The sequence below is a fragment of the Stegostoma tigrinum genome, chromosome 21 (assembly GCF_030684315.1).
Source record: "Stegostoma tigrinum isolate sSteTig4 chromosome 21, sSteTig4.hap1, whole genome shotgun sequence".
Lineage (NCBI taxonomy): Eukaryota > Metazoa > Chordata > Chondrichthyes > Orectolobiformes > Stegostomatidae > Stegostoma > Stegostoma tigrinum.
The window spans coordinates 7,062,274-7,206,452 of record NC_081374.1 but is presented as its reverse complement, the minus strand read 5'-3'; the positions used below and the strand labels follow the sequence as shown (position 1 = coordinate 7,206,452).

The 144,179-nt window shown below is 44.2% G+C and overlaps 2 protein-coding genes across 10 annotated transcripts in view; both read left to right on the top strand.

The window, feature by feature from the left end:
* LOC125462683 (cyclin-dependent kinase 18-like) overlaps nt 1-2,913 on the top strand; it is a 181,461-nt gene extending 178,548 nt beyond the window's left edge. For all 8 annotated transcript variants that reach the window (XM_048552919.2, XM_048552912.2, XM_048552915.2 and 5 more), the window contains one exon: nt 1-2,913. This exon is cut by the window's left edge and continues 448 nt beyond it. The gene's annotated coding sequence lies outside the window, so the exon portion shown is untranslated.
* Nucleotides 2,914-68,624: 65,711 nt separating this feature from the next.
* LOC125462682 (major facilitator superfamily domain-containing protein 4A-like) lies at nt 68,625-136,308 on the top strand. Of its 2 annotated transcripts, XM_048552911.2 has the most exons (10): nt 68,625-69,006; nt 96,739-96,937; nt 100,152-100,394; nt 107,858-108,017; nt 121,302-121,417; nt 122,163-122,336; nt 124,562-124,709; nt 126,816-126,886; nt 128,533-128,656; nt 132,937-136,308. In XM_048552911.2, exons 1-10 carry the CDS (start codon nt 68,780-68,782, stop codon nt 132,987-132,989), a joined length of 1,515 nt encoding a protein of 504 aa, XP_048408868.1. In that variant the 5' UTR covers nt 68,625-68,779; the 3' UTR covers nt 132,990-136,308. The 2 variants fall into 2 exon arrangements, with proteins under 2 accessions (XP_048408868.1, XP_059509309.1); XM_059653326.1 differs by lacking the exon at nt 128,533-128,656.
* Nucleotides 136,309-144,179: the final 7,871 nt, after the last annotated feature.

The window sequence follows — 144,179 nt, the reverse complement described above, 5'->3', positions numbered from 1 at the left end:
CCATTGCTAGTCTCCAGTATTGCATCCCAGTACAGCAGTTTTGTGCTGAAGCTGTCTCCCCATCAGTTTAGGGCTATCTAGCTTTGACATCCAACAGCTAATGTTGCCCCCACCTCTGTTCCTCACTTTTGCAGAGATTAAAGAATTTTGCTGATAGGTTTCCTCAACACTGCACATCCAAAGCATCCTCACTGCTTTATCCAGTGGGTTCACGGGGCATTACCTTGTTGCAGGTTTAAGGGGGCAAGTGTCACAGTGGTCCAGGAGAACAGGTTCAAACAGGCCCTGGTGGGTAAGCTGTCTGGACACCTCAGGGTTTATTGCAGGCACAGAGGGCAAGGGTGATAACAGACTTAATAGGCACAGATTCATGGCAAGTCCAAGGGACACGGCCGCTTTAGGACCATGAGAACACAACTAGTATGAGTTTGCTTCCTTCTTTCCTTCCTTGTCTCCCTTTTTCAGTCCCTCCGTCCTTTTTTTATCCCTTCTTTTCCTTTCTTCCCTCCCTTTCTCCTTCCTTCCTTCATTCCTTCCTATTTTTAATTCCTTCCGATCTTTCTCCCTCCCTTCCATTTCTTCCTCTATTCATATCTTCATTTCCTTCCAGCTCTCTGATGGGATAACCGAGTGATCAGCCAAGCACATTTACAAATACACAAACAAGGAACAAGAGTAGGCCACTCGTCTCAGTTCTGAGGAAGGGTCACCGGCCCCGAAACGTTAACTCTGTTTTCCCCACCACAGATGCTGCCAGACCTGCTGAGCTTTTCCAGCAACTTTGTTTTTGTGACTTTTGTGACCACCTTGCATCCCCTTGGTAACGAAGAACATATCTGTCTCTACCTTACAAGTGTTTATAGACTCTGTATTCACCACCTTTTGAAGAAGTGAATTCCAAAGACACTCAACCCTGTGAGAGAAAAAAAAATTCTGGTCTCTGTCTTGAATGGGCGACCCCTTATTTTTAAACAGTGACCCTTGTTCTAGATTCTCTCTCAACAGGAAACATCCTTTCTACATCTACCCGGTCAAGTCCCTTCAGGGTCTTGTTCATTTTAACTAAGCCACCTCTGACTCTTCTAACTGCACAAGATACAGGCCTGACCTTTCCTCATGGGGAATCTGCTCATTCTAGGTGTTAATTTAGTGAACCTTCTCTGAACTGCGTCCAGATTATTCACATCCTTCCATAAGTACAGTGACCAGTACTGTACACAGTAGTCCAGATGCAGTCTCACCAATTACCCTGTATAACTGAAGCATTTGGCATGGTCATGCTTATTTCCTGGCCTATCATTCATGTCGTCACAGTGAAAAGGTGGCACTGGAAATATGAGCCAGTCTGTACAGCCCAAAACTATAATGACTCCCCTGGGAGAGCACAGCAACATGGGTAGGTGGTTTGGGTCCTTGGCTGGGTCCTGAAGGAGAGGTATATGGAGTCAAACAGCTGTACAGTACGGAAGTAGACCTTTCAGTCCAATTTGTCCATACCGAGCAGATATCTTGAATTAATCTAGTCCCATCTGTCAGCATTTGACACATATCCCTTTAAACCCTTCCTATTCATGTATCCATCCATTTAAATGTTGTAATTGTACCAGCCTCCACCACTTCCTCTGGGAAGCTCATTCCATGCATGCACCATCTTCTGTGTGACAAAACGTGCCTCTTAGGTCCCTTTTATGTCTTTGCTCTCGCACCTTAAATCTATGCTCTCTGGTTTTGAACTCCTCTACACTGGGAAAAAGGCCTTGGCTATTCACCCTATCCATGGCCCTCACAGTTTTATAAATCTCTACAAGGTCACCCCTCAGCCTCTAACACTCTGGAGAAAACAGCCCCAGCCTATTCCACCTCTCCCTACAGCTCAAACCGTCCAACCCTGACAACATCCTTGTAAATCTTTTCCAAACCCTTTCATGTTTCACAACTTCTCTCCTAGATGGCAGGGAGACCAGAATTGAACGCAGTATTCCAAACGTAGCCGAACCAATGTCTTGTACAGCCACTATATGACCTCCCTACTCCTATATTCAATGCACTGACCAATAAAGGCAAGCATGCCAAATTCCTTCTTCACCATCCTGTCCACTTGCTTGAAAGACTGAAATGGGAGAATGGAACCAAGGAAAGAAAGATATTTTTCCATCAGTCAAACTACCTGTATGCTCCATTTCACTTGTGATTCACCTGACTTTGAGCACAGAAATTTCAATGTTACTAAGAGGACAAATATTGTTTAATCTGGAAGTGCACCGTCGATCGCTAATCCGTGCTGACATGTACCGGTGTTAAATTTCAGAATGCTAAACAACGTTGATAGCTTTTTTTTTAAAGCCTATGTGTTCTTGGGTAAGAATGTCCTGAATTGAAGCGTGCTCTTGATCTGTATCCATTTGATTTAAGATAACTCACTGTTTTCCACTTTTCAAACTTGTTTCTGGAAAAATATTGGAAGAGAGTCAGAATGTCAAACAAAAATAGTGAAAGCAATGTCCTGCAAATAGCATTGTTAAACTCAAGTTAGATCCAGTCTGTGCCCTTGCAAGAGACATACTGTGCTTTTCAGCCTTTGTATCGTAGAAAATTTCGGGAGACTCTCCTTTGAATGGGATATGAAAAAGAGGCTCCTTTGGCCCTCTCACACAGATCCAAGGACGTTCTTTTGAAGAAGAGCAGAGGAATTAGTCCTGGCATCCTCAGGCCAACAACATTGCTTTCAAAAAGAAAATGAGCAGATTTGCTTGCTATTACATTGCTGTTAGTAAAACTTTATGTTGGAAAATGGCTGCTGCAATTTCCCATATTGCAAAAGTGACTGCACTTAGAACATATATAATGGGCTGTGACATGTCTTGGGATGTCTTACAGTAGAGAACAGCACTAAATAAATGCCAAGTGTCTTTATTCTCTCTCCCGTCACCAGTCTCTGCACTGCTCACCTTGTGACCCTGGCAGATGTTGTGTAGTTGCTACGCTAAATGTCTACACGTTATACTCAAGTATTGTAATTCAAGTGTCACTTTACAGGAAAATTCTGAGCTCCAACAAACTTCTATTTACTATGGAAATCATTCACCTAATGTCTGACATCTGTCAGTGATTTGTTTTTTTAAGAGTTTCAAGTGTCAAGTGTCTCCCTGCGTCCTAAGAGTAACTATTTTGGATTTTTGTTTGTAAAAATGAGAACGCTTTGCTAACACAATCAGATGTTACTGCTCTTTTAGCCTGAAGCTAAGATGTTGGAGGGGTTTTCCTGGTCATTGATATCAGTCTATGGAAAGGATTACTATTGGGAGGACTTATGCAAAAATTACTTTTTAATAATTAAAAAATTCTAAAATCTTGCTTTGAAAAAGGAATAACTAGATTCTTACCCCTTTGTGTAACTAATTGGAAAGCGGAATACTGTGCTTCTTAATGCCCTGCCATTAAAAACAGAAAGTGCCAGGAATACACAGCAGGTCAGGCAGAATCTGCAGAAAATCATAGAAGTCCTACAGTGTGGAAATAGGCCATTTAGCCCATTGAGTCTGCATCAACCCTCTGAACAGCATCCCTCCCGCACCCCTACCCAATCCCTGTAACCCTGCATTTACCATGGCTAATCCACCTAGCCTGTATATCCTCAGATAATACAGATAATTTAGCATGGCCAATACACCAGTCTTTGGACTGTGGATACCCACGCAGACACGGAGAGAATATGCAAAATCCACACAGACAGTCACACAAGGTAGGAATTGGTGCTGTGAAGGAGAGGTGCTAACCAATGAGCCACTGAAAGAAAAAAGAAACTTTTTGTTGTTGGAAGGATTTGTGTAAAACAAAGGTTTTTATTTAATGATTCAAACAGTTATAGAATTCCTTAAATCTTGTAAAAAAGGGGATAACTAGATTCTCAGTGCCTTCACATAACTAACTCAAAAGGAAAATACTGCGCTTATCAAAAACTGGTCAGAAAAACAGAAAATCCTGGGAATACACAGCAGGTCACACAGAAGGGAAACAGAGTTAATGTTTCAGGTTGATGACCATGTGTCAGAATTGCAGAAATGTAAACTGATAACTCAACTCTGTTCTTCTTATGTATACTTGTCTTTTGAATATGTTGCAAATTAGTTTGAAAACCATATTGTTGTATGATCAATTTATGGGTGACCTGGGCTCAGGCAAATGACAGGATCCAATCTTTGTGAAGAGGTCTCACAGTCCTTGGGGATAGAGTTTGATTTCTATCAAGCTGGAGGGGCATCATCGAAGATTTGTTCACTACGTAAGCCATGGCTAGAATAGGAGATCAGAGAGGGCAGTACATGAATAGTTGGGCAGGTGGGATTGGTCTGGAGTTTGGATACATTGAGTTTACCTTGAGAATAGAAACTGCTCTGAAGGTTGAGTATGTGGGGTTAATCTGGGGCTTGGGTGCTTGGAGTTTGTGTAGGGTTTGGTTCGTAGTTTGGTCTAGGGATTGAGTATATGGAGTTAATCTAGGCACTGGGTGCACGGGGTTGTTCTCGTGTAAATGTATGGATCAGTGCACAGGGTTGGCCTGGTACGAGGATTGGGTACATGGAATTGGATACAGGGAATTGGTCTTGGGGTTGGCCAGACAAGTTGGTTTTGGGGTTCAGTATGTGGGATTGGTCAGGGGTTTGAGCACGTGCAGTTAATCTGGGGTTTGAGCTGATGGATGGGTCTGATGTGGCTACATAGGGAGGGCCTGTGCATTGAGTGCATGCAGGATTGATGTGGAGTTGTGTACTTGAAGTTGATCTGGTGAGTTGGTACATGGGCTTGGTCTGGGAGTTGGGTACATGGGGTTGGATACACAGAATTGGTCTTGCGGCCAGGTAAGGGGTTGGTGTGGGGGTTGACTACATGGAATTAGACAGGGGATAGGGTTTATGAAATTTGTCTGGGGGTTGAGCTGATGGGTTGATCTGGGGTATGGCTAAATGGGATTGGTCTCAGGTTGGGTATCAAAGAGCAGTTACAACACAAAAAGAGAACACATATATGCTCATTCTTCAAAGTAGCAATTTATCTACTGCTCCTCCCTGGTGTAGTAGATTTAAGGAGAACCTTCCGGAACAGGACGTCAAATGGGCTGAAGTGAAAGAGACTGCTATGGACCACTGGTGGTGCCTTGCTTTCCGTTATCCCTCTTGAGATCAACAGAACAAAGTTTAAATGAGTTAGACAATTCTGCCTATTCCCCACAGCCCCGAATGTTCTTGCTCTTCAGATAACAACCTGATTGAATATGCCATTACCACACTCTCAGGCAGGACATTCTAGATCTTCACTCACTGTGTGAAAATGCTTTTCATCAAATGAGTGCACGGCCAGTTGTTTTCTGTGGGTTCACCCTTATAAAGGCCAATCTAACGTCTTCAGCGATGACCAAGGGTATAGGTCTATTTTTTTCTTTTGCCATTTATAGTAAATTTGATGGGGTTGATCTTGGTGGGAGGATTGGGTAGATAAGTTTGGTCTGGGGTTTAGGTTTGACTCGATGGGCTTGGTCTGGAATTTAGGGGCCAAGGGTATAGGTCTATTTTTTTCTTTTGCCATTTATAGTAAGTTTGATGGGGTTGATCTTGGTGGGAGGATTGGGTAGATAAGTTTGGTCTGGGGTTTAGGTTTGACTCGATGGGCTTGGTCTGGAATTTAGGGGCTTTTTTTGCCCCTGAGGAAGATGGTGGTGAGCTGCCTTCTTGAACTGCTGCAGTCCACCTGCTGTATTTTGGCTCTCAAAACCATTAGAGAGAGAATTCCATGATTTTGACCCAGTGACAGTGAAGGACCAGCGATATGTTTCCAAGTCAGGATGTGTGAGGCTGGGAGGGGAACTTGCAGGGGGTGGTGTTCCCTTGTATCTGCTGCGCTTGTCTTTCTAGATGGAAGTAGTTGTGGGTTTAGAAGGTGTTGTCTAATGATCTTTGGTGAAGTTCTGCAGTGCGTAATGCACATAGTATACACTGCAGCTACTTAAGGCCAATGGTGAATTTAGTAGGCGTTTGTTGATGTGGTGTCAATCAAGCAGCTGCTTTGTACTGGGTGGTGTCAACCTGCTTCGGTGTTGTTGGAGCTGCATTTATTCACATAAGTGGGGAGTATTCCATTACACTCCTGATAGTGCTTTACAAATGGTGGCTAGGCTTTAGTGAGTCAGGAGGTGAGTTACTTGCTGCAGTACTCCTCGCCTCTGAGCTGCTCTTGCAGTTACCTTATTTATGTCATTGAGTTTCTGGTCAATGATAACCCCCAGGATGTTGATAATGGGGGACTCAACGATACTAACACCATTGAATGGCAAGGGGGAGTGATTAGACTGTCTCTCACTGGAAATTGTCATTGCCTGGCATTTGTGCGGTATGAATGTTACTTTGGGTAGATGGGCATGGCCTGGGTTTGAGTGGTTGGTCTAAGTTTTGAACAGATGAGTCATTTTAAAGTTGCGCAAATACTTTGGTCTCCCAAAAAGTGAAGGGATTGATGGTCCTCACGCTCCTGCATTCTCATATGCCCACAATCAGTAGTTGTCACCAGTCCAACTTTTATCCTCTGAAGGATAATTATACTCCTGCATGTATGACATAGTGTAGGTTAAAAAGAAATAATTATACACATCAAAGGACAAAAAGCTAATGAGCCTGTGGAACATTTCTGTTTATCTTTATAGCATCCTTTTTGGCTTGCCTGTCTGAGTGAAATTACGGCCAAATGTAAAGTAGAGACTACATGTAATACAGTGGCCAGGAAACAGGCTTCAATACTTAAGCTCAATGTAGGGGCACAATAGAATAGAAAGACAGTGTTGCACCTAATGTGGGAGCGCTTGGCAATGATACTGGATGCTTAGATTGGAACGTGGCCCTCTCCCATGTGTCAGTATCCTGTGGCACAATGAGCATAACACTCAGAAATATATTAAAGCACCTTGGGTATTTTAGAAAGTATATCACCAGCATCTGTCTCCAAAATGTTATTTCCGACATTCCAATAAAACAATTAATGATTTCTTTCAGTACGTAAAAATTGCAGCTTAGAAAACAGTTTTGATTCTAGATGTTAGGAAAAGGAGGAGAATGCATTTTCTGTATTAAATTGAAATTTTCTGGAGCTCATAACTTCCTTAGACTTTGTTTTGTGAATTCTAGGGTGAATGTTTGATAGCACATCCTGTACTATATCTGTACTGTAAATTCTAGAGAAAGAAGGAAAATATAAAATTGTTTCACTCTTGAAATTTATTCAATGTTTACTAAAACTTGATTTAAAAGATTATAGATTGGTTGTGTTCTTTAATTGCGAGTTTCCTTGTTGTGCACGTATCATTTCTGATTTTGAACACTTCTGGATTACTGTGCCAGCCTTTGTCCTAAGAGATTTGGTTCAGGTTTCTTGAAGAGCCTTTGTTGAATATTGATGAGATTGTAGACTGGATCATTGATAGTGTGGGAGTAATCAACCTAGTCTGAACGTCTCGGGTGACTGGTCAGCTACTCCTCTGAGGAAAGTGTCTAAATAATCATTGCGGTCAATCAGAGTTGGAGTATAGCCTCCATGACGTGGAACCGAGTAGCTGTATTAGGAGATCATTACCATTATGGTGATGTGGGTATTGTGCTAATGTGATGTGATTTCGTAATGCCAGTTGCTACGAGGTTCAAATCCCACAATGGTTGATGGGGAAACTGAATTCATGAAAAATCTTAAAACTGTGGCCCTGGTATTGACTCCTCTACTAAGAGGAAAATTTCCTCCCTATCAACCCTTTCTATGTTCACCATAACTTTGTACGTTTCAGTCAGATTCCCTGTCAGCCTTCACTGCTCCAAAGGAAAAAAATCCTAGCCTCTCTTGTATTTCGTAGCTGAATTGCTCCAGCCCAGGGAACATCCTGGTGAATCTCCTCTGCACCTGCTCCAGTGCAATCCAATCCTTCCCATGGTGTGGTGACCAGATTGCACATAGTGTTCCAGCTGTGGCCTGATTAACATTATATACAGCTCCGATCATTCAGGAACAGTGATCTGAGCACTATCATGTTACTGTTTGTTGTGAGAAAACTGGCTGCCACATTTTCTCCATTACAACAGAATCTACATTTCATTGGGATCCCCTGAGGCTATGAATACATAATGCATTTCGTTCCTGATTCTTTTCACAGGCAGAGTGCACCGATTAATATCAAACCTGTAACATAAGTTTGAAACTATCACCAATTTAACTCAGTGATAATGGGAACTGCAGATGCTAGAGAGTCCAAGATAACAAAGTGTGGAGCTGGTTGAACACAGCAGGCCAAGCAGCATCTCAGGAGCACAAAAGCTGACGTTTCGGGCCTAGACCCTTCATCAGAGAGGGGGATGGGGAGAGGGTTCTGGAATAAATAAGGAGAGAGGGGGAGGCAGACCGAAGAGGGAGAGAAAACGAGAGAGGTGGAGAGGAGAGTATAGGTGGGGAGGTAGGGAGAGGATAAGAGATTACAAGAGACTTGCAGTGGGAGAGAGATTCCCTTAGGGACTAGGCCTGAAACGTCAGCTTTTGTGCTCCTGAGATGCTGCTTGGCCTGCTGTGTTCATCCAACTTCACACTTTGTTATCTTGGATTCTCCAGCATCTGCAGTTCCCATTATCACTGATACAATTTTAACCTCACTGTGAAGCCTCTTCCAGGGATGCCTAACCTGAAGAAGTTATCCTCCTCCCTCCGGACCAACCTCAGGGAATCTCTCTCCCACTGCAACTCTCTTCTGATCTCTTATCCCCTCCCTACCTCCCCACCTATACTCTCCTCTCTACCTATCTTGTTTTCTCTCCATCTTCGGTCTGCCTCCCCCTCTCTCCCTATTTATTCCAGTTCCCTCTCCCCATCCCCCTCTCTGATGAAGGGTCTAGGCCCGAAACGTCAGCTTTTGTGCTCCTGAGATGCTGCTGGGCCTGCTGTGTTCATCCAGCCTCACATTTTATTATCACCAATTTAACTCTGAGTGGTTTTCTGTTACTGACTGCAGAAACAACTTAGCTTGCTATGTTACTTTCTATTCACTCTTGGGATGTGAGCATTCCTAGAAAGACCAGTACTTATAGCCTATTCCCAACTGTCCTCAAAGAGGCAATAATGAGCTACTTTCTTGGATAGCTGCAGACCACGAAGCATGGGTACATCTACATGTATCCCGAAGAAGAGTCATATTGGATTCATATTGTTAACTCTTTTTCCCTCTCCACAGATGCTACCAGACCTGTTGTGTTATCAAGCAACTCCTGTTTATGTTTCAGATCTCCAGCATCTGCCACGCTTTGCTTTCACGTTTTTTTTCTCTTCGGGATTTAATGTCATTGCTTGGCCCTTTCAGAAGAAAGTTAAGAATCAGTCACATCATTGTGGGTCTGCATTAAAGTGCAGGCCCAACTGGCATGCACTGCCAATTTCCTTTCCTAAAGGACTTCCATGGCCATGAAAAATATGTATTTATTTTAATGATAATCAATAATTTCACAAACATTTTTTAATTAGGATAGCCACTCATCTGCTCCCAGTGGCGAAAACAAAATCACTCCCCATGTGCCAATGATGGACAAACACACTCTGGTCCAATTTTCCCCTTATTTTCCCAAATCAGGACAGGAATAAGATGAACCTTCCTAATTTACATTAGATTTTAGCAATTTTCATCATTTCACCATCCATGGTCCTTTCTTTAGTTGTCCTTAAGGTCATATGATACAGGAGCAGAATTAGGCCTTTCAGCTCATTGAGACTGCTCTGCCATTAAGTCATGGCTGATAAGTTTTTCAACCCCATTCTACTGCCTTCTTCTCCCTAACCTTGGATCCCCTTACCAATCAAGTGCTCAGATGTAGTGACCCTGGTGAATCACAACTTGGAATATTTAATAGTGGAATGCTATCCCTACTACCCGCCATGCAAATTCATCTCTGCTATCCTGACAGTGGTCTACATCCCACCCTATGCAGAAGTGAAGAGTGTACTCAATGAAGTATACAATGCTACAAACAGTCTTGAGATGGATTGCCCTGTGGTTTTGTTTATCATATGGTGACATCAGTTAGGCCAACCTCAAAAATGTGCTACCAAAATTTGAACCAATACATCTCCTGTCCCACCACAGGTCCAAACATCCTTGACCATTGCTATACAACAAAAATTGAAGCTGCCTACTGTTCCCTTCCCTGTACACATTTTGGAAAATCAGATCATAATGCTCTACTCCTCCTCCTAGCTTACAAACAGAAATTTAAGTGTGAGGGCCCAATACAGAAAGCAGTGTTGGTTTCAGGAAATGGAAGGACTTCCATAGAACTGCTTAGGGTCAGTGGAATGGTCCACATTAGAAATCTAGAAATCTCAGCAACCAACCTATACAAGTATGCCATTACCATCACAGACTTCATTAGTAAGTCTGTAGAAGACTGCGTGCTGAAGAAGTGAACCTGAATGTTCTCCAATCGGAAACCATGATTGGACTGGGAGATCCACTCTCTACTGAAGTCCACATCTGAGGCGTTTAAGAGTCAGTCACATCATTGTGGGTCTGGAATAAAGTGCAGGCCCAACCAGTATGCACAGCTCATTTCCTTTCCTAAAGGACTTCCATGACCATGAAAATTATGTATTTTAATGACAATCGGTAATTTCATAAACATTTTTTTAATGAGGATAGCGTTTAAGGCATTCAGGTCGGACAACCCTGGTTTATACATGAAGTCCATGTACAGCCTTTACAAGGCCAACAGAGACGTCAAAAGGTAATACCGAACTAAGCTCGAGACCCAGACAAACCACATGGTCCACCCATCGTTTCTAGCAAGGCTCAGATGACATAATGGGCTACAAAGCAAAGTCAAACAGAATAGCAGGCAACACGGCATCCTTACCAGACGAGCTCAATGTATTCTATGCTGACTTTGAACAGAAAGGCAGGGAAATGATGTCACCTTTCCATCAGCCTCAGATACACCTATACCCTTGGTCACCGCTGAACATGTTAGATTGGCCTTTTTAAGGGTGAACCTACAGAACGCAACTGGCTGTGCACTCAGATGCTGTGCGGACCAGCTGGTGGGAGTATTCGCAGACATCTTCAACCACTCTTTATTAATATCTGCTTCAAGAAGATGACCATCATCCCAGTGCCAAAGAAAAATCATGCAGTGTACCTCAATGACTATCACCTAGTGGTGTTTAATTCCAGATTTTTAAAAAAAATTGATCTGTCATGGTAGGAATCAAACCCATGTCCCCAGAACATTACTTGGTCTCTAGATTAACAGTCCAGTGGTAATACCATCAGGCCAATTCTAAACCCAGGCAGGCACCAGGTAGGCAACACAGCCTTTGGGATGCTCGATCCTGGCCACAGGGGAGTGTCTATTCCCCGACTATAATTTCCCCGATCGCAACAACTGTACATTTCTCTTTTTTACCCAGTCTTGAATGGCTCCCTGCACCACGGTGCTTTGGTCAGTTTGCTCATCCTCCCCATAGAACATAGAACATTACAGTGCAGTATATGCCCTTCGGCCCTCGATGTTGCACCAACCTGTGAAACCAATCTGAAGCCCAACTAACCTCCATATGTTTATCCAATGACAATTTAAGTGCCCTTAATATTGATGAGTCTATAAGTTCCCCATTCTCGTCAACACAGGGGGCAAGAGTCTCAAACCTATCAGGCAAGCTCAAGGACTAAGACTCCTTCAGCACTACTCCTGGATCACTCTCCCTGTTTTGCTTATCGTCACACCCCCCTCTCCCTGACCACTGGCTAAATTTAAGGTAGTTAGTCTAAGGGGTGTGACGGCCTCCTGAAACACAGCACCCAGGTAACTCTTGCCCCGCCTGATGTGTCACAGTGTGCAAAGCTCAGAGTGTAGCCCATCAAGTCTGAGCCGGAGTTCCTCAAACAACCTATACTTACTGCAAAGAGACACTAAGAACTGCAGATGCTGGAATCAGACATAACACGGCGTTGAGCTGGATGAACACAGCAGGCTAGTCAGCATCAGAGGAGCAGAAAAGCTGATGTTTCAGGTTGGGACCCTTCTTCAGAAAATAGGCTTTCTGAAGAAGGGTCCTGCCCCAAAACATCAACTTTCCTGCTCCTCTGATGCTGTCTGCCCTGCTGTGCTCCTTTAGCTCCACACTGTGTAATCCAATGCTTGCTGCAGATGTGGTCACTATGAACAACAGTGGAGTCGACCAGCCCCCACATCATGAAATTACAGCGCACCACCTGACCCAGCATCTCTAAGGTGCTGGTCTTTTAGATCTTAGCTTGACTTCCCTGACTGACTCCAATTTGAAAGTAACCTATAATAGGTAGTCAAACCAGTTGTCATCACCAAACAATGAAATTACAATTTTCTTCTGATGTTACTTTTTTGTGTTGGGTCCCTGATCCTGAGCTTCAATTAATCCTGTTGTAAAACCATACAATTGAATCAGCCCAAAATAAATCCCAAAGAACATCTCTTCTCTTTTGCATCAAAGTCCCATGTCGCTTCCAAATTCCCCAAACTATATAATCACTTGGGCTGTGTCTCAGTCCTGGTGTGATCTCTCCTTCCTGATTGTGTGAAGCTTACTGATGAGAGCTGAGCTCTAGAATTTCTCCCCAAAACCTTTCAGCCTCTCTGCTCTTTTTCCTCCTTAAAGTCACACCTTAAAGCTAATTTCTTTGATTGCGGTGGGGACACCTGTATCAATATCTCCCTCAATATCAATATCTGATTATATTTCTGTGAAGTGACTTGCTAAAGGCACTTTAGGGACATAGGAACAGGAGGAGACCATTCAACCCTTTAAGAGTAATTAATCAATTAGATAGTGATTGGTTGAAGCATGATAGAGTTCTATAGCCTATCACTTCACCATTGATGCAATTGCCTTCTTTTGACTGGACACTAAGCTCTGGAATTTCCTCCCTAAACATTGTCCCTATCCCTCCTTCAAAATGCCTCTTAAACCTACCTCTGTGAGCAATGTTTTAGCCACCTGTCTCAACATCTCCTTATCCAAATGAATGCTATATTTTAGTTAAGACTAAGCCCCTGTGAAAAAAGCTTGGAACATTTTACAGCATTAATGTCATATGAATGAACTAATGAATATGAATTAATGTCATATGAATGAAATTATTGTTGAGTGCTAGGAAATACTTATTTCCATAAAAGACGCTGCGTCACACTAATTCAGTTTGGCTTCTAGTCAGAGAGCTAATGTGCTGTTTTGTGGTAATTTCCAGAAAAGAGTATAAGGAGTTCTTTTGCTAAGTCATATTCCTGTCAGAATTGCTGTTTATTTTTCATATTTCTCAGAATCTAATTTCTTCTGAAGATGCTGAAGTATAATGAGCAGAATGCTTATCATAAACAGATATCCTCTGACACCTTAAACATCTGACACTTCTTTACATGTCAGCCTAGCCTATGCACTCTAGCACACAATTTGAGCGATGAGGGATACTACACGCTTGAGGGGTCTAGTACAGACATGATGGGTTGAATGTCCTTCTTCTGCATTGTAACAATTCTGTGATTCTGTGTCGAGACAAGGTGGAAAACAGACCAGAGTGTACGTTTTCATGAACAGATATACCAGAGAATGAGGAGGGATACAGTTGTAATTAAGGTAGTTCAAAGGAGATTCATTAGATCAATTCCAGAGATGAGATATTTGTATTTTAAAGAGGGATTGAGCAATTTAGGCCCCTACTCCCTGAACTTTAGAAGAATGTGTGGAGCTCTCATTGAAATCTATAAGGAATTGATAATACAGACATAGAAAGGATGTTTTCTCATGTGGGGCAATCTGGAATAAGAGTTCATAGCTTTAGGATAAGGGGTAGCAGATTTAAAATGGGAAAAGAGGAGAAATTACCGCCCTCAAAGTGTTGTGAATCTGAGGAATTCTTTACCTCGGAGTGGTGGTGAATGCCAGGACATTGAGTAAATGTAACGAGGAGACAGATAAGGTTTTTAATCAGTAATGGGGTTAAGGGTTATGGGGAGAAGGCAGGAAAGTGGCGTTGAAGCCAACATGAGATCAGCCTTGATGCATTAAGTAGCAAAGCAGGCTCAAGGAGCTGAATTGTCTATTTGTTTGCCTAATTCTTATGTTCTTATTATTATGCCCTTAGCTTGGCCCTTTAGCGAGTTCCCAATCTTAAACATACTTTCAATAAGGATGCTGGGAAAATGAAAGGCCCAGGGCCAGGACTCTCAGTTTAAGGACATGGAGAAAGCCATTTAGGACTGGGTTGAGGAGGAATGTCTTCACCCAAAGAGTGGTGAGCCTGTGGAATTCTCTGCCACAGGAAGCAGTTGAGGCTAAAAACATTGAATAGAGGTCTGATATAATTCATAGGGCTAAAGGGATCAAAGGGAGAAAGCAGGAACAGGAGACTGAGTTGGATGATCGGCCATGATCATATTGAGGGGCAGAGCAGCCTCGAAGGGCCAAATGGTCCACTTCTGTCCCCATTTTCTAGTTAACAAAGGAAGTAAATTTTGTTTTCAATTACATATTAATTTAAATAATGAGCAACACTTGGAATGGCTAGTAATCTCAGGATCTCTAAAAGGCTGTGTAGGTGAGGGTTCGAGTAGGTGTAGCTTTATATTCAGGGTACATGAAGTCTCTCATTCCTTGATCCTTTGTCCATGCATGTAATTATACACACACACATGCATGCACACACGCACCATGAACACACACACACACGCATGTGCACATACACACATGCACACACAATCGCACACACATGCATGCCCGTGCACGCGCACACACACACATGCACACATACAAAACTACTAAGGCCCTGACAAGTTGGAAGTTCGAATTTGAATGCGGAATACAGGGTTAATGACAAGATTCTTGGCAGAGTGGAGGAACAGAAGGATCTTGGGACCCACATCCATAGATCCCTCAAAGTTGTGACCCAACTTGATAGAGTTGTAAAGAAGGCGTATGGTGTGTTGGCTTTCATTGGTAAGGGAAGTGAATTTAAGAGCTGTAAGGTTATGCTGCAGCTCTATAAAACTCTGGTTAGACTACACTTGGAATATTGTGTTTGGTTCTGGTCACCTCATTATAGGAAAGGTGTGGAAGCTTTAGAGAGGGTGCAAAGGAGATTTACCAGGATGCTGCTTGGACTGGACGGCAGGTTTTATAAGGAAAGGAACTAGGGCTCTTCTCATTGGAGCAAAGAAGGATGAGAGGTGACTTGATAGAGGTTTACCAGATGATGAGAGGCATTGATAGAGTGGATAGTCTGAGACTTCTTCCCAAGGTGAAATGGCTATTACGAGGGGGCATAATTTTAAGGTGATTGGAGGAAGGTATAGGGGCGATGTCAGAGGTAGGTTCTTCTCAAAGAGAGTGGTGGGCGTGTGGAATGTGCTGCTGGCAGTGGTAGTAGAGTCAGATAGTTTAGAGACTTTTAAGCGACTCTTGGATAGGCACAAGGAGGATAGTAAAATGTAGGGTATGCAGGGTAGATTGATCCTAATAGCGTAATAGGGCCGAAGGGCCTGTACTGTACCGTACTGTTCTATGTTCTAAGACAACACCTCTGCACTGGGGCTCCAAACCAAGAAATCCAATAGGAAATTCAGAAACAACTCCCTTACCCAAAGAATGGTTCACAGTGTGGAGCTTGTAGTTGAGTCAAATTGTATAGATACACTCAAGGGAAACTTAAGTAATGCACAAGGGAGAAAGAAATGGAAGGAGATGCTGATAGAATTACATGTGGCAGAATGGGAGGAGCCTGGAGTGATGGATATGCAATAGCATAAACCCAAATGGGTGAATTGGGTTGTGTTCGCGCTGTAATTTATATCTGACCACTGAAGTGATAGCTTCAGCAAGCACAATCCTACACCTGTTACAAAACCACAACATTGCAGTGAATAAGTGCACGTTACCTTAGCAACAAAAGGTCGTGTTTTGTTTTTGACCTTATTTATTATTGTATTTTACGGTGTCCTGGTAATAATGTATCCCTCTACCAATATCATTGAATCATATTACTTGATGCAGTTGTCTGCGAGAGATTACTATGCATAAAATAGCAGCCCACTTCCCGACAATGCACCAAAAATTGCATTTATTTAAAGCTTCAATTGGGAGCAAAGCGCTTTAGGAAGTCCCGTTGTCATGAAATTCCTCACAAAATATAAGTATTTTTTTCTCTGATTTACTCAATTTCAAGCAAATTGACGTTAGCGTCAACAACGTGTATCAGGACCTTGCTGAATGCGTCAGTGATTTTAAAAGCTTTAAGCAAGATGAGAATAGACAGAAGTGTAGACCAAAGAAAAACCTTGTGATTGGAGGATTGGTACAACACCCAGTGTAATATTTAGTCTTACAGAGCAAGACATGTTAACCATGCGATCCCTGGTCCAGATGAAGTTAGCTGATGAGAGGAAATTTAAAAAATGCAATATCTTGCAATGCTCCCTGCAATCCAATACCACCAGCAACAGCTTGTATTTGTATAGTGCCTTTCAGGTGGCAGAGCTTTACCCAGGTCCTTCACAGGAGCATTATCACACCAAATTGACACAAGACAACTAAAGGAAACATTAGGACAAGTTAAAAAAAAAAATTCTGGGTCAAAGGAGAAAGGTTTTAAGGAGGGCAGAGAGAGAGAGAGATTTTAATGTGCAAAAATCTGGGCAACTAAATACATAGCAACAAAACTTGTGGGCACACAGGAGGTTAGAATTGGAAAAAACACATAGTTTTCACAGGTTTTAGGGCAAGAAATTGTTCCAGACATGCAGACAGTGTTTATTGTTGAGGACACAACTAAAAATAGGCAGTTTTGTAAGACAAGGAAAATGATCTTGGATGCCCTGAGTGATTCCGCACAGGATAGGGCAAAGAATTCATTGTGTGCATTGACTGGCCTTTTAGGGTTGGGTCAAAACAGAACCACAGGAGGACATGAAGGTAAATTTTGCAGGGGATCTTTCAGATGAGAGTGACATCAGCAATTGCATTGAACATGAAGGATTAAAAAGGGATAAAAGCTCCATGTTCACCATGCCAGGGAAGGTCATTTGTGGCTTCTGGATGCTGACTGGAAATTGGGTTTAAATTTCTTTAAACCTGGAGAGAATAATCTGTACAAAGGCTGAACAACCTTGCAGCAGTGCTCTCATTTAAGCCAGCTCAGTGTCAATCCCTGAAGCAAGGAGACTCTGCATCCCCTGTTTATATTGGTCAGCTAGAGCTCCCTCATTGACCAAGGTTAACAACACCAATCCGGTATCTCATAGTCATTGCGATCCACCTGATTCCAATCACAACATTGGTCGATGTTACTGTTTATGCTCAACTACTCTTCCTCTAAGCACACCAAGTTATCCTTCCACTCCCTTTTTTCCTCAAGTACCTATCTGGCAGCTTGCTACCACCTTCTCAAGGGCAACTAGGGACAGGCATTAAATGCTGGCCTGGCCAGTGATGTCCACATCCCATCAGTGAATTAAACAAAATATTCACCTCAATCCTTCTGCTGTAGTGAACTTCATATTTGAATCACTCTTTGTAGATAAAGGAATTTCTTTTGAACTCTTTATCAGAGTTATTAATGCTGATCATAAATCCCTATATCACTCCTGCAAATAGAGTAAAGGGCAGAATTTATTGTGGTGCCAGAGGCTGTGGTCATTGGCTGCAGATCCAACAAAATCCCATGAACATCTCAGTAAATGGAAACCCTCAACAGAAAAAAAATCAAGCAGTTGTGGATGCTGGAAATCCCAAACAAAATAGAAATTGCCTGAGAAACTCAACAGGTCTGGCAGCATCTGTGGACAGAGAACCAGAGTTAATGTTTCAAGTCCATTGGCCCATCATCAGAATGTTGGCTTTGCTTTCCTCACAGATGCTACCAGACTTTCTGAGTTTCTTCAACAATTTCTGTTCTTGAAATGGAATTACTCCCATCAAGAGCTGGTGACCAATCAGGGGCTGGGAGCTGTGCATTGCTCAGCAGTGCCTCCACAGATGCTGTGGCTGGTTCTGGTAAAGCACTCACTGGACTCTGGGAATCACTGAGGTGCCCAGGGCACAAATGTGTGTTGGCAGGAATGGGGGAAGCGCTAAGCTGAAAGGGCAACATGTTGATTCTCAGCTGACAACCCCTCCACCTCAGGTGTGTTCCACGACCTGGCACTAAGTGCCTGATAAGGCAAGACCCGCCATTACAGTCTTTCAAATTTCCCATATTGTGAGCCTCCCACTACTGCTAGAGAATGCTAGAGACTGGATGGATTGGGAATAACCTACAAACCTCGATCAGGTCACCCACAATCTTTTCCCATCTGGAGAAAGGAGCCCAGAATCACAGAATCAAAGCAATCATAGAATCTGATAGAATATTTAAGCCAGTTAGGAGGAAAGGTGTCTTCATTCAGAGGGTGGGGACCCTGTGAAATCCAGCTACAGAAAGCAGTTGAGGCCAAAACGTTGAATGTTTTCAAGAAGGAGTTAGATAAAGTTCTCAGAGCTAAAGGAATCAAAGAGAATAACTAAGGATGTCTCGCCAATGATGCCCACATCCTGCAACCAAATTCATAAAGCCCAACAGAAATGCAAATTGTTCTCAGTTCTTTTCACGAACAGCCCATGTGAGGAGTGAGCAGTTGGCCACAGTCCAAGGGAGAAACAAGTTTTCAATCAGGTCTCCTGCTGCATTTGTTGCTCTGGGACACACATCCATAGGTAGTTTTCAGCCTACATGCAGTCTACAGAGCAACAAAGGTACACTCCGTACAAAAATATGTAAGTGTGGTTATTCACTGTTCTTTTACCGATTCTGAGCCATTGCGTACAACAGGAATCAATTTACTTAGTGCTTACTAAATTTGGTAGATTATTAAATAGCTGTTCTGGCAGAAGCTGGTTAGTCATTTGCATTCATTACTGCTTGTGGTACACAGTACACTATGTTCTAGTTTGTGTTTCAACAGTTGGCTAAGGGAATAAGGGGTCCCTGCAGCCCTTCAGGAATACAAAGATGACCAAAACTAGGATTCCTCCTCACAATTGTTAAGAGAGATATTCAGAAATGAGTTTGCATCTGTATGAAGGGCAGCAGATTTACTTCTCTAAACCATTATTAAGTCTATGATAATCCATGAATTTCAAGCACACCATTAATGAAACCAATTTATTTATTTCATTTCACTTCATTTCCCAGTAGTGGGATTTCAATTTGCACTCAGATGATGACTGCAGATGGAATATATAGCTCAGTGTGGTTATCCAGTTGTAGTTCTGGGCTTGACCATTGGTGAGACTACTGGTCCAATCTGGGGGCTTGTTGATGTATTGTTGTGAGATTTCAGGTATATTTAGATTACTTGTTTCTGTATTTTAGTGGTGCTCCCATTTTGCCTTACAGCCTCTGCTCTGGAATTCTTTTTCCTTAAACCTTACCCTTCCCACTCATTTCTCTCTTGACAGTGCTCCTCATGGTAGACTGGTTAGTAAGGCTAGATCGCATGGAATACAGGGAGAACTAGCTATTTACATACAGAACTGACTCAAAGATAGAAGTCAGAGGGTGGTGGTAGAGGCCTGTCAGATTGAAGGCCTGTGACCAGCAGTGTGCCACAAGGATTGGTGCTGGGTCCTCTGCTTTTTGTCATTTATAGAAATGATTTGGCATGTTAACATAAGAGGTATGGTTATTGAGTTTGCAGATGAACTAAAATTGGAGCTGTAGTGGAAAGTGAAGAAGTTTGTCTCAGAGTACAATGGGATCTTGGTCAAATGGGCCAATAGACTAAGGAGTAGCAGATGGAGTTTAATTTAGATCATTGTGAGGCGCTACATTTTGGAAAGGAAAATCAGGGCAGGCCTGACACACTTCATGGTAAAGTCCTGGGGAGTGTTGTTGAATGCAGAGACCGTGCAGTGCAGGTTCATAGTTCCCAGATGCTTGGAATGTATGCCTTTATTGGTCAGTGTGTTGAGTATAGGAGTTGGGAGGTCATGTTGCAGCCATACTGGACATAGAAGTCCAAAAGTGGCCAAATCAATGTACAATTCTGGTCTCTCTCCTATAGGCAGGCTGTTGTGAAACTTGAAAAGGTTTCAAAAAGATTTACAAAGAAGTTGCCAGGGTTGGAGTGTTGGAGCTATAGGGAGAGGCTGAATAGGCTGGGGCTATTTTCCCTGGAGCTTCAGAGGCTGAGGGGTGACCTTATAGAGGTTTGTAAAATCATGAGGGGCAAAAAAAATGTAAATAGGCAAGGTCTTTTCCCCAGAGTGGGGGAGTCCAAAATATGAGGGCACAGGTTAATTTGAGAGGGGGAAAATGCAAAAGGGAGCTCAGGGGCACATTTTTCATGCAGAGGGGTGTGTGTGTAGGGAAAGTGCTGCCAGAGGAAGTGGTGGAGGCTGGTACAATTACAACATTTAAAAGGCATCTGGATGGGTACAAGGAATACAAAGGATATGGAGGGATATGAGCCAAATGCTGGTAAATGGAGCTAAATTTGTATAGGGTAGCTGGTCAGTTAAGGCGAGTTGGACCATAGGGTTTGGTTCCTTGCAGTTTATCTCTGTGACACTATGTAACTTAAAATCTCGCCTTTACATGCCTACATTTACATCCTATTCATGGAATCGCTTCGATCCAAAAGAAAACTCAGGGGAGAGGAACCTCTATTGTGTAGTGGTAATGTCCATCCTCAATTCTAGGAACAAGCTTCATCTACTCGAGAGGTGTGTAATAATATCTCTGAACAGGTTGACTAGAAAGTGTCTGAAATCATATTGTTGCTTCCAAGGGATTTCTGGCAGTGTGTCAATGTTTGTGCGGGGAATTCTGAAGCGCAGGTTTCACAAAACTGTGTCACCGTTTTCAGAAAGTCTCACAGTGTTAATATTTACAGGGACAGTCTGCGTACACATCATTGTAGAAAGAATAGATTAGTAGAAACAGCCCTGGAGGTGTTTACCTGCAGATCATACCTACTTGCTTATGACAACTTCATAAATTCTGTTGCACAATGTGAATATACACAGAAGCAGGAGTAGATCATCTGATCCCTTGAGACTGTTCCATCGTCTAATATGACTTCAGCTGACCTTGGTTGCAAATTCAACTCGACAGTTCTGCTTACCTCTGATAATCTTTATCCATGGAATCACAGAATTGTTATAGTCAGAAGAAGACCATTCAGTCCATTGTGCCAGCATTGGTTCTATTAATCAATGCCAATCGATCACCTTTTCCAAATATCCCAACACATTATTTCTACCAAACTGATCACCCAATACCTCTTAAATGCCTCAATTGGACCTGCCTCCACCACCTTTCCACACAGTGTATTCCATACCTTAACTGTGTTAAAGGTTTTTTCCTCATATTATTCTTGATTTTCAAAACTTCTATTAAATCTCCTCTCAGCCCTCTACTCTGCAAGAAAACTGGTACTGGTATCACAGCCATTAGGTGTCTCTTTGCTTTGTCTAGCCAACTGAGTTAACTAATCCCCTATATACTGACGGCTGGTTGTAAAAATCAACTGATTCACTTGTATCCTTCAGGTCCTTACCTGGTCTGGCCACATTTGACTCCAGATCCACAGCAATGTGGTTGACTCTTACCTGCTCTCTGGGCAATTAGCAATGACCTAGCCAGCAATACCCACATCTGATGAATAATTGTTTTTTAAAAAAGGAGCTGATGGAATTGGAAAGTTGGGGTAGCACAGTGGTTAGCACTGCTGCCTCATGGTGCCAGAGACCTGGTTTGATTCCACCCTGGGCTGACTGTCTGTGTAGAGTTTGCACATTCTCCCCATGCCTGCGTGGGTTTCTGCCCATGGTCCAAAGGTGTGCAGGCTAGGCCGATTAGCCACGGAGAACACAGGGTTACATGGATAGGGTAGTGAATGGGTTCATTTGGGATGGTCTTCAGAAGGCTGCTGAGAGTTCATTGGGGGAACTGACCTGCTTCCACACTGTGGTGACTATATGATTCCACCAAAGGGGCAAACGTGGAACTCAGTGAAATTTAATGCTGTGAACTGGCTGATTTTGGTAGGACAAGCCTAGAATTGCAATATATAATGAATGGTACAATACTAAAGGGCAATGCAGGAGCAGACAGGCCTTGGGGGTAGATAAAAAACACACATCACTGTAAGTGACATGCACTGTATACAGAGTGATTAATAAAGCATGCAAAATCCTGAGCTTTATAAACAGAGGCATAGAGTATAAAAGTGAAGTGCTTATGAGGAACATTTAACTGGTTTGAATTCAACTGGAATATTTTGGCTAGTTCTGGGTACCACACTTTAGAAAGGAAGTTAATTGTGGTAGGCAAAGGCCCAGTGGAATTATCACTGGACTGTTAACCCAGAGGCCCAAGTGGGAATCCAGGTCTGAATCCTGCCAAAGCAGATGGTGGGATTTGAATTCAATAACTATCGGGAGTTAAGAGTCTGACGGTGACCATGAATCCACTGCCAATTATTGGGAAAAGCTCATGTTCACTAATGCCCATTAGGGAGGGTGTCTGCTATCCTTACCCAGCCTGGCCTACATATGACTCCAGATCCACAGCAATGCGGTTGACCCTTAATTGCACTCTGGGTAATCAGGGGTGAGCAGTAAATACTGGCCTAGTTGATGATACCCATTTCCATGAATGAATAAAATTAAAATAAAATAATTAGAAGGGAGGCAGGAAAGAATTACAAGAATGCTTTCAGATCTTCAGGCATGGCAAGGGATTGGAGAATTGCGGTTGTTCTTTGAGGGTGCGGGAAAGATTCGAAATCATGAAGGCAATCAAAAGAAGAATCTGTTCCCATTGGTGAATGGTGAAGAGCTCGAGAGCACAAAGATACGGTTAACAGAACCAGAAGAGACTGTGCAGAAAATCTTTCCTCGTGTTAAGATCTGGAAAACACTGCCTATGAATGTGATAAAGGCAGGTTCAATCAATGCTTTTGAAAGATTATTAGGTAATTGATGAAGAAAGAAATTGCAGCACGACCAGAAAAAATGCAGAAGAGTGGGATGAGCTGAGCTGCATTTGCAGAGAGCAAGCAGGGACAAGATGGGAAGAATGCCCTCCATATGTTGTTACCATTTTACGATTTTATTTGAAACTCAGCCTCATCAAGTGTGTGCACAGCAACTGTTTGTGTTTATACAATGTCTCTGCACAAGAACCATCTTGGTTGACCAGCGACACTCATCAACTTAGGGCAGTGGTTGGTGGGGTCAATGTGAAAGGACAAAACCACATGGAGCAGTCAGTTTTGGTGTGTTTTTAAAGGATGCAAGAAATTTGCATAAAATGCTCAGAAAACAACTGTTCAGCTCACCCAACCCATTGCACTCTTGATACTCTAAGTGTGGAAATCAAAACAGTGCACAGTCCTTTAAGTATATTCGAAAGAAGATTCAGTGCAAGTTAAGCACCACATATCTGCTTTCCAATGCAGTCGCCCTGGTGATTTTTTGGCCTTTTTGGGAATGTTGATAAGGTGGGGTCTCAGGGTTTGGGGATGTGGAGAATTTGCTGTCCCTGAGCTCACAGGAGAAAATCACTGCCAGAATAAATTCAACGTGATGCTCAAAGTCATTCAGGACTAGTAGACCAGATTAAGGCATTGTGCCAATCCAGTACTAACATGATTTAATCTACAATCGACCTTGAGCTCTATCTTGATATTTGATTTACTTTCTTGATAACAATGTGATGTTGACTGGAACCTTCAATGAATAATTGGTCAACACTTCTAAACATTTAATGTTTTCCACCTGGGTTAGAGGGCATCTACACACTGGCTTCTATTTTCTGCACCACATTACACCATTTGTTGTTCTTTCCTATTAGGTCATACCTGCTGAGCCCATCTGTTTAATCTCTTGTAATCTGTGTGTTGTTGTAATCTGAATGTTGTTAACTTCATTCGCAATTTTTACTTGCCACTGATCAGTAATGTTCCACTTGCCTGTTGTATGGCTGTCTTTAGTACTGGTTACATGATTCTAAAAAATTTTCACAGGGATGTGTGTTGATGTGTATATGGGTGAGTGTTAGATTGTGCCTCTGTGTGCGTGTGTATGAATGCGACTGTTATGTATGCCTGAGTATGCATATGTGTATGTGTGAGAGAGCATTTCTGCATGAGTCTGTATCTAAGTGCACGTATGCACATGCGTGTGTGTGTGCGAGTGTGTGTGCACGTATGTGTGCGTGTATGTGTGCGTGTGTGTGTGTGCGTGTATGTGTGTGTGTGTGTGTACGAGTAAGTGTGTAAATAGAATAGCCCTGTTTGTAGTTGCTATTAGGCATCTCTACAGTAGTAGGGAGTGCACGTGTACAAACACACACATGCATACGCGGACTTTCACACAGACTCTCATACTGACTAACTCTCTCAGACTAACTCATTGAGACAAACTGACTCTACATTGGAGATAATGGGAACTGCAGATGCTGGAGAATTCCAAGATAATAAAATGTGAGGCTGGATGAACACAGCAGGCCAAGCAGCATCTCAGGAGCACAAAAGCTGACGTTTCGGGCCTGGACCCTTCATCAGAGAGGGGGATGGGGAGAGGGAACTGGAATAAATAGGGAGAGAGGGGGAGGCGGACCGAAGATGGAGAGTAAAGAAGGCCGGTGGAGAGAGTATAGGTGGGGAGGTAGGGAGGGGATAGGTCAGTCCAGGGAAGACGGACAGGTCAAGGAGGTGGGATGAGGTTAGTAGGTAGATGGGGGTGCGGCTTGGGGTGGGAGGAAGGGATGGGTGAGAGGAAGAACCGGTTAGGGAGGCAGAGACAGGTTGGACTGGTTTTGGGATGCAGTGGGTGGGGGGGAAGAGCTGGGCTGGTTGTGTGGTGCAGTGGGGGGAGGGGACGCACTGGGCTGGTTTAGGGATGCAGTAGGAGAAGGGGAGATTTTGAAACTGGTGAAGTCCACATTGATACCATTAGGCTGCAGGGTTCCCAAGCGGAATATGAGTTGCTGTTCCTGCAAACCTTCGGGTGCCATCATTGTGGCAGTGCAGGAGGCCCATGATGGACATGTCATCTAGAGAATGGGAGGGGGAGTGGAAATGGTTTGCGACTGGGAGGTGCAGTTGTTTGTTGCGAACTGAGCGGAGGTGTTCTGCAAAGCGGTCTCCAAGCCTCCGCTTGGTTTCCCCAATGTAGAGGAAGCCACACCGGGTACAGTGGATGCAGTATACCACATTGGCAGATGTGCAGGTGAACCTCTGCATAATGTGGAATGTCATCTTGGGGCCTGGGATAGGGGTGAGGGAGGAGGTGTGGGGACAAGTGTAGCATTTCCTGCGGTTGCAGGGGAAGGTGCCGGGTGTGGTGGGGTTGGAGGGCAGTGTGGAGTGAACAAGGGAGTCACGGAGAGAGTGGTCTCTCCGGAAAGCAGACAGGGGTGGGGATGGAAAAATGTCTTGGGTGGTGGGGTCGGATTGTAGATGGCGAAAGTGTTGGAGGATGATGCGTTGTATCCGGAGGTTGGTAGGGTGGTGTGTGAGAACGAGGGGGATCCTCTTAGGGCGGTTGTGGCGGGGGCGGGGTGTGAGGGATGTATTGCGAGAAATACGGGAGACGCGGTCAAGGGCGTTCTCGATCACTGTGGGGGGAAAGTTGCGGTCCTTAAAGAACTTGGACATCTGGGATGTGCGGGAGTGGAATGTCTTATCGTGGGAGCAGATGCGGCGGAGGTGGAGGAATTGGGAATAGGGGATGGAATTTTTGCAGGATGTTGGGTGGGAGGAGGTGTATTCTAGGTAGCTGTGGGAGTCGGTGGGCTTGAAATGGACATCAGTTACAAGCTGGTTGCCTGAGATGGAGACTGAGAGGTCCAGGAAGGTGAGGGATGTGCTGGAGATGGCCCAGGTGAACTGAAGGTTGGGGTGGAAGGTGTTGATGAAGTGGATGAACTGTTCGAGCTCCTCTGGGGAGCAAGAGGCGGCGCCGATACAGTCATCAATGTACCGGAGGAAGAGGTGGGGTTTGGGGCCTGTGTAGGTGCGGAAGAGGGACTGTTCCACGTAACCTATGAAGAGGCAGGCATAGCTGGGGCCCATGCGGGTGCCCATGGCCACCCCCTTAGTCTGTAGGAAGTGGGAGAGTCAAAAGAGAAGTTGTTGAGGGTGAGGACGAGTTCAACTAGGCGGATGAGAGTGTCGGTGGAGGGGGACTGGTCGGGTCTGCAGGACAGGAAGAAGCGGAGGGCCTTGAGGCCATCTGCATGCGGAATGCAGGTGTACAGGGACTGGATGTCCATGGTGAATATGAGGTGTTGGGGGCCAGGGAATTGGAAGTCCTGGAGGAGGTGGAGGGCGTGGGTGGTGTCACGGACGTAGGTGGGGAGTTCCTGGACCAAAGGGGAGAAAATGGAGTCCAGATAGGTGGAGATGAGTTTGGTGGGGCAGGAGCAGGCTGAGACGATGGGTCGACCAGGGCAGGCAGGTTTGTGGATTTTGGGAAGGAGATAGAAACGGGCCGTGCGGGGTTATCGGCCCAGGTTTCTGTTCTTCAATATACTGCTGTGAAGTCACCGCGGTTTGATCTGAAAGACAGTGCTTCTAGCAGCACCACAGTCTCTCACAGGGAAGATCAGCCTGGATTCTATGCTCATGTTTCTGCAGTGGGACATGAACCCCAAAACTATTCGAGTCAGAAGTGACCATGCTATGGAATGAGCCTTGGCTAGTGCACTCAAAAGCAGCTGGTAGCTGTCACCGTGTGAACTTCACTTTAAAGTATTTTAATCACCTCTTCGACCGGGATAATTTCTTGCACCCATTGCCTTTGTACATGTTCTCACTCTCTGTAAACATGCTCCCCCTTCATTCTCCCCCTCCGTCATCATCTCTCAGTTTTCCTTCCCCATTCATCTCTTCAGTCAGCAGAACAGGGAAGTTTGGCCGTTGGACTTGAACTGAATCACACATACCGGTTCAGCAGGTAATGCTAATTATTTGTAAACTATTTATGTCAGAACATGGATTTCATTGCAAAGTTCCGGTTGGTTTTTCAAGAAGTTTTAAGTCAGCACATTCAGTATAATGAGGTCCACTCTGTGACCTGTTGTGAAACTCAGGAGGTGTCCATGGATAAACATTTCTAAGTTAAACACACACTTGGATTCACACATAGACACACACTGAAAGACACATACGCAAACAAACACAGACAAATACTGACACAGAAAGATACATGTCTACTCAGCAGGTCTGGCAACATCTATGGAAAAGGAAACAGAGTTAATGTTTTGAGTCCAATACGACTCTTCTTCAAAGCTGTGTTATTGCATTCTGGTTATGTTACTGGACTCAGTTTGACTAAGAATCTTCAGGCAGTAATTCAAATCTCATTTGGCAGCTGAAAGGATTTAGAAGTGGTAATTAAATGCATGCGAAAAAGTTAGTATCAGCAATGATGGCTAGGAAATTATGAGATTGCTATAAAAGGGCATTCCAATGCCCTAGGCAGACTTTGGTAGGCTGCCAAAGAGGGAGAGTTGGAAACTGAAGATGCACAAGGGGCCAGGATTGGAGAAATGCAGAAATCCTGGACAGTTGCAAGGTTGGAGGAGATTACAGATAAGAGGAGTGGGAAAAGTTGAAAATACATAATAGAATTTTAAGATTGACTGCACACCCATGACAGTGAACACTATGGTGGTCGGGACCGGGGGGAGCGTGGGGTGGCGTGGTTGGTGGTGAGCCGCATGTAATTTGACTTTGGCTGCAGACGGCTGAGTTTATGATTGAGGTGACTCTTGTAGAGGGTGCAAAATGGGAAGGTGGCCCGGGCAGTATTAAATTCGGAAGCTATCCAAAGGCATGGAGGGAATTGCCACAGCAAATGGGCTGAGGTGGGGCAGAAAGAGCCAATGCTGTGGAAGATCTTTATAAGTAGTCCTGGTCACACAATGGATACAGGTTCAGAACTTAACTCAGGGTCAATTAGATTGAAGTTGAACTTTTAAACTTGCCAATCAGTAACCAGGGAAGAGGATGGCATTTGTGATGAGGGAAAAGAGTTTGTAATAGTGATGAGAGACAACACAGCGTGGAGCTGGAGGAACACAGCAGGCCAGGCAGCATCAGAGCAGGAAAGTTGACTTTTCAAGTTGGGTCAACGTTCCTACTCCTGTGATGCTGCCTGGCCTGCTGTGTTCCTCCAGCTCCACCCCTTGTTATCTCTGACTCCAGCATCTGCAGTTCTTGCTGTCTCTGTAACAGTGACTAGTTTGGCTCTTCCAAATATTTTTGGTGAAGAGAAGTTCTGTTCATCCAATACAGGTTAAGCAGCATAGCCAAGCAGAGACAGTTGAAGAGCTGAGAGAGGTGGCTATGATGTGGAACTGAGTGAGGTCAGTGTATAGGTGAAGTGTATTTTTGGATAATGTCACTGAGTGAAACTGTTTAGGTAAAAAAATTGGAAGGTGCCAAGTATAGATTCTACGCGCTCAGTTCACACATAAACTCACAGCAAGGTACAGAAGGGGGCCATTCAGTCTGTCAAGCCTGCTCTATTATTTAATACAATCACAGACGATTAAACATTTCAATGACTTTTACCCACACTAGCCCCATAGCCCCGTACACTACTTGTAATCAGAAATCTATCAATCTCTGCTGTAAACATGCTTCCACAGGCCTCTAAGGTAGAGAATTCCAAAAGTTCATAACCCTCCGCGTAAAACAATTTCTCCTTATCTCATGTCTAAGTGACTTCTCCTCATTTTGAAATGTATTCCCTGGTTCTAGACTCCCCCAACCAGAGGAAACATCTTACCAGCATTTACTCTATCTCCCCTATCAAGTATTTTTAACTTTCAATGAGATCACTACTTGTTCTTCAAAAGCACTGGAGAATAAAGGCTTATTTTCCCAAATCGCTCTTCATAGCACTGTCTCACCATCCCAGAAACAAGTCTCATGTAGCTTCACTGCACTCCCTCGAAGCCAATAATATCTTTCAAACTTAAGGGACCAATACTGTACCTTATAGTCCAGTTACGGATTTACCAATCCAACTGAAGCAAGATCTAATTACTCAAATCTGTGTGCAGTAAAGGCTAACATACTATTAAGCCTTCCCAATAGTTTGCTGCACCAGCATATTAGCATTGCAGCAACTCTAAAGGAATGAGGAGTGTTTTGGCTGCAATAGACTGTGTAACTTCATTAAAAAACATGATAGTGGACAGAAATTGGTTAGTACTTAAGGAACAAATGCAGCAGTTGTCCATTCCTTTCAGGCAAAGGAACACACAGGCAATGTGGCCCAACCATGATCAATATAGGAAATGAAGGAGAACATTACATTTGAAGAGGAGTTGTATAAAGTTGCAAGGAAAGGTAGCAACTCTGAAGACTGGGAGCAGTTTTGAACTTAGCTGTTGAGAGCCATTCCTCTGCCCTTGCTTCCAGACTCCTCTCCCTCACTCTGCCTGAAATGACTAACTTCAACTTGCTTCTCCACCCACCCTATACCCCGTCTACGCACATGACTTGCCTTACACCTTGACCCTCTCGAATACTGGGCCTCTGTGATTTTTCCAGCGATGACTATGGTTTTGCCCCTGTCAATACTGAGAGAGATTTTCTAGCCTCTGTCTGGCCTCATTGTGTGGGGCTTCTACCCTCATGCTCTCAATTCCAGGTAAAAGCCTGTGACGGGATTAGATCCCAACATTTGACAGGGATTAAATTTGGTGGCCCTTGCCTCAAAAAGACAGCACGGGTCACTTACCAGCTGAAGAGACCCCTCTGCATCAAGATTCCATCCCGAGCAATGGATTCACACACAACTGTCAACACACACAGCGCATAATCACTTGGACAAAGGTTAAAATCTTTTTCTTTACCCTACAGTTACTGCCTGATTTGCTGAATATTTCCAGCAGTTTTTGTTTATGTTTCAAAATTCTAGTCAGAAGTATTTTTGTGACCTAGTTGTTAATAGTAATGTTTAATATGGAACAAAGTACATATCTAGATTCAATTACTATTCTGAGTTTAGTTACGTAATCTCAGTTGAGAGGGTGACTTACAGTGTTCGTCTCACTGTCTCTGAGATATGTGTGAGAGCATGGAGAAGTTCATAACTACATTTCCATGATGTCCTTCTACAAACATCTCTCCGAACTGAACAACAAAAGGTCCATGGAAACCTCAACGGACATTTTTGAAAAGTAAAATCATTCTGACAGGTGTTTAAAAGTTGCATCATGATACGGTATTTAATCAGGATTGGTTAGTCATGATTAAAAATTGACAAACACAGTTAGATACTCATTTCACATCCTGTTGAACCCAAATGGGCATTAATTTTAACTCAGTTGCAGAAAATGTCAATCTGTAATTCAGTTACATTTTTCTTTAAGTTTCTGTTGTCTAAATGTTCACTTCTATTCAGAAATCTGCTGCATTCAATGTTTTCAATGAACAGTCACAAACTCTCTTAATTCTTGATCGGAGCATTGCTATTCCATTGCCAGCACAGTGGTAGTGTTCCTACCTGCGTGCCAGGAGGCCTGGCAGGAGTCCTACCTGCTCCAGAGGTGCATAATAACATCCCTGAACACGTTGATAAGGAACTATCTGTAAAGGAACAAATTTGTTTTGATTCACGGCCTTGCAGATACACTTTACCAGCTAAAGGAATGCCTTTGAAATTTTGCCACTGTTCTAATGTAGGAAAGATCAAGCCAACTGGCACACAGTAAGCTTCCCAAAACATAAATGCAATCACAGAAATTGCTGGAAAAGTTCAGTAGGTCTGGCAGCATCAGTAGAGAGAAATCAGAGTTAACATTTCAGATCCAGTGATCTTTCCTCAGAACTGAAGCCAGATCTCATTACTGCTGTGCTCCAATGCTCTTGCAGTAATGACTAACATACTATTAGCCTTGCTAACAGCTTGCTGCACCAACATATTGGCCTTCAGTGATGTGCTAATAGGAGCATTTGGGTCCCAATGTCCATCTAACCTAAACAGCGGAAACGCTAAAGTAATAAGAAATGGGTTGGCTGCTCTGAGGATTACCAGACCTAAAACATTAACTCTGCTTCCTCTCCACAGGTGCTGCAAGACCTGCTGAGCTTTTCCAGCAACTTCTGTTTTTGTTTCTGATTTACAGCAGTTCTTTCGGTTCACATAAGTGTAATCCTGGCCTGATAAACATATTTCATACATGCTGATTGACGGATTACCTGATCAGCTCACTGGACAGGATGCCACCTTGGAGCAGCACTGTGAGATGTTATCCACTTACCTGAGCAGACAAAAGGGGCTTCGGTTTAAAGCCTCATCCATAAGATGGTACCTCCGACCACGTAGCATTCTCTCAGTACTCCAGTGGGGCTTTAGCAGATATTCTGCATTTGTGGGAACCTCTCTTTCGGAGGGATGTCAAGCTTTTAGAGATTTGGGTGAGATAGTGGCAATGCCACTAGACCAGCAGGTTGGAAGGTCAGGTTGATGCTCTCTGAAACAGGAGCTCAATAACATCATGGCAGCTCATGAGAATTTAATTTCAGCTGATAAATCTGTAATGTAAAGCTAGTTTGCATTGTAACTATTGTCAATTGTTGCAAAGATCCATCTGGTTCACTCATGCCCTTTCGAGAAGGAGTTCTGCTGTCCTTTCCCAATCTGAACTGCACATGACTCCATGTGTACAGCAATACAATTGACTCTTGACTGCCCTCTGAAGGGGCCTTGTGAGCTGCTTAATTCCAGGGCAATTAAGGCTGGGGCACAGATGCTAGCCTTGCCAGCAACTCCCACATCTTGCGAAAGGAGAAAGAAAATAAAACATGTTGCAATGGCACCAGGATGAGGGCCTTCAATTATGTTAAAACAAATAGAGCAGAGAGGTTAATAGAGGATTCATTCAAGGATTTAAAACTACGGAGGCTTTTGTTCAGAGTAAATAAGAAAAATCTTTTTGCTGCTAGGTCTGTGATGATAGGTCAGAGCTTTTAAATGATTAGCAAAAGTGATGATGACAATTTGATTTGCGTGTAACAGGCTACTGTAAGGTGGACTACATCACCTAAAAGGATAGTGAAAGTAGATTCGTTTCAATGTTTCAAAAGGGTATGAAAACCAACAGCTCCACTATCTTTGTTCACATAATTCACTGAATAGTGCATCATTAAATGCTCCACTACTAACAACTTGAAGTTACTACTGACCAGAAACTGTGCTGGATTAGTTGTATAAATACTGGCTTCTGGCTACAGATATTGGGAATAAGAACATAAAAATATAAGAAATAGGAGCAGGACTAGGTCATCTGACCCATCAAGCCTGTTACACCATTCAATAAGATCATGGCTGATCTTTTCATGGACACAACTCCACTTACTTATCTGCTCACCATAACCCTTAATTCCTTTACTGTTCAAAAACCTATCTTTGCCTTAAAAACATTCAATCTCGACTGCTTCACTGGGCAAGGAATTCCGTAGATTCACAACTCTTTGGGTGAAGAAGTTCTTCCTCAAATTAGTCTTAAATCTGCTCCCCTTTAGTTTTGAGTCTAGTTTCAGTGTCATTTGCCAATGAAAATAACTTCCCTGCTTCTACTTTATCTGTTCCCTTCATAATTTTGTATGTTTCTATAAGATCCCCCTTCGCTTGTTTAAATTCCAATGAGTATAGTTCTAAACTACTCAATCTCTCCTCATATGCCTCCTCCACACCGACTCCAGTGCCAGTACATCCTTTCTCAAGTAAAGAGACCAAAACAATTCAGAGCACTCCAGGAGTGGACTCACCAATACTCTACACAGCTGCAGCATTTTTAAACTCTGTCCCTCTATCAATGGAGAACAATTTTCCATTGGCCTCCTTAATTACCTGCTGCACCTGCAAACCAACTTGTTGCGAATTCTGTACTGTGTAACTCACCTTCTGACTACTTAAAACCTGTTCACTTTATGCAAAGCACAGGTTAGAAGAGTGATGGAATGCTCTCTATTTGCTTAAATGGATGCAGCACTCAAGGAGCTTGATACAATCCAAGACAAAGCAGCCCAACTGACTGGCACTCACTGTAGCATCTTCAATTATCACTATCACTCCTTTCACCACTGATATGCAATTGCAGAAGTGTGTACCATCCACAAGAGGCTTGCGGTAACTCAGCAAGGTTTCTTTGACATCACTTTCCAAACTTCAAACTTCTGCAGTCTCCTCACAAAAGGGGGGACATATAGGAACGCCACCCCCTGTAAGTTTCCCTCCATGCCACTCACCATTGTGACTTGGAAATATATCACTGCTCCTTAACTGTCTCTGGGTCAAAATCATGGAACTCCCTCCATGACAGATCAATACCAGAGGGTAAACTGTTGGCTCGCAAGGGTCCGTTTTTCTGGTCAGAATTTTATTCTAGGTCACACACACTAACACTAACATGATTAATAACTTCAGAGATAATGGGAACTGCAGATGCTGGAGAATCCGAGATCACAAAGTATGGGGCTGGATGAACACAGCAGGCCAGGCAGCATCTTAGAAGCACAAAAGCTGATGTTTCGGGCCTAGACCTGAAGGTCCAATTTACCACTTTACTGAAGGCCCCCGTCCCCAGCAAATTCTTACAGGTCTTTTCTACATTCTGTCTAATGCCTTCATATCCTTGATGGCATAGACACAAAAGCAAGGTGTTACGATAGATTTTTTATTAATTGTTGGTTAGGTCTCAGCTTGGAACATGGCATCCAATTCTGGGCTTCAGGAAGCATATCAAGGCCTTTGAACATTCATAAAGATCAAGAGCAGAATCTAATGTTTTGGGCATAACTCAGCCTCAGAAGTAGAAAACAAACCAGCAGGTTTGTTTGCATGACAAATGCCTTTTCTTTCCTCAAACCAGAGTTGTTCTGCTTTGCATTCTGTGTCTCCGCACCATTCAGATCAGGAGATGAGTGAGGAGTTAGGGTTCCCAAGTGGGACAGAATGGTTTTTATTTATTCTTTCACCAGTCACACGTGGATTGGTGAGCTCAGTTGACACGGTGGCTGGTTTGTGATACAGAGTGATGCCAACCATGTGGGGTCAATTCCTGCACTGGTTGAGATTACTTTGAAACTATCCTTTGCAACTTCCCCCTCTCTTGCATTGTGGTGACCCTGTGGTTAAAACACCACTGGGGTCTTTCATTAATGAGAGAAGAGCCCAATGATCTGATAAGATTGCAGTAATATTACCTTACAAAGGGATGCTGGAGTCCCTGCCTGGGCCAGTATTTACTGTCCATTCATAGCAATCCTCAGGAAAATAGTGGTTAAGGGAAGAGAGTGCATAGTGGTATTATTGCTAGACTATTAATGTAGAGCCTCTGGTAATAATCATAGAAACCCTACAGTGGGGAAACAGGCCCTTCAGCCCAACAAGTCCACACTGGACCAACACCTTATAACCAACTTAATCTCCACATCCATCAACACAACGGGCAATTTAGCACGGCCAATCCACCTAGCGTGCATATCTTGGGACTGTGGCAGGAAACCAGAGCACCTGGAGGAAACCCAGGCAGACACGGGGAGAATGTGCAAGCTCCATACAGACAGTCCCCTGAGGGTGGAATCAAACCCAGGTCTCTAGTGCTGTGAGGCTGCAATGCTAACCACTGAGCCACCGTGCCACCCAATGCTCTAATGCTCTAGGAACTTAGACTCAAATCCTGCCTTGCCAGATGGTGGAATTTGAATTAAATTTTAAAAAATCTTGAATTAAGAGCCTCACGATGTCCATAGAAAATAGGAGCAGGAGGAGGCCATTCGGCCCTTCTAGCCTGCCCTGCCAGTCTTCAGGATCATGGCTGATCATCCAACTCAATAGCCTAATCCTGCTTTCCCCCCATAACCATTCGCCCCAAATGCTATATCTAGTTGCCTCTTGAATACATTCAGTGTTTTGGTAATGATGTCCTAATGACCCCATTGCTGATTGTCAGGAAAGATCCATCTGATTCGCTAACATCCTTCAGGAAAGCAAAATTCTGACTTCACCTGGTATCGCTTACATGCGACTCCCAACCCATAGCAATGTAGTTGACTCTTTACTGGCCTCTGGGCATCAATGGACAGGCAGTAAATGCTGGTTCTGCCAGTGATGCTGACATCTCATGACTGAATGAAAAAAACTGCTTCCTTGTAGTCCATGGAGTGGAGATACCCCAACAAAAACTGATACAGTATTTGTAATGAGGTCTGGGAGGGACGTCTGAGGTCATGGAACTAGAAAACAAGTGATGGTTATGTGTTAATTGAGGGCAACTAGGTGAGAACTGGACCAGGTGTATATGGGGGAACAAGTTATTAATGAGAACAAAGTATGGAGCTGGATGAACACAGCAGCCAGGCAGCATCTTCGGAGCAGGAAAGCTGATGTTTCGGGCCTAGAAGGGTCTAGGCCCGAAACGTCAGCTTTCCTGCTCCTAAGATGCTGCTTGGCCTGCTGTGTTCATCCAGCTCCACACTTTGTTATCTCGGATTCTCCAGCATCTACAGTTCCCATTATCTCTGATCACAATTAGAGAGGTGGTGACTGTTTTCCTTGAGTGGAAATGACTGAGAAGAGATTTGATGGAAGCATTCAAAACCATGAGGTGACTTGTTGGAGTAGATCAGAAGACAGTATTCCCACTGGTGGAAGATTTGAGAATCAGACCACACAAATTTGAGGCAATTGGCAAAAGAAGCAACATAAACACGAGGAAAAATGTATTCATGCAGTTAGTGGTTAGGGTCTAGAATGCAATGCCTGAAGCAGATCCAAGCAAAACTTTCACGCGGGAATTGAAAGGAAGAAAGTACATCACTGGTGGTCTCTCTCGAAAGAGCGAGGAGCCTTATGGTCTGATAAGACTATGGTGATTTTACCTTACAAAGGGATGCAGGAGTCCGTGGCTGGGGCAATGTTTCTTGCCCATTCCTGACCACCCTCAGGAAGTATAAGGGAGGAGGCAGGGGAGTAGGTGAATTGTTTCAAAGATACAGCACAGATATGATGGGCTAATTAGCCTTCTTCAGTGCCTTAAACCCTTCTGGGTTTCTGTGATTCTACGCATGGTGATGAAGCTGCTCTATATTTCTGAGCCACTTCTTGTCTTGAGAAGGAAAGACCCTCATAGTGACCACACTTAGTGTAGAAATCGAGTCTACACTGCTGGTATTACACTGTATTGCAAACCAGCTGCCCAGCCAAATGAGCTAACTAGCCTCCCCTCATCTAAGGTACAGTGGCCCTGAGGTGAAACCACCACAAGCAGCCCTATGGTCCACTAGCACTGTGGCAAGTTCACCTTTTGAGAATAGAGGTATGTTAGCCCTCCAATCAGTCCATCAAAACCTTCATACACCACGTTCTCTCTCAGGAAAACAGTTATTTCTTCACCTCCATCGCTGCCTGTAATATCAGTATTCAGGGTCCATACAATAGCAAGCTTCTAACAATGGCTGTTCCTCGGTCCATCCTGGGCCTCCTCCAGTGTTACAACGACACCTCCTGCAAACTGGAGGAGCAGCACCTCATATTCTGCCTTGGGAACCTACGGCCCAATGGCCTAAATTTAGATTTTACCAGTTTCAAAATGTCCCCACGCCCCCGCCTCATCCCACATCTAACCTTCCCTCTCAACCCCACCTCATTGACCTGACACAACCTGTCCATCTCCTCTCCTACCTATCCGCTCCTTCTGCCTCACTGACCAATCCACACCACCCCCTACCTGCATTCACCTATCGCCATCCCACCTACCTTCCCCAGCTGCTGTCCTCCCCTCTCTATTTATTTTGGAGCTCCCTTTCCCCTCCCCCTATTTCTGAAGAAGGGTCCTGACCCGAAACATCAACTCTCCTGCTCCTCTGATGCTGCCTGGCCTGTTGTGTTCCTCCAGCTCCACACTGTGTTATCTCTGATTCCAGCATCGGCAGTTCATACTATTTCCAATCTTAGGTCTGATTTCTTCCCTATTTAACATTCAACATAAAGCACTCACCTTTCACATTCCTCTGGCCACCAGCTGCACGTTCATCTGACATTGTCACAACAAAGGCTTCTGCATTAGATAGGAGCACATGGTTAATGAATGGGGCAGGGGGTTAACAATTCAAAATGGATAAAAGGAGGAAGGGGGCTACAGGACAAATGGATCTTTTTTGGGTTGGTAAACTGTGAGTCGTCGAGTGTAACAGAGATCAGTGCTGGATCCTCAACTCCTTACAGTCTGTATCAATGGCTTAGCTGAACGGACTGTAATAGGTGGGAGGTAAATTTGCTGCTGAAACGAAAATACTTAGGAGCCAAGTAGTGAAGAGAAGATCAAAAGCCTGCAAAGGGATGCAAACAGATTAAATGAATGGATTCAGCAGACAGAGTATAATGTGGGTAAGTGTCAACTTTTCCACATTTACGCAAACAAAAAAGCAGCATCTTATTCAGATAGAAAGAGACTGCAAAACTCTGTAATTCAGAGGGATCTGGGGATCTTTGTACATGAATCCCAAAAGTTCCAAAAAATCCCCAAAAACTATATCCAAGAAATAAAAACTGGAGAAGATGGGGAGACCATCTGAAAATACTATTTACTAAATTTGGAGGACATTGCCCCAGTCTCAGGGCGGGAGTATTGGTGTGAAACTGTTCCCTTTTGCATGCCTATCTGTATATCGGTGTGTCGGTCTGTGTATGTGTGCAAAATTGTATGTCTGCCCCTGTGCTGGTGCGCCACTTTCTTTGAGTTCAACCTTGAGTTTGTCAAGACACCTTTAGCAGCACGTTCCAAACTCTCAGCTTCTCCCACTGGGTGGAATAAGGGCTGCACAGCACCATCACCTGCAAGTTTCTTCCAAGCCACTCCCCATCCTGACTCGGAAATATATCACATCTTCAATGTCAATGGTGAAAATCCTGGAATTTCCTCCCTAATGGCATCGTGGGTCAATGTACAGCACGTGGGCTGCAGTGGTTCAAAAAAGCAGCTCACCACCACCTTCTCAACGGCAATTAGAGATGGGCAAGAAATGCTCCACCTCCCTTGAACAAACACTAAAAAACTGCACTCTGAGCTTTCAGGGCACCCTTATCTAGCAGACTGGAGATGGGATTCTGAACAGACATTACACTACATCCCTTGCCATGTTATCATCCCATTCTTCTTCATACCCGGTGTAACAATAAGCTCGATCGAAATGAAATTCAGGTGTCACACTCCGCACCAAAATTGTTGTATCACTAGAGGAGCTTCAGCAATCTTCGTTGTCCTGGTGCATTGACCTTGCTGCTTCTCCAGGATGACAGCAACAATCATTACATCATGATCTTTGTGCTTTTCAGTACAATTTGGGGCAGTATATTTTAAAAAGTCAGAAGCAAATTACTCAGGGGACTGGCGCAACAGAGTCAGATGTCCTCTCAGAGTTTTGTTGTGAGCTGTGTAACTTAACAGAGTGTATCCATTGCTACAAATCGGTCCCTCTCTTTTCAACTTCTTTAGTTAGCTGCACTGAAGATTTATTTATTTGTTCTGTTTAGCGCAAAGCAACACTTTTCTTCCATTAAAATGTGGCTAATGGGTTCACCAGAACCTTCAGACAAAAGGGTTCAAAGGTAATGGGAGGGAGGGACTGGGTCCAGGGGCCTGAGTTGGATGATCAAGCCACGATTATATTGAATGGTAGAGCAGGCTTGCAGGGCCAAATGGCTACTCCTGCTCCTATTTGCTGTTTCTAAGCAACAATAAGCAGCCAGTTATAAGGTTTTCCTGAGCGAAAGTGCAATTTCTCCGAGAATAATAATGAAGAAATTTGATCAAACGCAGACCTGCACAAACTAGTACAAAGTTATAAAAGAGTAAATGCCTAGTTCAAAAGGACGATGGCAGGAACATATAGCTAACAGTCTTTAGGACCTCCTTGAAGCATTTGGTCCATGAGAGTTCCAGCTATTAAAAGCACACAATGGATTTGGAAAATGAATAGAGATTTTTTTTTAAATCACTATCATGGTATTCCATATTGACAATAAATCCCCTGGGCTTTTTCTTTCCACTATTACTTGCATCTTAGTGCTTTCAAGCACAAAGCACAAATCGATAAGCATATTTAGAATCCCACACCCTCTCCCCCCACTTACAAATATATTAAAATCCTAACTTAATTTGGATTACCTTTTTATGAACCTATTTCTAAGATTTGGGCTTTTAAATTATCATTCATTGGTCATCCCCAGTTGCCCTTTTAGGGCACATATGAATTGACCTCCACATTGTAAGGTTAAGAGTTCTAGGATTTTGATCTTGCAGTAATGTTATACTCCTAGCTACATTTGCAATTGTAGGGTTCAGCTTGTCAGGAAAGGACAGCAGAAGATTGTGACATCTCAGAAGAAGCCCAACTGTGAGTTGGCAGGGTTATATGCATACCTTTCTACTGTTAGCAAGTGGTCAGCTTGAGGAAAGAAGGCAGAAGGGATGGGATCATTTACCAGGAATTGCTCCAAGCGTAACATACTTGTATGTTGCAACATCTTCCTTGGAGTCACTCCAATACTTTTCTTGGGCTGGAGTTATAATCCTTAAATAAGGACACAAATTTTTTTTTCCCCACCAAGTTGAGAACCTTGGCCAGTTCAAAATTACTCCATGACAACTTTTAACACATGCTCTGTCCCTTAATGGTTAAGTGGATACATGCCCTTGTTTGGGCCATTCAGTCATTTGGACCAGTGTCCTCCTAAGTATCAATATTGTCCTGTCTTGAGTCCCATCGATTACTCTTCATCAAACTGAACTAATCTACAACTCATCTGTATTCGAATCACGCTCAACATCTCGATACCCACTTATCTGCATTTGCCCCTGGTTTGTTATGCCTCAATTTTAAAATGAACATCTAGGATGAACAATCTCATTGCCCCTCCTTGTCTATGCTATTTCTGCCAGCTCTACAACCCTTCATTAATTTTGTGCTCCTCTATTTCTGGTGTTTTGCATTTTCTGACATTTTTTGCTTCATCAGTGGTGGCCATACCTTCAAGCATCATGGGCCTGAGCTCTGGAATTCCTTCCCAAAGCCTCTCTCCCTCCCTGTCTTCATCTAAAAAAACACCTTTAAAACCAAGCGCTGAATTTTCCCAAAAGTCAGCTCAATGTCAATTTCATATAATTCCCTACAGTGCAGAAAGAGGTCATTCAGCCCATCGAGTCTGCACTGACCCTCCGAAGAGCTGCTTCACCCACCTCCCACCAAGATTCAAGCTCTACCAATTCTGCTTTTGCCTGTAGCATCTTCGCTCAATGGCTCTTATCCACTCGAAAACCCCAGGCTGCTAACCCTCCCACCTGCTGTGCTTCCTACTCACTTACTTGGGACACCACACCACCATTTCCCCACCTGCGCCAGTGCTAACAGCTGTGCCACCCACTTCCACCTCACTTAGTTCTGCACCCTATCTCACTGCAGGAAAAGGTGGTCCACGACAGGGCTGGAAGAGCCAAGATGGCTGACAAAGTACCCAACAACTACCTCCTCACCCTAGAAGAGGAGGGGGATTGCTGTGCTTGTGGAAGAGGGTGAGGGTGATGGGGAGGCAATGGCAATTTTGCTAGATTGTCAATCCAGAGTCTTGGATAACGTTCTGGGAAATTGGGTTTGAATCCCGCCATGGCAGATGATGGAATTTGAACTCAATAAAATATCTGGAATTAAGAATCTAATATTGACCATGAATTCATTGTTGATTGTTGGGATCAACCCATCTGGTTCACTAATGTCCCTATGGGAAGTAAACTGCCATCTTTACCTGGTTTGGCCTGCATGTGAGTCCCGACCCATAGCAATGTGGTTGACTCTTAACTGCCCTCTGGGCAATTAGAGATGGACAATAAATGCTGATATAGCCAGCGACCATGAATTAATAAAGTGAAAAAAAAGCATGTGTGACCTGCAGGACCCATTCCTCAGACTGCACCGATACGAAACCCCTCAACCCTAAGTGACCAACTGACTATGCCCAAGTCCTGGAGCTGATAACGATGATGCCTTTGACTGTGCCAGTAGCCCGTTGACTCACCGGGCTTAATGGAAGATGACTTCCTTTAGAATCTCAGGCGTGGTCATTTGGTCCAAACACACGTGGCACAAAACACACATGTTTTCCACATAAGCTCCTGCCACATTGATCAGTTTTAACATGGGTGTAACACGGTGCCATCCAGCCACAGATCCACCCCCTTAACAGAAATCACATGACACCAGGTTATATTTGGAATCACAAGCTTTCGGAGCACTGCTCCTTCATCAGATGACGTCACCTCACATTTTCCATTCTCATCATATTTTCCCAACTGACTCATCGGTGTCCATGTTGTGCCCAGCCTGGGTAAATGTTGCCCAATTTCTTTGATTCAAGCTCCTGTCCTGCTTTAAAGCCTCCTCTTTTGGTTTGGTCTCAAACATTATCTGTTCACATTCCTTGGGATGTTATCCTCTCTTTAAAGACAATACAGGTTTTTGTTGATCATAAATGCATTATCACAGGAGGGGAGAAATAATAAACATTTACGGATATTTGGTAACGTCCTTACCTTCTTACTGTTATTAAACCCTGATGGTTGAATTCTTTGATAATAAAATGTGAGGCTGGATGAACACAGCAGGCCAAGCAGCATCTCAGGACCACAAAAGCTGACGTTTTGGGCCTAGACCCTTCATCAAAGAGGGGGATGGGGTGAGGGTTCTGGAATAAATAGGGAGAGAGGGGGAGGCGGACTGAAGATGGAGAGAAAAGAAGATAGGTGGAAAGAGTATATGTGGGGAGGTAGGGAGGGGATAGGTCAGTCCAGGGAAGATGGACAGGTCAAGGAGGTGGGATGAGGTTAGTAGGTAGGAGATCGGGGTGCGGCTTGGGGTGGGAGGAAGGGATGGGTGAGAGGAAGAACAGGTTAGGGAGGCAGAGACAGGCTGGGCTGGTTTTGGGATGATTGGGGGGTGGGGAAGAGCTGGGCTGGTTGTGTGGTGCAGTGGGGGGAGGGGACGAACTGGGCTGGTTTTGGGATACGGTGGGGGAAGGGGAGATTTTGAAGCTTGTGAAGTCCACATTGATACCATTGGGCTGCAGGGTTCCCAAGCGGAATATAAGTTGCTGTTCCTGTAACCTTCGGGTGGCATCATTGTGGCAGTGCAGGAGGCCCATGATGGACATGTCATCTAGAGAATGGGAGGGGGAGTGGAAATGGTTTGCGACTGGGAGGTGCAGTTGTTTGTTGCGAACCGAGCGGAGGTGTTCTGCAAAGCGGTCCCCAAGCCTCCGCTTGGTTTCCCCAATGTAGAGGAAGCCAAACCGGGTACAATGGATACAGCATACCACATTGGCAGATGTGCAGGTGAACCTCTGCTTAATATGGAAGGTCATCCTGGGGCCTGGGATGGGTGTGAGGGAGGAGGTGTGGGGGCAAGTGTAGCATTTCCTGCGGTTGCAGGGGAAGGTGCCGGGTGTGGTGGGGTTGGAGGGCAGTGTGGAGCGAACAAGGGAGTCACGGAGAGAGTGGTCTCTCCGGAAAGCAGACAGGGGTGGGGATGGAAAAATGTCTTGGGTGGTGGGGTCGGACTGTAAATGGCGAAAGTGTCGGAGGATGATGCGTTGTATCCAGAGGTTGGTGGGGTGGTGTGTGAGAACGAGGGGGATCCTCTTGGGGCGGTTGTGGCGGGGGCGGGGTGTGAGGGATGTGTTGCGGGAAATGCGGGAGACGCGGTCAAGGGCGTTCTCGATCACTGTGGGGGGTTGATCAGCATTGTTGAGGTGCAGACATTAAGTTTGTTGTAAAATGTTGTGGACTATCTTGAGGTCACAGAAGAACAAGCGAAATAAATGCAAGTTGGTTCCTTTCGGCCTTAGTAGATAGATCATGCCGTAACCCACCACATGAACAACAACTTGTAATTCTATAGTGTATGTACGGTAAAGCATAAATAAAAATTGACACCAAGTCATATAAGGATGTCTTAGAATTGGTGGTCAAAATCTAGCTCAAATGTCAGGTATTTGAGAAGTGCCTTGCAAGGGTGGTGAATCTGTAGATCTCATTGCCACCGAAGGCTGTGGAGACCAAGTCATCGAGTGTATTGAAGATAGAGATAGCTAGGCTCTTGAGTAGCAAAGGGGATTAAGGGTTACGTGGGAAAAGGCAAGGTAATGGGGTTGAGAAACATATCAGCCATGATTGAACGGTGGAGCAGATTTGATGTGTCGTATGACCTAATTCTGCTCCTATATCTTATTGTTTAAGGGTAAAGATAGGTACAGAGGTTTAAGAAGGGGCTTCCAGAGCTTAAATCCTTGGTAGCTGAAGATACAGCTACCATTAGGGTAGCATTATTTTCAGGAATGTTTTGAGCTAGGCATGGAGGATTTGCAGATGTTGCTGAGCACTGAAGGTAATGGAAATAGATCGGACACAGAGATTGAAAAAGAAGGGCAAGAATTTTAAAATCTAAATGCCACTGGCCTGGGAGACAATGTAGGTCATCGAGTATGGGAGGGGTGAGAGATGGGTGGGTGGTCAGAACTTTGCTTGTTAGGGTGCAAGCAGCAGAGTTTGGGATGAGTTCAAGGTTACAAGAGGGTGCAAGAAGGGGCAACTCATGAACTCTTAACCAAAGTGTATATACTGTGAGTGAAATTGGAATATCGTACTCTGCTTGTTAAATACTGTTTTCATCAACCTGCTGAGGATTTGCAGATTGGCAAGCATTTTAGGAGGAAAGCAAAACAGTCAGTTATTTGAGTCACTTATTACAAGTATTGAAAAGGCCTAAGCATTGGTCCTGTAAAGCAGGTTATCACTTTATCCACAATCTTTCGCTCCTCATGACTGCATCTTTGAGACATCAATCACTTTTGCAATCCTTTGAAAATGGAAATGAAAGATTAGAATTTTTAACCTTTGACTGTGCCTGAATGATGCACATTTGGCTCAACAGCGGATACATGACAGTGTGATGTCATGGACTTGATTCTGGTCTGACCTGACATGAATAAAAGATTACTAACTTTCAGCCTGGATTAGAAACACAAACTTGTGCCAATGTAAAGATTCTCCTTGTCAACTCTGACCAATTTTAACTCTTCAGCAGCAACCTGCATTTATATAGCACACCTAACATCGTCAAAATGTCCCAAAGTGTTTCACGGGAGCATGATCAGACAAAGATACATAAGGAAACATTAGATCAGGAAATCAAAAATTGCACCAAAGTGGTGGGTTAAAAAAAAAGGTTTTAAAGGAGCAGAAAGAAAGGGAGAGTAGATTCTGGAACATTGGCATCTAAATGCAATGTGCCTGTGGTTGAGATCGTAAGAACTGCCGATGCTGGAGTCAGAGATAACACAGTGTGGAGGTGGAGGGACACAGCAGGCCAGGCAGCGTCAGAGGAGCAGGAAAGTCAAAGTTTCAGGTCGGGACCCTTCTTCATTTATTCAGAAAAATGAAGAAGGGTCCCAACCCAAAACATTGACTTTCCTGCTCCTCTGATGCTGCCTGGCCTGCTGTGTTCCTCCAGCTCCAGACTTGATCGCCCCTGGGGTTGAGGCATTTTTAAATTAATTCACAGATTGCTGTCTAGGCCTGTCCTTATTGCCTACGCCAGAGGGTGGGTAAGAGTCGACGACATAGCTGCAAGTCTTGAGTGAAATGTAGTCCAGCAGTTTCCTTCCCTAAAGCGCATCAGTGATCAAGGTGGGCTTCCCACCACAGTCAGCAATAGTCTCACTACACTATTCTTAATTTCTACACTGTTATCGAATACAAATTTTGCCACCTGCCATGGTGGGACTTGAACCCAGGTCACCAGAACATTACCTGAATTAAGAGTCCAGTGATAATACCACTAGGCCATCACCTTCCCAGCTAATTAAAGCACAGAAGCCTATCAGAGCATATTCGGCTATTTAGGTGGTATCCATTTAGTACCAGACACTCATGGTTGCATCAACTTCTGACTGTTCTACTTTTATTTGGCTCCTCCTTCCTCAAATCATAGGAACAGAAGGAGGCCATTCAGCCTGTCGAACCTGCTCTGCCATTTAATACAATCAAGGCTGATCAAATACTTCAGTGTCTGTTATCCGCACTGTTCCACAACCCCTTATGCCATCAATAACTAACAACTTATCAAACTCTAAATATACTCAAAAGAATAACTTGCACAACCCTCTCAGGCAGAGAATTACACAGATTCACCACCCTCTGAGTTAAAACACTTCTCCTCATCTTGGTCCAAAATGGGGTCCTCCTTATTTTTATATTGTGGTCACATATCCCTGTAGGTTCTTTTACAACAAGGTTCTTAGTTAGCCCGTTCTCATAATATAGTGCCAGGTCTAAGATGAGCTGTCATCTAGTCAGCCTTTCAACATGTTGCTCTAGAAAACAGTCCCTAAAACATTCCGGAAACTTGTCCTCCACAGTTTTAGTGCTAATTGGTTTGACGCAGTCTAGATGCAGATTGAAGCCTCCCATGATTACACTGTTACAAATGCGACATGCTTATCTCATCACCTGAATCAAACCATGTCACACATGACCGTGAAATGGTGGCCTGTAAATAAGTCCAACCAATATTGTCTGCTTCTCTGGTGCTGCCTGGTCTGCTGTGTTCCTCCAGCTCCATACCATGCTGTCTCTGGCTCCAGCATCTGCAGTTCTTACCACCTTGCTGTCCTTCGCTGTATCTTCGCTCCACCCAAACTTACTGTACATATTGTTCTTCCAATCTGAGACCTTCTCTTACTCATGTACTGATCCCGTTCCTAACTATGACCTCATGTTCACCTTCTTTCCCTTCTTATCTGTCCTTCCTAAATGTTGGATATATTTAAATATTGAGTTCTCAGTCCTGGTCATGTAATGGTCCTGCTCTGTAATGGTCAACTAGATCACACCCATGTATCTCAATTTCTGCCTTGAGACGCATTGAGGTGGAGTTTTGGCATCTTTCTGTTTCCAAAGTATTCTCAATGCTCTGTTTCATTTCTCCTGTCTTCTAGTCACCCTAGTAGCGTTTATCAACTCGCACTTACCACATTTACTTCTTTCCAGTGACTTGGGGACAGTAAGGATTGCAGATGCTGGAAGCTGGTAGCAACAAATGTGGAGCTGGAAAAACACAGTGGGCCAGGCAGCATTTGGAGGAAAGGAGCAGCCAATATTTCGGGTATTACCCTTCGTCAGGACTAGATGTGGGGTGGAGGGGGGAGAGGGAGCTGCAGATACAGAGGGGGAGGGGTGGAGACACAATGGTGGTGATAGGTGGATGCTGGTGGTAGGTATAACCTGGTTGGTCAATGGGAGGGTTTTGGACGAATGTTCTTGGCATGAAATGTTGACTTTCCTGCTCCTCGGATGATATCTGACCTGCTGCATTTTTCCAGTTCCACATATATTGACTCTTTACTTCTTTCCAATTTGCTTATTTAAGGGTGAAACATATTCTAACTTATGAAGCAGTCAAAATTACAACAACCCAAATGATTCCTATGTGAACAGCTTGCAAAATATAGTAGATTGAATGACAGCATATAGAGTCCTTAAGGGTGAACTCTTTTAAAGGCAGGGTATATATACATCAGGTGAGACTCGAACTAGGTCACAGTTTAAGATTCTATAGCTGTGAGGCTGGGAAAAGCACAGCAGGTCAGACAGCCTCTGAGGAACAGGTAAGTCAATGTTTTGGGCTGAATCCCTTTGTCAGGACTGTCTGAACTGCTGTTCTTTTCCAGCTTTATGCCTAAAGACTCTGGCTTCCAGCATCTACAGCCCTTATTGTCCTTAAGAACGATAGGACTGTCTCCCCTCCAAGTGTGAGATGAGATTTTTTTACATTTCTTGAAAATTTATAAAATTCCCTTCGCTGTTGGGCAATGGAGGTTGCGCCACTAAATTTATCCAAGGTAGAATGAGATAGATTTTTGTTAGATGTGGGAGTCAAACGTTACAGGGATGGAGTGGCAGAGCAGACAGGAGAGTAGGGTTACAACTGCAACCAGACCGAGTGTGGCCTTATTGAATGATGGAGCAGGTTCCGAATGGGCAAACCCTGCTCCTAGGGTCTACGGTCCTTTGGGGGAGTGCACATAGACAGGCAGAAGTACCTCCATAGAATTTGATGAAGTAGGTCGGCAGAAGGCTCTTTAAAGGAGTTGGAATGAATATTGTTTTTCTCTGCCATTAATTTCCTGTAATTCTACAACTGCCTATGATTCGTGAACAGGGATTAAGGGTTATGGTGAGTGGGCAGGTAAGTGGGGCTGAGTCCACTAAAGGATTAGCTACGATCCTACTGAATGATGGAGTAGGCTCAATGGGCCAGATGGCCTACTCCTGATCCTGTTTCTTATGTCCTTATGTCTAGACTCAACTTACTCACTAACTTTATCCTAATACATAACACGCTGGAAATATTTCTCTTGAATTACCACATTCTGAATGGAGCCACTAGCTTGTTATTTTGAATATGAACTGTGTAGGAGACAGCTTTGTTTGTTGAGAGAAATCAGTCGAAAGGTGTGTCCTGGATTGTACTGGCTGTGATCACCTTGCTATCCAGCAAACAGTAAGCTTAGATAAGAAAATATACAATGGCTGGCTTCCAGCAGATAAGCAAGTATAACAGGTTGAGAATCTCTGAGCCAAAACACCTTTCCCATTGTAGAGTTTCTGTAATGTAAGTGTCCTGATCCTTGATAATATCTTGAATCTAAAATACATCTTGCAACATAACAGAAATTTTACACTCCAATTTACAATCCGTTAATTTTTTTCCATTACAAACTTGTCATAATGTCATAAAACTTGCTGGGGCAACTTTACAAAGACTGACCTCCGAGGTTATAACTATTGATGATATGAAGGGCTGGATTCTATGCTCACTTGTGAGATGGTTAGAGAATGGGAAGGCATGTAAAACATGGTGGGTATATTCCTAGGAACAACCCACCTGCGTTTGGGGCTATTAAAGTCCTTAAGTGGCCTAATAATGAGCACTGACAGCCTCAGCTTCATACAGTGGGTATTATAGTCACTTTGAAGCGGGAATGTAACACAATGGGCCCATCAGAGATATCCCCAAAGGTAATTCCCCCCATTTATAAACACCTTGAAGCCTCTTGAATTTGGACCCTTCATCCTTCACTCCCTTGCCCTGGTGATATCCATGACCGAACTAATAGATAAACCAGGATAACAAGGTGTGGAGCTGGATGAACACAGCAGGCCAAGCAGCATCATAGGAGGAGGAAGGCTGACGTTTCGGGCCTAGACCCTTCTTCAGAAAATCAACTTGACTCTAACCTGGCCTTTTAGCTGGGTGATCGGAGATTACGCCAACTGCTAATTCAGCCCAAAGTTTCTGTAAAATGCTTCCTTGAAACACAAAACAAACAATAAAGCACAGGAACAGGCCCTTTGGCCCACCAAATCTATTTAGCCTAATCCTTATTTTGACCTGCTACTTAAATCCCTTGCGTGGTTTCAATCCCTCTGTTTGCCTCCTGCTGATGAGTCTATGATATGCTCTAAATAGATACGCTTTGAACATTAATAACCAAAAGCACTGCGAATGCTATAAATCAGGAACAAAAACAAATTTGCTGGAAAAGCTCAGCAGGTCTGGCAGCATCTGTGAAGGAGAAAACAGAGTTAATGTTTCGGGTCCAGTTCTGAGGAAGGGTCACCGCACTGAAACATTAACTCTGTTTTCTCCTTCACAGATGCTGCCAGGCCTGCTGAGCTTTGCCAGCAGCTTTTTTTTTGTCCATGCTTTAAACATTGCACATGTGCCTGCTTCCACCGGCAGTGTGTGCCTGACACCCACCACCATCTGGGTGAAAGATTTTCACCACACTTCTCCTCTAAACTTTGCTCCTCTCACCTTGAACCTGTGCCCTCTTGTGGCTGACCTTTCAAATGTGGGAAGAAGCCTCTGACTATCCACCCTATCCATGCCTCTCAATTTTACAGACCTCTGTCAGGTCACTTCTCAGCCTCCGTCTTTCCAGTGAAAGCAATCCAAGTTTATCCAACCTCTCCTCATTACTAAAACCCCCCAGACCAGGCAACATCCTGGTAAACCCTCTCTGCACCCTCTCCAAAGTATCCACATCCTCCTGGTAGTGTAGTGACCAGAACTGCATGTAATATTCTAAATATGGTCTAACCAAAGTTTTATGCAGCTGAAATAAAGCTCTTTACGAAGGGAGCAGTTATTTGGAATATGGAACTCTACTACACAAAGTTGTGGAGGTAAAAAGTCTTAGATTCTTTCATAAGGAAACTAGGTGAATATATGAGAGAAAACTGAAGAGAAAGAAATGCTAAATTGTAGCAGATTGAATGGAGATCTTGCATGTTGTATAAAACCACAGTGGTCTCACTGAACTGAACGGTCTCTAAATGTAGATAACACAGAGTGGAGCTGGAGGAACACAACAGGCCAGGCAGCATCAGAGGAGCAGGAAAGTTGATGTTTCAGGTGGGGACCCTTTTTCTAAAGAAGGGGCATCAATTGCTGCCCATCTCTAGCTGTCCAGAGGCAGTTGCGAGTGAGCCACGTTGCTGTGGTTCTGGAGTCACACGTAGGCAATTTCCTTCCATAAAGACAATAGAAATGAATGTAGTAAAAATGCACCTGGGAGATTATTTAACTTCCTTGCAGGAATGTGCAGTTTTCCACAAGACATACAGTGTTAGGAAGGTATCTCTGCAACCTGCTGCAAGAAGCATCCCCATAGATTAGTTAGAGCATTTCTTAATCTGCTACACTCGACAGAATTTGAGCACAATCTATATATCCTCCCCTTGCAGTTGAGCCCGCTACCCCCCAGCATCATTTAATAATTAAAAACAAATGCTGGTAGTCTGAAATAAAAACAGAAAGTGCTGGAGAAATTCTGCAGGTCTGGTAGCATCGGTGGTAAGAGAAATAATGTTTCGAGTCCATTATGACTCTTCTTTGGAATGAGAAAAAGACTTGCTTTTGAAGAAGAGTCATATGAGACTAAAACATTAACTCAGGTTCTCTCTCCATAATTGCTGACAGACTTGCTGAGTATCTCCAACACTCAGTTTTAATTTCACTCTAAGATGACAAAAAGATTACTAGAGAGAACCTATTCCCTCCGGTGGAAAGGGACTTAAATAACGAGGAATAACCTAAAATTGAAATTTGTCTGTTTGAGAGAAACATTAGGAAATACTTCTTCATGGTGAATAAACTGGAAACTTTGAAACTTCTCAGCTCCAAAAAGGTTAGAATCAGAGATTCCCTACAGTGTGGAAAAAGGCCCTTTGGCCCAACAAGACCACACTGATCTTCACAGCATTCCACCCAGACCCATCCCCCTAGAATCCACCCAATCTACACACCCCTGAACACTACAGGCAATTTTAGAATGGTCAAACCACCTAGCCTGCACATCTTTGGAGTGTGGAAGGAAACTGGAGCCTCTGGAGGAAACCCACACAGACGCAGGGAGAATGTGCAAACTGCACACAAACAGCCATCTGAGGGTAGAATCGAAGCCAGGTCTCTGGTGCTGTGAGGCAGCAGTGCTAACCACGGAGCCATGATTGAAAGTCGGAAAGCTGGGATTAGTAGCTTTTTCATAAATAAACACAGACACTGCCGGAGAAACTCAGCATCTGCGCAGAGACACATCGTTGATACTTGGAGCTTGGTATAGTTCCTCTTCGGACCTGAAAGACATTGGACAATTGATTTTTTTCTACTTTTGACAGAAACAGAGGAGGAGCAAGGGGGCAGACAAAAGGCCCAGTTCCAAAGTTATTAATGGTGGCAAAAGAGAAAAAGAGATGTAAAGCAGACGAAATTAATGTGTGAAAGGGAGAGAATGTCCTCTCTACTAAGAGTGAAGTAAACAAGGCACAAACAAGACAAGGTGTGGGGGTAGGAGAGAGAGGATGTAAGAAAAAAATGGAGAACAGGCACAACATGGTCTGCATTAACTTTACATTTTACTAACTTAACATTATTTCTGTTTTTCCACAGGCACTAATGAGGTACAGAGCAAGTATTAAGACTAAAAGTGACCATGGCCTTATAGAATGGTCAAGCAGGCTCAACAATCCACTCGCACATCTCCACTGCCTGATCTTGTGAACTGAGGGATGAGGATACTTTGCCCATCATGAGTACTGGCACCAATCAGACAGTGAACCAGCAGAAGGTGGTTTCAATGAAATGGCAATTAACCCTCTCAAAGTGGCTAAACCAGTTCATGGAGTGAGGCGGATCACAGAATCCTGACAGTGTGGAAACAGACCCTTTGGCCTGACAAGTCCACACTGACCCTGGGAGAATCCCACCCAGACCCATCCCCCTAAACCACACATCCCAATTTAGCATGGCCAATCCACCGACCCTGCACAACTTTGCACTATGGGAGGAAACTGAAGCTTCAGCAGTGAGTTGAACTGACTTGAGTCCAGCTGCTGTGATGAATCTCTGCTTCCTCAGTTCACTGAGGGCACAGTCACCAAGAGGTTAGGGCTCTTGATTCCCACTGAATAATTTTGGAAGCGCAATTGTGTGTGCTTGTGTGTGTGCACATTGTAAGGACATGTCAAAATTTCAACATAAGTACTAGGAGCAGGAGTAGGCCATTTGGCCTCTCAAGCCTGCCCCACCATTCAATAAGATCATGGCTGATCTTTTTGAGACTCAGCTCCACTTACCTGCCCACTCACCATAACCCTTAATTCCTTTACTGTTCAAAAATTTATCTAGCCTTGCCTTAAACACATTCAGCGAGGAATCTTCAACTGCTTCACTGGGCAGGGAATTCCACTGATTCACAACCCTTTGGGTGAAGAAATTCTTCCTGGCCTCAGTCCTACATCTGTTTCCTTTTATTTTGAGGCTTTGCCCCCTAGTCCTAGTTTCACCTGCTAGCGGAAACAACCTCCCTGCCTCCACCTTATCTATTCTCTTCATAATCTTAGACGTTTCTATAAGATCTCCCCTCATTCTTCTGAATTCCAATGAGTATAATTCCAGTCTATTCAGTCTCTCCTCATAATCCAACTCTCTCAACTCTGGAATCAACCAAGTGAATCTCATCAAGTAAGGAGACTAAAATTGCACACAGTGCTCCAGGTGTGGCCTAACCAGAACTCTATACAGCTGCAGCCTGTTTTTAAACTCCACCCCTCATGCAATGGCAGACAAAATTCCATTTGCCTTTTTAATTACCTGCTGCACCTGCAATTCTACTTTTAGTGATTCATGCACAAGGACACCCAAGTCCCTCTGCACAGCAGCGTGCTGCAATTTTTTACCATTTAAAACATAGGCCATTTTAGTGGGTTTTCAGGAGAGTTGTAGCTCAGGTTGAGGTTCTGAATGTAAGTTTGCTTGCTGAGCTGGAAGGTTCGTTTTCAGACATTTCATCACCTTTTTTTTATTTGAAAAAATATACTTTATTCATAGAATGTACAAAAAATAAAACATTTATACACCTACCCAGTCATGCAAGCCACTCCGGGTTACCCGGGGGTACGTACACCAACTAAAGGGAAAAAAAAACAAAACAGAGAAACAAAAAACAAAGCAAAGAAACCGCCCCGGCAGTCGTCACCCCGCACAGTCCCAGTTGGCCCCCTGACCAGTTGGGGAAGGCGCCAGCTGGGCCCAGTTACCAGATAGGATTCTTTTCCCTTTTCTGGACGAGGGGGCTCATACGGTGGTCTTTCCCCACCGCGCCTTGGCGGCGGCTGCCCCAAGCTTTAGCACGTCCCTCAGCACGTAGCCCTGGACCTTGGAGTGCGCCAGTCTGCAACACTCGGTCGGGGTCAGTTCTTTCAGCTGGCAGACCAGCAAGTTGCGGGCAGACCAAAGAGCGTCTTTCACCGCATTGATGGTCCTCCAGGCGCAGTTGATATTGGTCTCGGTGTGCGTCCCCGGAAACAGCCCGTAGAGCACGGAGTCCCGCATCACGGAGCTGCTCGGGACGAACCTCGACAAATACCACTGCATCCCCCTCCAGACCTCCTGCGCAGAGGCACACTCCAGAAGGAGGTGATCGACAGTCTCGTCCCCCCCGCAGCCACCTCGAGGGCAGCGTGCGGTGGTGCAGAGATTCCGGGCATGCAGAAAGGATCTCACTGGCAGAGCCCCTCTCACCGCCAGCCAAGCAATGTCCTTGTGCTTGTTTGAAAGTTCTGGCGATGAGGCATTCTGCCAAACGACTTTGGCAGTCTGTGTGGGGAACCACACGACGGGATCCACCCTCTCCTTTTCCCGAAGGGTCCCGAGGATACTACATGCTGACCACTGCCTGACGGCCTTGTGGTCAAAGGTGTTTCCTTTCAAAAATTTCTCCACGAAGGACGGGTGGTACGGAACGGTCCAACTACTCGGAGCGTTCCGCGACAACGAGGCCAGGCCCATCCTTCGCAACACCAGGGACAGGTAGAACCTCAGTAAGTAGTGACACTTGGTGTTTGCGTACTGAGGATCTACGCACAGCTTGATGCAGCCACACACAAAGGTAGCCGTCAGGGCGAGGGTGGCGTTCGGTACGTCCTTTCCCCCATTTCCCAGGTCTTTGTACATGGTATCTCTGCAGACCCAGTCCATCCTCGACCCCCAAATGAAGTGGAAGATGGCCCGGGTGACCGCAGCGGCGCAGGTCCAGGGAATAGGCCAGGCCTGCGCCACATACAACAGTACCGAAAGCCCCTCGCACCTGACAACCAGGTTCTTACCCGCGATGGAGAGGGACCGGAGCGTCCACCTGCCCAGCTTCTGCTTAAATTTGGAGATACGCTCCTCCCAAGTCTTAGTGCATGCCCCAGCTCCACCAAACCAAACACCCAGCACCTTCAGGTAGTCTGTCCTGACGGTGAAGGGGATGAAGGAGCGGTCGTCCCAGTTCCTGAAGAACATGACCTCGCTCTTACCCCTATTGACTTTGGCACCCGAGGCCAGTTCAAACTGGCCGCAGATGTCCAACAGCCTACTCACCGACCGACGATCGGTGCAGAAGACGGCGACATCATCCATGTACAGGGAGGTCTTGACCTGAAGGCCTCCGCTGCCTGGGATAGTCACGCCCTTCAGGCTCACGTCCTTCCTGATGGAGGCGGCGAAGGGCTCCACACAGCACACGAACAAGGCAGGAGAGAGCGGGCAGCCCTGCCTGACTCCAGATCTAACAGGAAAACTGTCTGATTCCCACCCGTTGATCGAGACTGCGCTAACGATGTTGGCGTAGAGCAGCCAGATCCAATTGCGGATGCCCTCCCCGAACCCCAATTTGGAGAGGACGTCCCTCATGTAAGCATGAGAGACCCTGTCGAAGGCCTTCTCCTGGTCCAGGCTGACGAGGCAGGTGTCCACCCGCCTGTCCCGTACATAGGCGATCGTATCCCTGATGAGCGCGAGGCTCTCAGCGATCTTCCTGCCCGGCACAGCACAGGTTTGGTCAGGGTGAATCACCGACTCCAGGACAGACCTGACCCGGTTGGCAATGACCTTGGCCAGGATTTTGTAGTCCACGTTCAAAAGTGAAATGGGACGCCAATTCTTAATTTCTTCCCTCTCCCCCTTCCTCTTGTAAATGAGGGTGATGATGCCCTTCCTCATGGACTTGCACATTTCCCCTGCCCGAAGCGCACTATCGTACACCTCCAGCAGGTCCTGGCCGACCAGGCCCCACAGAGCAGAATACAGCTCGACCGGTAAGCCATCACTTCCGGGAGTCCTATTCCTCTGCAAGGACTTGAGGGCTCTGGCCAGCTCGTCCAGGGATATCAGCCGGTCCAGCCACTCCCTCGTGCCGTCGTCTAAGACCTCCGTGATAGACGACAGGAACGACTCGGAGGCCGTGCTGTCCGTGGGCTTAGTGTCGTACAGTCCGGCATAGAAGGATCTGCTGATCCTCAAAACGTCGGGCCGAGATGACGTCACCGAGCCGTCGTCCTCCTTCAGCCGGCTAAGCACAGAGCTCTCTTTGTGCACCTTCTGAAAGAAGAAACGTGAGCACGTCTCGTCCTGCTCCACGGAGCGGACCCTGGACCGGAAGATTATCCTGGAGGCCTCCGCGGCGAAGAGCGAGGCTTGCTGGCCCCTCACCTCGCGGAGGTCCTCCGTGACATCGACCCCCATCAACTGCAGAAGGAGCAGGTTCTGCACCCTTTTCTGGAGTCGCGACAGCTTTCCCCGCCTCTCTCTTGCCTTCTGAACACCCTTGAGGACAAAGAACCTCTTGATGTTCTCCTTCACCGTCTCCCACCAGTCGCCTGGAGACTCAAAGAGGGGTTTCACGGTTCTCCAACCGGTGTACTCCCTCTTAAGCTCCTCGACGTTCTCTGGGGTCAACAGAGTCGTGTTGAGCTTCCACGTCCCCTTGCCGGCCGGCTGGTCGTCCTGTAAGTGACAGTCGGCCAACAGGAGGCAGTGGTCAGAGAAGAACACCGGCTCGACACCAGTGGATCTGACCGAGAACGTCCGTGACACAAACAGCAAGTCTATCCTTGAGCGGATAGACCCGTCTGGCCGCGACCAGGTGTACCTCCGCTGCGCTCCGTCTGCAGGGGTGCTGAAGACGTCGAGCAGCTTGGCGTCCTTCACCGTGCCCATCAGGAATCTGGACGTGACGTCCAGTTGAATCCCCCCACCCGCTGTCCCCACGCCGGATCTTCCATCTGCATCGATGATGCAGTTGAAGTCTCCGCCTAGGATGACCGGCCTGGACGTAGCCAGCAGGGGTGGAAGCCGCTGCAGGACGTCCAACCGCTCACTCCGTACCACTGGGGCGTACACGTTGATCAGCCTCAGGGGAGCATTCCTGTAGGTGACATCAGCCACTAGGAGGCGCCCCCCCCACCACTTCCTGAACTTGAGAGATGGTGAAGTTGCGCCCCCGCAGCAGAATAGCCAGGCCCGAGGAGCGACAGTCGTTACACCCCGACCAGATCGAAGGCCCACAGGTCCAGGTGCTGGACCATTTCCCGAACCTGCTGAGGTGCGGTATCCCGCACTCCTGTGGAAACAGGAGGTCCGCCTTGATGGTGGTCAGGTAGGCCAACGTGGACACACATCTCGCGGTTGACTTGACGCTGCGCACATTAATGCTCGCAACTCGTACCCCCATTGTGGGGAGTGACCGCAGTACCCTCCCCAGGTCCAAGGTCCAGCCCCTCCATCTGTCCCTTCATGCCCATTGCCCGGGCTAACTGCTGGACGCTCTTTGGGCTCAGGAAACCGTCTGTGCTGCCTTCCGGGTGGCAACCCCCCGCCAGGGGTGCGGAGGCAGGAGGGTCCGGCTCCGGATCAGGCTGGGGACGTACTGTTTCCTCCTTCCCGCCTGGAAGTTCCGGGGGGCCCTCCAGTGCTCCAGCGGCACTTCACTGGGTGTCGGAGTGAGCCTCAGGACGCCTCCCGTCACCTGGAAGCGGGGTGCTGCTTTCCTTCCCCCTCGAGACCTTTAACTTCTGCTTCGGGTGGGCCCTCTCCGAATCCTCCTCGTCAGAGGAGCTCTTATAGCCCCCCTGTAGCTGCCTCTTCCCTCCCGATTGTTGTGGTTCCTGGGCCCGTCGACGCACCTTCCTCCTCGCTTTCCGGACTGTAGTCCACTCCCCTGGGTTGCCTGCCGCCGCCTCCATTGGCTCCGGGTTGTCGGGGGGGATCGGAGCCTGCAGGGGTGCTTTGCTGGCCTTGGGCCCATCCTGCAGGGCTGGGCCCTCCTGCACGGCCTGGCCCTCCTGCACATTAGTGGGGTCCTTGCTGGGCCCTGGTGCCTTCCTCTCCTCCGGGGGGGCTGGCCTCGCATTGTCCCTGCCGGCGACCTGGGCGTAGGTGGCACCCCGCCGCGGGCATGCCCTATAGAGGTGGCCCGCTTCCCCACAAAGGTTGCAGCTTTTCTCTTGTGGGCAATCCTTTGCAAGGTGTCCCTCCTCCCTGCAGATGGTGACTTTGCAGTCGGCCGCCATGTGACCTGACCTACCACAGGCATGGCAGACTTTAGGTTGCCCTGCATAGGTCAGGTAGCCCCTGCTCCCGCCGATCGCGAAGCTGGACGGTGGGTGTGCGACATTCCCATCCGCGCCCATCCTCAGCGTCACCTTGACCTGCCTCTTACTCGTCCAGATGCCAAAGGGGTCCACCATGTCAGTTAGGTCCCCTTCCACCTTCACATACCTTCCGAGGAAGGTCAGGACATCAACTGCTGGCACATGCGGGTTGTACATGTGTACAGTCACCATACGGCTCCTCTGTGCTGGCATCACAAACAGCGGGACAGCGGTCAATACAGAGAGGGGGCCCTCACCTCCTTTCTCCTTGAAAACCTCCAGGAAGCGCTCGCAAAGCTTGGCACTCCGGAAGGTCACATCGTAAAAACCCCCTCCGGGGAAATCCTGCAGGCAGTAAATGTCCGCAGCAGCAAACCCACAACAGTCCAACAGGACCCTCTTCACGAAGAAGGTGCGGTCCACAGGTGCACCTTCATCCACCTTCTTTACAGAAACACGGATGGTGTTCCGGACCCCCTGACCTGGGGCACGAGCACTTGCCGCAGCCATCGTTGCAGGTTGGCTGCTCCCCTGAACCAGCGTTAGGCCGAAGCCAGCATTAAGATCCACTGGTCGCAAGGGTGCACAGCCAACCTGACGTCCTCCTTTCACCTCCAAGACAGCACTCTCGTCCTCTCAGTCCACAAGAGAGTGGGTCTTTATTGTGTTTGAGATGTAAGCTGGTTCACTGAGCTGTAAGGTTTGTCCCCAGATGTTTCGTCACCATTCTAGGTAACATCATCAGTGAGCCTCTGACGAAGCTCTAGTGTTATGTCCCGCATTCCATTTATCTGGTTAGGTTTCCTTGGGTTGGTGATGTCATTTCCTGTGTTGGTGATGTCATTTCCTGTTCTTTTTCTCAGAGGGTGGTAGATGGGCTCCAAATCAATGTGTTTGTTGATGGAGTTCCGGTTGGAATGCCATGCTTCTAGGAATTCTCGTGCGTGTCTCTGTTTGGCTTGTCCTGGGATGGATGTGTTGTCCCAATCAAAGTGGTGTCCTTCCTCATCTGTATGTAAGGATACGAGTGATAGTGGGTCATGTCGTTTTGTGGCTAGTTGATGTTCACGTATCCTGGTGGCTAGCTTCCTGCCAGTTTGTCCAATGTAGTGTTTGTCACAGTTCTTGCAAGGTATTTTGTAGATGACGTTCGTTTTATTTGTTGTCTGTATAGGGTCTTTTAAGTTCATTAGCTGCTGTTTTAGTGTGTTGGTGGGTTTGTGGGCTACCATGATGCCAAGGGGTCCGAGTAGTCTGGCAGTCATTTCCAAAATGTCTTTGATGTAGGGGAGAGTGGTTATGGTTTCTGGGCCTGTTTTGTCTGTTTGTTTGGGTTTGTTGCTGAGAAATCGGCGGACTGTGTTCATAGGGTACCCATTCTTTTTGAATACGCCGAATAGGTGATTTTCTTCTGCTCTTCGAAGTTCCTCTGTGCTGCAGTGTGTGGTGGCTCATTGGAATAATGTTCTAATGCAGCTTCGTTTGTGGGTGTTGGGATGGTTGCTTCTGTAGTTCAGTATTTGGTCCGTATGTGTTGTTTTCCTGTAGACGCTGGTTTGAAGTTCCCAATTGGCTGTTCACTCTACTACAATGGGGAACTTCAAACCAGCGTCTACAGGAAAACAACACATACAGACCAAATACTGAACTACAGGAGCAACCATCCCAACACCCACAAACGAAGCTGCATTAGAACATTATTCCAACGAGCCACCACACACTGCAGCACAAAGGAACTACGCAGAGCAGAAGAAAATCACCTATTCGGCGTATTCAAAAAGAATGGGTACCCTATGAACACAGTCCGCCGATTTCTCAGCAACAAACCCAAACAAACAGACAAAACGGGCTCAGAAACCATAACCACTCTCCCCTACATCAAAGACATTTTGGAAATGACTGCCAGACTACTCGGACCCCTTGGCATCAGGGTAGCCCACAAACCCACCAACACACTAAAACAGCAGCTAATGAACTTAAAAGACCCTATACAGACAACAAATAAAACGAACGTCATCTACAAAATACCTTGCAAGAACTGTGACAAACACTACATTGGACAAACTGGCAGGAAGCTAGCCACAGGATACATGAACATCAACCAGCCACAAAACGACATGACCCACTATCACTCGTATCCTTACATACAGATGAGGAAGAACACCACTTTGATAGGGACAACACATCCATCCTAGGACAAGCCAAACAGAGACACGCACGAGAATTCCTAGAAGCATGGCACTCCAACTGGAACTCTATCAACAAACACATTGATTTGGAGCCCATCTACCACCCTCTGAGAAAAAGAACAGGAAATGACATCACCAACAAAGGAAATGACATCACCAACCCAAGGAAACTTAAACTGATAAATGGAAAGCGGGACATAACACCAGCGCTTCGTCGGAGGCTCACTGATGATGTTACCTAGAATGGTGATGTAATGTCTGAAAATGAACGTTCCAGTTCAGCAAGCAAACTTACATCCATAGGCCATTTTCCTGTTATTCCTACCAAAATAGATGACCTCACACTTATCAACATTGTACTCCATCTGCCAGACCTTTGCCCACTCACTTAGACTATCTCTATCCCTCTACAGACTTTCACTGTCCTCTGCACACTTTGCTCTACCACTCACCTTAGTGTCATCTGCAAATTTTGACACACCACACTTAGTCCCCAACTTCAAATCATCTATGTAAATTGTAAACAATTGCCGTCCCAACACTGATCCCTGAGGCACACCACTAGCCACTGACTGCCAACCAGAAAAACACCCATTCACCCCTACTCTTTGCTTTCTACTGGTCAACCAATCCTCTATCCATGCTAATACATTACCTGTAATACCACGGAACTTTATCTTATGTGGCAGCCTTTGGTGTGGCACCTTGTCAAATGCCTTCTGGAAATCCAGATACACCACATCCACAGATTCCCCATTGTCTACCATACAAGTAATGCCCTCAAAGAATTCCACCAGATTAGTTAAACATGACTTACCCTTCATGAACCCATGCCAGGTGCTCCCCTTAGAACAATCTATATCCAGATGTCTTGCTATTTCTTCCTTAATGATAGATTCAAGTATTTTCCCCACTACTGAAGTTAAGCTAACTGGCCTATAGTTACCTGCTTTTTGTCTGCTTCCTTTTTTAAACAGTTGCGTCACATTGGCTGTTTTCCAATCTGCAGGAACCACCCCAGAGTCCAGTGAATTTTGGTACATAATTACTAGTGCATTTGCTGTGTCCCCAATCACCTCTTTTAGTACCCTGGGATGCATTTCATCAGTTCCAGGAGACTTGTCTACCTTCAGCACCCATTAGATTACCCAGCACTGCCTCCTTCATGATAATGGTAGTTTCTAGGTCCTCACCTGCTGTCCTTGTCATCAGTTTTCGGCATGTTATTTGCGTCTTCCAATGTGAAGACTAACACGAAATAACTGTTTAATGCCTCGGCTATGTCCTCATTCCCAGTTATTAAAATGGCCATCTCATCCACTAAAGGACCAATGTTTACCTGCACCACACTTTTACGATTTATATATTATAGAAACTTTTGCTGCCTGTTTTTATATTTTGAGCTCGTTTACTCTCATAATCTATCTCACTTTTCTTCATTACTTTTTTGTGGCTTTTGGTTAGCCTTTAAAGATTTCCCAGTCTACGTGTTTCCCACTAATCTTTGCTTTTTTGTATGTATTTTTTTAAATCTGATACGTTCCTTTATATCCTTAGACATCCATGGCTGGCTCTCTCTTTTCCTACTGTTCTTCCTTATCACTGGAATATATTTCTGCTGACCACTGTTAAAAATCGTTTTGAAAGTCCTCCACTGTTCCTCAATTGACCCACCATAAAGTTTATGCTCCCATTCTACCTTAGCTAACTCCTTCCTCATTCCTTCATAGTCTCCTTTGTTTAAGCCCAGGACATAGGTACTGGATTTAACCTTCTCACGCTCCATCTGTATTTTAAATTCAACCATACTGTGATCACTCCTTCTGAGAGGATCCCTAACTGTGCGATCATTAATTATTCCTGTCTCATTACACAGGACTAGATCTAGGATGGCTTGCTCCCTCGTAGGTTCCATTACATATTGTTCAAGGAAATGATCACAGATGCATTCTATGAACCCCTCCTCAAGGCTGCCATGACTGACCTGGTTTGACCAATCGATGTGTAGATTAAAATCCCCCATGATAATTGCTGTACCATTTTTACATGCATTAGCTATTTCTATGTTTATTGCCTGCCCCACCACGATGCTGTTATTTGGTGGACCACACCAATCAGAGACTTCTCCCTGCTATTCCTAATTTCCACCCAAATGGATTCAACGTTTTGTTCAGCAGAACCTACATCTCTCACTACCGCCCTGATATCATCCTTAAAAATCAGAGCGACACCACACCCCTTACCTTCCTGTCTGTTCTTGACACCTCTGGATATTTAACTCCTAGTCACGACCATCCTGTAACCACGTCTCTGTAATGACCACTAAATCATACCCATTTGCCATGATTTGCGCCATCAACTCATCCACCTTGTTTCAAATGCTCCGAGTGATGATGCTATTCCCATGGTTGAATATTTTAGCATCACTCTTTGACTTGAGCATGCTGGATAATTGGCCATTTTACATGAATGACAAGAACATTCACCACATTCAATGCTGTCTGGGGACAAGGAGAGAAATAACTGGAAGAACTAAACAACAAGAACCTGATTTTAGACAGCAATTTCAACAGCGCAATCTGTTCCAAGAATACATTTTCATTTTGAAGCGATTAAGGGTTGTTAGGAGAACTGCCCGAACATAGGTCAATGTAGTAAGTTTTAAGGAGCTTCTTAAAGGAGTGAGGTGGAAAAGTTCAGGGAAGCAATTCCAGGCAGATGACATGGTGAGCGTTGGGGTGAGGGAGGGAAGGGCATGTTCAAAAAGCCAGAGTTTATGGAACACAGAGATTTCAAGAAGTCATTGGACTGCAGGAAGTTGCAGAGAAATACAGCAATGGGAGTGCATGGCTTTGAGACAATGGAAGGATTTTAACTGAAGAAGAAATTCATAACCATGTGCGAAGTATAGATTATTCAGAAAATGTGAGCTGGCTTATTCCATTATTGCTATGGAAGTAACTGTCAGGCTTGGCTTAGTGGGTTGCAATCTCATTTCTCATCCAAATGATTGTTAGTTCACGTTCTATTCCAGGGACGATTCTGAATTGCAAGTTTAACGTAGCATTAAGGTGTGATATTTTGGGCAAGGTATGAAATTAAGGACATCACTCTGCACATTCGGGTGTACTAAATGATTGCAGTAAAAACTGAAGAGGAATGTTGGAAATAATGGACAACAAAGTGTGAAGCTGGATGAACACAGCAGGCCAAGCAGCATCTTTGGAGCAGGAAAGCTGACGTTTCAGGCCTAGGCCATTCATCAGGCTTGGGGATTGCTTTGCAGAACACCTTCACTGGGTTCGCAATAAACAGCTGCACCTCCCAGTCGTGAACCATTTCAACTCCCCCTCCCATTCTTCAGACGACATGTCCATCCTGGGCCCCCTTCAGTGCCACAATGATGCCATCCAAAGGTTGCAGGAACAGCAACTCATATTCCGCTCGGGAACCCTGCAGCCCAATGGTATCAATGTGGACTTCACCAGCTTCAAAATCCCCCCTTCCCCCACCGCATCCCAAAACCAGCCCAGCTTGTCCCCGCTTCCCTAAGCTATTCTTCCTCTCGCCTATCCCCTCCTCCCACCACAAGCTGCACCCCCATTTCGTGCCTACTGACCTCATCCCACCCCCTTGGCCTGTCCGTCTTCCCTGGACTGACCTATTTCCTCCCTACCTCCCCACCTACACTCACCTTTACTGGCTGCATCCCTGTCTCATTAACATGTCTGTCTCGTCTCCACCTATCTTCTCTATCCATCTTCGATCCACCTCTCTCTCTCTCTCCCTCTTCCCCTCCCCCATTTCTGAAGAAGGGTCTAGGCCCGAAATGTCAGCCTTCCTGCGCCTCTGATGCTGCTTGGCCTGCTGTGTTCATCTAGCTCCACATCTTGTTATCTTGGAATGTTGGAATTCTTCCTGGTGAGCTTGCCACTATTTATCTTTTGATATCACAGCAACAGATGATCTGATTATTAACCTCATTGCTTTTGTGGGAACTGCTGTGCACAAATTGCGTGTCATCTTATCTACAGTATAACAGTACATCCTTGGCGGGGAGACAACAGCCTAGCGATATTAACACAGGACAATTAACCCAAAGCCCCAAGAAATATTCTCGGAACCCAGGTCTGAATCTCACCACAGCAGATGGTGAAATTTGAATTCAATTAAATGAGAATTAGAATTAAGAATCTAATGATGACCACAAAGCCATTATCAATTGCTGGGAAAACCCAACTGGTTCACTAATGTCCTTCAGGAGAGGAAGTTGAACATCCTTACCTGGTTTAGCCTACGTGTGACTCCAGGCCTACTTAACTCCGCTCTGGGCAATTAAAGATGGGCAACAAATGCTGCCTTTGCCTGATCCCATGAATGAATAAAACTAAAGTACACTGGGATACACTTTAGGACATCTTGAGATTGTGAAATAATGTTCTTTTCTAACTTCCTTTTCATTACTTCATAGCAAGCAATGAATTACTGATTTGATTCCTCCCTTTTTTTTTGAGGTGTGCATGTCTAACCAGTCAACCATTTCAGGATTTAACTATCAAAAATCATTCCCTAAATTTGTGTTAATCTCTTTCCAGAATGATCTGCTGAGTAGAAAATTAACTAGCAAACTCTGTTATTGTCTCAATAGGTAAATGGTTTGGTAATTGAGACATAGGGACTAACAATGTTCTCATTATTAATCTCTAAGCCAGGAACAGGTGTGTAGTAGCGAGAGAAACACAGGAAGTGATCTACAATTTATATTAGCTTAAAGAAGAATCTTTGAATTCGAGACGTTAACTCTGTTTTTCTTCTTCCACAAATGCTGCTGATCTACTGAGTTTCTCCAGTGTTTCCATTAAAAGTAAATGTGCATAGTCTTACCAGATGACAGGGCTGCTCACTCATGAAAGAGTGAGGCAACTGGTGGTGGTTTAAACTGAGGGTCATGATGCCTCAGGTGGGAGGAAACAGGGTGAGAAACAGTCCATCATAGTAGCCTCAGGCAGTACAGAGTTGAACCCATGCCACTGGTTTACAAACCTGCATTACGAACTGCCTGTCCAGGTGACTAATTGACCACCCCTCCCACTCCACTTTATTACCATACACATTTTCTGCTAGGAAAAAAGGTGATACTGCTAAACGTTCTCTAGCAACATGATTGTTTAGGGGAAGGTCTTGGATTAAATAATACCTTTCATGACCACAGAGCATTACAAGGTCCCCTATCATCAATTAAGTATTTTTTCTGAAATGTAGACACTGTTAAAAACCATGACAGCCAATTTGCTTTCAGCAAGGTCCCACAAACAGAAACAAGATCATTGGTAAAATTAGAGATAACACAGTGTGGAGCTGGATGAACACAGCAGGCCAAGCAGCATCAGAGGAGCAGGAAAGCTGATGTTTCGGGCCTAGACCCTTCTTCAGAAAAGGTCTAGACCCAAAACGTCAACTTTCCTGCCCCTCTGATGCTGCTTGGCCTGCTGTGTTCATCCAGCTTCACACCGTGTTTTCTCAGATTCTCTAGCATCGGCAGTTCGTACGATCTCACCCCAGAACATTACCTGGGTCTCTGGTTAAAAGTTTAGTGATAATACCACTAGGCCATCATCTCCCACTTAGATCAAGATTGTGAAGACATAACTCAGTGATACAGCTCACAGTGAGTGACCAGTCCCAACTACATCACCTGACGCTAGGATTAGTAATGGCAACCACCTTAACATTCTGTAATATGCAGGAGAGATCAACTGGCAAGCCAATTACTTTCATACCTTGATCAGACACTTCCTGCACACAACAAAACATTTCCTGTATTTTTGTCATACTTTTTGGTTGTTTTTCTGGTTTGCATTTGTATCAAGTTCAGACACAATGGAGTGATTTCTATTCTTCTGCACTGTTCCCATTTGAATGCAAACAGGAAATGCTGCAATGAATAAAGATAGCAGAATTATATTGCATTTACTACAGAGAAAAACTAACTTGAATACTCCCTTGTGATTTGCTATGTCTTCCAAATGGGAAGTGTACTTCTGTGAACATTAGGTGAGCCAAAAATCCTGGCTGTTCATTGCTGCGATGCCCTCCACAGTCAAATGTCCGAGTCCCTGCTCACAAAGGGAATAGTTCATTCTTACATCAGGTCTGTGCTGGTCTAAATCCTGCAGCCCTACCCACTCCATAATATTCCTCATTTTAAGGAACATACCTGTTTATTAAAAAGTGGAATTCATGGACTCTTTGGGATGAATGATGGTTTGTGACATTCATGTGGACAAGTGGGCTGTTTGGATGAGGTACTAGATGCTGTGCCTTTTGTCATTGAAGCAGGACCCAGCTTGAATCTGTGCCTTTTAGGCGCAGGGAAGAGGGTCCACGAAGGATAAGAGAAACCCCAATTCTTATACATTGGAATTGCATTTGCTGTTGTTTATGTTGTTATTTATTTAACAAAACAAAACTGACAGTGAGAGTAAGTGAGACAGGACATTGATCAATGTAAGAGTAGCACCTGAAACATACATCTTCTCATTGAGATAGATAGAGTTTTGGGTGTTTGGGGAATGCATGCGTGAGACATAGAAATATAATAGGAGCAAGGCGAGGCTATTTGGCCCTCTGAGTCTCGTGTCCATTCAACATGATCATGGTTGATCATTCAACTTAATACCCTGTTTCCATTTTCTTCCTATAACCTTTGATCCCTTTAGTTCAGAGAATTGCATCTAATTGCTTTGTGAAAACATTCAACATTTTGGTCTCAACCTCATTCTGTGGCACACAATTGTTTGCATGAAGAAATTTCCCCTCACCTCAGTCTGAATGGCCTCATTCTTTTAAACTCCAATGATTATAATCCAGACAGATACAGATTGTTCAAGGAAACAGAACCGAATTAAAAAATAGTATCAGAGATAATGGGAACTGCAGATGATGGAGAATCCAAGATAACAAAGTGTGGAGCTGGATGAACACAGCAGGCCAAGCAGCATCTCAGGAGCACAAAAGCTGACGTTTCGGACCTAGACCTTCTGGTGAAGGGTCTAGGCCCGAAACGTCAGCTTTTGTGCTCCTCAGATGCTGCTTGGCCTGCTGTGTTTATCCAGCTCCACACTTTGTTATCTGAGTTAAAAAAAAAGCCATGATTCTGTGTAGTAGTTAAGCAGACTTGAGAAGATGAGATAACAAAGTGTGAAGCTGGATGAACACAGCAGGCCAAGCAGCATCTCAGGAGCACAAAAGCTGATGTTTTGGGCCTGGACCCTCATCCCCCTCTCTGATGAAGGGTCGAGGCCCAAAACGTCAGCTTTTGTGCTCCTGAGATGCTGCTTGGCCTGCTGTGTTCATCCAGCTTCACACTTTGTTATCTTGGAATCTCCAGCGTCTGCAGTTCCCATTATCATTGAGAAGGTGAGAGTCCTGTTTCTAATGTAGAAAATACCTTAAGGTGCTTCAGAAAAGTCAAAGGAAAAACGAAAAACATTGGTTTGCATCATCACTTCATGGAGTAATCTACTTCTTTCACCATCTCCATACATCCAAATGTGCTTCAAAATGCCATGAAGTGCAGTTCTTGTTGTAACTAAGGAAGCCCAGCTATCAATTTGCACACAGCTGCATGGAAACTTAAAAGCTGTAAGTTCCCCACCAAGCCACATACCATCCAGGTTTGGAAATATATCACTGTTCCTGCAGTGTCGCTGAGTCAAAATCTGGGGCCACCCTCCCTAATTGCCCTGTGGCTACTACTACATGACTTGGCCTGCAGCCGTTTAAGTGGGTGACTTATTGTCACCTTCCTTCGGGCAATCAGGGATGGGCAACAGCTGCTGACCTTAAGAGGATGCCAACATTTCCTCAGTGGATAATGAGCAGATAATCTGTTCAAACTGAATTGGTTGAGGGCACGGGGTTGCATGGTGGCTCAGCAGTTACGCTGCTGCCTCACAGCACCAAGGAGCCAGGTTTGATCCCACCCTCAAGTGACTGTGAATGCGGAGTTTGCATGTTCTCCCTGTTTTTGTATGGGTTTCCTCCAGGTGCTCTGATTTCCTACCACAGTGCAAAAATGTGGAGGTTAGGTGAATTGACCATTATGCACAGGCCTGGTGGGTTAGCCATGGGAAATATAGGGTAGGGAGATGGGTCTGGTTGGAATGGTCTTTTGAGGATCTTCTGATTGAAACTGCACTGCTATATGATCAGTGTTGCATCAGCAATATCACTAGATTGGCAAATAATTTATTTGCCCATATTCTGTGGGGGCAGTTGGTTTGGAGTTACGTGTTATCCATTCTTGCCAGGGCAACTGGTAGAATTTCAAGTCAATTAGCAACATCAGACAGTTCAGCAACTGCAACTGTAAACTAGAGGGATTCATAGATTTTTTTTCATAGAATCCCTATGCTGTGGAAGCAGGCCATTCAGCCCATCAGGTTCACATCAAACCTCTGAAGAGCATTCCACCACCTACCCTGTATTTCCTATGGCTAACCCACCCATCTTTGGGTGATTTTGTACAGCCAATCCACCTAACCTGCACATCCTTGAGCTGCGGAAGGAAACTGGAGCACCAAGAGGAAACCCACACAGACAATCACATGAACCCAGGTCCCTGGTGCTGTGAGGTGGTATTTCTAACCACTGTACCACCATGCCAGGTTATAGCCCTCAGCTGGTTCGTTAATGTCCTTCAGGGAAGGAAATCTGCCATCCTCGCCTGGTGTGACTTACACGTAACTCCAAACCAACTGGCACGTGTTTGATTCTTAACTGCCCTCTGAAAATAGCTTCAGCAAGACCCTCAATTCAAGGGGCAGTTAGGGATGGGCTACAAAGGCTGGCTTTGTCGGGGGTGGGGTCCCGCTTCTACTTGACATTGACCAAAAAAACTGCCCCCCCCCCACTTAATGCTATGTGGTTCCCTTACTCGTTTTACTGCAGTGAAACAAAACATTAACTGCTGCTCATGCGTTTAACCGAACCCGCTGTTTCATAAAACTTTAAGAAAACTGGAATTCGAATCCTTGCTCAATATTTTTATTGTGAAAGCCACTTAGTAACTCACCTCCGCTGTGGGTCAACCATTAATTGGTCTCTTGCTGCCCAGGGATGGTGGGGGCTGGTTTACATCAGAGTGCCACAGTGCAAAGTCCTTGCTGGAGGATGAGGGAGGGGTGTGTGAGTAAGGGGTTAATACCTGTGAGAGGCAGAGTATAAAACTCGGAGTGCTGGCTGGTGTAGTCGAAACTGGCTGGAGAGGTGGAGTCTTTTACTCCCTGAGTAGCAACAGAGCAGAGCCAGTGCTGAAATTTCCAACCGGAGCTCTTTCACACGCCAGCTTTTGTTGACTGCGTTGAGTTGCTCTTTCTGTCCAGTACCTTGGGAAATGTGGGATGACCGTCGCTGGGGACTCTTCAAGCGGAACCTTCAGCCCACCCTGACCCTGTGGAGCGCCTTCTGCTCCTTCGGGCTCTGCATGGCCTTCCTGGGACCGACCCTGCTGGATCTCCGCTGTCAGACCCACTCCAGCCTGCAACAGATCACCTGGGTTTTCTTTGCACAGAACTTCTGCGTCCTCGTCGGGACCATCATTGGTGGCGTCTTCAAGAAAACGTGAGGCTTTTTACCATTAGCCAGGGACTGTACTGTCCCTGTTTAATAATCTCCCATGTTCTACCCACCCCCACTTTCCCCCCATCCTTAGCGTCTGCATTGTCTGTCTCTGGAATTGACATTTTACCATTCTAGCTGCATTAGTTTACAATCAGCCGAGGGAGTCCATTCGGATTACAAATACTGGCATAAATCAATCATAAACACTTTTAATGGCATGGAATTACGATTCACTGCTTTGGATCAGCCTCTTGGGACTATGGTTTATATTGTGCAGCCTGTTTATAATATAATCCAGCTTTGGGCAATCATACCAATTGAATCAAATACAGTTATTTTTAAAAATTATTTTAATCCGTTTCCATTGGGACCATACTTTGCACTTATTAGGTTTTTCCCCAACGTCACGCCCTCCTCCTCACCGCCACCAATGAGGAGGATAGAAGGTACATTACCGAAATTCTCCTAACCAACAGAAGTTGACTTGTGGCTCGGGATGAAATATCAAGAGAAGTCACTGCAGTTTGGGCACTGCTGAGGAGTGATTACAAGAAATACAGGGAGGGAGACCGGTGGCAGGTTTGGGAAAGGGTTTGGACCTCTTTTTCTTTTCATTCGCAAGATTATGATATCAATGGTGATGCCAGTTTTTTTGGCCCTCTCTGGGACCCCAGTATCTGAGGCACAGGCCCTGCAGTGGAGTGATTAAAACCTGGGAGGCTTGATCTGCATTTTGTTCACGCACTTCCCTCAGTGCAAACATCTCAAATTGCTTTAGTGCTAAACAAAATTGCACAGCAGCATAGTGATACTAGGTGCAGCCAGACAATAAATACATTTCAATGCCTCCACCCACAAGTTTCCCTCCAAACCACACACCATCCTGACTTGGAATCACTTTCTTTATTGTTGTTAGCTCAAAATCTTGAAGCACCTTCATTACAATGCCCTAGACTTACTTACACCCTACTGATTTCAGCCACCAATTCCTCAAAGGCGATGGGCAGGAAAGGTTGTTCTTGCTGGGAACGCCTACAATTCAAGATGTTGGAACTGGCCACGTACAGAGATTTCTAATTACTATAATAATATGTAGCCAGGGAGGAGCAAAGCCATGAAAGAATTTAAGAATAACAGTTCTGAAATCAGAGAGTTGGAATCGCTGATACTGGACAATCTGAGATAACAAGGTGTCGAGCCTTTGATGCTGCTTGGCCTGCTGTGTTGATCCAGCTCTGCACCTTGTTAATTCTGAAATCGCATCACTTACCCAGTGGGCATAGAGATCACAGAAGAATTGTTTGGGTGCAAAAACAGAAGTTGCTGGGAAAGCTCAGCAGTTCTGACAGCATCTGTGAAGGAAAGAATAGAGTTAATATTTCGGGTTCAGTGATCCTTCCTGGGTATAAGGTTAGGACATGGGCAGTTTACAAAAACAAAATCATGCGTAGTTTGGGTGACCTCAACCCTGTGAAAGGTGAGGCATGAGAGGTGGTTAACCCCTGTTTAATCTGCTTTCTCACGCTGTCTGTTGTGATATGGACTAATTTGAATGCAGTACTGTAGTTTAAAGGGCTTTTAGTAAACTCAGATACTGTGCTAGAAAAGAAACTGATTTCAGCAATACTGGGGACCATGAATATTCATGGGACTGAGAGTTAATCTCTGGTTTGCTGTTCGTTTAATCTTCAGGCAGTGATTTCGACTGTCTAATTTATGCTTGGATTGACATGGTTAAATTTCAGTTTTATTCTGTTAAACTTTCTGGAATTCCTCTCTCTTTCAATTTGAAAGAAAAGTTACATTTGCAAAGCACAGGTAATCTGTAAATGATTAAAGGTTGTGTGGAAAAGGTGGATAGGTCACAAATTTTAGCAAAACACTTTTCACCTTGATCTGCTTTTGCAAGAAAATACCAAATCTCTCAGTTTGTGTTGTGTTTTACCAGATTACACTACTTGATGTGAGCTGCAAATAAGTGAGAGAAAGTTCCAGAAAGTGTGCAGTTGTAATCTCCAAATTCAGGTGTTAGGAGAACGGGCACTTCCGTGAAGTTGATAGAATAATTTTTTAAACATTGGAAGAGGCCATTCAATCTATCCTGTCTGTGCTAGTTCTTTGAAGGAATTGCCAAAATATCCAAACTTTCAGCTCTCTTTCTCCATTGTCCTGCAAGTCTTTCTTTCTCAAATATTAACTCAGTGTCTTTTAATTGAAAGTTGCTTTTTATTAATTCACTCATGGATGTGGTCACCACTGCCTGGGTTAGAAACAATGGCCCATCCATGGTTGCCCTTGAGAAGGTGGTGGTGAGCTACGGATGGGCAATAAATGCAAACCAGCCAGCGATGCCCACGTCCCATAAGTGAATGACCAAATGAAAACAATTGTATGGGTGCAGCAGTAAGCCATTTGGCCCATTGAACTCATTCCTATATTTGATAAGATTTTTTTTCCCACCAATTTTACATGAAGTTTATTCTATTTTTATTCACAATGGGGTTGTGGACATTGCTGGCTGGTCTAGCACCTGTTGCCCAGTTGTCTTTGAGTCGATGGTGTTGAGCTGTCTTCTTGAGCTATTGCAGTCTTCAGGGTGTAGAAAAACTCAGTGCTGTTAGGGTAAGAGTTCCAGGATTTTGACCAAGTGGCAGTGAAGGAACAGTGGTATATCTCCAAGTCAAGACAGGGAGCCTCTTGAAGAAGAATGTGCAGGTGGTGGTGTTCTCATGTGTCTGAGATAACAATGTGTAGAGCTGGATGAACACAGCAGGCCAAGCAGCATCAGAGGAGCAGGAAAGCTGACGTTTTGGGTCTGGACCCTTCTTCAGAAAATTTCCCTTCTCATGTATCTGCTGTCCCTGTCCTTCCACATTGAAGTGGTGTGGTCTTGGAAGGTGCTGTCTAAGGAGCTATGGACAGCACCTTTTGAATCAAGACAACTTGTTGTTTATGTTAAATTTGCATTATCTTGCCTCTAACTCTTTTGCTAAGAAAGTTAAATAAAAATTATTTTTAAAAGGTTCAGAAAAGATTTACAAGGATGTTGCCAGGCTTGGAGGGTTTGAGTTAAAGGGAGAGGCTGAGTAGGCTGGGGCTATTTTCCCTGGCGCATCGGAGGCTGAGGGGTGATCTTATAGCGATTTATAAAATCATGAGGGGTATGGATAGGGTGAATAGCCAACGTCTTTCCCCAGGATAGGGGAGCCCAAAATTAGAGGACACAGGTTTAAGGTGAGAAAGGAAAGTTTTAAAGGGGATCTAAGGGGCAACTTTTTCTCACAAAGGTGGTGTGTGTAGGGAAAGTGCTGCCAGAGGAAGTGGTGGAGGCTGGTACAATGACAACATTTAAAAGGCATCTGGATGGGGGCACGAATAGGAAGGGTTTAGAGGGATATGGGGCTGGATTAATTCCGGATGTCTGGTCAGCATGGACTAGTTGGGCTGAAGTGTTTGTTTCTCTGCTGTATAATTAAGCATTCTGCTGTGTGTAATGTATTTTATGAAATGCAGGAGTCAATTTACCCACAAGTAAATCCCCCAAGCAGCAATGCGAGAGGACAATGCTGCAATCTTCACTGATGCTAATTGAGGAAAAAATATGAGCAGTACACTCCTTTCTTCTCCTTCACGATGCTGCTGATTGTTCTGTTATGACCATCTGAGAGGACAGACAGGGTTTATTGTCACATTCAGAAGACAGTACCTCCAACGACACAGCATACCTTTTATAATGTACGAGAGGGTCACCGTAGATTGTGTACTCAAGTATTTCAGGTATGATTTAAAATCACAATCTTCTGACTCCGAACAGAGTGGTACTGCTGCATCATTTAGTGCCACCTGTCAGTCAGAACCTAACTTTTGGAGATAGTAGGAACTGCAGATGTTGGAGAACCTGAGATAACGCAGTGTAGAGCTGGATGAAAGCAGCAGGCCAGGCAGCATCAGAGGAGCCGGAAAGCTGACATATTGGGCCTAGACATTTCTGAAGAAGGATCTAGGCCCGAAACGTCAGCCTTCCTGCTCCTCTGATGCGGCTTGGCCTGCTGTGTTCATCCAGCCCTACACTGTGTTATCTCAGAGCCTAACTTTGACTTTTTTTACGTATGGTCATCACTGGCCAGGTCAGCAGCTATTATATGTTCCCCTTAACCACTCGCTGTCAGTTGTCAGTTAGGCTCATGAAGCTGCCAATTGATACAATTTTTTTCCTGAATTAGTCCAGCTGAACTTATTGATAAATGAGGAGTTAATTGTGAGTGGAATGATTTGCCCATGCTCCTAGAGGCCTGTTGAGTTTGCATGTGATCTTCTTGGGCTCAGGGGTCCCACTTATGAAGGCACTCAATGCCCCATCAAAGGAAATCTCGGATCAGGAAGAGGGTGGCTGCTGCTGAATGCCACGTCCCTGACCTTGCATCTGTTTCGACCACCCCCCCCCCCCCCCTGTCAACCTCCCCTCCCATAGCCATGACCTTCCATCCCACCCTCACTCAAATCAGGCCTGGGGTCATTCAAGAGTGGCACACTGTGGTTAGCACTGCTGCTTCATAGTACCAGGGACCCAAGTTCGATTCCACTCTCTATTGACTCTTTGTGTAAAGATTGCACATTCTCTCTGTGTCTGCGTGGGTTCCATCCCACAGGCCAGGTTAGGTTGATTAGCCATGGGAAGTGTAGGGTTACAGGGATAGGGTAGGGGGGTTTGTGGTGGTTTGGAGAGTCAGTGAGGCCTTGATGGGCCAAATGGCATGCTTTCACACTGTAGGTGATGTATGATCCTATCCTTTGATGAGCAGACTGGCAGGAGCTCAGTGAGTCCTGTTGGCAGGAGAGGTGCCAAATCTGTGATTAACCAAAGCTCTCAGTGGGCAAGGTTTCTATCACTGGGGCCTTCAATCATTAGGAAAGCTTCAATAGTAACCAGTTACATGCCTGATGGGCGCTCAGTTCATTTAGGCCACCCTCGTGAGTTGATGCTGACACCTCTAACTGGAGGATACATTATATCCTCTCCATGGTCACTATTCACAGAATTGTTACAGTGCAAAGGAGGCCATTCAGCCCATCACACCTGCACTGGTTCTATTACCTACAGCCGATCTCCTACCTTATCTCTGCAAACCATTTCTATCCAGATAATCATTCAATGTTCTCTTGAGTGCCTCAATTGAATGTGTCTCTGCCGTATTTCCAGGCAGTGACGCTGGCCTTTATTTTAGATTTATATACTTAAGTAAATTGAAATTCCCCAGCTGGTTTAGGGGAATTTGAACTGACGATTCCACGGCATTTACCTACCCTGACTATGTGCCCAGTAACATGAAACCAAATTGAGCAGTCATTACATTTACATTAGATTCCCTACAGTGTGGAAACAGGCCCTTCGGCCCAACTAGTCCACACCGCCCCTTGAAGCATCCCACCCAGACCCACCTCGCTGTAACCCACACACTCCTGAACACTATGAGCAATTTAGCATGGCCGATCCACCTAGCCTGCACATCTTTGGACTGTGGGAGGAAACCGGAGCACCCAGAGGAAACCCACGCAGACATGGGGAGAATGTGCAAACTCCACACAGACAGACCATAAGACATAAGAGTGGAAGTAAGGCCATTTGGCCCATCAAGTCCACTCCACCATTTAAATCATGGCTGGTGGGCATTTCAACACCACTTCCCTGCACTCTCCCCGTAGCCCTTGATTCCTTTTGAGATCAAGAATTTGTCGATCTCTGCCTTGAAGGCATCCAATGTCCCGGCCTCCACTGCACTACGTGGGAATGAATTCCACAAGCCCACCACTCTCTGGCTGAAGAAATGTCGTCTCATTTCAGTTTTAAATTTACCCCCTCTAATTTTAAGGCTGTGCCCATGGGTCCTAGTCTCCCTGCCTAATGGAAACAACTTCCTAGCATCCACCGTCGTTAGAGGCTGGAATTGAACCTGGATCCCTGGCACTGTGAGGCTGCAGTACTAACCACTGAGCCACTGTGCTGTCTCATTTCTAAAGTTACAGAATTAAAAAGGATGATAGTTACACCAAACTTTTATTGAACTTTAGTTTGACCACATTTAGAGCAATATCTGCAGTTCTGGTTAGTATCAACTCAAGGATACTGTGGAGAGATCAGAGAGGTAACAATGAAACTTGAGGCTAACCATATCAGGAAAGAATTGTATCAGTGATAATGGGAACTGCCAATGCTGGAGAATCCAAGATAACAAAGTGTGGAGCTGGATGAACACAGCAGGCCAAGCAGCATCTTAGGAGCAGGAAAGCTGACGTTTCGGGTCTAGACCCGAAACATCAGCTTTCCTGCTCCGAAGATGCTGCCTGGCTGCTGTGTTCATCCAGCTCCACACTTTGTTTTCAGGAAAGAGTTGGTCTGCTTCTCTTGCAGGAAGATAGCCAAGGAGTAACCAGTTAGTGGGCTTTAAAACTACCAATAGCTTTGATCGAGCAGATAAAAGGAATATTTTCCTTTTTTGGGAAGAGCATAGCTAGATGTCATTGATATAAAATGTTCACAAAGAATCCAATAGGCAGTGCTGTGCCTAGAGCTGTGAGGGTTTGAACACTATGCTTATTGTCTGCTGAAGTGCTAGCAGGAACTGGGAATCCAGAGATTTGAATACAATGTCACAACACTATTAGAAACATTAAGAACAGATAGAGCTTCAAGGACCTGGCAGTGGAAAATGTATAACTGGGAGTGAGACTGGAGTAGTAGGCAACCAAACAGTTTGGAACCAGGCCACAATGACCGCTATGCCTCATAGGGTGGTAGTATAGAGCAAGGATCACTTACTTTCTAGAGTTGAATTGTATGTATTAATGTAGAGACATAGAACTGGAGGAAGCAACACTCTCTCAAGGGCCTGCTTCACCATTCAGTTAGATCAGGGTTGATAAGCACCTCAGCACCCTGTAGCACCTGTCCCTCCAATTTACTGACACTTTTCTCCATCCAAAATGTGTCAGGCTCAGTTTGAAATCTCTATCACTGGCATCCACAGCCTTTTGTGGGAGGTAATTCCCAATTTCTGTCACATTTCATTCCCCCATTGTGACGGCCACACCTACAATTGCCTGCGTCCTAAACTCTGGAATTCCCATTCTGAACCTTTGTTTCTCAGCCTGTAAGATGATCCTTAAAAACCCACACCTCTGACCAAGCATTGGTCACTGTTCGTAATATCATCTTGTACAGGTCAGAGTCTGATTTTGTGATAATACTCTCTCAACATTGTTTGAGATGGTTTACTTTGTTATCAGCAGGTATTGTTGACTTAGAAATTTGCCCAAGAGGTTGGGCTCAATTTACAGGCTATCTTTTACAGACTGGTGACTATTTACAGTGATGATTGGGATTGAACTTGCATATGATCAATTTGAATCCTAGTTATAACTGTGGTGTAAAGAATATTATTTGGTTGTCAGGAGCAGGCCTGTATAATCTTGGAAAGTGTGAGGTTATGCATTTTGGTCAGAAGAAGCACAGACAATTTTCTAAATGGGGACAGACATCAGAAATCTGAAGCACAAGGGAACTTAGGAGTCCTAGTTCAGGATTCAATTAAGATTAACATGCAAATTCATTTGGCAGCTAGGAAGGCAAATGCAATATTAGCATTCATTTCAAGAGGGCTAGAAAACAGCAGTGGAGATGTACTGCAGTTTAAAAGGATGAGAGGAGATCTGATGGAAACTTACAGAATACTGAGAAGCCTAGATAGGATGGATGTCGAAGATATTTCCACTAGTAGGAGAGACTAGGGCCTGAGGGCATAGCCTCAGTGAAGAGATGACATTTAGAACTGACATGAGGAGAAATTTCTTCAGCCAGAGGGTGGTGAATCTGTGAAACTCATTGCCAAAAAGGTCTGTGTAGGCTAAGTTATTGAAGGTATGTAAGACAGAATGGATAGGCTCCTGAAAAGTAAGGAGATCTCGCCTTCCAAGAAAAAGGCAGAAGATTGGAGTTGAGAAGCCTAGCAGCCATGATTGACTGGTGGGGCAGACTTGCTGGGCCAAATGGACAAATGCTGCTCCTATATACTATGGTTTTGAGGTCTACTTCAGCATTAAATACGCTCAAAGGTTGAATAGTCCACACACATCTATAGATTTGAGTGAAATGTTCTTATCTCAGTCTTAAACGAGTGACCCCGTACCCTGAGCCTGTGCCTCAGTGTATTAGATTTCTCAACCAGAGGAAAATGTCTACTCCAACCAGTCCTATTAGAGTGTATTTTTCAATGAGGTTGCTTTGGGTTCTTCTAAACTACAGATAACCTAAGCCCACCTTAATCATCGTCTCATCATTGAACAACTCTCAGCCACCCACCTGGGGAACTGTTGCTGCACGACTGTCGAGGCAAGTGTAACCTTAAGTGTGGAGACTAAAGCTGCGCAGAGTATACCAGATGTGGCCACTTGAAAGTGGACAATTGTAGTGACACTAGGAACAAAAACAAAGTTGCTGGAAAATCTCAGCAGGCCTGGCAGCATCTGTGGAGGAGAAAACAGAGTCAAGGGCCTGGTGACCCTTCCTCTGAATTGTAGCAATACTTCTTTATTCATGTACTTAAATCCTTTGCAATAAGGGACAGCATACCATAACTGCACCTCCCCAGTCGCAAACCATTTCCACTCCCCCCCCCCCCCCCCCCCCCCCCCATTCTCTAGATGACATGTCCATCCTGGGCCTCCTGCACTGCCACAATGATGCCACCCGAAGTTTGCAGGAACAGCAACTCCTATTCCGCTTGGGAACCCTGCAGCCCAATGGTATCAATGTGGACCTCACAAGCTTCAAAATCTCCCCTTCCCCCACCGCATCCAAAAACCAGCCCAGTTCGTCCCCTCCCCCCCCACTGCACAACACAACCAGCCCAGCTCTTCCCACTGCATCCCAAAACCAGCCCAGCCTGTCTCCGCCTCCCTAACCTGTTCTTCCTCCCACCCCAAGCCACACCTCCATCTCCTACCTACTAACCTCATCCCACCTCCTTGACCTGTCCTTCCTCCCTGGACTGACCTATCACCTCCCCACCTATACTATACTCTCCTCTCCACCTATCTTCTCTTCTCTCCATCTTCGGTCCGCCTCCCCCTCTCTCCCTATTTATTCCAGAACCCTCACCTCATCTCCCTCTCTGATGGGTCTAGGCCCAAAACGTCAGCTTTTGTGCTTCTGAGATGCTGCTTGGCCTGCTGTGTTCATCCAGCCTCACATTTCATTATCTTGGATTCTCCAGCATCTGCAGTTCCCATTACTACAGCATACCATTCTAAATTGCTTGCTGCACTTGTATGCTGACTTTCAATTTTCCTGTCCCGTCACACCCATGTCTCTTTGAACATCAATATTTAAAAGCTTCACACCTTTATTTTTTTAAAATCTATACATTTGACCAAGGTAAATGATGCCTGCTTTAGCTGATGTTGATAGGTAAACCTTTTTTTGCTTAAAGCAAAAGAGATCCTTACCATGGCTCTAAGGTGGGACTGCAGTTTGATATTTTTTTTTCAACATCCGGGATGTGGTTTTCTTTTGAGCTTTTGAAGGCATAATGACTTTGTTTCCAGACAATTGCATAGCAGCAACATTTGCAAACGTAAATCATAGAACCAGTGAAGAAACTGCTTTACCCCTGGCTCACTTTAGAACGGTCACAGCCCAGAAAGAGGCCATTCGGCCCAATGCGTCTCTGCTGATTCAGTAACAGACTTTTAGTGATTGCCAAAGGCCCATGGCTGAAGCTGAATATGAGTATATCACAATCTCTGAACCTGGGGAGAAGGAACAAGTTGTCGGAGATGGATGTGATGAGTGAGTGGTCTTCAGAGTGACAGAGCTTGTAAAAGGAACAAAACTGTCCAAAGGTTCCAGATGAAGTGTGAAGCTGGATGAACACAGCAGGCCAAGCAGCATCTCGAGCACAAAAAAGCCATCCCCTATTCCCAATTCCTCCGCCTCCACCGCATCTGCTCCCACGATGAGGCATTCCACTCCCGCACATCCCAGATGTCCAACTTCTTCAAGGACTGCAACTTCCCCCCACAGTGGTCGAGAATGCCCTTGACCGCGCCTCCCACATTTCCCGCAACACATCCCTCACACCCCGCCCACACCACAACTGCCCAAAGAGGATCCCCCTCGTTCTCTCACACCACCACACCAACCTCTGGATACAACGCATCATCCTCCGACACTTCCGCCATCTGCAATCCGACCCCACCACCCAAGACATTTTTCCATCCCCACCCTTGTTTGCTTTCCGGAGAGACCACTCCCTCCGTGACTCCCTTGTTCGCTCCACACTGCCCTCCAACCCCACCACACCCGGCACCTTCCTCTGCAACCACAGGAAGTGCTACACCTGCCCCCACACCTCCTCCCTCACACCCATCCCAGGCCCCAGGATGACCTTCCATATTAAGCAGAGGTTCACCTGCACATCTGCCAATGTGGTATACTGTATCCATTGTACCCGGTGCGGCTTTCTCTACATTGGGGAAACCAAGCGGAGGCTTGGGGACCGCTTTGCAGAACACCTCTGCTCGGTTCACAGTAAACAACTGCACCTCCCAGTCGCAAACCATTTCCACTCCCCCTCCCATTCTCTAGATGACGTGTCCATCATGGGCCTCCTGCAGTGCCACAATGATGCCACCCGAAGGTTACAGGAACAGCAACTTATATTCCGCTTGGGAACCCTGCAGCCCAATGGTATCAATGTGGACTTCACAAGCTTCAAAATCTCCCCTTCCCCCCCACCGCATCCCAAAACCAGCCCAGTTCGACCCCTCCCCACTGCATCCCAAATCCAGCCCAGCCTGTCTCTGCCTCCCTAACCTGTTCTTCCTCTCACCCATCCCTTCCTCCCACTCCAAGCCGCACCTCCATTTCCTACATACTAACCTCATCCCACCTCCTTGACCTGTCCGTCTTCCCTGGACTGACCTATCTACCTACCTCCCCGCCTATACTCTCGTCTCCACCTATCTTCTTTTCTCTCCATCTTCGGTCTACCTACCCCTCTCTCCCTATTTATTCCAGAACCCTCACCCCATCCCCCTCTCTGATGAAGGGTCTAGGCCCGAAACGTCAGCTTTTGTGCTCCTGAGATGCTGCTTGGCCTGCTGTGTTCATCCAGCCTCACATTTTATTATCTTGGATTCTCCAGCATCTGCAGTTCCCATTATCAAAGGTTCCAAATGATTTCTTTTTGTGTGTAGCTTCTGATCGATTTAGAAAGTGCCAGTTTTATTTTCACATTGCATGGACTTAGTGACTGACGCAGCACCAGTCATTTTACAATAAACTGCCCACTGCAGGCCCACCTGTGGTGCCAGCTGACCAAAAGCAACCAGGATTGTTGAAGCATAGAAAATAGGAGCAAGAGTAGGCCATTGGGTCCATCCAGCCTGCTGTGCCATCCATTATGATCATGGCTGGTCATCCAACTCATTTCCCATGTACTCCATCTAAGAAAAGGAGAGTTGTCACAACACAATCATCCTAGCTATTAAGAAGTTGAATAAAACATGAAAGGGCACTTCTAATTCAGTTGTGACCAACATTACTGTCAATGCTTGTATTTACAGAGAACCTGCTGAACTGGTCTCCTAACTTGTCAAAGCCGCGAGTGCTGAACTAAATCATCCGCCTGACAGTGATCATTTTTCTTTTCTCTGACAATTTAGCACATGATAGATCGTCAAAGTGTGCCCAGTGCCTTGTACTTTAAAATGTGCTTCAAAGGAGCAAAATATTCACTCTGGGTGTGTTCTGCTAAATATATCTATAATAATAACTTGGATTTATATAGCAATGCTAATGTAGTAGAACATCTCAAGTTCTTTACAGCAACGTAGTCAGGCAAACATTCAGTGCTACTGCACTTCAGGAGAATTTAGGGCAGGCTCTGCAAGGTTTATCCAAAGAGTTAGGTTGTCAGAATTGTTTAAATGGAGCAGAAAGATGTGGAGAGGCAGAAGTTTAAGGAGGAAATCCAGAGCTTGAAGGCTCAGCTCCCGATAGTTAAGTGATTTGAAAAAGTCAGGGTGATGCATGTCACCTACGTTGGAAAAGTGCAGAGACCTGGGAGAATGTACGGCAGGAGGACATTGTAGGTACAGATGTGTAAGGAGTTGAATGTGAAGATTTTATATTTAAGACAATGATGGTCTGCAAGCCGGTGTAAGTCAGTGAGCGCAGAGGCAATGGGTGAAGGGGAGTTGGTCCAGGTTAGTACATGGGTAAAGCTTAAAGCATCAGGTGGGAGGTTGAGCAGGAAAATATTTGAATAATTGAATTTGGTGGTGGCAGATGCATGGGTGAGAAACTCAGCAGCTAATGGGCTGAGGCAGGATCAGATGAAGTCTCGCTCCCTCATCTCTCTCAAGTGAGGATGTAAAGCAGGAATTGTGCAAAATATTTTTCTTGAAAGAATGTGGTGGTAGTGGCTCAGTGATTAGCTCTGACTCAGGGACCTGGGTTCGATTCCACCCTCCGGCGACTGTCTGAGAGGAGTCTGTGTGGGTTTCCTCCGGATGTTTCGGTTTCCTCCCACAGCCCAAAGATGTACAGGGCAGGTGGATTGGCCATGCTAAATTGTCCATAGTGTTCAGGGATGTGGAGTTTAGGTAGATTAGCCACTGGAAATGCAGGGTTATAGTGACAGGGTAAGGTGGTGGAATATTCCTCAGATGTCCAACAGAGGTGCAGTGAGCTGAATGGCCTGCTTCTCTGCAGGGAATTCTATGAACTCTCTGCATGTTATCCCCTCTCCGTAACCCTGCTGATTTCACATTTTCATGCATACATCTAAATCTGTTTGAGAAGTCCAATTCCTGAGATTTGACCATCCAATCCAGGCAATATTCCAGTGCACTGAGGGAGTTCTACATCTCTTGAGCCACCCTGTTTGGAACAAGACATTTAAAACTGCCCTCTCAGATGGTCATAATGATCCTAGGGCTGTGTGTTTAATGTTGTCGGAGTGTTCACTTCAGCGTCCTCGTTGTTATTTATCCCTGTTTAACCAACATCACTGGAAACAGTTTATCTGATCATTGTCATGTCACAGACTGTGCTTGTAAATTTGTGATCACATTTGCTACATTACAGCAGTGCCTAGACTGCAAGATGTACCTTATTAACTGGCAAGTGCTTTGGGGCATCTGGAGTGTTTGAAAAGAGCTACATAAGTCCTTATTCCTTTAAATTTGTTTGTAATGTCTGTTCGGGCAACACCTTTCACTGCCGTATGGATATATTGAGATAACACCTTCAGTAATCTCACATTGCCCAAAATCGCATCACAGTTTAGAAACTATTTTCTCCACACAGAGAAAACCCCCTTTAGTACCACAGCTCTCACTGTGAGCCTAAGCCATTCAAATCAGGAAGACACAAGCTCTGCACCCTGTTGGTTCAGTTTCTCCAGCATCTGCAGTTCCTGCTATCTCAGGCACACGTTCAGTCTCCTTCATCTTATTTGTTTTATCATGGGATGTGGGCATTGCCGACAAGCCCTGCATTTGTTGCCTACCCATAGTTACACTTGAAGTGAGTACTAGACTAATTCAGAGGGCAGTCGAGAGTCAACCAAATACCTGTGGGTCTGGAGTCACATGTGGACCAGACCATGTAAGGATAAACTGGTAAGGAACTGTTCCCTAAAAGGGCAATAGTGAGCAAGATGGATCTCTGCAACAATTTTATGGTCACTCTTAGTGGGAGTAGATTTATATTTCAGACTTCATTAACTAGATTTGAATTTCACCAGTTTCCAAACCCCTTTGAAATCCTGCTCTCCGAACCGTAGCCAGGGGCTCCAGGTGATTAGACCAGAGCATTACCATTATGCCACCGCCATCCGTAAGTCTCTGCTAGCGGCATTGCCACACGCATGCAGTATTGTAATTGATGGAGCTGAAGCACCGGACAGGTTACTGGGGGGATTTTCCTGTTCGCAGATTAAAACTGTCTCTAGGTTATTTTTGAACCAAATTGCCTGACCTTGTCTAGTACCTTCCACATATTCTTATATGTTACAGTAATGTTACTGCTGCACCATTGCAGTGTGTAATGTCTGCACCGTACATTTATCCATCGCAGTCTACAAATACAGTTGAACAAGTTGACCTTGTGCCTTTATGGACTTTTACTTGTGGAAATATCAATTACATAACTGCTAATCAGAATATTGCTGTCATTGGAAAAAAGAGACTATCCAACTCTGCTAGCATTCAGTTAGATCATTATTAATCTGTATTTTATCTCCATAAGCCTACCTTCAACCTAGAGCTTGCAATACCATTGGCCAATGCCATTTCATTCTATTGTTTTAACAATCTCAGTTTTGAAATGTACAAGTGACCTACTTCAACAGTTTTAAGAGATGGAATTCCAAATTTCCATGGCTCCTTATGGGAAAGAATTAATCTTGATATCATTCCTGAATGACCTAACTTTATTTTTAAGATTATGCCCCCTTGTCCTAGACTTCCATCCAGAGGAAATTTTCACCTTAGCAAATCCATCAACTCCTAAGCATGTCAATGAGCTCACCCCTAAAATGTTTTATAGTTGAGGAAACATAAATCTGCTCTTTTCAATATTTGCTCATGTATTTTACCCTTTCAGGTGTGGTGTCACACCGGTGAATCTGCACAGCACTCTCCCCAAGGCAGGTATATCTTTTGAATTGAAAACAATAAATGCTGGAGATCACAGTGGGTCAGACAGCAACCATGGAGAGATAGGAAGCTAAGGCTTCAAATCTAGATGACTTTGGCAGATGAATTTTAGATTGCTGTCTCTCCATGAATGCTGTCTGACTCACTGCGATTTCCAGCAATTGTTGTTTCCAGTACAGATTCCAACATCTGCAGTAATTTGATCCTACAGATATATCCTTTCCAAGGTGCAGTACCCAGAACTGAATTGTAAATGCAGTCTGGAATTGAGAAAGGGATACTTAGAAAGCAATAGATTTTCAGTTGTTGGCAAACTTGATGAGCCATCAGTGTATTTGAAGAGAGCTAATAGGAACTGCAGATGCTGGAGAATCCGAGATAACAAGGTGTGGGGCTGGATGAACACAGCAGGCCAAGCAGCATCTTAGGAGCAGAAAAGCCGATGTTTCAGGCCTCACCGTTCATCAGAAAAAATGGCTTTTCTGATGAAGGATCTGGGCCCAAAACGATGACTTTCCCGCTGCTGAGATGCTGCTTGGCCTGCTGTGTTCATCCAGCCCCACACCTTGTTATCTCGGTGTATTTGAAGCAGCAGCTTAGAATTTATACATCAAGTTACACAAAATGTGCAGATGGACAGAACAGTGCATCAGATTTAATGTTAAGAAGTGTAAAATCTTACATGTTGGATAGTAAAATGAGCAACATAAGCTGAATGATGTTAAAGTGGCTAAAGGTGAAGTTGAAAGAAGTGTAGGAGAGACCACAGAAATGTATTAGAATAATACCAGGAATGACCACCATTAGTTATCTGGGTCGAGTGAAACACAGATTATGCTCCATACAGCAGGGAAGTGAAGAGATGTTTGAAATTGTGGAGACGCTTTAATAAACTAGAGTGGAAAACTATTGGACTATGCACACTCAAGGACACTGTCTTAAGATTCTCAAAGAGAAGATCGAGGTTTTTTATACCATTGTGATCTGAAGTGCATAGCCTGATTCCATAGCAACTCCCAATAGGGTCACTGGAAGTGTATGTGCAAAGGAGAAATTTTCTTGACTATGCAAATGACCACGGGAATGAAACTAATTAGATCCTCCTGGTGAAGCTGGGCAGAATGGCCTTCACCCATACAGTAGAATTCCTGGATTCTATGAATCTTGCTAAGCTTAACACTACTTAATCCGTACCAAAAAGCAATCAAGAAGATCAATAGAAAGATGTACTATGTGGCCAAAAGGAGTTAATAATCAAACTTTATAGCGTCCTAGCCAAATTGCATCTCAAACATTATATCCACTTCCGATTGCCAAGCAACAAGGGGCATAGAATTGCTGAAGATAGTACAAAGAATAGCCATTAATGAGGCTACGAGCTAGTGTAAGAGGCTTGTATTTCAGGTGAGATATGAGATTTTCAGTCTTGTGGATAAAGACTGCTGAACTGGGGAGCGTGGGGCTGGATTTTGAGATACAGGGCTGAACTCGTTCTAAACCAAACCTTTTCTGTGATTCAAGGATTTTCACTCCTTACAAAGAATCCAAAGAACAGAGACAGGCCGGCTGGTCCCTGCTGGTGTTTACGCTAGCCTCCACACATACGCCTTCATCTCCCTCTCAATTACTTTTGCCCTCCATGCCCTTGCCTGTGTTCCTGACTTAGCTCGGTTCAGGTGAACAATTTATGCGGTAGCAATTTCCATATTCTCACCACTCTCTGACCAGTGAGATCTCTCCTGAATTTCTGGTTGTCTTATATTTATGACCTCTATTTCAGTCTCTCACAATTGGAAATGTCGATCTTACACTGAATGTACACCATCTCCTTAAGTGCAGATGTGTTTTCTACCTTTAAACATGAAACGGTTTCTTAAGAACGTGCTCACAGAATTATTGCATTACAGAAGGGAACTATTCAGCCCATGTCTGCACCAGCTCTCTTTCTAGACCCAAGCTCCTACCTTTTCCCCATCTCTGAACGCCATTTCTGTCCAAATAATCATCCAGTGCCCCTCCTGAGTACCTCAATTGAACTTAACTCCATCAAATTTCCAGTCAGTGCATTCTTGACCCTAACTTCAATGCATTCTAGATCCTAACTCCTCATATCGCTCTTGCTGATTTTGCAGATCACTTCAGATCAATGCCCTCTCATTCTTGCTCCTTTTATGAGTGGAAACAATTTCTCCCTACCTCAGCCTGCAACCACTTCCATCTAGAAGGACAAGGGCAGCAGATAGATGGAATCACAATCACCGTCAAGCTCCCCTTCAGGCCACTCACCAGCATGACTTGGAAATATATTGTCATTCCTTCACCGTTGCGGAGCCTAAAGCCTGGAATTCCCTCCCTAAGGGCGTTGAGTCAACCCACAGCACATGGACTGCAGCAGTTCAAGAAGGCAGCTCACCACCAGCTTCTCAAGGGGCAACTAGGGACAGAAAACAAATGCTGGCCAGCCAGCGACACCATGTCCCATAAAACAAACTCTGCCCAGCCTGCTCATGATTTTGTAAATCTCAGTCAGGCTTCCTCTCGGTCTTCTGTCCATCGAGAGCATCTGTGCTCTGTGCTCAAGTTACTCCATACCTGGAACCAGTCTAGTAAATTGCATTTGAACTCTTTCCTATAATGCAACACCTATTGCTGCAGCTGTAGACACTTCCTGTACATAATGTTCTGATCTAGAAGGCCTGATCTTACTGTACTGTTCAGTTTGATGCACCTATTGTTATGGTGGGGAAGTTGGGACTGTCAGAGTATGATGCCTAACTGGTATAAGTATAACTTCCTGGAAGCATTCTGTCTCTGCCTGTCACCCTGCTGTTCCCACGTGTAGACAAGGAATTGAAGGTTGTATATCTCATCCAAGATAAGTGGTCTGTAGCAACATAAAATTTATTCTGTTAAATTTTTGTGAACTTTGCTTATCAAAGTGAAGGATGGAGGTACTGCAGAATGGAACTCCTTAATCTTAGACATGCCATGGGACCTGGGAACAGGAAGAGACCATTTTAGCCTCATTAAACAAGTGGTTGATCTGCCACCTAACTTTATATTCCCATCTTTGTTTCGTTTCCATGAATACATTTGCTTAACAAAATTTTTAACAATCTAGGATTTATATTAAACAATTAATCTGTCATCTTTTGCAGTTTGCAACAAAAAAGGCCCAGACCTTTGTGTGTAGAAGTGATTTCTAACCTGAAAGCTTTCATGCTAATTTTTAAACCAGAACTGGACTCCACAGCCAGTAGCAATCAGCCCTTTGTGTATTCCATCAGCTTCCCTTAATCATAGGATCTTTACAGTGCAGACAGTGGCCAGTTAAATCTAAAATGACCCTCCATAGGATAGAAATCCATAGAATCTCTGCAGTGTGGAAACAGGACATTCAGCCGAATGTCTCCACACCAACCCTCTAAAGCGCATCCCTATCAGCATTCCCATCCCTGTAACCCTGCATTTCCCATGGCTAACCTACACGTCCCTCAATGCCATGGGTAATTTAGCATGGCCAATCCACCTAACTTGCACATCTTTGGACTGCGGGAGGAAACTGGAGCACTCGGATGAAACCCACGCAGACACAGAGAATATGCAAACTCCACACAGACAGTCGCCTGAAGGTGGAATCAAACCTGGGTTCCTGGTGATAATGGGAACTGCAGATGCTGGAGAATCCAAGATAATAAAGTGTGAAGCTGGATTAACACAGCAGGCCAAGCAGCATCTCAGGAGCACAAAAGCTGACGTTTCGGGCCTAGACCACCTTCAGAGGAAGGGTCTAGGCCCGAAACATCAGCTTTTGTGCTCCTGAGATGCTGCTTGGCCTGCTGTGTTAATCCAGCTTCACACTTTATTATCCTAGGTCCCTGGTGCTGTGAGGCAGCAGTGCTAAGCACTGAGCAACAATGCCACCCCTCCAGACAGCATCCCCATGCCATTCACCTAACCCCACAGTTACCATTGTTAATCCACCTAGCCTACATACTACAGAACAGTTCAACATGGCCAATCCACCTAACCTGCACTTCATTAGACTGAGGAAGCTGATGCAAATACGGGGAGAATGTGCAAACTCCACACACAGTCACCCAAGGTTGGGATCAAACCCAGGTCCCTAGTGCTATGAGGCAGCAGTGCTAACCACTGAGTCACCCTTCACATTCACATTCTTCCTAACATGTAGCACGACAATAAGGCATAGTATTCCAGCTCAGGAAAACTAGAGTTTCTTATAGGTTTGGAATACCTTCTTGCTTTTATTCTATGATTCATCACTGTCCCAGATCACAGAAGTAAATCTTGAAACTTCAGAATTGCCACAAGCAGTTGGATCCCAATGGGAGCCATTACTGCTCCTAAAGTATTCGTTAAGCAAATTGGATCTGATGTCATATCAGTAAAAAAACAGGAAATAATGTTAAACCAATAGAAAATATAGATTTGATCCTAGTTGGTTTGTTTAGTTTCTGGTAATCCCTAACTTTAGGAAGGTTTTGGAGAGGGTATCAATGAGATACACTACCATGAGACAGACTGGAGAAGCTGGGGCTGCTTCTCTTGGAACAAGAAGGCTAAAAAGAGATAGAAGTATTTGAAATCAACAAGTGTTTTAATAGGTTAAATAAAGAGGAATTATTTCCGATGACTAAAGGATACAGGTTTAAAGTGACAGCAGAAGAATCAAAGTTGTTGTGAGTTAAAACAAAGAACTGTTGATGCTAAAAATCTGAAACGGAGACAGAAATTGCTGGAGAAACATAACAGGTCTGGCAACATCTTTGGAAAGAAAGCAGAGTTAACGCTTTGAGCCCATTGACCCTTCTTTGAGATGAGAAGTTGGATTAGTTAGGATTTGGAGTGCACTGCATGCTAGGCAGATTCACTAATGGCTTTGGTAAGTACCTGGTGGAAAAAAATGACTGCAGGGCAATGAGTAAAGAATAGTACCTGGATTAGCAACAGTGCTTTTCAAAAGAGTCAGTTGAGGCTCAATGAGTGGAATGACCTCCTGTGCTCCACCAACCTATACCTCATCACTTTTCTCGCATATCCCCACTTGAATTTTCATTTAAAATAAGTTGATGATTCCATTTTTTTTTCCTGGAAGTATAGATGGCTTTATTTGCAATTCTACCAAATATGATCATCCTTCTCTTGCAACAGATCACAATTAGCTCACGGAAACTGTTATCAGTTTGCTGTAGATCAGTTACTAATTGATCAATAGCATTCAACAGTTTAATTGCTATTTTATTGACCAGATCGAACAAGATCATATTGGATTTTAAACTCATCAACAGGATTTGGCGCTTAATAGCAGATATTCTTCCATTTATGGTGCCTCACAGTGCCAGGGACCTGGGTTTGATCCCATTCTTGGGTGACTGTCTGTCTGTGTGGAGTTTGCATGTTCTCCCTGTGTTTGCATGGACTTCCTCCGGGTGCTCCAGTTTCCTCCCACAGTCCGACAATTTGCACAATCTTGGCTTCAGATGAACAATATGATTTGCTCATTATTGAAAGTAGCAGATACCAGTAAATTAGCAACAGCAGGAAGGCTGTATGTTTGTGGAAATTCAGTTGCCTTTAATTTTATTCCACCTTTACTCATAAACAGCTTTCAGGCCACCTGTTTGCAAATGCATGACTTTATCTTGGGATCTGAGTGATAGTGCCCTTCTCAACCACCTGTTCAATACCCTGACAGTGGACTGTTGGCTATTCCACTATGGCTGATTCACAGCTGTAAACAACAACTTACATTTACGCAGTGCCTTTAAAATAATAACGTAGATATTGCAAAGCACTTCACAGGAGAGAGTTATCAAAGAATATTTATCACTGAGCCACAGAAGGTGGTATTAAGTGCAGGGTATTGTCAAAGAGTTGAGTTTTAAATTGTGCCTAACTTTTAGAGAGGGCCAGATAAGTACAGGGAGGGTGTTCTGGAGCTTCGGGCCCCAGACAGCAGAAAGTTCAAATGCCAAGGGTGAATTGGATTAGATTCCCTCCAGTGTGGAAACAGGCCCTTCGGCCCAACAAGTCCACACTGCCCTTTGGAGCATCCCACCACAACCCATCCCCCTATAACCCACACACCTGTGAACACTACGGGCGATTTAGCATAGCCAATCCACCTAGCCTGTACACCTTTGGACTGTGGGAGGAAACCCACGCAGACATGGGAGAATGTGCAGAGTCTGCACAGACAGTTGCCCAAGGCTGGAATTGAGCCTGGGTCCCTGGCGCTGTGAGGCTGCAGTGCTAACCACTGAGCCACCGTGCTGCTCCAAGTGAAGGAAAGCACTGCAGAAGAAAGCAGAATTGGAATTGGACTTCAGTTTGTACTGATGCAAAATCTGCACAGCACAGGTTGCTACATCTTGGTGATACCTCACCAAGTAAATTCCTTCTGCTGCTGGGTTGTTAAAGGCATTGGCAATGACTGGGCCAGACCAAATTGCAGAGTCCTAATGGAGGATCAATAGTTAGGTGGATCTGTTGACTTGGTTGGATTCTTGGTTGAGTAATTCACTTAACAATTATTCCAAGTAATATACATACTTGTGATAATAATCCACCCAGTGAAGGCAGTGTGCTCTAGCTGCCCAACCCTGCACTGAAATCAAACTTTATGCTTTGTCATACCTGTCATTAATTATTACGAAACTTTTAGACTAATTTCAACTGCAGTTGGTCATATGTCATGGAATGTGTTTTCAACATGTTTTTGTCATTCATGTAGATAACCAGTGACTAAATTAACTGTTTGCAGGTCAAAGCTAAAAGTGAAATAACACTCTCGGTGGCACCTCAACAAGATCACATTTATGTTGCGTTGTGAAAGTGTCCCAAGGTGTCTGCAAGGAGAATTTGTCTACAAGCCACATAAGGAGCAGTTAGGATAAGTGAAGTAGGGTGTAAAGTACATCTTCAAGGAAAAGAGACAGGAATGAGAAGCTGAGAGTTTGAGGGGAAATTTCAGAGTGTAGGACCCAGATCAACAAAAGCTCAGCAGCGACATAAATTGGGGGTACACGAGACCAGAATGGAAGGAGCGCAGAGACCTTCATGGATTTTAAGAAATAAGGTCTTTCAGACTTGAGCCTATTCTGTTATTTAATAGAATCATGCTTAACGTTCTACCTTCTTTTTCCTGCTCAGTTCTGTAAGGCTACCATTACGTCTGAAACAGCAATTCCACACACAACAGAACGGTGATTTTGGTATGAAATATTAGTCTATTGTTCACTGAAGCTCTTGGTTTGTCAATGAGCCTGATTATCTAAAGCAAACAACTTCTGTCTGCGGTTTCATGCTCTTTAGGAGTTCCAAAGGTATACAGGTTATAACACAGATTGAAACGGCTGCCCCAAACAGTGCATGTTAGTATTTACCCTCCTTGCATACAATTAATCCTAGCTAAGTTACCCACTAATTCCTGTGTCCCTTCAACCTGCCTTTTCTTCACCCATCCTGTCATGCATTTTGGCATCATTTTTCTGTCTTCTCATCACCCCTCCCTATCGCTATGTCCTACAGTTTGACAACTTTCTGTGAAACCTGATTTTGCCCAATTCTGGTATTTTGCTATCATCAACCTCCTTTCCTGTAGCATTGGCGTCAGTGCTTTCAGCTATCTCAGGTTGGAATTCAAATATGCTCAGTAAACATCTCTGCCTCTCTTGTCAGATGTTCCTCAAAACCATCCATTTTGATTAGCTTTTTGGTTACCTGGCTGAATAATTCACAAATGGAAAACCCCCTCTTTGGGCTTGGTATCAGCTTTTTTGTTTTTATGTACCTGCAAAACACCTTGGAAGGTTTTCCAATGTTAATGGTGCTATATAAATGCAATATACAATATATAAAGGTGCTGTTTATTTTTAAGATTGACTGACTGACTGACTGACTGTTGCTTACATAGCCTCCTAACTGTTTCTGTTGTAACCCTCAGTGGTCTGACCAGGATCCCACAGAGTGTCTCCTCTTACCAGGTGCATCCTGTAGCAAGTCGTCTTGTTGCTTTGTGCCAGGTTTCTCTCTTCTGAACAATACCAATGTCATATTTGTATGATACAAGTCCAATTCTGCATACATGCAAGACCCATTTAATCTGATTAGGGGACAGAATAGATGCAGGCTCTAAATTATGTTTATTTGTCCCATTCAAAGTTAGACTGTCTCCTCTCCCCTTCCCACTAAATTCCACCCCCGCCACTACAGCAAGAAAAACCTAACTAAATATAACATATCCTTCAATTGTCCTTTTGGTGATTTGTGTGCAGTTCCCAGCTGATAATGGCTTGTTTTCGATTGTTGATTTAAATGCACATGACTTAAAAAATAAAGTAATAATGTGCTTTCTATTGTATTGCTCCGAGCTCTGTTTAAAACCCTTGACGTACAAATGTCACTTCAAATCATGCTTCCAGGTTTATTTCGCTTAAATCTGGGTAAATCATGTTGAATGAAGTGATTGTTCACTTCAATGAGTCACCGTTGTGGGATTTCAATGCATGTCTTAACAATAGCAAGTTTCTGAGTATTTCTGTGCTTTGTGAATCCTCCTGACCCGGCAGTTCCTTGTGAAAGTCCGATTGAGTGCAGCTGCACTTTTGTGGGAGCTGGGAACAGTGGATGGACAGACAATAAAGGGTCAGAAGGGTGAATGCTCAGGTTTCACTCCCAAGACTTGTGTGCAGAATATAAACTGACTGTCTATGCCAGTTCTGACGGAGTGCTGCTCTCAGACAATTTGAGCATTGCTGGGCAACAAAAAAGACACATTTTATTGAAGCTTTACATTGTGTACTCAGCAGGGCAATTCTCAAGTCATATGTATTCAAGTGGTAAGCCAACATTTACAATGAGAGAGAGTGCTAATGGATTGGGTGCACTTGCCAGATCCATAGAAATTGCTTTCACTGAGAATTCCAGAACAAGGGGAGCAGACCCTTATAGTTAGACCGAGAACGTTCCATTAGGAAGAATTACTTCACGTAAATGTTCATAGAAATTTGGAACTGTCTCCTCTAAGGTTGAGCTTGGTGGGGGAGTGAGGATAGTGGGTACTGTGTGATTGAGAAGCTTAAAGCTAAGGGCGAAGGAATTCTGTTTGTCAGGATAAAGTCAGAAGTCACATGACATCAGGCTACAGTCCGACAGGTTTATTTAAAATCACAAGCTTTCGTGGTGCTGCTCTCAAGATGAAGTTTGACAACGGCATCTCCACATGGTTAGTTGGGCTGTTAAGGGTTATGGACTCACGTTGTCTACATAGAGCTAAGATATAGATCAGTCATAGTTTAACTGAGCAGCAATCCAGGCTGGAGGTGCAGAATGGGATATGCTTGTTGCAGTGGGTATGGAAGAAATCTGTGCTCTTGTTATGACTCTGTGGTGTTCTTATATCAACTGGAACACCCATATGTAATATTTGTGACAAAACACTCACACTGTCTCCTGGCTCTGTTCCTTATTTGTAGACAATCGAAGGTAAATCTGAATCTTACTGGCTGAATCACAATTTTGTAAAAGTTGTTATTTTACGGAAGAGATAATGGGAACTACAGATGCTGGAGAATCCGAGATAACCAAGTGTGGAGCTGGATGAACACAGCAGGCCAAGCAGCATCTTAGGAGCACAAAAGCTGACATTTCGGGCCTTGACCCCTGTAGGGCCTGCTATGTTCATCCAGCTCCACACTTTGCCAATATGCCACAAAATAACAGAACAAAGTGTGGAGCTGGATGAACACAGCAGGACCTTCAGGGGTCAAGGCCCGAAACGTCAGCTTTTGTGCTCCTGAGGTGCTGCTTGGCCTGCTGTGTTCATCCAGCCCCACACTTTGCCAATATTCCATAAAATAACAGAGATAACAAAGTGTGGGGCTGGATGAACACAGCAGGCCAAGCAGCACCTCAGGAGCACAAAAGCTGACGTTTCGGGCCTTGACCCCTGAAGGTCCTGCTGTGTTCATCCAGCTCCACACTTTGTTCTGTTATTTTGTGGCATATTGGCAAAGTGTGGAGCTGGATGAACATAGCAGGCCCTACAGGGGTCAAGGCCCGAAACGTCAGCTTTTGTGCTCCTGAGGTGCTGCTTGGCCTGCTGTGTTCATCCAGCCCCACACTTTGTTATCTCTGTTATTTTATGGAATATTGGCATCGGGGCCAGCATTTGTCACCCATTCTCCAATTGCTCCTGGATTGAGTGGATTGCTGGACCATTTCAGAGAGAACAATTAAAAACTAACCACATTGCAACGGAATGGAGTCACATGTAGGCCAGACCAAATAAGGACTGTAGATTTCCAGCCCTGAAAGGTATTAGTGAACAAGGTGTTTTTGAAACAATTGGCGATGGCTTCATAGTCACCTTTGCTAGCTTCTTAAATTAAGAGATTGGATTTAAATTTCATAAGCTACAATAGGATTTGAACCCATCTCTCAGAGCACCAATATAAGGGTTACAATTGCTAATCCAGTGTGTTACCATCTCCCTTGAACAGTTGCTTAATAGGGACAGAGTAAGCCTGTACGACGCTTGAATCTATTCACCACTCAATGAGATCATATCTGATTGGCCATCTAACACAGCAGACCTGCCTTTGACCCATATCCTTCTATGTATTTGATGAACAAAAAAATTCCTGATCTCAATTTTACTTTTACTGCCTTCTGCATGAATAAATGTTTCCTTTTTTCAGGACTGAAATGTCTCCACCTCAAGTTTTTTTGACAATGTCCCGATCTCCCCAAATGGCAGAAGTAACAACTTGCTTGCTCTAAATGTTCTGTTTAATACCTTGTAAACTTCAATAGAATCATCCAATAACTTACCAAATTCTGGGGAGTACCACCGCAATTTGTTTTGCTTACTATTGAGAACTCAGACATTCGAGTGTTACTCTGGTAACAAAAGCAGAAATGCCTGGAAAACTTGGCGGGTGTGGGAGCAATCATGGAGAGCGAAACTGACTTATTGTTTTGGGCCCAGTGACTATCCTTCAGATTGGTGCCACAACTAACCCATTGTCAGTAATTTAATAGTCCTCACTAGCAGCAATTGATTCTCCCAAATTGACCTTTGCCTGTCCAACTGTTCTGTCTCTCCCTGGGCACCATCTCCATGTATCATTTATTAGTCCTCCCACCCCTCACCACATCTTCAACCTATATATCAATCCAGTTCTGAAGGGTCACTGGACCCAAAACACTAACTCTGTCTTCTCTGCACAGATGTTGCCAGACCTGCTGAGTTTCTCAAACAATTTCTGTTTTTTTGTGATAATGGGAACTGCAGATGCTGGAGAATCCAAGATAACAAAGTGTGGAGCTGGATGAACACAGCAGGCCAAGCAGCATCTCAGGAGCACAAAAGCTGACATTTTGGGCCTAGACCCTTCAAAAACCAGCCCAGCCTGTCTCCGCCACTGCATCCCAAAACCAGCCCAGCCTGTCTCCGCCAGTATACTGTATCCATTGTACCCGGTGTGGCTTCCTCTACATTGCGGAAACCAAGCGGAGTCTTGGGGACCACTTTGCAGAACACCTCCGCTCGGTTCGCAATAAACAACTGCACCTCCCATTCCTCAGACGACATGTCCATCATGGGCCTCCTGCAGTGCCACAATGATGCCACCTGAAGATTGCAGGAACAGCAACTCATTTTCCACTTGGGAACACTGCAGCCCAATGGTATCAATGTGGACTTCACCAGCTTCAAAATGTCCTCGTCCCCCACTGCATCCCAAAACCAGCCCAGTTCGTCCCCTCCCCCCACTGCACCACACAACCAGCCCAACTCTTCCCCTCCACCCACTGCATCCCAAAACTAGTCCAGCCTGTCTCTGCCTCCCTAACCTGTTCTTCCTCTCACCCATCCCTTCCTCCCACCCCAAGCTGCACCTCCATCTCCTACCTACCACCTCATCCCACCTCCTTGACCTGTCCGTCTTCCCTGGACTGACCTATACTCTCTCCACCTATCTTCTTTTCTCTCCATCTTCGACTGCCTCCCCCTCTCTCCCTATTTATTCCAGAACCCTCACCCCATCCCCCTCTCTGAAGGGTCTAGGCCCGAAACATCAGCTTTTGTGCTCCTGAGATGCTGCTGGCCCTGCTGTGTTCATCCAGCCTCACATTTTATTATCTCTGTTATTTTTGTTTCTGATTTCGAGCTCCTGCATTCTTTGTTTTGTTTTCTGGTTATTCTAGTAAATCTACCTGCTCTGACTCCACGGTCAATCCATCCTTAAGGTGTGGTGCCCAGAATGACTTGCTTTGGTCCTGTATTCAGGCATAAAACTGATAGTGACTCATACCTCCCCCGACAACATTCCCAGTGCCTTCCTTTTTTATCTGCAGAGGACATCTAGGAAGTGAACCTTGGAGAATACATTGGTATTTGGATGGAATGCTATATGAATTCACCAGGATGACAGGCTTGGTTTGAGTGGCCAATCTGACAGAATGGGACTTGGTAGATGTGTCTTCTTGTCCCATGAGTATCGAATAATGGTGAATAAAATTCCAGTATAAAGCCACAGCATAAGCTGTGGTTTAGAAATTCTTGAATAACCAGGCATTGTATCCAGTAAAGAAGAAATTAGAGAGGAATGATTGCCTTTGGTCGGTGAGTCCGGTTTTCAGGGAATGTATGTCCCTGTTATAGCTTCCCGAGATATATTAATACTTTCTCATATATTTTCAAGTCAAGAGTCTAGAAGGTACCTATGCGTAGTGGAATTCGAAGCTAGGTCTGTTGATATCCAATTTTTATTGACTATCGGCTATAACTCATTTCTCTCACCTACATGATTTCATCACCTACACAAATTTGTTTCTCCCGACAGGGAGGAAGAGAGAGGAGAGAGGTGTCTGTAAATCTTGTCAGTGGCAGTGCCATTTCCAAGTACCTTGCCCATTATTTGAAAAGCCATGATTTTTCTCTGCGTGTTTTAATAATAGTTTCCTGTTTATTCTCTCTATTAGGTTCTCCTGCTCCCTGAGTGCTCTGTTTGTCTCCACTCTCCTGATATCAGCTGTATTTTCCATCATCCCCTTCTGTAACAATGTGATTATCCTTGCCTTCGTCCTGGCTGTGGCTGGGTTGGCCATGGGCTGCATCGACACCATCGCTAATCTGCAACTGGTTCGCATCTACCAGAAGGATTCACCTGTCTTCCTGCAGGTTGGCACACACTTGTTGGGCAATAATGGTCTTCTTCTGATAGATTTATTTTAAGAGTTCCTCATGATCTGTAGGATGACAAGCATAGGAACGTTGAAAAATATAAATGCAGGGATCGGCTCAACGCATCCAGCCGAGATGATCATCCCTTAAATCCATAGCTTATCTTGTATCTCAGGAGGTTTTGAGGTACAGTGAGTAGTGTCCAGCCCTCTGGCTCACAGATTCAGAGTTCAGTTTTGACTTGATGGGCCAAGGATGGAGTGTGACAATACGTCCAGCCGCATTGATCATCACTTAATGTTGCACTCTCCAGCACGTCAACTATTGATGTGTATTTTCCTCCAACAACCTTCCTCACTTCATCAATAGGAGTGCCTTCGCTGTTTTTTTACCCCAACCACTTGCCCTCCCCCACCCCCTTTCCACTGCCTGTGATGGTATCATTTAACTCAGTAAGGATATTAGCATAAATTAGGGGCCACCAGGTTCAATTGTTGCATATCCTAAAGTAGACAATAGCACCCTCCATTATATAGCACCTTTGAAATAAGACAAATGCTCCAGTACATCACCAGAGTCTTATCAAGGGAATACGCAGGAGTTGAAATGATGGGTGACCAGAAACTTATCCAGAGGTAGGTTTTAAGGAACATCTTAAAGGCAGAGAGGGAGAAGATTCCACAATTTAGGGACTAGATAGCTGAAGACCCAGCTCCCATTGGCGCAGCACTCAAAATTGGGAATGAGTGAGACTCCAACATTGGAGTGCAGAGGTCTTGGAGGATTGTGAGGCTGGAGGAGTTTACAGAGCTTGGGAATAATGCAGGTCGTTCAAATGAGCCTAAAGTAGGAAATTTGAATACATGAATGAGAATTTCAAATTTGTAGCGTTTTGGCTGAGAGCCAGTGTGGCTCAGTTCGCACAGGGGTTGATAGGTGAACAGAAATCAGTGAGTTCAGGATATAAACAGCAGAGGTTCAGCTAAGATTGGAGTTAGGTAGCTGAGAGGCTGCTGGTGTGCAAGCAGGTCCTGATCCAGCTTTAAACCTGACTGCTTTGAAACTTTCCAATCTTGTGAAAGTCTCCATCTCAAACTGAACAAGATGCTGTGTCACAGTCATCATTGTGGATTCACCTGCAGCAGATGGACTGCAGCGGCTCAAGAAGGCAGCGCCGCACCACCCCTTCAAGGGTCACACATGGACAGGGTGGTTAAAAAGATCTTCAGCATGCTTTCCTTCATTGTTCAGTCATTTGAGTATAGGACTTGTGTAGTCATGTTGAGCTCGTACGGGACACTTCTGAGGCCTCTGTCTGGAGCACTGTGCCCAGTTCTGGTTGCCCAGTTATAGGAAGGATATTATTAAGCTGGAGATGAAACAGAAGACGTTTTATCAGGATGTTGTTGGGTATGAAAAGTTCGAGTAATAAAGGCTGGATAGGCTGAGACCTTTATCCACTGGAGCACAGGATGAGAGGCGACCAAATAGAAGTTTATAAAATAATGAGAGAGACAGATAGCGGTACTCATAGTTATCTATTCCCTAGGATGAGTGATTTCAAGATTAGTGGCACATTTTTAAGGGGATAGGAGAGATTTTAAAAAAACGTGAGGGGAAAATATTTTACACTGAGTGGTTTGTGTGTGGAATGAACTTCCTGTGGAAGTGGTGGATGTGGGTACAATTAGAACACTTAAAAGGCATTTGGATAGGTTCATGAGTAGAAAAAGTTTGGAGGGATATGGGCCAGGAGCATGCAGTTGGGGCTAGTTTAGTTTGGGATTATGTTTGGCATGGACTGGTTGGACCGAAGGATCTGTTTCCATCCTGTATGACTCTATGACAATGAGGAATAGCCAATAAATGCTGTCCAGCCATTCGTTTTGAGTGAAATTTTAAAGAAATGTTAAAAAATAACAGAACAAGTCCCGAAGCTCTCTATGAAGATGAGGGAGCAGAACCTCTGATTGCATTGGGCCTGACACAGGGGCAAGCTTGTGGGTGAATTATCATTGTATAAGAACATTTGTCATGCTGGCTGGAAGCAAAGCAAGTGCATTTGACATAAGTTAACTCAAACCTGATTTGCTCACTTGTCAAATGTTTTAATATTGCCATTTTCATTTGGGACTAATAGTGATTTGAATGAACCTTTTCCAAAGGATTACCCTGAGGATAGTAATTGATCTGAATTTTATTTAAACTTGTCAGCCAAGGCCCAACTCAGCATCAAATTAAAGCCTCAACAATGAAGGTCAATGTGCCGACAGGAATTTTAGCTGTTTTCTGTTTATTTTGTTCTTTTTCCTTATTGTTGTGATTTGCTTGACTCTGAGCAAAATGTAACTCAGTACAAAAGCCATGATATTTTGAATATAAGTAAACTGCTTGACATTTCTGTTCCACTTTCTTTACATAAAGGCAAATTCTTTAAGCTACACCTACCATTGAGTTTTACAATGTTAAACGTGGACATCTAATTATCCAGTCAGTTGCTTGTTATTTTAGGTAAAGTTTACCCTTTACTGGACTGAATGCAAACAAGTCAAACAGCAGAGTTCTAATAACTGGATTTAAATGCAGTTTGCGTAAAAGCACGAGTTTCTATTTGATACGAAAAACACTGACACAGAGCATAAAGTTTCCTTTGGGCCAAGTGTAGGTTGGGTTGCAATTTCTTGATGCTTTGAGATATCCTCATTATGTCACTTGGGTGGTATGGTGGCTCACTGGTTAACCCTGCTTCCTGATAATGGTCATGGGTTCAATTCCATGTTCAGGTGACTACCTGTGACAAGTTTGCATATTTTTTTCCTTGTCTGTGGAAATTTCCTCTAGGTGCTTCAGTTTCCTCCACAGTCCAAAGATGTGTGGGCTAGGTGGATAGGCCATGTTCAATTGCTTATAGTGTCCAGGGCATGTGCGGGTTAGGTGGGTTTTCGTGGGAAATATAGGGGGTTGGATCTGGGTCTGGTTGGGATGCTCTTCAGAGGGTCAATGGGCCAAATGTGCCTGCTCCCACACTGTAGGGATTCTAGGAAAGCCAAGGGCAGCAGATACATGGGTCACCAACCCAAGAGAGGTTTCAGTGATCTTGTGGGGCTCATTTCTCAAAAATATTGTGATCCAATGAGATGCTCATTCTTTCTTAATTGATTCACTGACTGGGAGCTTGGTTTGATAACCTCCCTTCTTTCTTTGCTGACAGGTTCTTCACTTCTGTGTTGGTTTTGGTGCATTCCTCAGCCCCATGATAGCCGATCCTTTCCTTTCTGAAACAAACTGCATACAGAACAACCGAACTGTGAATGGGTCTTTCTCTGACTTGACCCACATTCGGAAGTCCCTGGTCCCACACCACGTCGTCAATGAGACCCAGTTTGTGCTTCCAACGGATGGGCTTGTCATCTCGCAAGTGTCCTATGCCTTCTGGATCATGGCACTGATCAATGTAAGATATGATGATACCGGGATGATCTGAGCTTACATGAGCAGATGGTTGAGAGGCAGGAAAAGTCTAGCTAGCTGGTCCATGAAGTCTGACCAGACACTCCAGCCACTAGCCCTGTGCGCACTGCGACACTCTTCCACACCCAAACCTCACTTTACCTCCAGCCCATTCTGCAGATTTGGCAGTTCAAGAACAAAATCCCTTTATGACCCTCTCAGATGGTTGGAACCACTCAAAGAGATCTTATCTGTGGAAAAACTTCTTTTATTATTTATCCTTGGGATGAAGGCATCACTGGCTTATTTATTGCCCATTCCTAATTGCCCAAAGGATGGCTAAGAGTCAACTACATTACTGTGGATCTAGAGTCACACATACACCAGAAAGTTGGCAGTTACTTCCCTGACAGACATTAGTGAACCAGATGGGCTTTTTCCTCTTGACAATCAGTTCATGGTCATCAGTGGAATCTTATTAACAGAGATAATGGGAGCTGCAGAATCTGAGATAAAATGTGGGGCTGCATGAACACAGCAGGCCAAGCAGCATCTTAGGAGCACAAAAGCTGACATTTTGGGCCTAGACCCTGGCCTGAAACATCAGCTTTTGTGCTCCTAAGATGCTGCTTGGCCTGCTGTGTTCATCCAGCTCCACACCTGGCTATCTCAGAATCTTATTTCCAGGTTTTTTCCAGGAAATTCCACCAACTGCAGCAGCAGGATTTGAACCCCAGGTTCCCCAAAACATGATCTCGAAATTAACAGCTCAGTGAAAATACCATTAGGCCATTGTTTCCTGCTGCTGTATGAGATGTACCTTAATCAGGAGCTACCCAAACCACCCCATCTCCAAACCCAAATACTCCTTCTTGAAGACGAGAAGGATAGCAGCCAGTTTGTGTACAAACTACCAGAAATGGCAAATGTGTGGAACATCCAGACAATCTGTAACAAAAACAGAAATTGCTGGAGAACCTCAGCAGGTCTGGCAGCCTCTTTGGAGACAGTTAGTTAATATTTCAGGTGCAGCATGACTCTTCTTCAGTTGCTTTTATTGCCAAACAATCTGCACCTGAGCCAGGTAAATGTAAGCTCAAACAATCAGGCAACCTTATTTGACACAGGATGTAAATACATTCAGAGAAGCTACACCCTTGGACGGAGGTGTCATCTGACTTGGAAAGGTTGGATTGGCTTGGCCTGTGCCCCTGGGAGTTTAGAAGAATTGAAACATGTAAGACCCTGAGGACATTTGACAGAGTGGATGCTGAGGGGATGTTTTGCTTGTTGGCCTGGAATATAAAGAGCACAGCTTAAATAAGAAATGAGCCGCCCGTTTAAGAGGGAGATGTAAATAACATTTATTCTCTCATGTAGCTGTGAAGTTCTGGAACTCTTGCCCAGAGACCGATGGAAGTGGGGTCATGTTTCAATTTAAAGCAGAGGTGGATAGATTCTTGGCTCAGAGGGAGTTAGTGGTTATTGTGGGTCAATGAGAATGTGGAGCCCAGGTCACAGCCTGATTTTATTTACTGACAGAGCAGACTAGAGGGGCTGAATGGCCTAATCCTACTTCTATCATAGAACATAGAACAGTACAGCACAGAACAGGCCCTTCGGCCCACGATGCTATGCCAACCATTGATCCTCATGTATGCACCCTCAAATTTCTGTGACCATATGCATGTCCAGCAGTCTCTTAAATGACCCCAATGACCTTGCTTCCACAACTGCTGCTGGCAACGCATTCCATGCTCTCACAACTCTCTGCATAAAGAACCCGCCTCTGACATCCCCTCTATACTTTCCTCCAACCAGCTTAAAACTATGACCCCTCGTGCTAGCCATTTCTGCCCTGGGAAATAGTCTCTGGCTATCGACTCTATCTATGCCTCTCATTATCTTGTATACCTCAATTAGGTCCCCTCTCCTCCTCCTTTTCTCCAATGAAAAGAGACCGAGCTCAGTCAACCTCTCTTCATAAGATAAGCCCTCCAGTCCAGGCAGCATCCTGGTAAACCTCCTCTGAACCCTCTCCAAAGCATCCACATCTTTCCTATAATAGGGCGCCCAGAACTGGACGCAGTATTCCAAGTAGATCTTGTAGATTATTTGTATGATAAAAGGCCATTCTGTCCATACTGAGTGTGCTGGTTCTTTGATTAGCTCCACCCAGTTGTCTTTGAGAGTTACCACTGCAGTGACTAAACTTCAAACATGTTGAGGTTGGTTGGCTTGCTGAGCTGGTTAATAGTTTTGCAGACGTTTTGTTACTATGCTTGCTGACATCCTCAGTGCAGCCTCTGATGAAGCGTCTGTGTGTTTTCCTGCCTGTTTTTAAACTCTGGGGTCCATTGGGATTGGTTTCCTCTAGCAGACTGTATATGGGGTTGAGTTTTTAATGTGTTTATTAATAGCCTGCTTCGTGGAGTGCTTGTCTCTGCCTAGCCTGTCCTAGGATCTTGATGTTGTCCCAGTTGAAGTTGTGGTTCTCCTTGTCCATGTGGATTGAGATGAGTGAATATTAGTAAGCACAAAAATTCCTGGAAACATGGCACTCCATGAAGCGGGCTATTAATGAACACATTGAACTCAACCCCATATACGCTGCACTACTGAGGAAACCCGGCAGTGAGGCAATCCAGGGTTTAAAAACCAGGCGGGAAAACATACCCTCAGTGCAGCCTCTGATGAAACGTTGGTGTTACCCAGCACGGTAATGAAACATCTGTGGGACAACAACCAGCTCAGCGATCCAACCAGCCTCAATGCCCACAACCTGAGCCACAGTTCTACCTCAAAACCTTAGAAAACTTCAAACATACTTCATTGACTGCAAAGAGCTTCAGAACCTCTGAGGATGTGAAAGGTGCTGAATACATATAGGTCTCTTATTCAATTTCCTTCCACCTTTTCTTCAGGCACCGTGTTCTAAGTCATAAAATTCTACTGCATCCATAGAAAAGAAGAGTTGCCCCGGTAGTTCTTTCCCCAATTGGCAATGACCATCTCCAATAAAATACAATCTAATCACCACCTCTCGCCATTCTATGGTGTTACCATCACTGAATTCCACCCCCCCCTCCCCGGCCCGCCCCTCCCGCCTATCACCAGCTTGGGGGTTGCCGTTGACCAGAGACTCAACTGGACTCATTGCATAAATGCAGTGGCTACACGAACAGGTCAGAGTCAAGGATTACTGCAGTGAGTAATCACTTCCTGACTCCCTAAAGCCTGTCCACCAGCTACAAGCCAGGAGTGTGATGGAATACCCCCCAGTTGCTCGGATGAATGCCACTCCAACAACCCAGGAAGCTTGATACCATCCAGGACAAAGCAGCCCGCTTGATTGATGCCACATCCAAGCATTCACTCCCTCCACCACCACTGACGCTCAATAGCATTCGTGTTTAACACCTACAAATACAGTGTAGAAATTCATCAAAAAGCCTTAACCAGCACCTTCCAAACCCACACCCACTTCCATCTAGGACAAAGTCAGCAGATACATGGAAACACCATCTCTTGCAGTTCCCACTCCAAGTCACTCACCATCCTAACTTGGAAATATAGTGTCATTCCCTCACTGTCGTTGGGTCGAAATCCTGGAACTCCTTCCCTTGTGAGTCTGCAAGCAGCATATCTTTCAAGAAGGCAGCTCACCACACCTCCTCAACGGCAACTAGGGATGGGCAATAATAAATGCTGGCCCAGCCACTGACTCCCACGTTTCACAGATGAATTAAAACAAGCCTTAAATCGATGTCATTTGTTTATTACTCTCCTTCCCCCCCCCCCCCCCCCCCCCACTGGAAATACTTTATTCTGGGTACAAATCTAATGTTGCAGTTAATTATTTATCAGCCAGAGTGTTCCGAACATTTAACATTTTGTTGATTTGACAAGTAATATACTTTCATCCTGTCACAGTTGAGTGCTAACAAAAATGATCACTTGGAGCTAGGAATTGTTCCAAGTATATTGCTCAACAAAAGATTTGCGTCATCCTTGAACTTAGTTGCCAGGGTACACTGTAACCTGACAATTGAATCCTGTTTGCTTCTTTATGCTGATAGAAGTTAGGGAGAGAGATTCAGGACATTGGGACTGTTCTCCTTGAAAAGAGGAAGGTTGGCAGAAGATCTGCTGAGATTTCCAAAATCATGAGCAGGTTGGACAGAGTGGATTGAGAGAAACTGCTCCCCCTCATAAAAGGAAGAAGAATGACAGTGCATAGATGTAAAGTGATTTGTGAGAAAAGCAAATGTAATGGGAGAAAAATATCTTCCACTCAGTGAATAGTTAAGGTAAAGAATACACTTCTTGGGAATGTGATGGATGTAGGTTCAACTGAGGCATTCAAGAAGGCAGTGGACAATTATTTGGATGGAAATTATGTACAAGGATTTGAGAAAAAGCAAGACATTTTGTCTGAAGAGCTGGTGCAGACAAGATGGACCAAATGGTCTCATTCAGTGTCAACATAGTGTGGAGCTAGAGGAACACAGCAGGTTAGGCAGCATCAGAGGATTAAGAAAGTTGACATTTTGGGTTTGGACCCTACTTCAGAACAGCCCAGTTCTGAAGAAGGGTCCTGACCTGAAACATCGCCCCCCCAACTTTCCTGCTCCTCTGCTGCCTGGCCTGCTGTGTTCCTCCAGCTCCACACTATGTTGTTTCTGACTTCAGTTTCTGCAGTTCTTGGTATCTTTGAGTGATCTCATTCAATGCTGTTCCACATTTATTTCAAACTTAAGTGCCCTCCATCTACTGTCTGAGAACTGGTTGTGAAATTTCATTGTCACTCTCTGCTAAACTTTCTCTTCCTTGCTTCTTCACTTGAATCCGAGGTGACACTCACAGCACAGATGGAAGTCAATCATTGGAAGCATGGAAACAGACCCTTCAATCCAACTTACCCATGCCGACCAGATATCCTAAATTAATCTAGGCCCTTCGGTTGGATTAGATTAGATTAGATTCCTTACAGTATGGAAACAGGCCCTTCGGCCCAACAAGTCCACACTGCCCCTTGAAGCATCCCAGCCAGACCCATCCCCCTATAACCCACACCCCCCTGAACACTACAGGCAACTTAGCACGGCCAATCCGCCTAACCTGCACATCTTTGGACTGTGCGAGGAAACTGGAGCACCCGGAGGAAACCCACGCAGACACGGAGAGAATGTGCAAACTCCACACAGACAGTCGCCCAAGGCAGGAATCGAACCCGGGTCCCTGGCGCTGTGAGGCTGCAGTGCTAACCACTGAGCCACCGTTAGCATTTGGCCCATACCCCCCTAAACCCTTCTTATTCACATACCCATTCAGATGTCTTTTAAATGTCGTAACTGTAACAGACTGCACTTCCTCCTGCAGCTCATTCCACATATGCACCACCATCTGTGTGAAAAATTTGCCCCTTAGATCCCTTTTATATCTTACCCCTGTCACCTTAAACCTATGCCCTCTGAGTGTTGGACTCACCTACCCTGGGGAAAAGACCTTGACTATCCACCCTATCCATGCCCCTCATGATTTTATAAACCTCTATATGGTCACCCCTAAGCCTCCAAAGGTCCAGGGAAAATAGCCCCAGCCTGTTAAGCCTGTCCCCATGCCAGTTTTCTGTTCAGTAGTCCAGTTAGTAGCTATTGTTTTATCCCCAATAGCCCTGAGAGTTTATTTGTCTCCTGTGCCCATTTAGTTTCTTCTTGGAGTCATTCATTGTCCCTGCCTCCACCCCAGTCACAGTCAGCAAGTTTCAGGTTGTCACTAATGGCTGTGTTCTTCCTCACTTTTTCCACTGTATCTCTCACCAAAAACCTTCAATCTCATCCTTGTGCCATCAACTCAGCTTTTCTTTTGCCTATCTTCTCCAAACCTGACATCACCTTATACACTTTGAATTTATTTCACCTCAAGAAAAGCAAGTAACTTTGCAGCTAAAATCCCCTCACCCTGCAATCACTCTGGCAAATCTCTGTACCTTCTCTGGGATCCTCAGGTCAGTATGGTGGTCCTCCCATTAATGACTTTTTTGCAAAAGATCCTGGAGGCCTGAAAAACATGCAGAAAATGCTCCATAGATTGACCACCTACAGTTGGAGAAACAACTAACTTCAGGTCATTCAGCTTTTATTTTAGAAAAGGGGGTGGAGGAAGGTTTAGGGGGCTGTGGGAAGCAGTCCTGCTCCTCTAGGCCACAAGCAATGCTGCCAGTGCATTTGCTTCCTTCACAAAGCTACTCCTCAAGCTGTTGGGGTTTTAGAGACTGGAAACACAGATCTGTCACAGCAGGCGAAAAATGAAGTTCTAATTTCATTAAAGTGTGAAAATTCCCAGCTCACTTCTAAGGAGAAATTTGGATGCCTGCTGACACCTTAGCTCCATTTAACCCAATAGTGGGAACATTAGAGACGGGGCATTCGATGTTTGATATTTCAGCATCTCAGCCAAGTTTCAGATCCCTCAGAGTGGAGAGATGAGGTGCATGAATGCTGCAAAGGGACTGTCATGCATACAATATCCAGCTCAGGCCACAAGGAGCCCTGAAGCCACCATCAATCTCATCTCCAACTCCCTTCCCTGAGTAACACAAAGTGATAGAGCACAGTGTGGGTGTACTCCTGGACATGAGATACTCTAGCTGGTTACCTGAGTGACTGTCTGTACCCCAAGATATACTCAACCTTTTGGTTATTCTGCTCATGTTGCAACACACTTCATCCTTTCCAATAATAGTCACAGGATGGTTATCAAAAGATGCAGCAATAGCTCAAATAAAACCCTTTTTACAGCACAGAAAGAGACCATTGGCCAATCACGTCGATGTTGGCTCTTTAGTTGAGCCAATCAATTAATGATTCTTTATAAAGGATCCATTATCTTGGATGGGATAGTAAGAACTGCTGATGCTCTTCTGTGCTGCGAGTCTCACTCGGATTCAAGTGAGGAAGCAAGGAAGAGTCAGAGAGTCAGATTCTCCTTCTTAAACTCTCCCCTCACCAGAGGCAGTGTGACCCTCAGGTTAAACCATCATTCTAATGAGAGAATGTGACAGTATTTCAAAAAAAAACTCTCTCCGGGCTCCGGCTCTACCTGTCCACTCACTCCTTTGCCCCTACGATCTCCTGTCGTCACTGCTTCTTAGCAATGATCAGATCTGAAGAAGGCACTGGACTGGAAATGTTAACTCTGCATCGTCTCCACAAATGCTATCAGCCCTGCTGAGTTTCTTCAGCAATTTCTGTTTTTGATAATGATTGCGTCAGATCCTCTAAAAATCATTCTAGCCACCAGTGCTGCATGGAAGAAGGTCTGAGCCTGTTATTTTTCACTGTCAGTGCTAATACAGAGTGCATTCTGGTTTGAATGGCTAAGGACAAAGCATGTTGTCGACTGGGGGTGTTCATAGTAGCTTTTTTTTTTCTTATTTTAACCAATAACTTTGCTTCCCTGCAGCTGCCAGTGCCCATTGCTGTACTTTTCTTGATGTGTAAGCAGGGAGTTGGGGGTTGCTGTGGAAAGAAAAGTGTGCCACTCTTACCAGCTGAGGAGCTGCCCCCTGACCTGCAGATGGACAGATTAGCTCCAGCACAAGAGAGGACGTTGCATGCTAAAGGTTGGTGAAGAGTGAACAAACAGGTGGAATGTCAGTACAGAGTAAAATGTATGTGTGATGGTTTATCTGTCTTCACATGTATCCACGCGGATGTGTTACCACGATTTAGTGCAATGTACTCTTGTCTAATTCAGAAGGACATGGGTTTGAATTGGACTTCAGGGAATTTGAGCACTTAATCCAGGCTAACAGGGCCAGTATAGCACCAAGGGATTGCTGCATTGTCAGATCTGCACCCTTTGGATGAGATAGCAAACTCAGCTCCCTGTCTCCTGTCAAACATCTCCAAGCACTGTCTTGAAGAAGAACAGGATAGCTTCCCCTCAGGGACCCAGCCAATCTCCCGAGAACAGGATAGCTTCCCCTCAGGGACCCAACCAATCTCCCGAGAACAGGATAGATTCCCCTCAGGGACCCAGCCAATCTCCCAAAACAATTTAAACCATCAATTATCTCATCATTATCTTCATTGCTGTTGTGGAGGTTTCCATTTTGCAAATTGGCTGCTGGATTTCTGATAACACAACAGTAACTACATTTCAAAAACGCTGCACTGACCGTAAAGTGCCTTGCGACATTGCGATGCTGTGAAAGGTGCTATGTAAATGCAGGCCTATTTATGTCTGAGACAGAGAGAGACAAACTCGTTTAACAGTTGAGACAGTGAAAAACACCAAGTTGGAAGACTTTGACTATGTATGGGAATGTAATACAGAGATAGAGAACTGGTAACATATGTATATAAAATGGTAGACTAGTATGAGCACAGGAAAAGCTCATCCATTGCTTGAATCCATGTTGACTCTCTGCTCAAGCAATTCAGCTAATCATACAACCTTGCTGTTATCCTGGAGACCCAAATACATTTTTTCTTTGGATGGTTATTAAATTCTCTTTTGAAACCAGTAATTGATTTTTTAAAAAAAATTTATTCATGGGATGTGGGCATTATTGACTGGGCCAGCATTTATCGACATCCCGAATTAACCAAAGGGCCACACATGTTGCTGTGGGCCTGGAGTCACATGTAAGCCAGGCTGGGTAAGGATGGCAGATTCCCTTCCCTAAAGGGCAGTAGTGAATCAAATGGGTCTTTAAACAGTGACAGTTACATGGTCACCATTAGATTAACTTCTATTTCAAAATTGTATTGAATTCAGATTTCACCATTTGCCATAGTGGGATTTGAACGCATGTTCTCAAAGCATTAGCTTAGGGTTTTCAGTTACTAGCTCAGTATTTCTCATCAACGTGCTTAATATAGTAAAATAACTCATTCATAAAATACATTCAAAGATTTTGAAACCCCTCAAGTGGTCAATCTAATATATAAACAAATAACCTTCAATATCAAAAACAGCTAATCCTGTAAAATTGCCACTATCCTGCCTAGTTCTACTATGTTCTCAGGCAGCATGTTACACATCACAATCACTCAAAACTTTAAAACAAAAGTTTTCTTTATGCCACTAATAGTTTTTTTTAGCCAATTACTTTAAATCTGTGTTGTCTGGTTCTTAATCCTTTCACCGGTGGGAACAGTTCCTCCCTAACTGCACTATCTAGGCCCTTATGGTCCTGAATATTTCTGTCAAACCTTATCTCAACCTTCTGTAAGGAAAACAGCTCTGGTTTCTGCAATCCATCATGTCACTGAATTCTGACTTCAGTGGAAATAGGAGAGATGGTACACACAGGTACAGGCTCATGATTGTTTGGTGTGTCTCAGAGAGAGTCTGACTTCTTGAAAGCTCATATGCTTCTCACACCTTGCTGTCAGCTTGTGAGTGTTGTGTTGGCTGTTTTCCATCATTTCTCTGGAACGCTGTGTAAAGTAGACAGTTTAAAGATGAGAACTTAAATGCTCTTTACAGAGTGGTCAATCTATACCAATGAGAGATGTGAACCAGTTATCATAGAACATCCTAATTACATTTGTTAAACAACTAGGCTGAACTTCAAGTTCTTATTAGGCAGTCATCTTGTTCAATGCTACACTTAGTGAACTATTATCAGTCCAAATTAAAACATACCCTTTGCAGTTTGTTGGATACATTTTGGCCTTATATTCCATGACATGAAATTTAAAAGTAATAGACTTTAATTGTTAGCTAGGTTCTAAAGCTCTTTATAATATCTTCCTGCTCACTCATTCTCTCTGAATTCTTTCTTCTCAAAATATGGAAGGTTATTGTAGTGCGGGTTCATGAAATTACCCTCCTAGCCTGGCCTGACTCGCCTCTGTAAAATTTGCCTCTGAGAAACAAGGTTGTGGGTCCAGACCCCGCCTCCAAAGTCTCAAGCATAACAATCCAGCAATGCAGTGCTGGGTGTGTGCTAGAACATCGTCTTTCCAAAGAAATGTTTCACCAAAAACCAATCTGCCCTCACTGTTAGGCATCAAAACTCCATCTGTTTGTGTGATCTTGCTGTCTGCTGAATTGACATTTGATTGACAGTTCTAAAGTGGTTTTAAAGGATTAACCATCTTTGATATGGTCACTGAATCGAAGTTTGTTTGTTTTTATAGTTGTTTGACCACTGTTTTTCATGTGTTACATGGATGATAGTTATTTTAGTATATACAAGATTTCCATTAATTTGTTGGAAGTTTTAAAAAAAAGGTATTTGCATAGCTCCTGAGGTCATGCCAACAGAGTACTGAATGAGTAGATGTGACATGGTCATGAGGTACAGGCTACATATATGGTGATATGGAGATACCTCAGAGAATCCAAGGTTGCATGAAGGTGACGTGAACATGGAAGATGTTACCAGGCTGTAAGGTGGTGTGATGGTAATGTAGAGGGGTGAGGGCGAGAGAGCCAAATGTGGATAGCAAAAAGTTTTTTCCCCAGAGTGGGGGACTCACTTACTAGGGGTCATGAGTTCAAAGTGAGAGGAGGAAAGTTTTTAAGGGAGATATGCGTGGAAAGTTCTTTACGCAGAGGGTGATCGGCGCCTGGAACGCATTGCCAGCGGAGGTGGTAGACGCAGACACGTTAGCGTCTTTTAAGATATACTTGGACAGATACAAGTATCTTGTATCTGGGGCGAGGAGCAAATGGACACAGACCGTTAGAAAATAGATGACAGTTTAGACAGAGGATCTTGATCGGCGCAGGCTTGGAAGGCCTAAGGGCCTGTTCCTGTGCTGTAGGTTTCTTTGTTCTTTGTTTATATTTTAAAAATGTTAGTGAAATCTCCAGTTGCTGTGGTAACAAGGTGTAGAGCAGGATGAACACAGCAGGCCAAGCAGCATCTTAGGAGCTGGAAAGCTGATGTTTCAGGCCTAGACCCTTCATCTTTCCTGCTCCTAAGATGCTGCTTGGCCTGCTGTGTTCATCCAGCTCTACACCTTGTTATCTCGGATTCTGCAGCATCTGCAGTTCCCATTATCTCCAGTTGCTGTGGTGGGATTTCAACCCACGTACTCAGAATGTTAGCTTGAGGCCACTGGGCTCTTAACCAGCAACATTACCATCAGATTGCCGTCTGCTCAGCTCGGTGTGCTAGGCAAAGACTGAGAAATAATGAACCGAAGCACTTGCAACATGCATTCCAGGAAGGGAGGACATTGTGGCATCTGCCCCATTAGTGTTAACATGGCTGTTCACAGAATTAGACTCTGCATTTCTGTCATGTCTTTCACAGCTTCAGCACACCCCAAAGCAGCATCCAGACAGTGAAGTATGTTTTGAAGTTTAGTCAGTGTTTATATTGTAGAAAATGTGCACAGCAAGCAAGATGTGATCCCGACTGGATAACCCACTGATTGGGGTTTCCAGTGCAGTCAGGGCACTGGGAAAAATTGCCCTGTTCACTAAGATCTGTTCTGTTCACCCCATGATGTGGAGGTGCCAGTGTTGGACTGGGGTGGACAAAGTCAGAAGTCACACGACACCAAGTTATAGTCCAACAGGTGTAAAACTCCAAGCTGTTGGAGAGCCGCTCCTTCATCACCTGAAGGAAAAGTGCTCCAAAAGCTTGAGATTTTAAATAAACCTGTTTGACTGTAACCTGGTGACTTCTGACTTTACCCATCCCAGATAGCACTTTCTGATGCTGTATCAGACCCTCAGAGAAGCCAGCCTAGATTATGTACTGGATCAGGACTTAAACCAGAGACCAGCAGGCACTGAGTTGGGAAGTGAGCCATGGCTGACACTTGCATGTGGAACCTCTTCAACCTGGGTACCCCTTGCCATCAATTTGAGGTCCAAATCTGGAAGCGTGGCTGGTGAGAGCTGGTGAGGTTAGAACTCAATGGTGAGCACACACTGTGATTCATTGGGAAAGGTGAAAGAGGTTGAAAATCTTAACTTGTTTGCAAAACACTGCAGCTGTGTTGTGTAAATAGCTGGATGCAGTCTCCTATGTTTAAGTAGCAGCAGTGCCACATACAATCTAGGACGCAGGATTTGCATCTACCATTCACACTCAAGATTTCCCATAGTTAACGGCTGACCTTGTTCATGCAATGATCAGACCAGAGAGCTCTCATTGGAATAGGGATGGAGTATAAATGTGTGGTATTCTTGTTACTCCTATAGGGTATTGTGAGACCACACCGACTGTGTACAGTTATTCCAGGCACGTGTGATGTACTTGCAGTTTGAAGAAACTTCGCTGGTTTGGTAACTGTGAATAAGAGGCCATCATCTCAGATTGTTGTAAATACCCACCTAGTTCAGAGAAGGTGATGTTGCCTTGGTCTTATCAGACCATAGGACTGCTGTCTCCTTATGGGGATAACTAGTGACAACCTAAGGATTACCACACATCAGATAAGGAGAGAGTTTGAGTTTTTCATGATAACCTCAGCCAGAGCATGAATTGAACCCATCCTGTTAGCATCATCAGCAAGCCTTCCAGCTAACTGAGCTAACTTGCTACAGGCAAATTGGTTACTGTGATTTCTTCATAACAATAGTGATTACACATTCAAAGGTATGTAATTGGTTGTAAAGCACTTGGATTCATATAGCGCAGAAAAGGCCCTTCAGCCCATCGAGTCTGCACTGATATAATTACCACTAAAATCCCAATTTCCTGCACTTATCCTATGTCCTTGGATGTTGTGATATATGAAGTACCCATCCAAGTATTTTTTAAAAATTGCAAGTTTTCTGATCTCCATTACCTTCCACGGTAGTATACTCTAGATTCCCATCACCCGCTGAGTGAAAAGGTATTTATTCCCAAAATTCCCTCTGAATTTCCTGCCTCTTGCCCCTAAAACTGTGCCCCCATATGATTGATCCCTCAACCAAGGGTATCAGCTGCTTTCTATTCACTGTGTCCAGATCCCTCATTGTATTTTATACCTCAATCGTGCACCCCCTCAGCCTTCTCCGCTCTTAAGTAAACAATCCAAGCGCATTAAGGGGGATCAATCCCCTGGGCCTGATCAAGTCTGTCCTTGGATGTTGTGGGAGGCGAGGGAAGAAATTGCAGAGGCGCTTGCAGAGATTTTTGCTTCATCTTTAGCCACTGATGAAATTCTGGAAGATTGGATAGATGCTAATGTTTTTCCATTGTTAAAGAAAGGTAGCAAAGACAAGCCAGGGAACTCCAGGCCAGTGAGCCTGACATTAGTGGTGGGCAAGCTATTGGAGACGATACTGAGGGACAGGATCAACCAACATTTGGATAGTCGAGGCCCGATTAGGGACAGTCAGCATGGATTTGTGCACGGCAAATCATGCCTGACAATTTATTTTTGAGTTTTTCGAAGAGGTAACCAAGAGGATAGGTGAGGGTAGGGCAGTGGATGTTGTCTGTATGGACTTACCTAAGTCCTTTGAAAAGGAACTGCATAGTAGACTAGTCATGGAGGTTGGGTCACATGGGATCCAAGGAGAGCTAGCTAATTGGATTAAAATTTGGCTCAATGGTAGGAAGCAAAGGGTGATGGTTGAAGGTTGTTTCTCAGAGGCCTGTGACTAGTGTTGTGCCACAGGGGCTGGTGCTGGGACCTTTGTTGTTTGTTATTTACATTAATGATCTGGATGTGAATGTACAAGGCATGATTAGTAAGTTGGTGGATCATACAAAATTAGGAGATATCATTGATAGCAAGGAAGGTTGTGCAAAATTACAGAGGGATCTTGATCAGATGGAGAGGTGGGCTGAGGACTGGCAAATACAATTCAGTATAGATAAGTGTGAGATGTTGCACTTTGGAAAGTCAAGCCAAGGTGGGACTTGTATAGTAAATGGTAAGGACGTGAAGCCAAGGTGGGACTTGTATAGTAAATGGTAAGGACGTGAAGAGTGTTGTAGAACAGATGGACCTAGGAGTGCAAGCACAGTTCATTGAAAGTTTATTGAAAGTCACAGGTAGACAGGTTGGTGAAGAAGACATTTAGCATGCTGGCCATCAACAGTCAAGGCATTTAGTGTAGGAGTTGGGATATTGTGTTCCAGTTGTATAAGTCATTGATGCAACTGCACTTGATGGGCTGAATGACCTCTGTATTGTGTACAGTTTTGGTCACCCTGTTATAGGAAGGACATAGTTAAACTGGAAAGTGTCCAAAGAAGATTTACAAGGATGTGGCCAGGACTAGAAGGCCCTGAGTTATAGGGAGAGGTTGGCCAGGAGAGGATTTTATTCCTGGGAATGTAGGAGAATGAGGGGTGGCCTTATTGAGGTGTATAAGATCATGAGGGGCAGAGATAGGATGAATGCATATAGCCTTTTTCTCCCAGGAATGGGGAATTGAAAACTAGAGAGCCTGGGTTTAAGGTGAGAGGGGAAAAATTTAAGAAGGACCTGAGGGGCAACTTCTTCACACAGAGAGTGGTCCGTATATGGATTGGGCTGCCAGAGAGAGTGGTTGAGGCGGGTACAATAACAACATTTAAAAAACATTTGGATGGGTACATGGTTGGGAAGGGTTTAGAGGGGAACGGACCTAATGCGGGCAATTAGAACCAGCTACGTGGGCACCATGTTCAGCATGGACCAATTTTGGCTGAAGGCCCTGTTTCCATGCTGTACTATTATGTGACTCTTGAACTCTATGACCATCTAGTCTCTCCTTTATAGCTCAATTTCTCCATGCCAGGCAACATCCTGATGAAGCTGCTCTGTACCCGTCTAGTTCTATCACATCCTTCCCTGTAGTGAGGTGACCAGAACTGCACACAGAACTCCAGCTGGGGCACTTGGAGGTGTCCAGTGATTATAAAAGGTTCCATACAAATGCAGATCTTGCTAACCTCTGCTCACTATCCCTCTGCCAATGGAACTAATTTTATTTGGTTTACTGCATGGAAACATTCGCTGATTTTGAACAGCTGTTAAATCTCCTCCTTAACCTTTCCTGCTCTAAGGACAACTCCAACCTCATAACTTGGCCTCTTCCCACTTCTTGTCCTGGAGTACTTTAATTGGAATGCTTACTGATGATCTCTCTGGCAGGGTGCTGTGCCAGGTTTATCCAGCTCTGTGGATTGTCCGTGGGTTCTCACAGGGCTGGAATATGAATCTGGTGGTCGCAGCAACGTGGCAGAACAATAGTCCATTCTCCACCTCCTGGTTGCCCCACGTCAGCCACTAAACTTGAGAGATTCGATGGGCCGAATGGCCTCTTTCTGCACTGTAGGGTTTCTTTGATTCTACTGAGTAACCAGACATTCTGGGGAGGGAGTGGTATGATGGTACTGACTGAAGCCTAGGCAGATGGTGACATTTGAATTCAGTAAAAATGTAACTTTTTTTCAAAAACTGGTCTAATGGTGATCATGTAACCACTGTCAATTGTTGGAAAAACCCACCTGTTCACTAATATTCTTTAAGGCAAATAATCTGCCATCCTTACCTGGTCTGACCTTCATGTGACTTCAGACCCACAACATTGTGGTTCATTTCTTAGCTACCCTCTCTGCAATTCAGTATGGGCAATAAATGTTATTGATGCATTGAATGAATAATATTAAAACATTCTGATTTATGGTCAAATGTCCAGTGTTCAAATCTCTAGGAATGTGGGGCATCACAGGGCCTCAGTGGTTAGCACTCCAGCCTCACAGCACCAGGGACCCAGGTTTAATTCCACCCTCGGGCGACTATCTGTGTGGAGTTTGCACATTCTCCCCGTGTCTGTGTGGGTTTGCTCCAGGTGCTCCGGTTCCTCCTGCAGTCCAAAGATGTGCAGGCTTGGCGGCTTGGCCATGTTAAATTGCCTGTAGTGGCCAGGATGTGTAGGCGAGGTGGGTTAGCCATGGGAAATGCAGGGAAAGAGTGGTGTGGGAGTGTGGGTCTGGGTAGAATACTCTGCAGAAGGTTGGTGCCGACTCAATGGGCCAAATGGTCTGCTCCCGCACTGTAGGGATTCTATGAAGTATATCTCTTACCTCCGTTGAGCCTTTACCATGGAGTCCCACTAACTAGAGAAGTTTCAAACTTGGAAAATCGGTGCCTCGTCTCATGGGAACAGTAACTAAATTAGTGATGTCTTTTAGGGATAAACATTCATTTATACTCCATACTTTTCTCCCTCATTCTCCCTATCGCCTCTTTCTCTGCTGATTAAGTTTAGGACTGATGAAGGCTTTTGTGCTTCCCAGCATCATATTCTTTGGTTTATCACACACATACTAATTACACACAATTGACAAAACAATAATATGGGCTCTTTATTTGGAGATTAGACTATATACCAACCATGCTAACTGAGTGGTTGTGTAGTCATGTCTGACCAATAGGATGACTGCTTCATTCCATCAACTGTGTACACAACCCATCTCGTAGTGATGGACAATATTTTGGATACACCCTCTTAAAGGTACATGTACATCACACCACAACACCTGAGTAGCTACTACTGCCCAGGATCCCCAGTACCAGGCCTACGATCAGGTGCTTGGTGGTTTTGACTAGCGAGGGAGCTCACAGATGATATTATTCTGAATACTGGAGATGACTGAGGGGTATTATTGCTGAATTATTAACCCAGGAGTGAACCAATGTTCTGGTAACACTGGTTCAAATCCTGCTGTGCAGATGGTGGAGTTTGAATTCAATGATGAATCAAGAATCTAATGGTGACTGTGAAACCATTGTCGATTGTTGGGGGCGGGGGGGTGCAAAAAATAATCTGGTTCACTAATGTTCTTTAGGGAAGGAAACTGCCCTCCTTACCTGCTCCGGCCTACATGTGACTCCAGACCCACAGCAACGTGGCTGACTCCAAACTGCCCTCTGGGCAATTAGTGATGGGCAATAAACGCTGCCTGACCAGTGATGTCCACATCCCATGAATGAATAAATTAATCTGAATGAACAAATGACTTAAAATGAGGAAGGATTGGGAGAGAAGAGGTCAGGTAATGAGCTGGGTATTCTAAATACTTTGGCCGAGATGCATCTACTGATTGCAGAGGTGATTTGAATTTCCAAAAGTCTTCATTGTCTACAAGTTGCTTTGGAACAGCCCGAGGTCATATAAACTCCAATGGAAGTATAAATGGTTTCTTTTTTCAAAATGCAGGGACACATAGGTAGGAAATGATGTGAACCTTATTTTGGTTAAAGGTCATTGACCAAAAAAACCATTGTTAGGATGAAATCTATTGTTTCGTGCCAACAGGTGTAAAGCTTAAGTGACCAGCTGGATTAGTGTGGTCTGATAAATTGTAAAGCCAACCTTTTAAACAGTGAGGCTCACTGATCACATTCAGTGAGTAAAGCTGTGGTTGCTTAGCACCTAAATGCAACCTCTTATCTTGACCCTCTGGCACCTGAGAGAATGTCAGAAATGCCATCTAGGGTAAAACCCAGCCCATGTATATCACTGCACCACAGTGCAGTTTCTCTGACTGATGATCTTGGTTCAGTTGAGAGCCTTTCTCGCCTCCCTGTCAGAGGGATGTGGGTTTAGGACTGATTCAATGTCTTGAACAAATAATCCAGGCTAACACTTCTGGGCATTGCAGAGGGAGCACTGACCTGGTGTTTTATTAAAGAGATTGAGATGCAAATGTTAATTCCAATGGCCTGTGTTTATAGAGAACTCTAGCATTTACAGGCCAACATTTAGTTCTCAACCAGCGTCAGAACAATAATTTGGTTTTTTTATCAGACATTGTTATTTGTGGGATCTTGCTGTGTGTGGATTGGCTGCTGATTTTTCCTACTTTACAGCAGTGATAGCACTTTGAAATTACTTCATTGACTGTGGAGTACTTTGGGATGATCTGAGGATGCGAAAGATGCTACATTAATGCAAGTTTGTTCTTTCGTCATCATTGCTTGGGTGTTAGTTTGGTCAGTGTTGTCTTTGGAACCAGGTGTATATCATTGACTATGAGATCCTTGATTGGGGTTGTTAACCTGGGCCAATCAGGAAGCTCTGGCTGACGAATATAACCAGGGGATTTAGCATCTCCCTAGTTCAGGGAGCTGACCCTGAGCTGTCTGACTGTGCATGTGACTTTATTTTTTTTTAAACATTTAACCTCTTTTTCCCAATCAGCCTGTTCTTGGTTATTATCAGACAGCTCTGCAGCATGTGAAACTTGAACCCAAGCCCCTTGGCTCCAGAGGCAGGGACACTGGCACTGTGCCACAAGATGGCCACGGTGACATTATTAGAGCACTGATAAGTGAAATAAAATAGCTGGTCTGATGAGATGTTGAGAGCCTGTCTGTGTAGTTTTTAAGCAAAAATGACTAGTACAGAAGATCTTGACAGGTGGATACAGAGGGTGTTTCCTTTTGTAGGAGAATCCAAAACTAGGGGAGATAAAAGATTGCCTATTTAAAGTGGAAATGAGGAGGTTTTTTTTCCTGAGTTGTGAGACTTTGGAATATTTTTTAAGCTGGAGGTGGAAAGATTCTTGACATGAAATGGGGAGAAATGTTATTGGGAGTAATCAGATTAGTTATAATATTAGTGAATGGCAGGAGTTTGGTGATCTACTCCTACTCCTAATTTGTATGGTTGAGTATTCATATTTCCAGTGCATCTTTTGCGTAGCAAAACTCCTGAAGGCACTTCACTGGAGAGTAATCAAACTACATTTTGATACTAAGCTAGACAAAGATATTGGTCACCAAATCTTTTGACAGAGTCTCAAATCTGTGCCCCCAAAATAGGTTCCTATGTTCAGGAGGTAAAGATAGGGGAGAAGTAAGCAGGAGAAGAGAGAAATTACAATGACAGAGTGGAGATACAACAGTATATGTTTACAGTAAGCAAGGTGGAATGAGGTCTGTGGTTATCAAATATTTTGCAACAAATAACATCCCAGGCTACTTCGATGTTCCTATCCCACCTGCAGTGAAAGTTTAGATCTCCCTTCTGCTGAGAACAGTGTTGTTGCTGCCTGACCAAACAGGGCAATGTTTAGAGACTATGGAGACAAAGCAGGTGGATGTGGAACCAATTGGAATGCTCTTTCCAAGAGCTTGCAAAGGCTAAGATGGGCTGAATTACATTTTTTTATCTAAGCTGCATCATTCTTCAGTTAGAAAACAGAAGATTATTGTTTGTGAGACCTGAAGAAGGGTCCTGACCTCAGCTTTCCTGCCCCTCTGATGCTGCCTGTCCTGCTGTGTTCCTCCAGCTCCGCACTGTTATCTCATTATTATTGTTTGTGATGTGGTTTTGAAACAGTGTTGAGCTGGAAACCAGTTTATGTATTGACTGTGAAATTGCAAGCAGGTCATTAGTTCAATAAAAACCAAAAGAACTGCAGAAGCTGTAAAACAAAGTTGCTGGAAAAGCTCAGCAGGTCTGGCAGCCTCAGTGAAGGAATAAACAGAGTTAATGTTTTGGATCCAGTGATTTGCTCCTTGATTTTTATCAGAGCTAGAGAAACACCTAATGCTTCAACCTTCAAATAGAATTCAGTAAAGTTCTTTACTTCTTATTTATTGGGAATATGATTGTCTTGTGCAGTGAAATCTTACGAGTATCCGAAGTTATCGTGAAGATGCTTAAACCTGAAATATGTCTAGGTAAAGAAAATACTTAAACTTAAATAATGTCTCCTCTTTGGATATTCCAAAGAGCTCCTTAGGCAATGAAATATTCGTAAGCATCGTGTAAGAATCAGCCTATGTGTGCATGGTAAGATCCCACAAAGAGCAATGTGTCAATGTCTAGATAATTGGATTTAGTGATGATGGTTTAACATTGATGAATATTGGGCAGGACCTTGGGGAGAGCTCCTTTTGATGTTGTGCCACGTAATTTTTTGTATTTGCCTGAGAGAAGAACAAAAGAACCCTCTGACAGCACAGTACTCAGTATCAGTTTTAATTGTGGATGCTATATAATTAACCTGTTGTTACACACCAGGTGGAACTTGAACACATCTTGTGGCTCAGACATAGCAAACACTATCACTGCACCACAAGAGCCCTTAATGTTGGTTGCAAACTGAGTTTTCTGGAATGGGACTAGTCCACATCCTCCAGACGTATGTTCAACCAAAATTAGTAACCCTAATCAGAAGTCCAGGCATTCCCATGCTACTATAGTCCCCCTCAGTAGTAGAGCGAACAGAAGAGGGGTGTTCAAGAATGCTGTGTTGTTAATGTTGTTTGTACAGGGGCCCTGTCAAGGTGAAATCTAATTAGCCCAAGGACTCCAATCATAAAAGATGCATGAAACCTAAAGGAAAACATGCATTTATGTTGGACCTTTCACGATCTCAAGGCACTTTCCAGCTAATGCAGCACTTATTAAAAGTGCAGTTCCTATTTCAATACAAGAAACATGACCATCAGTTTGCAATTGGTCTATTCCCATGATGCTGATTAAATATTGGCAGGCTCACCAGGGAGAACTCCTCCGCACCCCTTCGGGGTATGCCATTTGTTTTTTTTTCACGTCTGAAAGGCAGACCTTAAGCTTAATCCTATCTTGTTAAAACAAGTCACACGTGTGGCAGTGCAGTACTCCTTCACGACCACTGTTGAAATATCAGACAAGATTATCGAGCTGCGCTCTCTGGACTGAGATTTAAACCCATGACGCCTTGCCCCAGGTAAAAGTGTAGCCAACTGAGAGTGATGGATACCCTGAGTGGGATTTAATGAAGTAGGCATGGTAACACGATAATGTGGTCAGAAACCTCATCTCAGGGCTCGAGGTGCCAAATTGTCAGGTTGAGCCTTAGACAATCTCCTTGGAGAGGGATGGAGTTAACACTCATGAGGTTACAGCAAACAGGGTGGGAGTTTGGCCCAAATGTTGTTGTATATTTTGTGTAGCCATTCCATTCCGCCATTGAATTGCTTGTTTTATTCTTCTCCCCCATTTGCAGACCCTGATGGTCTTATTGATTGCCTCAAGGGATTGCGTCTTCAAGAAGCTCCTTGCACTTTCTTTGTTGTCCACATTATTGGGGCTGTCGTGCTTTTTATGACAGATGGGATTTTGGTAAGTACATGCTGCTTTGATGGTGTGCAACATTGTGTGCACTGTCAGAATGGACGTGCATTCCTTCTGAGGCTCCTGCTTCCAGTATTCATGTTAAATTAAGTTGTTGCAAACTCCACCTGAGAACCTGGAGTGAGCTGCTAGCCGGGAAGTGGGTGTGTTATGAGATGCTGTGGGGAGGGTGGAACAAGCTGATGGGAACAGAAGCAGGGAAAAAAGAATGGACTGGGAATGTAGGGGTTGGAGATGATGGAGGGGAAGAGGTTTTTACCAACAACTGGGAGCGAAGACAGTGGTTGGGTTGCAGCAGGGGAGTTGCCATAGAGTCGAGGAAGATTGTGAAAGGAGGCAGGGCTTGATGGGGCAGAGAAAGGGAGTGAGATTAAGGAGAATTTCAGGCTGAGATTGAAGGGAGAGATAGACTAGAGAGATTTCCAGCAGGGACTGGAGAAGGGGAGAAAGTTTCCTGCATGGACTTGGAGGTGAGATGGACTGGATGTAGGGGCAGGACGGGAAGTGAAATGGAAAAGTAGTATAGGCAATAGGAGACTGAGGGGGAGAAATAGACAGCAGAGGTTCCACTCAACAAGAAGGAAGGGGGAGGATTGCGGGCCCTCACACTGTTGGGGTGGGAAGGCTGAGATTGCCATCATAGAACCTGTCTTAATGGTTGTTGATAGTTTAGAGAAATAAGGCTGTAGAGTTTTGTGACTATTTACCCAGCGTGTGGCTTGATCTCTGGCAGGGAGAGTACTCTGGATTCGTATATACCTACGCTGTGGAGAAACCTCTGTATATCGAGCCAAGGGTAGCCGGCTACCTCAGCAGTCTTTTCTGGGCTTCAATCACACTGGGCAGACTGGCATCTATCCCAGTGTCAGGAAAGTTAAAACCTGTGACTATGGTGTTCATAAACCTGGTGAGTATTTTTAGGCCAAATTTTCCTCTCGCACTAACCTAACTAATGACACTTGCTATTATTTATGTGTTGGTGTAAATGATACAGCAGCTTTAGACAGGGCTCAGAGTTGTCACTGTTACTATTCTGCTGGCATTTTCCCCCCATGGTCTTTCCTGTAGACATGAGTAGGAGCTCCATTAACATACATATCTGGGTGCTTGGACTTGCTTGAAAAACCTACGAGTGTCTAAACTATTTTCTTTGACCGCTTTCTATAGTAGAATTTTCAAATTTCCACCATTATCTGAGTAAAGACATTTTACCCTGCTCTTCCAAGGAAGTCAATTTGCACTCAAGGCTTTAACTGTCTTTAGAGTCTCAGGTAGACAAGGTAGTGAAGAAGGCATTTGATTTGCTTGCACTTAGTGGTCAATGCATTGAATATAGGAGTTGGGGGGTCATGTTGCAGCTGTATAGGACATTGGTTCGGCCACTTTTGGAAAACTGCATTCAATTCCGGTCTCCCTGCTATAGGAAGGATGTTGTGAAACTTGAAAGGGTTAAGAAAAGATCGAGGATGTTGCCAGGGTTGGAGGGTTTGAGCTACAGGGAGAGGCTCAATGGGCTGAGGCTATTTTCCCTGGAGCATCTGAGGCTGAGAGGTGATCTGAGAGGTTTGTAAAATGATGCGGGGCATGGATGGGGTGAATAGACAAAGTCTTTTCCCTGGGATGGGAGACTCCAAAACTAGAAGGTGTAGATTTAAGGTAGAAGAGAAAAGATTTAAAAGGAACTCGAAGGGCAACTTTTTCATGCAGAGGGTGGTGTGTGTATGGATTAGATGCCAGAGGAAGTGGTGGAGGCTGGTACAATTACAATTTAAAAGACATCTAAATGGGTACATGAATAGGAAGGGTTTAGAAGGATATGGGCCAAACGGGACTAGATTAATTTAGGATGCCTGGTCAGCTGGACCGAAGGGTCTGGTTTTGTGCTGTACAGCTCTATGACTCTGTGACACAGATACTGTCAGACCTGTTGAATTTCTCTAGCACTTTGTTTTAATTTTGCATTAAAGCATGTTTTGCTATAGTCTCACCAGACCATTGAGCTACTCTTTCACAAGAGAGACATGACTGGCGGTGATTTAATCTTGGGACCACTTCACCATATCTCAGGCAAGAGGAGAGGTAAAGTGGGGGTGCTCTTCATAATAACCTCAGCTAGTGATGGGAATTGAACCCACACTGTTAGCATCTCACTGCTTCAGAAACCAACTATCCAGCCAACTGACCCTCACATTAACGCAGACTCTTTGGTTGCTCTGCTCAATAAAAAACAAGACTGGTGGCGAAGAGTGGGGCTTCTAAACTTTAATTTTATTTTAGTTTAATTTTATTTTAAGTTTAAAAAGTCATATAAAACTATTTGTTGGAGGCCAAAAGTACAAGTATGCTCCACTTCACTACCGAAGAATAATGCAGGCTATGAACTTTCTAAGTAAGCTCTTTTATTCCCATCTCCATGCAGTATTGGTGCTTAGCTCTCCTGTTTGCCTTTTCTCGTTTCAGTTTGACTTCAATCTTCTTTCTCTGTCAGTCTGATTTTGACCTTGTGCTCAACGTATGAGCAGTTTCCTGATCAGGAGTGAGCTGATCAGGCGATTGAAGCCTGATAGGGGTCCACAAAACTAACCTGGCTGCCTGACGCAACACAGACCAATGATTTGAACTGGACATTCCGAGTTGCTATCCCTTAGACAGTTGTCAGCTCAGGAGCATTCACCGCTGAGTCAGGAACGTCAAGCCCCTAATTCACATTGTGATTCCTTTCAGGTCATTCAGTCGCCTGAAACTGATATATTTCTGGCTTGAGCTTAAAAATCCAGGCTGTCAGTCCACTGCAGCACCCAGGGAATGCTGCACTGTTAGAGGTGCTGGCTTCTAGATTGGCCAAAAAACTGAAGTCTGTCAGCCCTTTAGATGAACACCCTTTGAAGATGAGTGTACATTATTTGTACATTTTAGTATTTGAAATGTTTGTGACTAAAATGCACCTTCAGTCTTTCCATTTCTCCCTCTATCTAAACAGGGATGCTGGAAGTCGGAAACAAAAGCAGAATTGTTCTTTCAATTTTTGTTATTGTCTCCCTCTATCTAATTCTTGTTATTTTAACAAAAGATCTAATTTTCTGTATCGCTTAGAAACATTGCTGTCTTGACGTTTCCCTTTCTGTGCTGCAGGGTGGAATTATTGGCACCTTTGTCTTGATGCTGTGTTTCCCAGTGAGTGTTGTTTGTCTTTACGTGGGTACAGGACTTCTGGGATTTTTCCTCAGCAGCACCTTTCCCAGTATGTTGGCTTATACCGAAGACATCTTGAATTACCAAGGTTTGTTGTGCATTTTGTCAGATGCCGAGCTTTTAACTCTTATCACGCTGCCGTGGAATTTGCGTTCCTTTATAAATCGTGTAAGTTAAGTTGCCAAAGAATAGCACAGGGATCGACCAATTCAACTCGGTTCATCTGCATTGGTGATGATACTCTGTATGAGCCTTCTCCCACTCCTTCTGCCCTTTGCATCTTTCAGCTAATCTCTCTGTTCCACTTTTGTACACATCTCGTTTCCTTTTGAAAGTATCTAAACTATTTTCTTGAATAATTTTCTATGATAGAATTATGCAAGCTTTAACCGCTGTATGAGTGAAGACATTTCTCCTTATTTCTCTCATGTTTATGTTTTTGATTTATGCTGCTGAAGCCTTTGAAAATAGTGAAGCATACTGTAAATTGCCCTCCAAGTCCTCTCTTTATTAAAGAAAAATATTCCTACCTATTTTTCCTGAGGTTGTATTCTTTCTGTTCTTCCCTGTATCTTCCCGTTTGTTCCATTCCCTTTTTATACTCTGCAGACTAAAACTCCACCTTCAGTGCATTTACCCCACAGCCTGAATAAATTCCTGTGCAGGTTTATCATAATTTCACTTCTTATGAACACTTTAGTCCTACAAAGCAACTTCCATTCCAAGAACCACTTTGTGCCTCTCCCACACTGTTTCTGCCTAACTGGGCTCAAATCCAGCCTTGTAGCTGCATAGGAACAGGAGGATCCTGTTCATTCTGTGAATTCATAGCTTACCTGAGCCTGACTCCATATATCCTACCTTTGTTCAATATCCCCAAAGACGGCTGAAGGCAGACAGTGAGCTAGTAATCTGAGATTTAGGCTTTTGGTGGGGGCATGTGAACTCATATCTCATCATGGCAGATGACGAAATTTGAATTCAAACTCCTAAAAAGCTAGCCTGGTGACCTTGTAACCCCTACCAATTGTTGTTGGTCAATAATGCCCTTTAGGAAAAGAAATTTGCCTGGTTTGGCCTGCGTACGATTTCCGGTCTACTGCAATGGGGTTAACTGTTAACTGCACTTTAGTCAAATGAGCCAGCCTGCCATGCCCACATCCTGAGAATGAACTCATCAGTCACTGTTTTACAGTTAGCAGTGATCTAGATGGCTGTTTGTGGAACAATGTTCCAACTGTCCACCGTTCTTTGTGTGAAGAAGTGTTTTCTAAGTGCAGTCCCAAAAGACCTGACTGAAATATATCCCTGTTACCAGATCCTAGACTCCCCAGAAGAGATTGTTTCTCTGTCTCTGACCCCCTTAATGTCTTGAAGGTTTGAATGAAACTAGGCCATTTAATTCTAAGGATTAAACCTTGGAGTACCAATATTATTCAGATAGATCTAGAACATAGAACATTACAGCACAGTACAGGCCCTTTGGCCCTCGCTGTTGTGTCGACCTGTCATTCCCTTACTACTCTGAGTAAAGAAACTACCTCTGACATCTGTCCTATATCTTTCACCCCTCAATTTAAAGCTATGCCCCCTTGTGCTTGCCGTCACCATCCTAGGAAATAGGCTCTCCCTATCCACCCTGTCTAACCCTCTGATTATTTTATATGTTTCAATTAAGTCACCTCTCAACCTTCTTCTCTCTAATGAAAACAGCCTCAAGTCCCTCAGCCTTTCCTCATAAGACCTTCCCTCCATACCAGGCAACATCCTAGAAAATCTCCTCTGCACCCTTTCCAACGCTTCCACATCCTCCTTTATCATACGGTGACTAGAACTGTACACAATACTCCAAGTGCGGCTGCACCAGGGCTTTGTACAGCTGCACTCCCTTCCCCTCCCTCCATTGCCTGTGTATCCTTCTGAAGTCCACCAATGCTTTGTTTACCAGAAGTGCAATTCATACATCTTGTGTTCTAGTCAAGAACTTTGTTACCCACAAGTGACCTTGTTCTGTTTAACCTCTCCCGGGAGCTTAATTGTTGAGTGTGATCAGAGAGAGAAGTCTAGGGAGTTTATCTCTGATTCCTCTAGGTGAATGAAAGCATTCAGGATACCTCAGAATACTTTGCCTTTTTACATCCCTTGAAGCCAGTTGAATAGTTATTGACTAAACTTTTTTCCCTTCGTCTGTTAGGATGTGCGACAACTGTACTGGTAACTGGGGCAGGAATTGGTGAGTTCGCCCTCCAGATGCTTGTTGGATCAGTGAGTAAATATTTATTCTTCTAAAAATAGACCTTGTACCAACATATTTAACAGCTTATATTCATGTGCGTCCATAAGGAAATAAAATTGATTGATTTGCAAAAAGCATTTGAATAAGGTTTTTGGAGGCTTCTTAATAACTTTAATACATCCATTATTGAAATCAGAGTAAGTGTTATTGGATGTTTTCCAACTTGGAAACTGGATTTATAGTAGAATAGAGCTAGAAGGATGATGGGATCTGACAAAGGTGTTCAAAACATTGAGGGTCTTTGGTAAGGCAAAATGAGAAAAAAACCTGTTACACTGGTTGATCATTCATGAGGGTATATAGAATCAAACAGCACAGAAGAAGGCCATTTGGTCCATCATGTCCCAGCTGGCAGAGCCCTCCACTTCGCCCCACCCCCCTGACTTTGTCCTGACACTGTAAATTATTTCTGCTTTCCACAATTTATCTGATTCCCTTTTGAAAGCCATTAAACCTGCTCCCACCAGCTTACAGCCAGCTAGAATATTCCACATCATGGGTCTGCACCCGATGGAATTTAGGAGGATAAAGGGGTTTCTGATCGAAATTTACAGAATACTGAGAGGCCTGGATAAAGTGGGTGTGGAGAAGATGTTTCCACAGGTATGAGAAACTAGGAGCCAAAGAAACGGCCACAGAATGAAGGGACAGCACTTTAGAGCTGAGATGAGGAGGGTTTTCTTCAGCCAGAGGGTGGTGAATCTATGGAACTCATTGCCACAGAGGGCAGTGGAGGCCAAATCATTGAGTGTATTTCAGGCAGAGACAGTTAGGTTCTTGATTAGCAAGAGGATCAAAGGCTATGGTGAGAAGGCAGGAGAATGGGGTTGATAAGCATTTCGATATGATGAAATAGCCCAGCAGATTCAATGAGTTGAATGCATTAATTCTGTTTGACATGGCATTATGTCTTTGAGTCTTAAGTGAGAATTGAACCAGAATCTTCAGAAACCCATGTGTTACCACTGAATGTAGAAAAGATAAACTCCTATCTCCCTGTTTCTGTTGCCACTCATCATAGATCTGTATGGTTACTGACCCTCTTGTCTATGTAAATGGTTTCCTCATATCCATCAGAACACTTCTTATAATTTCACGCTTCAGTCTACCCTGATGAGAATAATTCTGCTTTTCTGAACCCTCTATGAAGGTGAAGTCATTCATACTTTTGAGATAATCGCCAAAAGCCAAGAGGGTGACAGGGGAGATCTGGAGAAATCTCTTTCACACAAAATACTATTAGGACATGAGGAGGCCAACCAGAAATAATATTGGAAACAGACCCCGTAAGAGCTTGAAAACAGAAAGGATATGGAGAAAAGAGTAGTGTGATTGGGCCAGATGGAGAGCTGTTTTTGGAGCTGCAACTAGAGAACGGCCTACTTTACTCCTGGAAGATTCTTCTGGGTAAAGTCCAACTTTTCAAAGAGGACAGGAGAGAGTTGGTGTTGAGGGGTTCAGCAACTGGTCATACATACTGCCATGAGGTCAATCAGGGGCTGGTTCACTGCCCCAAGTTCCATAATCTCATGGAAATTGAAAATGGCCTTCTTCTGATTTAGCTGACCACCATTCTTTCAACATGCTGACTAATTCACATTGTGACTCCTCTCAGGTTATTCAGTCACCTGAAACTGATATATTTCTTGTGTGTGGACTAACATTTGGCTGCCTTGCTCTTCTCTTCTACCTGGTTCTTCTACTGGTGCACAGATTACACAGTCATCAGACCATGGCAGGTAAGCACATAGTCACTGGACCAGCAGACAAGAGAAGAACTTTGTTTCAGAACATCAGATTTTGACCTAGAAATTTGTCCGCACTGGGACATTTGCACATTCAACAATTTGGCATTGTGCATCCTGTACCCAATCTAGACCTGGTTGGAAATTTCATGGGGCCTTTTCTCAGGTTCCATTTGAGACCTGAGAAATGGGAGCAACTTTTTGGATAAGCTCAAGTCATAGGAGTTATGATCAGTTGCCTCGCATTCCCACTAATTCTGCAATCCCCCTACTTACTCACACTCGGAACATAGCGTAGGATCTGCGTAAACAAGGCTGGTGACAACCTAAATTTATATAATTCTTCGTGTGAAGAATGCTTTCTAGTTTGATTTGTTTTACAGAATCATACAGCACAGAAACAGACCCTTTTGTTCAACTTGTCCGCACTAACCACACAACAGAGTATGACCTGATCCCATTATCCAGCATTTAGTCCATATCTTTGTCAACCTTTCCTGTTTGTATACCCACCCAGATGCCTTTTAAATGTTGTAATTGTCCCTGCTTCCACCACTTCCAGTGACAGCTAATTTCAAATGTCTGCCATCCTCTGCATGAAAAAGTTACCCTGCAGGTCCTTTTTAAATCTTAGCCCTCTCATCTTAAACTAATGCCCTCTAGTTTTGGACTTCTCTACCCTCGTTAAAAATACCTTGGCTATTCACCTTATCCATACCCCTCATGATTTTATGAACCTCTAAAAAGCCATCTCTCTAATTCTAGCCTATGCACCCTCTCCCTGTAGCTCAAACCCTCCAACCCTGGCAGCATCCTTGTAATTTTTCTCTGCATTTTCTCAGGTTTAGCAACGTCCTTCTTATAGAAGGGCGACCAAAATTATATGCAGTATTCTAAGACTGGCCTCACCAATGTCCTGTACGGTTGCAACATGACATCCCAACTTCTATATTCAATGTTCTGACCAATGAAGGAAAGTGTGCCACATGTTTTCTTCACCACCCAGTCTAGCTGCGATTCCACTCCTAATCCTTAGGCCTCTTTGCTCGGCAACATTCCTCAGGGCCCTGCCATTAATTGTATAAGTCCTGCCTGGTTTTCCTTTCCAAAATGCAACACCTCATATTTATCTAAATTTAACTCCATCTGCTACTATTCGGCCCATCTGATCAAGGTCCTATGTACCCTGAGATAACTTTCTTCACTGTCCACTACATCACCTATTTTGATGTCATCTGCAAAGTTACTGACTGTACCTCCTGTGTTAAAATCCAAATCATTTGTATAAATGACGAAAAGTAGTGAGCTTAACACCGATCCTTGTGGCACACTGCTGGTCATAGGCCTGCAGTCCAAAGAGCAACACTCTTTCTCCCACCTTCCAACCAATTTTGAAACCAATTGGCTAGCTCCCCCTGAATCCCATGTGATCTAACCTTACCAGCAAGTCTGCCATGTGGAACCTTGTCGAATGCTTTGCTGAAGTCCACAGAGACAATGTCTACCGTTCTGCCTTCATCAGCCGCCTTCGTCACCTCTTCGAAAAACTCAATCAAGTTAGTGAGATATGATTTCCCGTGCAGGGTCATTTTGACCATCCCTCATCAGTCCGTGCCTTTCCAAATGTCCTGTCCGTCAGAGTCCCCTCCAAAAACTTAACTACCACTGATGTAAGGCTCATCAATCTGTACTTCCCTGTCTTTCCTTAGATAATGCACCACATTAGTCAACCCCCAGTCTTCCAGCACCTCACCTGTGGCAGTCAATGATGCAAGGGGCCCATCAACCTCTTCCCTGGCTTCCCACAAAGTTCTGGGAAACACCTGATCAGGTCCCAGGCACTTATCTACCAATGTTTTTTCAAACCTCCAGCACTTCCTATTCTGTAATGTGAACTCTTTTCAAGACGTCACTGTTTATTTCCCCAAGCCCCCAGCTTCCATATCCTTCTTCACAGTCAACTCTTACGCAAAATATTTGTTTAGGTATCTCACCCATCTCTTGTGATTCCACACATAGACAGCCATGTTGGACTTTAAAAGGCTCTGTTCTCTCCCTAGTTACTCTTTTGCCCATAATGTTTTTATAGAATCTCTTTAAATTCTCCTCAACACTATTTGCCAAAGCTGTCTCATGTCCCCTTTTTGCCCTCCTGATTTCTCTGTCAAGCAACTTGCCCTCATACTCCGGTAGGATTCACTTGATCCCACTTGCCTATAGCTAACATTTCCCTCCTTTTCTTGACAAAAGCCTCAACTTCTGTAGTCATACAGCATTCCACACACCTACTAGCCTTGCCCTTCACACTAACAGGAACTCTCTGAATGCTCATTATCTCATTCCTAAAAGCCTTCCACTTCCCAACCATCCCTTAACCTATGAACAGCCTCCCTCATCAATTTCTGAAAGGTTCTGTCTAATATTATCAAAATTGGCCTTACTCCAATTTGGAATGTAAACATTTTGATCAGTTCTATGTTTTTCCATTACCATTTTAAAACTGAAAGAATTATGATCACTTGCCCCAAACTGCTCCCCCACTGACGTCTCAGTCACTTGCTCTGCCTAATTTCCCAAAAGACGGTTAAATATAGAATTTCATAGATTGCTACAGTGTAGATACTGGCCATTCAGCCCAACAAGTCTACTCTAAAGAGCATCCCACCCAGACTCACCCCCTACCCTAACTCTGTATTTCCCATGGGTAGTCACCTAACCCGGACACCAGTGGCAATTTAGCAGGGCCAATGCACCTAATCTGCGCATCCTTGGACTGTGGGAGGAAACCAGAGCACTCAGAGGAAACCCACATAGAGACACATTGCTGCTTCACTAGTGGATTCATCCACATATTGAATAAGAATGTTTTCTTGTGAACAATTAAGAAATTTCTCCCCATCCAAGCCATTAACACTTTGACAGCCCCAGTCTATATTTGGAAGGTTAAAATCCCTTACCATTATAACTATTATTCTAACAGATATATGAAATCTCCTTATACATTTGCTTCTCAATTTTACACAGTATTGAGAGGCCTATAATACAATTCCAACAAGGTGATCATCCCTTTCTTATTTCTCAGTTCTGCCCATATAACTTCACTGGATAATCTCCCAGGAATGTCCTCCCTTAGTACAGCCATAATGTTATCCCTAACCATAAATCCACTCTCCCTCAAATATCAAAATACAGTGAAAAGTATTATTTTGCTTGCTGACCAGATAAATACTATAGTATGTAGGTACATCAGGGTAATAGAACAGAAATGAGAATTCTGTTCCAGCTATAGAGGGGGTGCCACAGTGGCTCAGTGGTCAACACGGCAGTCTCACAGCTCCAGGGACCCGGGCTCAATTCCCGCCTCGGGCGACTGTCTGTGTGGAGTTTGCACATTCTCTCTGTGTCTGCGTGGGTTTCCTCCGGGTGCTCTGGTTTCCCCCCACAGTCCAAAGATGTGCAGGTTAGGTGGATTGGTCATGTTAAATTGCCTGTAATGTTTAGGGGTGTGTGGGTTATAGGGGGATGGGTCTGGGTGGGATGCTCCAGGGGGTGGTGTGGACTTGTTGGGCCGAAGGGCCTGTTTCCACACTGTAGGGAATCTAATCTAATCTAATCTAATCTATAGAAGTTGCAGAGGAAGATCATCTCAAATGTATGAGAGGTCCATTCATAAGCCTGATAACAGCAGGGATGAAGCTGTTCTTGAATCTGTTGGGATGTGTTTTCAAAATTTTGCATCTGCCTGATAGAGGGTGCATTGGCCATGCTAAATTGCCATTGGAGTCCAGGTTGGGTGATTAACTAGGGTAGATCTCTTTGGGATTCATGAAGATTGCTGAGCCAAGATGTTATTAGAATAGGGACACTGTTTAACGAATGCAGGATCTTCTGTTTAAGATGCAGATGAGGACTTCTACGGTCTGTGAAACCTTGGACCGCTCCTCCCCAACATGTGTTGAGGTGGTGGTCATTGAATATTTTTACGGTAGAACAAGATAGATTCTTAACTAACAAGGGAGTCAGTGGCTGTTGAAGGCAGGTGAGAATGTGGAGTTGAAGGGCACAATCAAATCTGCGATTGAGCTACAAGCAGCCTCGGCTTTATTGAATGATACACCCCCTGGAAGGGCTGAATCGTTGACCCCTCATAATTGGTATGTTCACATGTTACGCTTTTGCTTTGTTGATTTTCCACGCTGTGTTTTGTCAGTATGTTTGGGGAGGCAGAAAGAGCTGCTGCTCATATTCAAGTCTCATTGTCTTTATTTTCTCAGCACCTTCGAAAACAGGCACGATAGAGGAGTCAAAGTTTTCGTACCAGAGCTGAGGTTTAGCAAGCGACCGGCCACTGTAACATGCAGTAGTTCTGAACAGATCCAATGCAATGTTGGAATAGACTGAATGCCAGTACGGGCTTTAACAATGGACATTACTGTGTTAAATCGCCGATTTGAGAAGTGGCCTGGTCGCTTTTGTGTATACTTCTGTTTTAACTGAAGCATCTCACTAATTGATGTGGCTGCAGTAATCTTCCTAAGAGAATGGACGTTGAAGGTATAATGTACCAGAGATCAACTTAATAATCATGTGGAACCTGAATTAACTGCTTCATGTCTTTTTTTAAAGTAGAACTGTTTTTTTAAAAAATACACACACACTTGATTCTGTCAGGTAAATGATCTTTCTTGCTTAAATTTTTTTTTGTTGAAAATATATTGCCAAATGTCAATAGAGTGAGAATTTGGAACATATATTTGCAATTTCATTAATGGTAAAAATGAAGGTTCTTAAAGTAGATGCAATGTACAAAATCCTAATGCATTAGCCCTGAAGTTCCTCCTTCTGTATTTCTTCACAGAAGACAGTTGAAGTTAAAGGGGTCTGTAACTCTGTTACAGCTTAAATGTAATTTTATCTCTTCAAGAGAGAGTAGGAGATTAGCAAGATGACATTCTTTGTCCGTCTGTTTTGCTGAGCTAGACATGCTGGTCGTGGTGAGATGTTGCTTCAATTCCTTGGGACTTAACTATTAGAGAGGCCCCTTCCACCACAGAGACAACAGCATTCCAAGATTAAGGCCTACTGCCACTTCCTTCTCCAGTGAATCTTGGAATTGGCAATAAATATCAGCTTTGCCAACAAAAACCTACACCTGAACTAATCAGAGATAATGGGAACTGCAGATGTTGGAGAATCCAAGATAATAAAATGTGAGGCTGGATGAACACAGCAGGCCAAGCAGCATCTCAGTGCTCCTGAAATGCTGCTGGGCCTGCTGTGTTCATCCAGCCTCACATTTTATTAACCTGAACTAATCTGGTTGTTGCATGTTCCCCTTCCTGAAGACTATTTGTGCTTTGGGTTTTCACAGCAATTTCTAAGCTTGCTGTTTTCTGAATAGTCTCAAACCAGCCTTTGCCAGAGTTGCTATATCCAATTGCCATGATGGGATTTGAAAAACCACGTGCTGAATTATGAGTCCAATTTTACAGCAGAGAGAGGAATTTCTGGCAATTCTGTTAACTATTTGCATGCTGGTTTCCTTCCATTCTCACAAAAGGGGGCTAGAAAGATGAAAAATACTTGGATACTCAAAGAACTGTAATCACTGTTGTAATGTGAAGATTGAAGCAACTATTCGGTGTGCAGCACAGGTAACTTCAGTTAATTTTACTATGATTGGCAGAGGGAGGAATATTTGCAAAGATACCAGGAGAACTTAAGAAATAGGAGCAGGGGGTCATTCAGCCCTCGAGTTGGAAGGTACTATCAATGAGTCTATGAGCATACTCAAGTCTGACATCAGTAGTGTTTTGATACTAAGAAAATCAGAAGCTAGGACAAGATAATGGAGTTAAAGGAGAAGATCAGATATTAGGGATAGACATTAAGTTTGTCCTAGCCATCAACACTTTCCTCCTGTGAATAAACAAGATGAAAAAGTTACTCTCTGATGAAGGGTCTAGGCCCGAAGCGTCAGCTTTTGTGCTCCTGAGATGCTGCTTGGCCTGCTGTGTTCGTCCAGCCTCACATTTTATTATCTTGGAATCTCCAGCATCTGCAGTTCCCATTATCTCTGAAAAAGTTACTGTCGGATTATTATAATATCCCTGAATGCCCCTCCCCACCATAAATATCAAATAGAAACCCATTCATTCGAAATTCTTTGAGGATTACATTGGCACTGGGATCAGAGGAAATCTGTACTTTTCTTTATCATATTATTAATACAAGATAGTCATCTCTCCCTCATCTCAGAAATGGGCTGAGAATAGAAATCTGAGATATGGTTTTCCAAGGAAATTAATAAAGCCTCTGAGAGAGAGAAAATATGCAGAATTAAAGGGAAAGGGCTGAAAATTACTCCTTCAAGGGAAATAGTAAGGACTTGATGTTCTAAATGGTCTCTTTCTGAGCTGTAATTGTTCTATAAGCCAATAAGATGACAATACATTGAAGTAGCAGCGTATTCCCTGGCACCAACAGGGCAGTAAATGAATATGGAGTGCATGCCATTGATACGACCTACATTATCTGACCCTTTAGCTGAGGTTACAAGGTCTGTGGGACCAAGTTTGCTTTAATTATATTCTCCTGTGTATATTCTTGTCCTGTCTGAGCCTTGAGGAAAAGGGACCTTGCTGTTGCTCATCCGACCATGTTCCCAGACTGACATCACTGAAAAATGCACGAGAAAACCCATTTATTGACATTTGATCAATGAAGGAGAGGTTATTTGAGCCCTGCTTCCCATTGCCACTCATGCCTCAGTGATAGTGCCCATCCCTCTGAGCCAGAAGACCAGCTGCTTTCTAACTTTTTAGCACAAAGTCAATTGTAGTGCTGACAATGAAGCTTTCTCTCCCCTTTTAATGCCGTGGGTTCTCCTACTTGCCCCTGTTTTCAAAGAAGAGCAGGGGAGTTCTCCCTGGTGTTCTGGATTAATATTTCTCCCTGAATCAACACCCTCAAAATGACCCACAAATATCTGCCCGTTATCGCATTAATTGTGAGTTGCATTTTCTATATTACAGCAGTGACTGCACTTTAACAGCATTTCGGTGACAGTGAAGCACTTTGACAAGTCTTTGTCTTTTTAAGAGTTGAGATCCAGAACTAATTTATTAGTCACTAGCTGCCGCACTCACAGCACAATAAGCTAGCTGGAAGAGTTGCTATGTCGTGGTAACAGTTAGCTGTAGGCTCTTCTGGCACATCGGTAATGTTCCTACTTCTGACCCTGCAGGCTCAGGTTGAAGTCTGACCTGCTGCAGAGGTGTGCAATAATATCTCTGCACAGGTTGATCCTGTTGTCCAATACCATCAGGGCTAAAAGAAAAACACCATTTGTAACACTTGAATCATATAAAGTTGCTCTAAATAATGTAGCTTGTTTTTGTTTTCATTCTTTCACCTGTGCAGTGTTGCAGAAAGTCGATATTTCGTTTTTTTTGCCTTGTAGACTGGAAAGGAGATGCTTTGTGTTTTGTTATTTAAAAATGTTCTTTATGAAAATTGGTTGTATTTCAACAGTTGGACTTAATCAGTGCACTGGATTCAGGATGTGCCTTGTGTTCTGACAATGAAGGAAATGTTAGATAAAATATAAATATATATATATATATATTAAAGATGTTATGAAAAACTATTTGCTTCCATTATTTTTATATAAGTTTTGCCTTTGATCCCAAGATTGGGTTCGATGAAGATGTTTTAGACTGTTTCATCTTATTCCTTCACGTTTCCAATCCAATCCAAATCCCTGAGTCACAACTTTTCCAAGGGAACCTTTTCATGGTGACCCTCCATCCCAATATATTGATCCCTTCACATTTGCCCCATCACTCCCATCCAAACCTGCCTTTTCTAACCCTCCAAAGCTACCTTCTCATTACATCAATCCAATTGACCTCTCCCTGAAGACACTACACTGCCTTCATATTGAAATACTTCCTTAGACCATACCATATCAGAACAGATAAAGGCCATTCAGCCTATTCAGTCTGCTCTGCCATCCAATAGAATCATGGCTGATTTGATAATCCTCAACTCCATTTTCCTGTCTTTTCTCTATCACTGTTGATAAAAATCTCTGTCTCTGCCTTGAATATACTTAATGACCCAGCTTTGAGCCCTGTAGAGTAAAAATTCAGGCATTCATTAAAATAAAATAAAATAGAATAAAAGGGTTTGAGTTATAAGGAGAGGCTGGATAGTCTGAAAGTTTCTTCAATGGAGTGTAAGAAGTTGAGATGTAAACTTAGAAGTTTATAAAACAATGAGGGTATTGATAAGTTGAATGGTGGGTGTCTTTTCCCTAGGGTGAGGATTTCAAGACTAGGAGGCATATTTTTAATGTGCAAGGAGAAAGATTTAAAAAAGATGTGAGGGGGTTTTTGTTTTAAACGTGTGGAATGAACTGCCAGAGGAAGTGGTGGATGTGGGTTCAGTTACAACATTTAAAAGACATTTAGATAAGTACATAAATAAGAAATGTTTGGACGGACAAAAACAGAAGTTGCTGGAAAAACTCAGCAGGTCTGGCAGCATCTGTGAAGAAAAAATCAGAGTTAACATTTCGGGCTTACAGATGCTGCCTGACCTGCTGAGTTTCTCCAGCAGTTTCTGTTTTTGTTTCAGATCTTCAGTTTCTGATGTTCATTATAGTCGTAGTTTCATAAAGAGACAGCCCTTTTAGTCCAACCAGTCCATGCCAACGATAATCCCAAACTAAACTAGTTCCACGTGTCTGCACTTAGCCCATATCCCTCAGCAGGTCTGGCAGCATCTGTGAAGGAGAAATCAGAGTTAACATTTCGGGTCTGGTGACCCTTCCTCAGAACTGATGGTGGCTGGGAAAACATCAGTTTATATGCAGAAAATGGGAAAGGGGATGGTGTAAAGATGAAATGATAGGATAGAGTTCAAAGAGAGAGGAAGACAGTTGGACGGACAAAGGAGTTGCTAACGATCAGGCAGGGAGTGTGAACAGTTATTAATGGGGACAGTTAGTGACTAACAGGGGGTGTGTAGTGGCAGGCTATATGGTAACAAGGCCTGGTGTGTTGGGTGGGGCCTGGGACATGGGGGAGTTTAGGCCCTAAAATGATTGCACTTGATATTGAGCCCGGAGGGGCTGCAGGGTCCCCAAGCGGAAAATGAGGTGTTGTTCTTCCAGTTTGCGCTGAGCTTCACAAGAACAGTGCAGCAAGGATCTGTTCCCATCCTGTGTGACTCTATGATCATATGGAGAAGAATTTCTTCATTCAGAGTTGTGAACCTGTGGAATTCTCTCCACAGGAAGCTGTTGGGGCTGGTTCATTAGAAAGATTCAAGAGGGAGCTGGATGGAGCCCTTGTGGCTATAGTGACGAAGCAGTATGGAGAGAAAGTGGGAGTGGGATACTGAAATTGGGTGATTGGCCATGATCATATTGAATGGTGGTGTAGGCTTGAAGGGCCAAATGGCCTATTCATGCACATATTTTCTGTGCTTCTGAAGACTTGTTCCTTCACTCTGAGGCTGTGCCCTCAGGTCTTAGTATCTCCCACTAGTGGAAACATCTCCACATTCACTCTATCCAGGCCTCTCAGTATTCTACAAGTTTCAATCAGATCCCCGTCATCCTTCTAAACTCCAAGTACAGACCCAGAGTCCTCACTTCTCATGACAAGTTCTTCATCCCCGGCACCATTATTGTAAACTTCCTCTGGACTCCTTCCAATGCCAGCCCAGCACATCCTTTCTTAGATATATGTCCCAAAACTGCTCTCAATATTCCAAATGTGGTCTGGCCAGAACCTTATGCAGCCTCAACATTGTATCCCTGGTCTTGTATTCTAGCCCTCTTGAAATGAATGCTAACATTGCAATTTCCTTCCTAACTGCCAACTGAACCTGCTTAAGCTTAAGAGAATCCCGAACTAGGACTCCTGTGTTCGTTTGTGCTTCAGATTTCTGAAGCCTTTCCCTATTTAGAAAATAGTCTATGCCTCTATTATTCCTACCAAAGTGCATGACCTGACACTTTATTACATTGTATTCAGATGCCTTGTTCCTACATTCTGGAATACCTTCCCTAAACATTTCTGCCTCTCTTCTTCCTTTAAGACACTCTTTAAAACCTATGTCTTCGACCAACATTTTGCACGCCTTTTTATGAGATTCAGTGTCTAATTACAATTCTCCTGTGAAGTGTCTGGAATGTTTTATTATCTTAATCATAGAATCCGTACAATACAGAAAGAGGCCATTGGGCCCATTGAGCCCATACTGGCCCTCTGAAGAGCATCCCAATCAGAGCCAACACCTCCAACTTTATCCCTGTAACCTTGTATTTCCCGTGGCTAACCCACCTAGCCTGCACAACCCTGGACACTGCAAGACAACTTAGCGCGGCCAATCTATCCAACCTGAGCATCCTATCATGCTTTAGAAATAACAATTATTATTATTTTTGCTGGTAATTATGTGATCATGTGAACATTGATTCTTAGTCCCCTCTTGTGTATGTGCAGCGTTTTCCAATTCTCACTGAAAGGTAGGCTTTTAAAAAATATATTTGGATTATATTTGCATATTTGAATCAATGCACTGCAATCATTCAGTTTATCTCAAAAGTGGTTCGACCAATATCAGGGAAAATAATAAAAAAAAATGAAAGAACTGTGATGACGGGACTCGAAACGTTAACTCAGATTTCTCTTCACAGATGCTGCCAGACCTGATGAGCTTTTCCAGCAATTTCTGCTTTTGTGTTGTGAAAATAATCCCATTTTGCAGTTCCCACACTCTTTCCCAGCCCTATGTCCCTCTGCATTCTGTTTGGAAACAGGAATCTGTCATGGTAGATGAGGCTACATGCTATTAGTCTCCTGCGCAAATAATCCTGGTGCCGTAACAACAAAAGGCAAATAATACGCTCATCTTTATCACAAGATTTGAATTCAAGGGTAAAAAAATGCATTATATTATTTGTAAAGAATTGCAGTGAGACTTCACCTTGAGTACTATGTAGAACTTCCCCTACCTAAGGGAGAATATACTTGCCATGGAGAAAGGTTCATCAGACTAATTATAGTGTCATAGAGTCATACAGCATAGAAACAAACCCTCCAATCCAACCAGCCCATGCCGACCATGCTTCCAAACTAAACTAGTCCCACGTGTCTGCATTTGACTCATATCCCTCCAAACCTTTCCCATTCATGAACTTATCCAAGGTTGTACCTGCACCCATGTCCGCCACTTTCTCTGGCAATTCATCCCTGTAGTGATTGGATTGTGTTCAGCCAGGTTGATTTCATAACATGTGAATTCTCTGATTGTACCAGGTTAATGGGCCCAATCAGGGAGCCCTGGCAGACAGATATGAATGGAGTGTCAGAAGTTCTGCGCCCACTTATGAGAAGAGTTTGAGGAGGTGGGGACCACATTGTCTAAAGTTTAGCAGAGTAAGAGACAATCTGTTTAAAACAAACAAAATTCTCAAAAGGGCTCGAGAATGTAGATGGAAAGGATGTCTTCCCTGGCTGGGATAGGGTCCAAAACCGAACAGACACTAGACACTCAGAAGAATGGGTAAGCCATTTAGGACTGAGATAAGAAGGAATTTCTTTACTCTCTGGAGAGTAAATCCTTTGAATTCTAAACCCTACAGTCTACATCATGATAAATTTTCAAGGGGTATGATGGATAGTATGGGGAGATGATACTAAGGTAGATGTTCATAAAATCCTTACGGTGTAGAAGACCATTTGACCCATCAGGTACATACTGACCTACACCTAACTTGCACAACCCTGGATACTAGGAACAATTTGGCCTGGTTAATCCACCTAACCTGCATATCTTTGGACTGTGGTGGGAAACCAGAGCACCGGGAGGAAACCCAAGCAGACACGGGGAGATGTGCAAACTCCACACACAAACCTCCAGGGTTGAATCAAACCCGGATCCCTGGTGCTGTATCAGTGCCAACCACTGAGCCATCCTGCGTCATGACCTAAAACCATACAGCAGACTAAAGGGGCTGAATAGCCTCCAGCTCCTGAATTCTTACACTGCCCCCACTGAGTTAAAATGGGTCTTTTTTCTACAAAGCTCACTGAGAGACTGCAATCATTAGCGATAGTTAATGTTTCTCTTCTGGCACCAAATGGCACCATGAGGTCCTGCAGGAGTCAAACTATTTTTGAAAGAAAAATAAATTACATCTGTAGGTCAGAAAAGGACACTCTTGTATTTTTGATTTGTGCCTTAGAAGGTGCAGTGTTTATGTTTACTGGTCTTGTAATTCCTGCTGAACTAGACTAATTAATCCAGAAGATACCAGTGCAAATCCCACTGCAGCAGCATTGAGAATTTAATTTTAGCTTCCAAAAAAATTAGTCAATAACACATGACCTTGAAGCTGCAGGATTGTTGTTTAAAATCCATAACAGGCTCCCCAAAGATCTTTAGGATAAATAATACTTGCACTTTTATCCAAATTGATACACATATGAACTCAGTCTCATGAATAGGAAAGGTTTAGAGGGATGAAGGCCAAATGCTGGCAAATGGTAGTCGATTTATTTAGGATATCTGGTTGGCATGGATAAGTTGGACAGAAGAGTCTGTTTCTGTGCTGTACATCCCTATGACTTTATGTCTCCAAATATGGTTGCCTCTAAAGTGACCTACGGAACAACATTGTTACATCAAATCACTTCCAACAGTTCTACCAGCAACTGTCAGGACAAGCAACGCTACCAACACTCTGAAAAAAATTTTCAAAATGAAGCCTGGATATTATAGGGTCATGGCGTAATTGAGATGTACAGCATGGAAACAAACTGACCGACTCATCCATGACAACTAGCTATCCTAACATAATCTAGTCCCATTTGCTAGCATGTGACCCATATCGTTCTAAACCCTCCCTATTCATATACCCATCCAGATGCCTTTTAAATGTTATAATTGTACCAACCTCCACCACTTCCTCTAGCAGCTCATTCCATAGACGCACAATCCTCTGTGTGAAAAAGTTGCCCTTTAGGTCCCTTTTAAATCTTTCCCTGGCCATATTAAACCTATGCCCTCCAGTTCTGGAAGGGAGGCTAAAGATTGAATAGTTTCTAGTAGAATTTCGGATAAGACAAAACTGAAAACAGTACAAATACAATGAAAATGAATTCTATGACCACAGACCATTACTGGGTTTAATCTATCCACTATTACACAGGAGAAAATTTCTACTCTTCCAGAACCAACCCAGCTACAGTGAGCAGCGATCTATCAATTCAGGATCAAAAACAGGAATTGCTGGAGAAATTTAGCAGGTATTGCAGCATGTATGGAGAGAAGGCAGTGTTAATATTTTGAGTCCAGTGACCCTTCTTCGAAATGTTAACACTGCTTTCGCTCAGCTTATCTGGAGCCCAATTAAGTGCTTTGCTTCCAAAAAAGTAATTTTGTTCTTGTATAAGCACACCAACACACTGAATTTGCCAACTAATTTTCTTAACACTTACTCTAGCAATTGTTGTGTATAACTTTAAGTGAAAGCAAATATCATTTTGCAGGCCAGTGGGCAGCATTGCATTTGAGGGCATGTAAAACAAAACAGCTTGCATTTGTGTAGCAACTTTCACAAACACAGGATGTGCTAAAGTCCTCTGTCAATGAAGTATTTTGTGATGCATAGTCTCTGTTGGAACTGTGGGAGCTGATTTACACACAGCAAGTTCCCCCAACAATTGATGAGATAAACGGGCTGCTTCAACGTAGTGGGCTGGGCATCGAGTTTAAGACTATAAGACATAGGAGCAGAAATTAGGCCATTCGGCCCATCAAGTCTGCTCCACCATTCAATCATGGCTGATTAGTTCCTCAACACCATTCTCCTGCTTTCTCCCCGTAACCCTCGATCCCCTAATTAATCAAGAACCTATCTATCTCAGTCTTAACTGTACTCAATGACAGCCTTCTGTGGCAGTGAATTCCATAGATTCCCCACTCTCTGGCTGAAGAAGTTTCTCCTTATCTCCGTCCTAAAAGGCCTTCACTTTACTCTAAGGCTGTGCCTTCCAGTCCTAGTCTCTCCTACCAATGGAAACATCTTCCCAACATCCACTCTACACAGACCATTCAGTATTCTGTAAGTTTCAATTAGATTCCCCCCTCATCCTTCAAAACTCCAACGAGCATAGTCCCAGAGTTTGTGCGTAGTTTATGACCTGGCAGCTTCAGCGGTCTCATGGCAGTGACAATGTCATAGAATCCCTACACTTTGGAAGCAGGGCATTTAGCTCATTGAATGCACATTGACCCTCTGAAGATTGTCCCACTCAGACCCATTCCCCAGCCCTATCCTTGCATCTCCCATGGAGAAACTACCTAGCCCTTACACACCTGAACACTACAAACATTTTAGTACTGCCAATCTACCTAACCTGCCCATCTTTGGACTGTGGGAAGAAACCCACACAGACACGGGGAGAATGTGCAAGCTCCACACAGACAGTTACCCGAGGCTGGAATCGAGCCTATGTCTCTGGCGCTGTGAGGCTGCAGTGTTAACCACTGAGCCACCGTGCTGCCCAGTTGGAGGCAAGATGGCACTGAAGAATGGCCACAGGGTTCCAGCAGTGGCTCCATGTCATGGTTGGACCTGGGTATGTGACAGTGGAGATGGTGACGGCCTGGCTGTAATGGTGTGTGGCAACTTGGGCACCTGAGTTTTCACTGAGGGATAGACTTTTGCGACTTACTTCTTCTAGTGGCCAGGATTCATGGTGGTAGTGGGAGACTGATTTGGACAGTACCTTTTCTTTTGGCTGTTCCTTTTACTTCTGCTTCTGTTTTAACCTTGTCTTTTGTAGACAAAGATAGCACTGGAGCATGGTGATTTTGTACACTTTTCACTGTACTCCTGACAATAAAAATCTAAATCTGATCGGATCATACTAGCTGAGGGATATACTGGTCAGGTTTCAAGTACATCTTCTGTATTCTACTACCAGGTGGTAGAGGAACATTGAATCCCTACAGTGTGGAAACAGGCCCTTTGTCCTGACAAGTCCTCACCAGCCCATCCCCCTTTAAACCCCCATAATCTAGGCATCCCTTGAACACTACGGGCAATTTAGCATGGCCAATCCACATAACCTGCACATCTTTGGATTGTGCGAGGAAACCAGAGCAAGCCTGTACAGACACGGGGAGAACGTGCAGACTCCACAGGGACAATCAGCAGAGGCTGGAATTGAACCTGAGTCCCTGGTGCTGTGAGACAGCAGTGCTAACCATGGAGCCACCGTGCCACCCAAAGTAGTAGCATGGCGATCTTTGCCATCCACTTGCAAAAATAGACAGGGCCTTAAATGGACATTAGATGGCACCTGCTTCAGAGTGGTGCTCCCTCAGTACTGCATCAGAGGGCGAGAGTAAATTACACAGTCAGGCCTGTGGAGTGGGTCTCAATTCCCACAATTTTCAGACTCAGCAAGAAGTGATACCAATCAGACATGAG

What these genes read in the sequence shown, in the direction of transcription:
- LOC125462682 (XM_048552911.2), top strand. Translation starts at nt 68,780, where the DNA reads ATGTGGGATGACCGTCGCTGGGGACTCTTCAAGCGGAACCTTCAGCCC. An exon ending in ATTCACCTGTCTTCCTGCAG is followed by an intron (nt 96,938 to 100,151) that starts GTTGGCACACAC and finishes CTTTGCTGACAG; the next exon opens with GTTCTTCACTTCTGTGTTGG. An exon ending in GAGGACGTTGCATGCTAAAG is followed by an intron (nt 108,018 to 121,301) that starts GTTGGTGAAGAG and finishes CCCCATTTGCAG; the next exon opens with ACCCTGATGGTCTTATTGAT.